The sequence below is a fragment of the Haliotis asinina genome, chromosome 16 (genome assembly GCF_037392515.1).
Source record: "Haliotis asinina isolate JCU_RB_2024 chromosome 16, JCU_Hal_asi_v2, whole genome shotgun sequence".
Lineage (NCBI taxonomy): Eukaryota > Metazoa > Mollusca > Gastropoda > Lepetellida > Haliotidae > Haliotis > Haliotis asinina.
Window position 1 is genome coordinate 30,063,405 of NC_090295.1, and position 144,179 is coordinate 30,207,583.

General features: G+C 39.6%; 2 protein-coding genes across 11 annotated transcripts; both read right to left on the minus strand.

Moving 5' to 3' along the window:
- Positions 1-6,397: 6,397 nt before the first annotated feature.
- On the minus strand, positions 6,398-98,895 carry LOC137268921 (myogenesis-regulating glycosidase-like). Of its 10 annotated transcripts, XR_010955049.1 has the most exons (4): positions 98,817-98,895; positions 81,428-81,485; positions 80,758-80,891; positions 53,855-64,645 (listed from the first exon to the last, which is right to left on the minus strand). XR_010955049.1 is itself a non-coding variant. In XM_067803530.1 (3 exons), exon 3 carries the CDS (start codon positions 10,525-10,527, stop codon positions 8,509-8,511), a length of 2,019 nt encoding a protein of 672 aa, XP_067659631.1. In that variant the 5' UTR covers positions 10,528-10,540; positions 81,428-81,485; positions 98,817-98,872; the 3' UTR covers positions 8,223-8,508. The 10 variants fall into 10 exon arrangements, 6 of the variants coding, with proteins under 6 accessions (XP_067659628.1, XP_067659629.1, XP_067659631.1 ...); XM_067803530.1 differs by lacking the exons at positions 53,855-64,645; positions 80,758-80,891 and adding an exon at positions 8,223-10,540 and having other exon boundaries at positions 98,817-98,872; XM_067803531.1 differs by lacking the exons at positions 53,855-64,645; positions 80,758-80,891; positions 81,428-81,485 and adding exons at positions 8,223-10,540; positions 97,698-97,907 and having other exon boundaries at positions 98,817-98,848.
- Positions 98,896-104,524: 5,629 nt separating this feature from the next.
- Positions 104,525-112,512, minus strand: LOC137268634 (molluscan insulin-related peptide 1-like). Its single transcript, XM_067803209.1, has 3 exons — positions 112,491-112,512; positions 106,036-106,239; positions 104,525-104,679 (listed from the first exon to the last, which is right to left on the minus strand). The coding sequence occupies exons 2-3, from the start codon at positions 106,235-106,237 to the stop codon at positions 104,525-104,527; spliced, it is 357 nt and encodes a 118-aa protein (XP_067659310.1). The 5' UTR covers positions 106,238-106,239; positions 112,491-112,512.
- Between the last annotated feature and the right edge of the window lie 31,667 nt (positions 112,513-144,179).

Genomic DNA, 144,179 nt, shown 5'->3' on the forward strand with positions numbered 1-144,179 from the left:
CCTTGTCCTTTCTCTTCTCCGAATATCTCGTAGAAGGTACCAAGGTGAAAATCACCTATGTCTAATTCAAACGACATGTTTGTTTACAAACAAAAAGGTCAGCGAGTGCTATGTATTCATACGTAGGTAAAGCGGTCGACGTGTAATTAGCGGTCCTTTGATTTAGGTTAAAGGACGGTCACGTACAGCAGTCAACCAATCAGAATCGAGTATCTCAAAATGTCGTGCTAGAATAGTAGATTTTGTACAATGCCCTGACAATGCTATAACGTCATGAACTTTATGACGTCACAATGCCACGGCATCGCTGTACTACACTGATCGAGGTTCAAGACCACATCAAAAATTGCGTGTCTTTTATGTTGATGAAAACGTGGCGTTCCCGTATTCCCTGACACTTTTTGTTCCAAAAATGCAACAAGAACAAATTTACCAGTTTTTAGCTAAGAATATACCTGGTTTTGCAACTTCTGTTTGGTTAAATGTCGTCAGCAACTTGAAAATATTCTGCAGCCGCGGATGGAAATCATTACGACGGTATCCTCTCACTTCGCCACATTCTGTAAAACAGGTCTCTCCGAGTTGGATTTGGCTGTTTGTATTTACATTGAACAAACGCTCGTACTGCAGTGGCTTATTACCTGGCTGGCATCTCTCACCGAGCCATTGTGCTAACAACATATTTTTGCGTAGACTCTGGGTAAAGTGAACCACTGCGGTACTGTGATTTAAGTATTTCTTTTCAGATCACTTGGAATATGCTGCGTTTCTCGTATTGTACAACTGCTTTCGTTTTTCTGTTTCGAAACCCACTATTTTCTCTGTTGTATGTGAGCATTGACGGAAGTTGTTTGGGCAAAAATAGGCTTTGGTTAGAATGCTGCGAAGTTTGTGAATGAACTGCTTGAATATTATAAGCAGAAAATGTTCCACTGATGTCAAATTCATTCTCGTTTCCGGGCGTCTGAGTGCGATAGCCCATGGGCATATCGGTCAACCAGTCTTGAACATTGGTAACATGGCGAGACAGTACTTAGTGAGTGAGTGAGTTAATATTTAACGTCACATCGGCAATATTGCAGCCATATCGTGACGAGAACATACATGACAAAAAAGAATATATATCGATATTATGAAGACCCTCTCTATGAAGGACAGTAAAACCACTAGACTATCACAGTTAGTATTAAAACTAGCGTAGAAAATGATAGTATCACTATTTGGACAGTACAACATAAAAACAGGCTATAGATCGCCAACAACAGAGGGTAGATCACCATACCAGGGACCATGGGGACTTACAGTACCTCTGTTACCTGCATGGTCCCTGGCTGGATTTACACCATTCCCTCAGCTGTTGGCGACTGTATGCAAGATTAGCCACAAATTAAAATGACATATATTCTACGATTAAAAAAGTGGAAGATTAAAACTGACTTAAACCGTTTTGGGACTTACGTACCCTCTCAGGAGGACAATAATTTTACAGTACTTCAACCCCCTTCGAGGATACAGCCACTAACAATCTTAGCTGCTAATTCAACTTCCAATCATAAAATACTTATTTATTTACATGTCAGTCAATAAATTCAATTCTTTTAAAAATGCAATAACTAAATGAGAACGTACGTTACTAAAAAGGTCCTTCATAGTTCTTGATTTAAAATAATTGTCCCTTGTGAAGGAATATTCAACACAGTCAAGCAAGATATGCTTGACCGTGATGATTTCATCACAAGGGATGCAGAACGGAGGATCCTCACCTTTCAAAAGATATTCATGCGTGTACCTAGTGTGGCCAATACGACATCGTCGTATAATGACCTCTTCAAATCTGGATTGACAACCCAAGTAGGTGTAACCAACAAATGGTTTTATTGCATGTAATTTATTGATACCTACTTGAATGTCCCACTTCTTCTGCATCAGATCACGGATGTAAGATCTAATGGTAGTTTTATAATCAGTATAGGGAATATGAAGTGGTGCCTTAGCATCAAGGTCAGCCAAAGTATTACCAGAGATTCCAACATGGCTGGGTAACCAACAAAAGACGATGTCGTATTGGCCAGTCGCAAGATAGTTATAAAGTTCAATAATTTCTATTAAAAGTGGATGTTTACATGCTAGGTTTTTAATAGCCTGAAGGCACGAAAGAGAGTCTGAATAGATTATGTACTGTTTGTGTTTAGGGTGTCTTTAAATATATTTAAGAGCAGTTAATATGGCGTTTGCTTCTGCAGTAAAAATAGAGCTGTTATCTGGAATTCTAGAAGATATTGTTCTGGATCCAATGACAGTGGCACAAGCTACTGCACCACCGTCCTTGGAACCATCTGTAAATAAGGATTTATAATTGCTATATTTAGTTTTTAATTGATTATATTCTTGTTTATATTGTAATTCATTAGTTTCTGATTTTTTAAATGAAGTTAATGTTAGGTCAACTTGTGGCCTAACCAACTGCCAAGGAGGAGAAGCAAGAAGACGGGAGGGAGCTATGTTTTCCAGCTCAATGCCAGCCGAAGAAAGAAAGGGTTTAATTCTGTGTCCTAGAGGTGGAACAAGAGATGACCTCTTGTCGTACAAATTTTCACAAAGCGGACTGAACACACAGTTAGAGGCATGGTTAGATTTATTAGAATATAATTTAGTAATGTATTGTAAAGACAATTTTATACGGCGTTGTGTAAGAGATGGTTCATCAGCCTCAACATAGAGACTGGCAACAAGTGAGGTTCTAAAAGATCCAAGACAAAGTCTTAGACCTTGGTGATGGACAGAATCTAATAGTTTAAGGTTGCTTTGACAAGCTCCACCATATACAGTGGAGCCATAGTCAAGTTTAGATCGTACCAATGATCTGTATAAGTGAAGGAGGATAACTTGATCTCCTCCCCACTTGGAATTTGAAACAACATTTAACAAATCGAGTGCCTTCAGACATTTAGCTTTAAGGGATTTAATGTGTGACAAGAAGGTTAAATGAGAATCGAAAATTAAACCCAGGAACTTGGCCTCCTTTACAACCTTGATGGGAGAGCCATTTAAAGATAGTTCAGGGTCCTTATGCGGCTTATATTTCCTACAAAAAATTTGAAGCTATTTTCAAGTCACCATTGATTTATTTTGTTTTAACATAACTGCAGTTGTCTTTCAATAGTGTGCATATTTTTACCACGGCAAGAAATATTAAAATCATCCACAAATAATGATCCATCAATTGAATCATTTAAAACCTTGGATAAACTGTTGCTCTTAATACTAAACAAAGTGACAGACAAAATACTACCTTGAGGGACACCCTGATCCTGATTGTAATGATCAGACAGGGTAGAACCCACTCGGACTTGAAATTGCCTGTCTTTCAAAAACTCTGATATAAAAAGAAGCAAACGGCCTCTCAATCCAAAGTCATGTAAATCCTTCAAAATACCATGCTTCCAGGTCGTATCATAAGCTTTCTCAAGATCAAAGAAAATTGATGCAGCATGTTGTTTATTTACTATTGCGTTCAAATGATCAATGGTACTGCGATTTTTCCTGAAACCACACTGAATATTTGTGATAAGATTATTGGTTTCAAGATACCAAACTAATCTATTATTCACCATGCGTTCTATGGTTTTACAGACACAGCTAGTGAGAGATATCGGTCTGTAATTCGACGGATCTGTATGATCCTTGCCAGGTTTTGGTATTGGAACTACAATGGCATTACGCCACGAAGGAGGAAATTTTCCAGACGTCCATATTTTGTCAAATATATCTAAAAGTGTGACCAGACATGGTTCAGGCAAATGTTTCAGTAGCTGATAATGAATATTGTCATCACCTGCTGCAGTGTCATGAGCTTGGTCAAGAGCTGTATATAACTCATGTAATGAGAAAACTTCATTATAATCTTCACCATTATTTGATTCAAAATTAAGTTTTTTCTTTTCCTGTTGTTTCTGATATTTCTTAAACTCTGGGATATAATTTGCCGATGAAGAATTTTTGGCAAGTGTTTCGCCAAGTTTATTTGCAATATGAAACTTGTCAGTAATTAAATCATCACCATCTTTGAGATGGTGAACTGAAGATTTTGAACCTTTACCTTTAATTCTTTGAACCATGTTCCATACCTTGGACATTGTCGTGCGCGAATTAATCCTGGAAACGTAGTTCCTCCAAGATTGCCGTTTGTTTTGTTTGAAGGTACGACGGGTTTTCGCATTGAGGATTTTAAATTTATTCGAGTTGTGGACAGTTGGATGATGACGGACATAATTTTCCGCCTTTTTCCTCGCTTTTCTGGCTTGCCTACAATCGGAATTGAACCATGGTTTCCGCACATGTGGAGCAGTAGAAGACCTTGGTATACACTCATCAGCTATTTCATTTAAAGTGTCAGAAAAAAGCCGAATAGGATCAGTTACATCACTGAAACAATGCAGCCGTAGTTTAGATGTGCATAAGGTTTTATATAACGACCAGTCTGCCTTGGAAATATTCCATCTTGTATAAGATGGAGAATCAGATGGATTAATTGCTGATAAGATAGTTGGAAAGTGGTCACTTCCACAGAGGTCATTGTGGACTGACCACTCAAATTCATTTAGTAGAGAAGGGTCTGCAAGAGACAGATCCAGAGAAGAGTAGGTGCCAGTTGCAGGGTGCAGATAAGTGCTTGAATCATCATTGTATATACACAAATCATTATTGGCTATAAAGTCTTCCAGTATTTTACCTTTAGAGTTTGTATTTATACCACCCCAAATCGGGTTATGGCCATTGAGATCACCCATTATAATACAAGGTTTAGGAAGCTGGTCATAGAGAGCTTGAAGATCAGACTGCTGGAGTGCTGAAGAAGGTGAAATATGTAAAGAGCATAGTGTAAAGGTAACGTTAAGAGTTAGTCTCACTGCAACAGCTTGGAGACTAGTTGTGAGTGTTACAGGACTATGGATAACATCCTGTTTTACAAGAATTGAAGACCTTCCAGTGGCCCTATCACCTGGAGGTGAAAAACAATTATATGCAATGAACTGACGTAAATCAAAAGTGTCTGTCTGCTTCAGATAGGTTTCCTGGAGACAGAAAGCCGATGGTGCAAAATCCTGGACAAGTAGCTGTAACTCGCTGCAATTGGTCCTTAGGCCTCTACAGTTCCACTGTACAATATTTTTGGAATGGATTATCGTTTGGGCGGGTTGATTGGGGATCTACCCCGCACTTTTTTTGAGGGCGACAAGCTGTGCGCCCTTGATTCGACGTTTTCGGACACGTCCATGTCCTCAAGTGATCCGTATTTGTTATAAAGTTTAATTCTGTTTTCAGACCCTTTTGGGGCTCTGCCACTTTGCTTTTTTTAAAGAATCAGGCATAGGTTTAGTTTTTCCTTTAGGAATTTGTTGGACATTTGACAAAGATTAAGACTTTGCAGGTAGCTGTGATGATGAATCATGATCCGAAGCTGACCTTGATTGACTTTGCGACATGCGCAGAAGTAGCTCAGTGGTCTGAGTGGAAATAGCGGGTGATAAAACCTCTGGGGAATCAGTGTGCACCCAAGTCAAGTTTGTTTGAGCAGCTGAAGAAGATTTAGAAGCCTTAGAGGATGGTTCAGATGATGGTTTTGTTTTAGAAGCATATGTTTCTAGTGGGTCGCATCTTTGAACAAGTTGTTTCGCTTCGGCAAAGCTGATATTTTGAGTAAATTTTATTTTGTTTATTTCCATCTGGTACTTCCAAATCGGACACTCTTTTGAAAAAGACGATCTTCTGTTGTGTGGGTCTTCTCACCGCAGTGCACACACACAACAGACAATGTGCAGGAATTTACACCGTGACCATACTTTTGACACTTGAAACATCTGAGTGGATTAGGAATAAAAGTTTCCACTTTGATGTGACAGTAGCCAGCCTTTATTGATTTTGGAGCCGTTGGAGTGGAAAATGAAAATAAATAGTTTTTGGTTTGTTGGATCTGGTTGTTTCTTCGGGTTGTGAAACGTTTGACAAATAACACACCTTGGTCCTTCATCTCATTGGCAATGTCAATTTCCAGCATATCAGCAAATTGTCTATCACGGTCGCTCACAATACCCTTACTAGTGTTAAGAGTACGGTGAGGAGAGACTGACACTGGAATGCCTACAAAAGATTTTGTTGAAAGGAGATTGGTTGCCTGTTGCCTCCTACTGCACTCCACAAGCAAAGAACCTGTTCGTAAACGTCTAACGTTTCTAACATCACCTGCAATGCCCTGTATGCCTTTTGATACCGCAAAAGGGTTCAGCTTTAACGGAGTGTTGTCAGTGGTCTCAATTACAATAAACCGTGGCCAGTAGTCAATGGATGCGGACAGTCCTTGGTCTTCAACATCAGGATCAGTAGTATCAAGAGGACGTTTTGTTTTTTTTTAGGGGAGTTTCGTAAGCCATGGTAAGTATATATTGTTTCATCATCCGAGCTCCCCACCCGCCACGGAGTATCACAAGGACAATGCTAAAAGCAGGCGGGTTTCCTGCCTGCAGCACCAAGGATACCCGGATGATATACTCAAGCAGAATAATACAAAAGTAATTATTCCATTTGATTGGCCCATGAGCCACTGCCCTCTGGACATAGGACTCTGGGCAAGTTACGAAATTGGAATTGTACAATCGAAATACAAATGAATCGTCATGAAGCCAAGACAAAAAATTCAATATTTTCTCAAATTTGTGAAACAACATTTACATGTACAGGGCTTGGCGTGACCAGCCGATTGGTTGAACCGGGCCCATTCAACCACCCGTCTAGGTGAATTCAGGGCCAAAGTGGTGTGTTGAGCAATAGGAGCAATGGTTCTGCTTCCATGCTCTCAACCACCAGGATCCCTTCCTCCACTGACACAGGGCCGCAACCCACGGCAAACGGGTTGGTGGACCAAATATACCCCCGGGTCCACTACGGGGGTGTCGGCGAGCTCTTGGCGTTACCCAGCACCCACCACGAGGATGTGGCTCGCCACGGGTGCCAGACAGTACTTAACTTTGGCACAGAAATGGGAGGCAGTTGGCATGGTTAATGGTGGAAGCTCATTACGACATGTTGCAACAACTTTTCACAAGTCTGTTAGCGTGATATCCAGACATTGGAATCTCTACAGAGCGACTGGTGACGTCAAAATGCGGCGTGATCGGGAACGGAAAAAGAAAAGAAAAAAGACAACCACCCCATGGGATGACCGGACCCTACGCCTTGTTGCTCTGCGAGACAGGTTCAAATTCTCCTCTAAAATCAGTACGGAATTCAAGTGAAGAACAAACGTCAGAATTTGTTCACGTACAGTGCGTCATCGTCTTAAATCGGCTGGTCTAAAAAGCCGCCGTCCATTGGTTGGAATCAACATAACTGAGCAACAAAAGCGCTTGAGACTGCAGTGGGCACGGAACCATGGAGGAAGAACCGTACGTCAATGGAGAAACACCGTGTTTGGTGATGAGAGCAGGTACACACTAGACCATAATGACGGTCGAATTCGAGTTTGGAGACGCTTTGGGGAACGTCACAGTGCCTGCAGCATAAAAAAGCATGGTCGTTATGGAGGGGGCTCTGTTATGGTTTGGGGCAGGTTTACCTTTAACCACAAAACTGATCTTGTGCGTGTTGATGGCAGGATAACAGGTGTACAATATCGTGACGGGATCTTGAACCCGATCGTGAACCCCTTTGCACGTACAGCAGGTCGAATGTTTGTTGGGACAGACTGAGGGCTGCAGGTGTCCGGGTGTTGCAATGGCCGTCTAAATGTCCTGAGCTTAACCCCATCGAACATCTTTGGGATGTTCTTGGCCGCAATGTTCGGGACAGACCTGTTCAACCCAACAATTTGGATGACCTTTTAATGGCTCTCCAGGAAGAATGGCGTAGAATTCCGATTGGTACCATCCGTACACTCATTCGCAGCATGCCACGACGATGCCAAGCAGTTCTCCTGAGACATCGGGGACACACCCGATATTGATTTTCATCACTTGACATAACCCTTCCATCTGTATGAACTTTCCTCTTACTGATTCAGATGTTAAAAGTCACAGCTATTTCATGCGTTCCCTTAAATTTTGTCATGATTACACACACACACACACACACACGCACATACAGACACACACATATATATATATGTTTCAACGTAAACCGTTGTTTTAAAAGACATGCGTAGTAGTTGAATAACAAATATCTATAATATATTTTGTTTATTTAAATCAGTTACATCATGCCATTGCATTTTGGAAGAAGCCTCTAAATTCTATGACATTGACCTGTGCAAGTTAAATTATTAGAATGAGTGTCAGACCAAGGTTCATAATGCGGATTCGAACCTGCGATGAGCGGATCTTGATACGACTATGGGACTTAATGATAATCGATTACACTCTCACACATCCGCAGGCATGTAAGTATGTACACCATAGCAACCCATTTGCTACAATCACAAAAAGGGCCAAATTTTCTAAGATACCAAGAACACCATTAAGTGTCTTTTTGTCTTTTGAAATGCGGGAGATCTTCTATTTTAGCTGGGTAATCCTTCAACCAAGTGGGTCCCTGCTTTTTATCGCCCGTTATCTGATCTACCCACAGCCCCCCAGGTAGATAAATGTCTCGGCAGTTAGCTCCCTTTTCCAGGACAGGAGCAACTAGAAGATCGTCCCCTAGTAAAAACTCAGAATCAGTCGTTAAGGCGATGTCATCTTCAGGGCTTATCCACCAAAGCGGTCGTATTATGGGACTACCTGTTTTAACACTCTCTTTCGCTAATGAAATGATTGTATCGGTATATTTTTCACGCATTTTCATTTGTGCCTTAGCTATTGTAACCACCTCATCGTCGTAAATCCAGGGTGCTATTGAAAACTGGACAGCTGGCAAGAAAGTATTCACCTCTAACCATCGTATGAAGAGTTCCCTTTCAGGATAGGCCCCTCCAGTGAAGTTGCCGTCATCTGGGTAGGCATTTCCACCAATCATATCGGGCAACACAAACGGGTAACCAAGGATACCGAATGTAAGGATGGTTGGAATGATAGTTTTAAGACCAGTATCATAACCCCAAGAAGACATCCTGTCAAAAAGGCGCACGAAAATAGGGTACTTTTGCGACGTCCACGCCACTCGTACTTCCTGGTGTCTGACCGCTGTGTCTGATTGATAGGCCAGATCTGCCCACAGGCGTGCATAGTTCTCAGGGTTAGGGTAGGACGTCTTAATCGAGTAGGACCTTGGGTAGAAGAGGGCTTCGCCGGCGTCAAATTTGAAGGAACTGACGTTCAATGACGTTCTGAGATTCTTCAGTCTGTCAAGGAATCTCAGTACGGCTTTGCTGTTTGTGACATCCAGCATTGCCGCTTCATCCCCGTTCCACCATTTCACCAAAGCTGGGACAGAACCGTCGGTTGTCATGACGAGATATTTCTCCCGTGCTCCTTCCATGTAAGCCTTGGAGTTGGTGTCCATGAAAGGATGCACCCACACAGTCACTCTGAATCCCATGTCGTTTAGTGTCCGTATCATTTTACCCGGATCTGGGAACTTTTTAATGTCGAATTCGTTGTCTCCATACAGAGGAGTCCAGTCGTCATCGATTTCGATTTGCGAAAAGGAAAAGCCATTTTCTTTGATGGTTTTTGCGAATTCCACCACAAGTGTTTCGTTGATGTCTTTATTAAACTGTGCCCATGTTGACCATACAGGAAACTTGAACATCCTCTCATCTGGAATGTTTTCTGGGCGGTCAATGTACAGCCTTGACATGGCGTCGTGAAGTATCTTGATATTTGGCGCTCGGCAGATGGTATAGTTGAGTTCGGGGAGAGCGTTGTTGTTGGTCATGTAGGGGTATCCTTGTGACTTGCTAACAAGGCATATATCCCCATCTCCAGATTGATTAATGCTGACGTACAGAGGAACGTCATTTCCTATACGTATACCTACACCGTTTGAACTGATGAAATACCGTTCCACGACTCCACCTATGTCTTTCTTATGAGTGAAGATGTCTGTTGACACAAAAGGCTGCAAGTCTAAATTCATCCCATTCAGCGGCCAGGGTTGTTGTATGTGTTGGAAGCCTCCGTACCATTGCGCCTTTGACAAACTGAAGCAATCCTTGAGCTCTTGTGACACGCTTCGTAGAGCTATTCTCCTCACGTCATAGCAGACGACATATTCGTCTTCGGTGCGCACTACCTGCATCTGTTGTCTCCCTAGCTGTTTGACGCAGAACGCTTTCGTATCTCCTCTGATTCCACAATCTCTGAAGTCGGAGCTGTCTTTGTCCAGTCCGACTTTGCCAACTAATGCGGGTTTCAAATGTGAAAATGAATCGTATACATGCAGAGTGTAATCAGTATCCAATGTCATGTCTTTTATTGCCCGGTCCATACATTTCCCTCCATAGTGTTTAAACCAAACACCTCCGTAGTAGGCTACGATGGCTCCGATAAGTGACACGGATAGGTAAAACGCCAGTGTACTGTCACGACCGGCCATGATTCAGCACAGCCTGAAAAGAGACGGAAACGTGATAGTCCAAGAGATAAGGCATGATTTTATTAACCTCAGAGGTCCAAAAGATTTGAACACTGATTCCCATCGGAAAATGTCTGAATTTTTAGAATATGTAAGTCTTATGGGTCAATGTTTAGCTAGATGGCGCTGAAATTATGACAAATTTTTCACACACTGCTCCACTGATGGAAACATTGATTTTTTTACATGAAACACAAAGACAGGGTGACACATTATATATTTATATATGAAAGCAAGTACACTTGGCTTTAATCAAAATATAATATTAAATAACGAATAAAATTTTGTTTTTGTCGTCTTATTAGTATTAAATATGAAAAACTTGCCCGTAGTCTTAAGCGGAACACCACATGTATTCGTTAAAACTTTGTGGTTGATTAATACTGACTGATACTGGAAGCTGCCAAAAGGTCTGCTTCACTCTCACCCGCCAACAAAACCACAGACAGGCCATGTAACTCGGTTGCAACAGCACCACAGCCAATCTGACGTGACGCATGTGAGAAATTTTCATTTAGTTGCATATAAAGTATATAACAAGTTCATCAATTTGTTGATTTCGACGTCAACAAAAACGAGCCGAATCGTTGCCGGGTTATGGTGTCACCATGCAAAGACTTCCACCGAACCCTGCAATTCGTGCTAAATGGGTTAGTTTGTGAGTGCGAAGGGAGCGTTGTGGTAGCCTGTGGTATATAATATATTGGATGGCTCAACCCTTGTCTCGCTTCCAAGATTACTACTTGTAGTAAATGATTGATGATGAAAAGAATTTTGTATGACAACTTATAACGAAACAAATTCTTTGGAAGCGAGGTGGTCGAAGTAGCAATAGAATTCTGTTTGCGGGAGAGGATTGTTCACTGTTGTATAAATGTCCTTTTAATTATGTTACGTTACGTTAAATTATATTGTTGTGCAGATTAAGATAGAAATGCAGCAGAGAAGGCAGAAGTTTAACAGCATCATTTTCCATGGCACCCTGGACATGCTCAGGGTTGTACCATGGATGGACCTCGGGGTCGAAGCCACAGGCATGGCGGAGACAACAGTAGAAGCAGCGAACCGTGCCATCATGTCTTTTAAGGTATGCTGTTTGTGGCAAGGAAGGGCATCGACTGACAAGGTGTTGGGCAGTCTCTGTACATTCATTGCATAATCGACATTTCATGAAAACATATCATGTATTGATAGACTTTGGCGACACTTTGATACGAATGTATATCTAAACTTAAGTACACGCATTACAGAATTCACGAAGTGACACGAATCTGAATTACTATAATGAATAACACTGCAGTTGAATCCCGCAAAATATTTATAGGCGTTCCTATATACTGAATGCAAATGAGGTTCATGTGGTTAGAGACGTGCGTGTATGATAACATTGCTCAGAGGTGCGTGACTCCATAAAGCAAGTGGTCCAATGATATAACGTCACATCTGTGTATTCAACACGTGTCACGGGACACACCTTTCAACAAGGACGTAACTACATATGCATTCTACAGGAGGCTGTTCAAGTATCGCATTATTGTAATCTGATTCAATGACTATGCGCACGTGTATCGATACTATGACTGATTTGAACTCAGAACTCTTTATTCTCAAGAAACCGCCACCGGCGGTAAGAGATAAACGTATATACATGTACTTAACATACAAGACAGGAGCTTACATGACAGTAAAATGTAAGAGAGCAATAATATTTCATTTCTTATATGCGTTAAACATATTATTCAGTAATCTAGAAAGGCCTTTAAGGTCGCTTATGCTAGTAGGAGACAAGACTTTCTTAAGAATGGACAAATTTGGGAATTCTAGGTATTTCGTGTTCAGAGACTGTTGTCACAGTTGGAAGAAAGATTCACATTTAAACAAATAGTGAAACTCGTCTCCAACAGCGTTTGATACTTAAAGCGGACACTGTCGGTCTTCACGTGGAATACCCAACCATCGGCCAGGCTCAATTGGTAATTTATGGTTAGATGTTCTAAACTTCAAAATTGGGTAGTATATAGTTTTTGGAAGAAGACGATATTTTTCTAAGATTGGTTGGGTTTTGAAAGATTTATAGTAATCCACCTTAGAACTTCAATCAACCTGAGACTTCCAATTTTGCAAGAACTGCGCTCTGTAGGTGTTTTCGACCACTGAGACAAGTCATGGCGTTGAGCATACAGACCGATTTAGAAACACGTGGGACAGGCCGCAGTTATCAAGGATATGTTTCATAAAACGTAACCAAGGAATTTTACTTGCATTGTCACAGATATGGTTAACACACTTACATGTAATCTGGGATGGTTTCCAATGTATGTTTACTTTAAATTTACATTTCTTACAGTAATGAAAGAACACATTCAGAGATTTTTGTAAATCATTTGGATTTTCACTGAACATGACGGCGTCATCTGCGTATAACAGATAAGAAGTCAATACCGTTTGCTTGCATTTCATATTTAAAACCATTACAGCTACTGTCAAAGAGATGTTGTTCAAGATCATTTAGGTATATGGAAAACAAAAGTTGGGACAGGTTTTCACCTTGTCGCACATAGTCGTAACACGGGACTTCATCTGATATAGCATTTCCAATTATTACCCTAGACTTTGTGTTATGATACATATTTTTATGAGTGTGAAAAATCTATCAAAGATCCCAGTTTTTGTTAGTGTATGTCACAACCCAATTCCCAGATTTTATCAAATACTTTAGAGAAGTCTACAAATACTGTATATAGTTTCTCTTAAGACAGTTTTAGTATTTGGATCATCATCATCAGATTGTCATAGGTTATAGGTTGTAGTTGGGATCCAGTTTACATCCTTTACTTTTATAGGCTGGCTTAACAACGCCGGTAAGCCACGAGTCCGGTAGAAAACCCGATGATAGTAGAAGGTTAAAATGTGCTATAAATAGAGGCATAAGTAGATAAATTTTGTCAATCAGAAAATCATTTTTGATTAAATCAACGCCTGTGTTTTATTCCTTTTTAATTGTTTTACCGCAATTTTTATTTCTTCTCGAGTGGGTGACTGGGTGAGTTTAGTTTTACGTCGCATTTAGTAACATTCCACCTATATGGTAGCAGTCTGTAAATAATCGAGTCTGGACCAGACAATCCAGTGACCAACAGCATGAACATCGATCTGCGCAAATGGGAACCAATGACATGTGTCAACCAAGTCAGCGAGCCTGACCACCTGATCCTGTTAGTCGTCTCTTGCGACAACCATAGTCGCCTTTTATGGCAAGCTGAAGGCCTATTTTACCCCGGGTCTATTTCTTCTCTGTTAAGGGTTTCAGTATCTCAGTCAGTTTGTCATCCAGATCAGCCTCTATTTGTTCGGATTCCTCACTTGTTCCAACAAAATGATTGTGGAAAGTGTCAACATCGGGGTTATTTTCAGTTTGTTTACCATGCTCTTTGTTATGCATTTTCCAGTACTCTCTAGGCGAGCTCTTCCTATACTTCTGGGATAGATTGTTGATTTGATGTTGATAGTTTGTATGTGTTTATCTAAACCTGTTTGTAGTTCTTGGACATTTGTCGAAAATGTGCTCTATCAATCGCTGAATTTGATTTTTTAACTTTAAATTTAGTTTTTTTGGAATAATTTTCTACTGTTCCGGGCATTCCTGGGCAAACCAGGGCTTATTTGTATATCTTGAATGTGTGGTTTTTAATTTTATATATTTCAATTCTCCAAATGTTGCACGGGCGGCGTCAATAAGCACATTACCGATATCACGGGTCATGCTGTTGATCATCTGTTCAATTACCCGTGATTCACGTGCGCGCTCAATCAGGTCACACGCCTTGCCTTCATTGATATTGTTATTGAATGTGGAGGATAAATCAGTGTCATACTTTTTCGGTTTTCTACTTTCAAATGGAATTCTGTCTGGATTACCTTTGTATTTGTTTGGATATCCGTGTGAGAAATTGTGGCCTTGAGAGAGAACCTTTCCGGGCAAATCACGTCAGCAAATAAGGGAGAGTAATCTAGAATTTCAAAATCTGTAAAACGTGATAAACAGAGGGGAGTACTTATATAGTCTGGTTCATAATTATTGAGAATTTTTCTTCTTACTTTGAGCTATCCTAACACCTCAGCTGATTCACTGATACTTAAAACTAAGTAATGGTATAAGGGGGGTAACTCATCTTGGCCTACTGAGTATAGTACAATTAGAGTTACCTCCCCTGAATTTGTAGCAGACGTCATTTTCCTCAGCACTGTCAACAATGTCTGCTGAAGATAAAAGAAGGTTGATTTTTGAGTTGTGTATTCAAGGAATTGATGATGTAAATACATTGGCAGAGAGAACAGGAACTCCTCTTTCTACTGTGTATAGGATTAGGAAGAATTTTAAAGAGGGAAAGGATTTTGGGCACCAGAAAGGAGCAGGGAGACCCAGAAAATTGGACTTCTCAGATCGCGTCCGGCTGGGAATTTTAGCGTCTAAAAAGCAAAGGGCAAGCATCTCCAACATCAGGTATGAAATGATAGAAAGGGGATCAACAGTTGTATCAAAATCTACAGTTAGAAGAAATTTGATTGATCTTGGATGGGAGAAAAAGACTGGAATTCCTTCTCCTCTCATGAAACAAGAACATAAAGACAGGCGTGTTGAGTGGTGTTTGGCACATGAAAACTTTGACTGGGAAAATGTGATTTTTACTGATGAAAGCTCAATATGGGTATATCCCAATAATATGAAAATATGGACAAAGTCTGCGTCAGCACCGTTGTATCGACGACCTAAATACAGCCCAAAGTTTCATGTATGGGGAGGGATATCCTTATTAGGAACGACCCTGCTGCGTGTGTTTGAGGGAAATCTGACAAGTCAACGCTACACTAACATATTAGATAATTTTCTCCTTCCAAGTGCACATGTGTTTTATGGAAATGACTGGATTTTGCAGCAAGATAATGCTCCTAAACACACCGCAAAACATGCCAAGCAGTGGTTTCAGGAGAAAAATGTGACTGCATTACCATTTCCTGCATTTAGTCCTGACTTAAATCCCATTGAGAACATTTGGGGGATGATGAAGGAATGTGTGAATCAAAAGGGGTTGACAAAAATTGAAGACATGAAGAGAGAAGTGGTCCGATACTGGGACAGCATAACTCACGAGACACTAACCTCTCTGATAGGAAGTATGCCTACCCGTCTTAGACTGTGCCGTGAAGCTCAAGGAGACTTGATAAAATATTAAATTGTTACCTACACAGCATGAAAAGGTCAGTTCACTTTCACAATACATTCAATTTTATCTGATTTGTTCTCGTTTAATAATATGAAATGCTTTAGCTATTCTCAATAATTTTGAACCATACTGTATAATAGTCAACTACAGATCTCTCTTTACACGTTGCCTTACCGACATTATGATCTTTTCCTAAACGACCATTACATGTTGATAAAATAAGGTAAATATTATTCCCTATATAAGAATACGCTCCACATAGAGCCTTACTTAACCAGTCTCCCATTGAAACAACGTGTTTGGTTACAAAACTGAGAACGTGTAATCACAGATTACCGATTGAAACCGGCAGAAAACAGACTATGTACAACCTGTAACCACAGCGCTATATGTGACGAATTTCATATTATCCTGTCATGCACAGCTCTAGAAGATGTAAGAAAACGTATTCTCCCTAGCTATTTTTGCAACAATCCCCATATTGATAAATTTATTTTCCTTATGAAATCTGACTATTATCCTTTAGTCAACAAATTGTCTTATTTAACTAAAATTGTATTATCCCTCTTCTATATTATGTTCATATGCATAATGGCCATAAGTGCACACTGTATCCATCCATCCATCCATGTATGTTCTCTATATCATTCTGCATGATTTATGAGAATAAAAAAATCTTGAATCTTGAATCACAAAAAAAAACAACAAAGACCACCTCCAAAACAAAGTCGTAAACAATGGAACACTGCTTGTGGCTTACGTCCCTGAACTGAACTGAACTGAACTTTATTTACACTCCGGCCGTTGTCTGCGGTACATGATGATTACAACACAATGTATTACTTAAATGCACTTGAAAAACATATAATTGTCATATATACCGAAGTCTCAACAGTCTGTTATAGTCAGTGTACACTCTCGGGTTTAACAGCCCACGTGTTATCGATTAAACCTGGGGAGGATAACGTGGAACTGAAACTGATATCTGAAACCGATAATATCTTCCTTGAAATATACCGAGAAATTCTGCAGTAGTTTTCCTCGGCGAACCACTCGCACGCAAAGTCGAAATCATGAAAGGGATAAAACTTTGGTGGGCCTAAGATTGCGTTATAAACACACAAAATGTTGTATAATAGGGTTGTAAAACCAAATACATACTGGAAGTCGCGGTGGCTGAGCGGGCTAGGCGGCTGACTTTGTGTGCTGGCGATTAGGTGCCTGACTCTGAGGGTGCGGGTTCGAATCCCGGATGGGACTCAACCGAAAAAAGTACTAGAATTTGTACTTTACTAAGAAAGTGAAATCCCAAATATGACATATGTTGCATTTGACTACTTTCTAAATGGCATCGTGTAATCCTAGCTTTCGGCCGTGGGAGCCGTGCCAATTTACACTCATCAGAGGGGTACACAAAGTACGTAGTCTAGACTACCAGTTGTCCGACTTTCATTTTGGAGGTCGTGGTGGCTGAGCGGGCTAGGCGGCTGACTTTGTGTGCTGGCGATTAGGTGCCTGACTCTGAGGGTGCGGGTTCGAATCCCGGATGGGACTCAACCGAAAAAAGTACTAGAATTTGTACTTTACTAAGAAAGTGAAATCCCAAATATGACATATGTTGCATTTGACCACTTTCTAAATGGCATCGTGTAATCCTAGAAGACCACCTGTTACGAAAAGTGAAACAAGTGAGACGAAAACGGAATCAAGTAACCAACAGATACATGGAACATGAGTAAAAACGAACATGTGATGTTAAGCATTTGGAACACGTGGAATCTTGCGGGCTTTACGAAACCTTTATGTACTTACCTCTTACCCGTGAATTCAGTTGTCAACATTTTGGTATGTATACGGTACAAACAACCCCGCGAGGCTCGCAAACCTCTTCACATTGTAAAGGCCAGGGTGATATTTAGATCTCCTCCCGGGAATCAATACCGCGATATTTTGTCACCATTTTCTATTTATTAATCGTGTCGTATGTATCCTGGGAACCCGGGAACAGCTCTGCAACTGTTACATTGAAAGCTTTCCGTGAAAAGAAATATATTTTTTGCATTACGTAACCTTGTGCAGAGAGTAAGAAACCCTGTGTTGAAATGTTAGTTAGGGTTTGCTATAGTCGATGGTCCATCCGGTTCGGTCGATAATACTACCTCAGTATGATTCTATTCTCTACATTCAGTAGGGCAAATGGTCCCGACTACACTGAACGTTGTTTTGATACCGAGTACTCACCAACACCGTGTCTGTCTCCTCACAACCTTGAATTCTGGACGAGTTCGAGATACGCATCCAGTTCGGTCCGGTCTGGTACTTATATAGGCGAGTATTTGTAAACATAAATACGTTGGCTTTTCAAGATCGTTTTGCAAGAGAACCAACCAAAGGATTTTGGCGACGTCCCTGCTAGGCGAAACTATGCATACAACAGTACTGTCATTTCACGTTTTCAGTGCTCATTGTCTGAGGATATGAGTGGTGTCGTATCTGGGACAAGTCGGGCGGGTGCATTTCATTATCGGGGCATATGATATGACTGCCGCAGAATGAAAGGCTATGAACTCTCTGGGGTTAATCTGCACAGGTAAACATGACGTACTTGCACGAGGACAGTTTAAATATTTTGAGAAAAAATTCTTGTTAACATTTGGAAAACTGCCACTGTGTGAGTCTTATTTAAAGAGATAATAGGTGAAGGTACATAATCAATAAATTCAAGTAACACTCTCCTGTCACTAATGTACCCTGTGCCCTCACGTAGTAGGGTGACTGCGACACAGTGTTAAAGTAGGAGCGGTAGGGTAGCCCATTGGTTAAAGCGTTCGCTAGTCAAACACAAAGACCCGGGTTCGATTTCCTACATGGGTAAAGTGTAAGAAGCCCATTTCTGGTGTCCCATGCCGTGATATAGCTGGAATATTGATAAATGCGGCGTAAAACAAAACTCACTGGCTCACAATGTTAGTATGTTATGCAAAGAAGGTTTGCATTTGGTTCAGGTAACAGGCTAAGGAAATCTTTTAGACATTATCAGGGGCATGGTCAAGCCGAGCATTACGTTTTTTTAAACACATTTCACGAAAAAGCAAGCACAATATTGTTTTTTTATCTCTCAGCTTTTCGCAATGACCATGAATTAAATCGCTTTGCTAGATCTCTGCGCACCCATGAGTCATCGTAAGCAGTCGCTTGCTTCGTGATGACCGAGTTTTGGACGTACGGGTCACGACAAGCGTTATCTGATATCCAATTCAAGGTTAAGTACATGCAATAGGTTGAATGTAGAGAAGAGCGTGCTTTGTTCGTCCTTATGAAAACACGCACACAAACGTGCCAGGAACAATTATGAGAGCATAATATTACACGTTGTTCAAATATTTGAGTGCACGGTATATATGTGTGTGGGGGGGTGCTGGGGATGATGGGTGGAGGGTGGTTTGCAGTGATGATTTACTCAGCCTACCTTAATCCGTATCTGTAGGAATGCTTCAGTTACATATTGATCCACTTGTCAAATTTTTGTGTTTATACTAAAATCAAAATTCAGCATCAATAAAACGCTCTATATCATTCGGAATACATCATAACACTTTCAATTATTGAGTATTATACCAAACACAGCAAAGGAAGTTATTGTTGCAAATATAAGACATCAGAAATTCATTGACCTTTCCGAACGAGCTCAATCGAAGTGAGCGTCACACATCCTCACATGCACTGACGCTTGTCAGTAAAGTAGGTGTGACCCAAGGTCTTGCTAGCAGGTGGCATGTTTCACACACGTGCTGTCAGTGTTGACAGACATTCAGTCATCTACAGTTATCCCCCCATAACGAGAACTCTATCCCTGCCATGAGTGAGTGGGTGATTTAGTTTTGCGCAGCAATCAACAATATTCCAGCTATATGGCGGTGGTGTGTAAATAGTCGAGCCTGGACCATACAATCCAGTGAACAGCATGAACATCAAACTACGGCATTGGGATACGATGCCATGAGTGAACTGAGTCCTGACCACCCGATCCTATTAGTTGCGTCTTACGACAAGCCTGGGTTACTGAGGATCAATTCTACGCCGGCATTTAACATCGTTCAACCTCATTATTATAAATAAATGTATTAATGAAGAAACTCATAGATATGAATGTTAACCCAAACTTGATCTGATGAATAATTCTCTATTATAAACAGAGATTAAACACTTCAAGTTAAACCAAACCATTATGATGCTTTGATATAAACGTTTTATCCAATCTGTTCTAACTTTTAATTTTCAATGCTCGTATGGGAACCTGTCTGTTCAAAACACAAATTGCTCAAAATTCTTAATACTTCATCCAAAATTATTGGTCTACCTTTGGAAAGTATCGGCCATTTATATGAGCAGCAAATTATCAAAAAGACACAGTTCTACGAGACCTGACTCATGTTCTATTTTCGGAATGTTCCATTCTCCCTTCAGGCCGTACACTGCGTGTGCCGACATAACGAACAAACAGAACTCGCCGGAAAAAATGATTGCATGTATTTTTCGAGATTGCTGTTCTTTGATGCTGTTGTTGTGTATAGATGTTTTCTTTGTGTGTGTGTGCGTGCGTGCGTGCGTGCGTGTGTGAGAGAGAGAGAGAGAGAGAGAGAGAGAGAGTGGGTGTGTGTGTATGTGTGTGTGATTGATTTTATTGTGACTGAGACATAGAACTATGCAATGAAACTTTCCACTATATGGACAATAAACAATAACAATAAACATGATAACTGTCTTATCTTATCTTATCTTATCCCCTGTCATGAAAATACATGATAACAATGAACCAAGGAAAAATCGACAAACTCTAAAACCGATTTTTCGTATTTGGTCAAAATATGGAAACAAGTATATAGCTCATTTTACCATATATAGACACACTCACGCGAATTACATCGCCAATACTGGGCGACAAAGGTAAGGCGGTGTATAGTTTCACACAGTGGCTTCCTGTTGCAATCATCTTTGAGATATTTCATGGTTGAGTGATTAATTATCAGTAACACATGCTTGCCGTAAGAGACTATTAACGGGATCCGGTGGTCGGACTCGCTGGCTGTTTTGTGTTTTGTATATTGAATAAAATGTATATGTATGTACTGCTTGACATGTATTATTTGAGCCACGACCACGAACCTGACAAATGCATCCATGGGAACGTTCTCCAGAACATTCCATTTGAAACCAGGTTGACGTCTAAATATTGAAAAGTTCAATTTCCTCGTGCAAATCATGTTTTGATTATCATATCATACAACTGGACACGTGTTAAACAGAAGCGGCACTGAGTTCACGCCACGATCTACCTCATGTACCCGTAACAACCAAGTGTATTCGTCTACATTCCCTGCCCCGCCTACGTTGTTACAAACGCGTTTACTGCGCAGGCTATTCTAATAGGTGTCAGTAGTAATTACTGTCTAGCCAAGTGCATGCCGGACTGCAGTACCCTGGACAGATACTGTTAATAGTACTGTGTTAGAAAATACTGATAAACCCGTGAAGAACGGGTTAGAATTTCAGCAAGCCATGCTTCTCTTATGAAGCGGCTAATGAGATCGGGTGATCAGGGTCACTTGTCATCGGTTCCCAAATGCGTATATTAAGTTATCTAGTCCAGACGCGATTACTTACAGAGCACCGTCACATACACGTAGCTGGAATATTGCCGCCGTAAAACTAATCTCAGTCACTTGTGCCTGTTTGTAGGTGTCTCACATCACCATGCAAATGCTATAGTAGTGTTGTAGTACTGTAACACCGTGTAGATGTTTTAGGCACCATGAAGTCAAAGGGATAGATGCCGACCGAAGAACTTGTTGGTGAATGCCGCAAATATCATAGCCCAATAAACCCATGGGATACTGAACAACCATATACGGAACGAGCACGTTTATAACGGACTAACGCATATAACAAGCTGTCTTTAATTTTGGGTCGCCACTACTTTTGTATCGCTTTTAGTGGAAGTGCGCCTAGCAAATTGGTTTATTATGCACTAAAATCAGTGGCCTCTTTGAGTTCGTTACAACCGTACTTTGTCCAGAAAAGGTTCAGCTGAGCTGCTTGAATCATAAACATCACACAGACAGAGTGTCAATATCCGGGAAATGACCTTGTCTAGGTTATGTAACCGTAGTTCAACACTGACATTGTACAGAGATGTCAGCTGATTTCACAATAATCTTTGGTAAGACAGTGCTGATATGGAGAGCAACGTTTCTAGTTGGCATGCGTCACAAGAGAGCGTGATGTCAGTGCGTGATGTTGCCGTTGGTAGAATGGTGGGTTAGCCTTCACCCTCGATATCTCCAGGATATTACGTTCCGATACGTCTCCACTATACCCTGGAAGCATCTATGGGACCGATAATTTTATTACTTCAATTAGCTGGTTCCGCATTCTCACAATAACTAATCAGCTAAACCGCCGTTACAGCCAAGCTTGCCAGTGTCAACAAAGATAGCAGTCACAGCTGCGAAGGTTTGTTCGCAGTGTGATTCAGATATGGGGGGAATCATACAGACAAACTGATAGGACTGAAACTTTAAAAATGACATATGCAAGAACTCCTTCTACTTCTTTCAGAGACCCTCTGCATGATGTGGGCTGCCACGTATACCTTGGAGATATCGAAGATGGCTAACCTTGTGGTTAAAGTGATCGCTCGTCACAACGAAGACCCATGTGACGCCCATTTCTTGTGTCCCCGACCGTGATATTGCAGGAAAAACGCTAAAAGAGGCGTAAAACCATACGTACACTTTGAAGTGAAACAGGGGAATGAACTCATTCGGCCCCAGCTATCTGGCATCCAACATCTGGTTCCCCAAGCATGAATAGTTTGTAGTTGGCAAGGCTTAAAATAACACAACCATAATACGCAAATATTGTTGCACAGATAGTTTGATCAAAGCTAAGAGCTTGGTGTAAGTGACATATAAAATAAAACCAAATGTAAAACAGTATGTTATTTGATAAAGGAATTTGCTCAAAGCAATCAATGAAACTATCGATTTTAACTTGCCTGTAAAACACCATGATGTGTCCATTCTGCCTTCCAAAAGGGATTCCAAAGCTCCATAAATATCCATCCTAAGAGTGGGTCCTATATTGGGTCAAGCAAGGAAACGGAATCCATGTGAAATCTCAAAAAAAACTCGAAAACCGGACCCGTTATTTTTCAAAATCCCTTCAGAGAGTGTTATACAAGCAAGGTTTCAACATTCAAGGCCCCACTGAGCTTTCAAAACTGTTTTATGATAAACAAGTGGAGGACATTTCAAAAACTGACTTGCACCATGTTTTTCCCCATGTTTTTAAGTTAACAATTGTCTTGCCTTTTCATAAACTATATTGTCCATAACGGATGCCACCGGTGGCGCAGGATAGGCCAACATTTTCGCGAACACCCTGTATCATCACTATTTGACAGTGATTTATAAACACATGATTACACAATGTCATGATTACACAATGCCATTTAGAAAGAGCTCAAATGCATACACACATGTTGAGTCATCCTATTGCATTATGATAATCGCTAGATTGTCAGGTCAAGACTGGATCATTTGATTCATTTGAAGCCACTATTCACATGTAATATTACCAACAAACGACTTTCTGGACGTCTGATACATAGTTCAACTTCCTGAATATGTGCTACATAGCCACCGATTTTTTGCAGGTCTGGTGCATAGTCGACCGACTTTCTCAAAATATTAGCAATCTGGACTGACTTTATGGAATGAGATACATCTTCGACCGACTTTCAAGACAGTTATTCGCATCATTACACATCTTACATGTTTGCATAATATCATGTCTCCCATGGGCCTTGGCTGTTTGCCATGCTGTCACCTGATGCTGGCAGATGCAACTGAATACCCTTTTCAATATCTGTAAGAAAGACTGCCTCTGTGCATCTTGAAACCTCCATGGATGAGATCTTCCACACACGCAAAAGACATGCACTGGATTATTCTGATACTGATTTAGAGAGTACGAGCACAACACGCATTACATACTATGGAATATGTTTGAGATTCGCTCAATATGGAAATCATTTGAGTGAGGGTGACAGACGTTAAAGGGGGTCATCAATACCACAATGCTTCCAAAAGAGGGCGCCGTTCATTCTCTTCAGAAATCCAATTTACTTCGTCACCGGATAAGTCACCAAAATCTTCCAGAACGTAACTCCAATACTGCTGCATAGATTTAAGTGCTAAGTCTCAGTGAGGCCTGGCGTTTTGCTGCAGAAGTACTAGTGTTCTCTTTTCTTAAAGACATGGTATTGCTATTGCTATGGTGAAGACATGGTATTGCAATGGGTTGACGAATGTCATCTCTGTATCTCTGAGCATTCAAGCTTACGTTTATTCCCACAAATTCCTCTCCACATCTTCATGCCATCTCCTCAAAAAGGATGCACTTCTTGAGCGCAGTTCAGCGCTAGTCTTTCTCCAGTGCGACGGTATACGAGCACTCGGCCATCATTATGGATTTTCATATAACAGTCGCTACCAGCTAGCGACGTTCAGTCCTTGCCCACTGTTACTTACGACGACGATGTTCCTGGTTCAATGCCATTCCATTCGGTGGAAGTCGAGCTCTGAAACTGGGTGGTAGATGTAACGTCAGAGACTGAATTAAACAAAATTTGAAATAGCTTTGCAAAGAGAAAGCCCAGCAAAGCCGCCGAAGTCCTTCCGGGTAAAAAGGGAATATTTTGAATTTTATTTCCTTTCCTGCTGCGCATTTGTCGATGTGAGAGCCTAAGGGGGTGCACCTGGTTTTCGCGTCCTTAATCTGCTGTTTACATCAACCGAAAGTAGATGTGAAAATAATCAAGTTGTCATCACGAAAAACTGAACGAAACTGAAAAACGGATTTTGAACAAAGGACTTAAATTTACGCCGACTCCAAATAGTAATAATGTGAATGAACTCCAAAGTGATATCAATGAATTTTGTCGGAAATTAAGGAATATTGGGTATTTTGACGGTTTTAATACAGGAGAGGATATATGACTTGTTAAGAACAAAAGTTACTGGATTCCAAAGAAAGGTAGGAATTCACATCTAGGTAAGTTCATTGACTCTATATCCAATGTCCCTTTATGACCACAAAAATGTCCAAAGTCTAACATTTCAAATTCAGAACGGATTGCACTTAAAGATATTCTTAATGATAAAAACATTATTATCAAAGAGGCCGACAAAGGTGGGGCTGTTGTCATTATGGATGTTAAACATTACAGGAAAATGTCCTTGGAAATAATTATTTGATCAGGAAAACTATGAAGTTATAAACACTGCCAATGTTCATAAAAACCTAAAGGTTTTCTTGCTACATTTTCAAATGAAACAACTGAGTTAGATTACCTAACAAATGTCATTTGCAAAGAAAGCAACTTCTGTGGATTACCCAAAGTACACAAATGTCGGGATATTAAAGATAAATGTGAAAATGCTACTGATAACTACATTGAAACAGAACATCCTAATGATTTGACACTAAGGCCTATAACTGCAGGACCTAGTTGTACTACACATCGGTTGAGTAATTTCATCACAAAAGTTCACAGTTATACTAGAGATACAATGGATTTCCTAAACTATCTACCTCAACAAACGCAAACAAAAGACACACTCGTTACTTTTGATGAGAAAAAATTATATTCTAATATCCCACACAATTTAGGAACTGAGTCCATATCATTCTGGTTACAAGAATATCCAGCATTACTCCCAACACGATTCTGGAAGCAATTCGTCATCGAAAGTGTTAGGTTCATATTGAATAATAATACATTTAATTTTGATGGCGAACAATATGACAAATAGTGAGTGAGTGAGTGAGTGATTAATATTTACCGTCACATCGGCAATATTGCAGCCATATCGTGACGAGAACAATTCACTTAATAAAATGAAAACGTCTGGAAGAGTAAAACCTGTCGACAATGGACAGTAAAACTACTAGACTATCACAGGTATGAACATGAAACTAGCATGTAAAACTAAAACACTGTAATGAGAGAAAACAAATAGAGATTAATACACGAGCGAGCGTGTCATATTGTTTTTACGAGCGAGAGCGAGGGAAATATGGATTTTTCTGACACGAGTTTCTTAAAAACAATATGACACACTCGCGAGTGTGTTAATTTCTTTATTATCCATTTGTATCTGACTCTTTGTTTCTAAACAACAACGTCCACGTAACATGAAATCAGCTGTTGCCGCTTGACGTCAAGGTCGCGTAATAATACAATGATACGTCACTATGGACGTAAACCCCCTGTGTAATGGTACTAAGTAAAGAGCGCGACATATTGACTAGCTACTCTTGCTCGAAGACAAAAAACACAAACATATTTTGAATTGAAATTTAATATTTATCAACTTTAGTAACTGTTAGAATTGTATAGCTGGAAACACTGTTAATGAGAAAGTTACTCGTCGTCAGAAGAGTCACTGATAGAGAGGAGAGCGAGCAACACGGCGAAGTTTTGTAACGGGCTCGGTCTCACTCACTGCCATAGAAGACTTGCCAACATTGATGTGGAATGTACCCCAGTATATTGGACCTCCGAAGATAGTGTGAACAACATCACTAGACAAGGCTTTGCTTGTGTTTGTGTACGACATACATTGGGATGTAGATTTAGTTTGCAGAACTTCAGATGACACAACGACTGAAGACGCGCGAAGCGAGCATCGAAGCATGGCAGGTTGATTTCCAGTTGAAGACAACAGATTTCCCACTTCATTGTGTTGTGCATCAGAAAGGCGTGAATAATTGTTCGCACTCTGTACATGTTTATGTCCAGACACTTGCATGATATGCGTTGGAGCTACGTTATTGTCCTGCAACTTCTGAATCAAATGTGGTTAGTTAGCCGTTTGTCGCCAGTGATGTGTGCTCCACTTGTCATCCTTTTCATTAACGAGCCGAGTTTATTTTTGCCTATGGGCTGTCGCTTAGACCAGGAAGCGGTCTACACTTACAAGCTGTGGCAAGATAATAAGGTGTGTCGGAATTGCAGTGACCTGATGGTCTAAGAGATTTGTACAGTTTGTACATGGCAACCGGACATCTGCTTGGATTTTCGTCATTGGCCCACGCCTGAGGAGGAAGGACTCGCGCATTTCTTGGATCGGCCCCAATGCGTGTCTTCGTTTGCATCTCGGACATCTCAAGGTATTCCCTTCCATCAGTGTCGGTTTTAAGTGAAATGTCACTCCAGCATAAAATGCGGTGGGGTGTACAAGACCGCATCCCGAAGTAGATTGTGTTTTGCCACCACAAAGTGTTTATTATGGATTCGGGATTGTTACCACCCAACTGCCCAGAATTCCACAATTTGTTTACTTCGTCATCTGTCAAGGCCTCAGATTTATTTGGTAAGTTACCCTTTCCATCTCTCTTTGACTGTCTTTGTTTTGACATGAGTACCGTTTTCATTTGTCCAAAAACGGGATCAGTCGCTAGGGACCTACCATAATTGGCTTGCTTCAAATGTCTGTCAAAACTGGCAAGCATGCCATGTAATGTAGCTGGTTGATACTCTTCACCATTAACTTTTCTGGCACTCATGAAAAGCTTTGTTAAAATGTCGTTGAGCTCAGTGGGAGGAATATCATGAATTTGTCGGTGTTCAGTGTGCATGGAAGACATGTACGAATTCAAGATAGTAAGGTCATACTTCGTCTTTTTAGCAGTGTTTTCGTTTTCCTTCAGAAAATCCTGTATTTCAATGTCAGAAACATCCCGAATTTTTTTCCACTTTAGGCTCATCAAAGAAATTGTCATTAAGGAGATAATTGAGTACTTGCTTGGGTAGATGCATGTCACTGTTTGCTTCACAATGCGGTGATGTTACAGTCCCAGGTAACGTCCTAAATCTGTATCTTGGAACTTCTTTAACACAATTGGCAGTTCGCACAACGAACACGTTAAAGGAATTCAGGGGCTGTGTAGCACTGATAACACGACCCTTAAGCTGGCCATCTATCTGAACGACTGTTGACAGGGATGGGAGAAGCCATCTTGATGTCGTCTGCGATTGTGTTAACTTAGCAAATGTAAAATGATAATGAAAACTTACTCATGAAGTTTGTATTTTTCATGAAATCTAATATCAATAAACACGGTGTGTGAAAATTTGTTTGTAACGTTTTGTATTTGATAGCATTTCATTGGTTTGTTCTCGTAGTAGCGAGACTGAACATTCATAGTAAATTTGTAGTAAAAATTTCATTCCAATGGGGTCATGGAGGTCATGGTCGGATAACTGACCAATGAAATTCGTTTTAGGGTTTATTACACGTGTGAAACATATGATTGTTATGTACTCAGTTATGTTTCACTGTATGGATAATAATACAATATAAAACACGGGCTCTAGATCACCAACAACTGAGGGTAGATCACCATACTAGGGACCATGGGGACTTACAATACTTTTGCTACCTGCATGGAGCCCAGCTGGATTTACACCATCTCCTCAGCCATTAGCGATTGTAAGACAATTAGGCAAAATTTAAAATAACAAAACTACTACGATTAAAAGCTTGACATGTGAAAATTTTACTTTGAAAGGTCTGGGACTTACGTACCCTCACAGGGGGATAATAATTGTATAATACTTAAACCTCCTTTGATCACACCCACTAACAATCGCAGTAGCTAATTTAGACTACCATTAGTAAAATAACTTTTTTCTATATGCAAAACATATTATTCAAAATTTATCCAACAATTCTATTTGTTTAAAAAACAATTATTAAATGATAATTTACTTTATTAAAAAGATCCTTGATTGATTTGATATTGTATCCCTTGTGATGGCAAAATCAATACAAAAGCAAAACATTCTTGACAGTGATTCCTTCATCACAAGGGATACAAAACGGAGGATCTTCGCCTTTTAACAAATACTCATGAGTGTATTTTGTATGACCAATACGACATCGTCGCATAATGACCTCTTCAAATCTGGACTGACAATCCAAGTAAGTATAACCGATTGTTGGCTTGATTTGGTGTAATTTATTGATACCTACTTGGGTTTCCCACTTCTGTTGCATCAGATCACGGATATAAGATCTAATAACAGCTTTGTAATCAGAGTATGGAATCAGGAGTGGTGTTACAGATTTGTTGAGTGCTGTTTTTGCAGCAAGGTCAGCCATTGTATTACCACAGATTCCAACATGGCTTGGTAACCAATAGAGAACGATGTCGCATTGGCCAGTAGCAAGATTTTTATACAATTCAACAATATCAGTTAAAAGTGGATGTTGAGAAGATTCGTTTTTAATAGCCAGAAAGCATTAAAGAGAGTCTGAATAAATGATATATTGTTTATATTTAGGGTGTTTTAAATATATTCTAGGGCTGTTAATATGGCATGTGCTTCTGCTGTAAAAATGGAACTGCTGTCTGGTAATCTGGAAGATATTGTTCTGGATCACCACCCTTGGACCCATCTGTATATAAGGATTTATACGCACTATAGTTACTTTTTAATTTATTATATGCTTGTTTATATTGTAATTCATTAGTTTCTATTTTTTGTGTATTTACTTAATGTAAGGTCAACTTGTGGTCTAACCAGTTGCCAAGGAGGTGAAGAAAACAAGCGAGAAGGAGAAATATTTTCTAGCGCAATGCCAGCAGCTGAGAGAAAAGGTTTCACTCTTATTCCAAAAGGCGGAACATGAGAAGGCATTTTATTGTATTAGTCTCCATACAGGGGATTGAAGACACAATTATTTGTAAGATTGGACTTATTTGAATACAGTTTAGTGAGATACTGCAACGATAATTTAATACGACGTTGATCAAGGGAAGGTTCATCTGCTTCAACTTATAGACTGTCAACAGGAGAAGTTCGGAATGATCTGAGACCAAGTCTTAGCCCTTGATGATGGATAGAATCAGGTATTTTCAGGTTGCTTTTACAGGCTCCACCATAGACAATAGAGCCGTAATCCAGTTTAGACCGGATGAGTGACCTGTATAAATGTAGGAGGGTTGATTGGTCTTCTCACCACTTTGTATTTGAAACAACATTCAACAAATCAAGCGCCTTCAAGCATTTGGTTTTAGGTATTTAAAATGTGGCAGAAAGGTTAAGTGTGAGTCAAAGATGAGACCACGGAACTTAGCTTCCTTGACAACTTTGATGGGTGCACCATTTAAAGACAAGTCAGGGTCTTTATGAGGTTTGTATTTTCGGCAAAAGTGAATGCAATTTGTCTTAGATTGAGAAAATTTAAACCCATTCTCAAGGCACCATTTATGAATTTTGTGGAGACAATGGTTCTCACTGGTTCGCATATTTTTGCCACGACAAGATATATTAAAGTCATCCACGAAAAGGGAACTGTGACAGTGCACAATTTATCTTTGTATTCTTCATATTTGTATATTTATTTGTATGTATGTATTTTGTATATGTTTGCCACTTATATCTTTCTGTGAGTTCACATTCATTTTGAAGAGTTGCAATTTTGAAATGTCACATTAATTAGCCTTCATGTCATGGTTCAAACTGATGTAACGCACCTGGCAAGAATAATTAACACAGGCCATATACCATTGAACATGTCACTCTTAAAACTCAAGCTATTGTTTATTGCACTAGTAAATGTCTTAATGATACGTGGTATAGACATCCAGACCACAACTGCAATAAATCCAGTCTAATTAACCCCAAGCTAATTAGCCCCAACTACTGTTGTCACGGCCAGGTGACATCAGCTGTAGGAAGTTGTAAAACAAACCGTAATTAAGTCGGTGTAATAATCCTGTCACGGTCACGTGACTACCCTTCCAAAAATTCATTTCGGCTTGTTCAATCAGTGACCAATAGTAAAAATATCTGATCTTGGTCAACCAATCAAAATGGTAATTAAAACACCGATTGCACCTTTTAGGCCAATCACAAAAGAATTCCAACATTGATCAGTGGTGTTTCGGCTATAAAAAGAGGTCAGTGATTTCTTGTCTACACACTTGACCTCACAATAAATGTTGAAACACCTCCCTGACTGATCATTGACTTACGGAATTCTACATTCTATTTAAGGTAAGCTTTCTTGTACAACTCTGATATTATATTATTTATTGCCATGACTAAAATGTCTTATTTATAAATAGAAAGTGGCAATATCATGTATATAGTGTCTTTGCATGAACATCGTCATGCATAATGTCAAAGTCGTTACTGACTATGTAATATTGTCTTTGTATGAACATCGTCATGCATAATGTCAAAGTCGTTACTGACTATGTAATATTGTCTTTGCATGAATATCATCATGCATAATGTCAAAGTCGTTACTGACTATGTAATATTGTATTTGCATGAACATCGTCATGCAAAATATTTCAGTCGTTTTTTGAACATGTAAGTGAAGTAGATGTGCTGTCATGGATTAGTTGTGCCTGTGTTGCACTCATGTATGGACACATTAGATGTACTTTGCATCATCATTATGCTAATAGTGGACTAAAGTGACTATTTGGTTCAATAGCAAATATCATTTATATGTTTTACATAACGACAGCTGAGGCACAATTGAGATATGTGTTAAAAGGATTTGTATGAATATGCTTTCCCATTATGATTAGTATTTGATGTTATGTTGAAAAAGGAAATGTTATAACTGTTACAGATTTAAGCTCGACCATTTGAGACGCTAATTCCCCCTCAAAATGTGTATATTCGATTATTGTTCAAATATCTTTTATGTATATGTATACATACTGAATAAAGTGACAGACAAAATACAATACACACAGGAGCTGCTTATAATAAACAGACAGGGTAGAACCCACACGTGCCTGTCAGTTACAAACTCGGGTAAACGGCCCCGTAAACCAAAATCATGTAAATCTCTTAAAATACCGTACTTCCATGTTGTGTCATAAACTTTTTCTAAATACAAAAAATATAGACACAGAATGATCCTTATTAAGAAGGGCATCATTAACAAATGACTCCAATCGGACCAAATGGTCAATGGTACTGCGATTTTTACGAAAACCATATTGAATATTTGTGATTAAACTATTCTAGGTACCAAGTTAATCTGTTATTGACATGCGCTCTATGGTTTTGCAAACGCAGCTAGTCAAGGCAGTGGGGCTTAGTTGGATGGATATGTATGATCACGTCCAGGTTTGGGCACGGGTACAACTATAGCATTACGCCAAGAGGTAGGAAATGTACGAGATATCCAAATTTCATCGAAAATATTCAACAGTGTCTCTAAACAGGAGTTAGGTAAGTGTTTCAGGAGTTGATAATGCATGTTATCACCTCCTGTTGCAGTATCGCGAGCTTGTTCAAGGGCAGTATGAAGCTCATGGAGGGAAAAGATTTCGTTATAGCCTTCCCCATTATCAGAATGAAAATTAATTTGTTTCTTTTCCTGCAGTTTTTGGTATTTTTGAAATTGAGGTACGTAGTTTGATGAAGAAGAATGTTTATCAAGTGTTTCACCCAGTTTATTTGCGATATCAGATTTATCTGTTAATAACTGATCTCCAGTTTTGAGATGATGTATGCTTGATTTGTTACCCTTACCTATAATTCTCTGGATCATGTTCCAAACTTTAGACATTGGCTTACGTGAATTGGTTTACGAAACGTAATTTTGCCACGACTGGCGCTTATTGTGCTTGAAGTTCAAATTATTCAAATTATGTACCATTGGGTGGCGACGGAAATAGTGTTCAGCTTTTTTCCGTGCCTTCCGAGCTTGTTTGCAGTCATTATTAAACCACGGTTTACGTATGTGTGGATTGGTAGAGGACTTAAGAATACATTCATCGGCAGTTTTGTTTAGCTCATCACAGAATAATTGCACAGAATCAAGAGCACCAGTAAAACGAGCACTCACTTTGTCAGTACATAATAATTCAAACAAAGGCCAGTTAGCTTTGATGAAGTTCCATCGTGATGGAGGAATATCAGCCGGGATTGATGATTTAAGAATGTTTGGAAAATGATCACTGCCGCACAAATCACTATGGACAGAGCATTCAAGTTCATCTGCATCAGTGAGGGACAGATCAAGAGATGAATATGTGCCTGTACCAGGATGCAAATATGTTTTTGAAGTATCATTAAATATACACACATCGTTGTTTGAAAGAAAATTCTCTAGTATCTTTCCATTTTAGTTTGTATCAGAACTACCCCAAAGTGGATTATGACCGTTTAAGTCACCCATAATGATACATGGCTTCGGGAGTCGGTCATAGAGCGCCTGAAGATCAGTTTGGTGAAGATGAGAAGATGGTGGTATGTATAGGGAGCATAATGTAAAACAATGCTTAAAGTCAATATGACAGCAACGGCCTGAAGTGTTGGATTGGGGAAACAGGGCTGTGAATAACACCCTGTCGCACCAAAATGGAAGATCCTCCAGTAGCTCGGAATCCTGGAGGAGAAAAGAATTCATATGAAGAATACTGCCGTATATCAAATTGATCTGTTGCTTTAAAATAAGTTTCCTGTAAACAAAATGCCGATGGTTTAACATCATGTATTGGTAGTTGCAAATCATTAAAATTGTTCTTTAGTCCTCTACAATTCCACTGAACAATGGTGTCTAAACTACTCAATCGGAGGCTCAATCGGAGTTCGTGAGTTGGCGTGGGGTCTACTCCCACAGACTGGGGAAGATGGGGTGACCAAAGGATCAAATTGATTTTGAACCTGTATGGGGGACGACTGAGAGGAAGGCACCTCCAAGTGTTGGATGGTTCTGGTTCTTCTCGATTGCTTCTTTTCCTTTTGCACATTTTTAGATGATTTATGCTGTATTTTCGATGAATTTGTGGTATATTCTGTTCCAGACAAAGGATCAGCTGAAGGAGTCGATGTGATAGTATCTGTCTGAGAGGCCGACGTTGAAGTATTGGATACGAGCATTTGAGACGTCTCGTCTGTGTCACCTATTGTAAGTTGTTTGTGTACCCATGATATTGACGTTTGGCATGACGCAGATCTCATGGGATGTTTAGAAGTTGTGGCACGTGATGAAACTGCATCAGAATATGATACTGATGAAGTGGTTGAAATAGTTACCAATTTTCTAGCTTCAGCATATGAAATATTGCGGGTGTATTTGATATTTTGAATTTTATTTTCAGAACTTGGCCCCATGACCAAACTTTTAACATTGCACATACATCTCAACTCCGATATTAACAACAGAAATCAAATATGATTGTAAAGTATTTCAAAAGGTGACCTATCCAATCTGTATCACTGGTACCATTGGTAAAGGTTGGATCGACCACATGATTCATAGCAACATATACTGTCATGTGTTATGTTATCACAACGCAATCTCTATCATTTAGCATGTTATCACAGGTGATATTGTTTATGGTATTGTTATTCACTGTTCCCAAACACAAAATAAGTGGGATACTGAGTCAGAATTCTTTTCTAAACACCCATGCATCTTCGCTCCACCGAACACTGTGGTAAGAGCATCAGTATCCTACCCCTAACAGAGTGACCACTCTCCACTGAACAGTGGTCTGTCCCACTCTCATTTCACGTCCCAATTACCTCATTAATTATGTCCAGGGGTCAAACTGTAATTAGCCTTTGGGATTTATTAGGTGTGAATTTGAGGCCTTGCGGACCGTTTTACCATCACCCACCAGTTATCTCCCGTTGTGGATCTTTACAAGTTGTAAATGTCTTGTAAACATAATCTTTCCAAGCTTGTAAATGTCTTGTAAACATCATCTTTCCAAGCTTGTAAATATCTTGTAAACATCATCTTTACAAGAGATTTACAAGCTTGTAAAGGTGAACTTTTTTTCCAGTGATCGTTTGGAGATGAGATAACTATGAACCTCGGCCACGAGTCAACGATATCAGCAGATCCTTCATCAGACGATGTAGACTCTACATATCTACGTTTATGTTTGCATGAACCAGATGGAACAGAAAGAGCCATGGTGTAGGAAAAGTGTTCGACACCCCTGCTCCCCACCCACCATGGAATATAGACAAATAATGGGTACAGCAATGGGAACTAAACTAGCACCCACGTATGGCACGTTAGTTTTAGGATATCTGGAACATACTCTGGAAACCAAAGTTAATGAACAGTTAGGGCCTGAAGTCGCTGAATATTTCAGAACAAATTCGCGACGTTTCCTTGACGATTGCTTCATGTTATGGCCCTTTGGCGATGAAAAGTTAATTTTGTTTCATAACATCCTAAATAACGTGAACAAATGTTTACATTTTACCGTGGACTCAAATTACTCTGAAATTCCATTTTTAGACACCATGGCAAAACTATGTGCACGTGACCTAGAAACAGATATATATTATAAGCCTACAGATACTAAACAATATCTACATTTTGCATCTTGCCATCCTAGTCACACAAAGAGAGGCATTCCACATAATTTAGCAAGACGTATCTGCATGATTGTGTCTCAAATACCGATAAGGAATATACGACTTGAAGAATTAAAATCATATCCAGTCCCGTGGGTACCCAGTTCTACTTGTGGAAGATGGAATAAAGAAAGCAATGAACGTAGACGGAAAGACACTGTTGAAAGTTCGTGATAAACAAATAAATAACGCTGTCAATCTGAGCTTTGTGTCAACACACAACCCCAGGAATCCGGATCTTTTTCATATCATAAGACAAAGTGTTCCAATCGTAAATGCTGATATTAAAATTAATCGAATTATGGCAAATGTAACTATGACAAAAAGTAAACGCCAAAGCCGTAACATAAAACACATATTGACACGTGCCAAATTCGACACATGTATTAAACCTACAGAATTCAGTGTCGCAAAATGTAAACGGGGAAATTGTGGAACTTGTGAGTATATACTTGAAAGCTCATGTATTAAATTCAAAAACAGGAAACAAATGTTTCATGTACGTTCTATCATGGACTGCTCCGCGAAACATATTATTTATGTTATTATATGCCAAGGGTGTCGTGAAGAATATATTGGACAAACGGAGTGCTTGAGGGACAGAATGCGCGTCCATGAACAGTAGATTAAGGACCCAAAACCCAGGTGCATCCCCGTAAGCGCTCACATCGACAAATACGCAGCAGGAAAGGAAATAAAATTTAAAATATTCCCTTTTTACAAGATGAATACTGCTGATGCCATGCTGCGTAAAGCTAAAGAAAACTTTTTCATAAAAGAATTGTGTCCATCGTTAAATCAGTAACGCAATGTATTGGAATTATACTTGTTTTTCTTATGCTTCTATTGTTTTACTGTCAATGTTAAAGCCGCCACTGTGACGTCATGGCAACGCCGCGTCACAACAGTTGTATACAGTGGTATTGTGACGTCAAGACAAAAGTGACGTCATAACAGTCTGTTTAACCCTCTGGATGCCGAGTTTTTTTTCAGGCGCACATTTTCATAAGGTTGGAAAGTGAACGTTGTGCGAGATTTGCGCTCGCGTGGTCCCGGATCCGCGTATGGCAGGTAGAATATTTAATTTCCTATCCGTTGGTATCAATATAATTGCGGCTACCTCCGGGGTTTGAGAAATAGACACTGCAAAAAGTTGTACAAAACGTTTGTGTGTGATCAAAAACAGTAAATTTCTCAGTTTTTTATCGTGCATCAATAAAAGCACTCTGCTACGATTTTTTTTAATTTGGCATCTTTACGGAAAGTGTGAGCGAAGAAAATACAGCTTGTTATCTGAACGACATAAGTGTATATGGAATGGATGTATGTGCTAATGCATAACGTCATACTCACAAAATCAAAAATGACCTGCAATAAATGTAAAAAAATCGATTTTCTACTATGACGTCAAACGTCGACAGAGAGGTCATGCGCGTATAAAGATAAAGGGTCATAACTCAGCTATGGTTTACATTAGGTCAATGTAACTCCGATCACATGGAGAGAATTTGCTGTGGATACCGACAGTATATTTTCGTTATGTTTTTGTTCACAGTGAACCAAACTATTCCAATACAAATTTCCCCAATGTGAGAGGATACCTTTTGGTAGTTTCACAATTTGTAAGAAAAGATGCAAATGTACTACATCAAAATGCAGGTAATAGCGATTTGGATGTCCCTATCCGATACATATTTTAGTTCTTAGATTCCCGTATTCTCCTGTTTGTGTAGATGTATTTTTATTAATTTCCATCATTATTTAACGGAGTAACAGCCACATTTTCAAATGTAATGAAATAACTGAAAATAATGCGACATTTTAGTTGACGTCACGGGATGTTTTGTGCATTTTGTGACGTCAGAAAAAGACGACTCTGGTTGCTGATTAGTATATATCTAACCTAATTTCCACTCAGTGTGTAAAAGATCTCGGCTTCTGTGTCAGAATTCAACACTTTTTAACCAAAATATAAAATGAATGGTTTTATCACTGAAATAGTGTCCTGAATATATCAACAATTACACGGTTTTACTACATATCTTATTGTGAGCAACACGCGCACCTGTCTAGCATCAATTTAGCGTAAATGAAAATTTCACACAACCTGAATATTCATTGAGTATTCATTTAGGAAATATACTTTTCTTCTCATGATTATGAAATCAATTCCCTTCATAAGTATCCAGTGAAAGGTACAAAGAAATCGTTTTTTCAGTAAAGAAGTATTACAAAATGGACGTAAGGCTTGTCCAAATTAAGACATGACCTGATTTATGTATTTTTGACAGTTTTCGTATAAATATCGTTTGAGTTCTGCCATCAGTTATATTTTAATCGAATTTGAATTGACTTTATTATCGAGAAAAAATGATAATGAATCATGAAACGTTTTGACAAACTCGCACCTGGTCAATTAATAAAATTATAAAAACGACACAAACCAATACAATGAACAAGACAATTCCTTTAAATAGTAGTATATGTGCCCCTTCATTTCATAAAATGTACAAATCATTTTCATTAATATTATCCGTTTTACTTATAAGTTGGAATTAAATCGCTGTTTATTAACCTGTTCATATGAAATAGCAATATTTGTCTATACTGCACATCACGGGTACTAAAGCACATGTTGCGGTAATGGCTACGTGTGACCTTCCAACACTTGTGTAGAGACTTAAAATGTGGTATAGTACCCTTACTGAGTCAATTTCCCATGTAAATATCATTCAAACAATCAAAAGCTTTTTCTCACGCGGCGGCCATTAACAGCGAGAACGAGGTTCGATATACAAGGTCCACTTCCGGTTTCGTCGTCTGCTAGGAAAAATGTCACACGGACCGTCACTACCACAGTGGACTAGGAGTCTTAAGGCTTTGCCGTTTTTGAAGTCATGTGACATAGATGTGTGGCCCACCGAGTGCCGGATTCCACGGGCGGTTTATATGAAGGGATACAGCAATTTTGTGGAATCCTACGTTCATGATGTAGAAGGTATACACCAATGTAGCATAGTATGCTAGACAAATATTATCACGGCAGGATAGTAAATTTATAACGTATCGTAATGACGAATGCTTACAAACTTATGAAATATGCCATTAGAAACATGTCTCCTGTTATGTGTTGAGCCTTTTCACACATAAATTATGATCGACCGATACTGATATTCATTAGAGAGATCGGTAAACAAAATCTGTCATAAGCGACTCAAGGGCGGGCAACTCTAAAATATCATCGCGGTAATTGTGGTGTGATGTGTTCTGATTGTGTTGTTTACACCACATCCTGTTATGAATTACGCACGATCAGATTACATACGACCTGGGTTGCATCGAGGAACATCGTTCAAACAAATAGGTTTTTTTCTATGCAATTTCGAATGGACGTAGGGGAAAAACCGTAACATACACCACGAGTCCTATATTCGATCATGCTAGGGCACATAATGCTGATGTTTTGAAAGTAAACGATACGGCGATGATTTGGAGTCCATAATAATATAGAATGAGATATTAGAATCACTGATCAACTAAAGAAAAAAAATCATGCTCGTAAAATTTAGTCTGAATTATCATTATTATTTCATATGTAATATTTGCACACCCCATTTATTTATTTCAGTACGCTCGGCATGTGATGGAAGCTATGTGGAAGCCCGATGCTTTAGGTCAATGCGCAAGAATGAGCCTCCACACTCTTTGCAGTTGAAACTTGTTCATGAGACTGATGAAAACACACATCAGTTTATTTATGACTGCTCTTTCCGGCCAACATGGAATCATACCTAACATGACATATAGATAATTGGCCCATGTAATTAAAATTCTACTTACAGAACTAACAGATACATTGAAGCGAACAGACAGATCAATCTCAAAAAACCCTTGTCTAACACGACAAAGAAACATGAAGAATTGTTCAACTAGGGAAAGACTTTCAGATCTAAATGGGTCAATCTTTAGTTGAACATTACCACTGGTATCAGGTCTTTGTCTTTGAACCTGGCTCCACCGTGTCATGTTAACAGCTGTTGGTCTCAGTGAATCAAATGTAGCTATGAAATCCTCATATGATCTAAATCCTGTGTAAAATTGTATTAACTCAGGATCTGTAGAGAAACGTTGTATACCAAACTTCTCTAATGACAAAGTTGCTATAGTTGCCTCCAGTTCCTTAATAAGAGCGTATTGTGTTTACTCTTGTTCAACCGACCTTCACCTCAAAGAAATTGTCTAATATGTGCAACAATGTTGACGTGTGACATCACTACCGATGGCCGATTTCTTTCAAAATGGCGGCTTCGCTGACAAGGGTACACAGGATTTTGCGAGGAATTTTTGCTTGATTCAGGGATCTTTTGTATATAAATGTGAGATGTAAGTAATCAGAATTATTCTGACTATCTGTGTATTGTTACATGTTCTTATCGTTTACATTGTAAATGACGGAAGAAGCCAGAAATGCCGATAGGTACCGTTGTCGTTCTGCGTGATTTTGCGTCAGTCATGGCGTCACGCTGCACTAAACGTTTGACAGTTTCTTATGAATTACCAAATGCTTTCATTGTATCTATTTTCAGTTTGCTTTTTCTTGCTACGATACTCTTCCCCTGAATATACTAAGCGTATTGAGCGATTGTAAGCAATGATTAGACGGCTGGATGTTGGAAAATTTCCGAAAATGCTACGCAGTGTAGAATTGGAATTTTTCTTTGTTTACATTTCAGTCAAGCGCTGTCTTTAGAGCACAGCGTTCGTTTTCATACAAAGTAGAGTCCGGTAGGCAAAGTGCGTACGCTTCCGGGTTTTCATTGCACACGCAACGCAGTATTGAAACCAGTTTAAGGTTGTTTGATACCAAAATGAAGCTTATCCAATCATCTTCACGATCCCGTTCACCGGTTTAACGAACTAGTGTTTGAATACGACGTGTTTTCGCATTTTGTTCCTCTTAGCGATGCATCGAACACCGTACGATAGGCTTGTAATTACCGTACACCAAACCTTGTAATTCCGTACAGGCATTCCATCACCGTACACCTCATTACCAGGTGTGTTCTAAATTCAAACATATATCATTTCCATTGCTTAAATCAACTGTTCACTATCAAGATATATGTCTCATAACTCAATATTTGTCAATGTGTGACTTTCAAGAGGTCCACATGTCTGAGTTTTGCAAGTACAGTATATATATTAATTTTCACGTCGATTAAGCGGCAATAGGTATGTGTGAGAAAATCACTTTTTTGTTTCTTTCTATATTTATTTATTTGTTTTATTCCATGATGTATTTATTATTGTTTTACAGATTAAAGATAGTATGCAGCAGAGGGGTTATCCTGGCATTATCATTATTATTATTATTATGTACACATAAGAATGAGTCAGTTGTTGAAGAAATAATCAAGATTTATTTTGAAACAGCTAGTGAGGTAGACCTCAATTCATTGATAAGTAACAGACTGGATAATTTAACACGGAAAGAGGTCCTTCCGTTTCCCCATATTCTTGTTTCTGCAGATTAACCAAAGAGGTAGCACAATGTGTTTAGGCCGTATCTGTTGTACTTAATGTGGGTGCTTTTGGTTATTTTAGTGGGTCCTCGAGTAATTGTTGTGTTAGATTTTGTTGCAATTGTAGCATATACCAATTTAAACATTTTTGTTTGGGATGAGGAAATGGGAGGAACTCTTACCCTTTAACAAATTCATGCTTCATTTTGTTTAAATTTGCTTTGCCGCTTTTCTTTACGGCATTTCTTTTCTGCATCGGCCTTAGCCTTTTGTTCGGCCCTTTCTCGTTTCATTTGAATAATAGTATCACTCGTCAGTATCCTGTGCGATGTTAATTTTCGCGAGCTTTTCGTTTCAGGGCGCTGATGAGGCTCAGGCAAACTGAACTCAGCATTGACAGCCTCTAGTTCGCTGACTGGTACAAATTGTAGTGGGATGTTCATGTTGCCCGAGTCATCAAATGTGGATGGCACATCTCCTGTTAGAACTGAAAATATGAAATCTTCAGTCGATAGAACAGTTGCCCCTTCAGGCAACTGAGCCACCAGTGAAGAATCATCTGGCTTGGAAGCGGTTCCAACAGTTGCAGAACCACTTGTAGCAATTACTGGCGTGGCAGTGATCTTGTCAGATGGTTCTACAACTGCAGGAGCTCCAACTGCACCAACAGCACTGACAGAAGGTGCCTGTTCAATCCGTGGCAAAGACTCAACACCTTGGGGCTTACTAGTGGGCACATGCGTGGTTTCACATGTCGGAACATGTGTCGAAACTAGAGGCAAATCAAATGGCTGTTAAGGGGCGAATGCCTCTGACGGCACAGAATTCATGTAGATGGGAAAGATGCCACACTTTCTGAAGCCACTGACGATGTTGTTAGCAGTGACTGCTCGTGAATAAGCAATGTTAAAAAGACGGGGCCATTCCCACTTTGAAACGATGTTATTTGGGCTGTCAGACATGAATTCCGTGCAAACAGAGTTCCACTCTCTACTGAGAGGACCGAAAACTGTTTTATCAAGTGGGCATAGCCACTGTGTCGTGTGAGGAGGAAGCGCTAGAAGGGTTATTTGATTTGCTTTAGCCTTTTCAAGTAAGTCCACAGTTTCATGGGAACTGTGACTGTCAAGAATAATCAATTGTGGTCGCTCAGGTCCACAGTGCTTGAGGAAGTGATCCTCAAACCAGCGTACCCCTAACGTGTCCTCCATCCAGGCGCGTTCCTGGTAAGTATAAACGCTGCCGGGAACGCCAAGTTTTGTGTTATATGCGTTCAGACTTTTAGGTGTTTTGACTTTAATGATTGCCATTGGCGGAATCGTTCCTCCTGCTACATTGACGCAGGCCAACACGGTGACACGTTCACGACTATTGCTTACTCGCCCCAGTATATTTTTAACACCACTTTCCGCAAACACCTTAGACGGCCTATGCGTTAGGGGTACGCCAGTCTCGTCAATGTTCCATATAGCCTGTGGCTTGTTATGGAGTCCTAAAGAGCTCACAACAGTCTGTAATGAGTCAAAATATGAGGCTACAACAGTAGGATTCAACATCCTAGCCCTAACTGTCGAGAGTCCTATGGGAGTCCTTAGTTTGACTTCGGGGTGCCGACGCAAGAAACCGGCTATCCAGCCCTTCCCCGGAACCCCGTTTTTAAAGGGAGTCTTTAGTTTTAGTTGCTTGCAAATCCTTGCAACTTTTATCACAAGCTGCCGCCTGGTGATACCAAAGCCTGTAATGCAGCGGTCTTTAGTTTTTTAACAATGTCTCTCTCAACATCGTCGGAAAGAACAGAGGGTCGGCCAAGATTAAGATGACCCTCGTATTTGCCCTTCACTCTGTCTGATATGGTCATCGGCGGGACCCCAAATTGTTTCGCTGCTGACCGATATGATGCACCGTTCTTTACGGCAGCAACGGCTTTTTGTAGATCAGCTGCACAGTAGTTCCCCATCTAAGGAAAAAAATGGGAAAAAATGTCAAATTAAAAAAAAAACAGAGTGAAGCTCAGTTAACTTTATTTCTGTCAATAGCTACCAAGGTGTCTCAAAGTATCCAAAATGCGGCGTGTGTCATCTTGAAGCTCTTGGACATAGTTTAATTGCAGGTAATCGACAACATGTCGTGCAAGAAATACCACGGACATTTCGTCGTTGACACTTTTCTGAAATCCGAGAATATGGCATATGACATCTGCCACAGCGTTTCCATAACTGACATTGTCCAATGTTCTTAACAACAGAAATCGGAGGACTTCGCCTTCATTATCAAAGCATGGGTCATCGACAATAAGGCTTCTCAAAGTAGACTTAGCAGCGATAACACCCGCAAATCCTTTGCCGAGAATTTCTTGGTCTCTAATTTTAAAAAGTGCCATCATCTGTAATTATAACATTTAGCGTTTTAAATGCATCACTATGTGATATAGATCTGTTACATTTCACAAGTGTCAGATAGTATTAAAGATATTAAAGGTGGTCTGATCCCGTTAATTAAGAATTTCAAATTGAATAAATATTAGTTTTAAGACACATATTCAAACAACTGAAAATCGGGATTGGGAGTCTTACTGTGCGATTAATGTTGTGATGCGACTGTTTGCTGTATGGGATAATTATTTCAAGGCATGGAAAAAAGAGGCGTATCCAGTATATTCGCATTTTCAATAACGAAATTTGTTTAGAATTCCCACTTATTCCTCTGGGTAATGAAATAAACAAAAAGAATATTGTCACTTTTGATAAATATGAACAGACTAGTCCACTCGTTTACAAGGAGTTATCTCATTTTGTAAGCTTTAAAAAATTGTAACACCATTCATGAAATACGATTGTGTCGGCTAAAATCGATTTTCTGTTCCTATTGACTACTTTATCAGTTGGTGGAGTGGGGTGGGGTTGTTTAACTGGTTCTATGTATGTTAGCATGTTAGAGTAATAAGGTAAAGTAGCGTATATTTAACAATGTACTGTTTGTACGAAAATTAGTATTAAAATGTTATATGTGATGTATTATTTTTGTCTCGATTTTAGAACAGTTTCAGATTAAAATAGTAATGCCCGACACTCATATTTTTGGTGCGTATCGTAGCCGCTTATCAACTGGACCCGACAAATCTAATTCTAATATATAAGCCACATCGCATAAAATTCCATTTCCAAATTGCTGTTTCTGTCACCATAATCGAAATGCAACAATGATTTAAATTTTCTGGGATTGTAATATTAAGCCTACTATGATATTACTAAGAATGCTTTTCAAAAGACATAATTAGTGTCTGAATATACTCAGAATTAATACTGTTTTTTTATGTACAGGTTATGTACAGGCCCGATGCATTCTCAATATGTCTTGAGTTTATGGGAACAGCGCAGTTATAGACGCTAGACGTTGGCAGATATTTCATCCATATTCAGTTACTGTGTTGAGTATATGTTCACACAATTTCAATTGTACATAAATGTCCATGTTTGGAAAGTATTTTCCTGAATTTACATGTATCAGCATCGTTGAACAGCGCTGCCCCGCTGCCGGCTCAGCGCTGTTCAACGATGCCGATATTAGCCGACGGTGTCGACCATCAGCCGACGTCGGCCCGATGATGGCATGCTACCTGAGTCACTACTAATTATCATGAGTGCGTTTTGTTTTGTTTTTTTCTAAAAAGCTTCAATGCAGACACACAAACATTCCTGTCTCTTTATAGCTCATCTTTTACAATTCTAGCATGCGCCGTACGGAATTACAATACCATTTGGACTTTGTAAAAAATGTGGCGCTGAATACCGTACACTTTGTATTTAGCTAATTATTGTGTAAAATGTATATGAAACATATGAAATAAATGGTGTATAATTGTTATTTAGTGCTTTACATGTTTCGTTTCACATTAGTTCTCCGTTATCTCTTTCTGAAAATACCACAGCGAGTCAATGAGTGCGGTGACCTATTTGCGTGGCGCCTGTTTATTTTGGGGCAGCGCGCAGAAAAGGGCGAGTCTGCGCAAGTGCGAACCACAGTAGCCAATCGATTTCGAGCAACTGCAGTTCGTGGTGGGACTGGATTTCAAACTATAAATAGAACTAGATTTCCCTGTAGCTATATTTGGAAATCTTGCGGACGTAACGCAAGTTTGTTATGACCATGACGACATTTCTCTAAGCGTATGGACATTAGGCGCCTGTACGGATCTCGTTTCGTTTTGTCTAGACAATTGGTATTGGTGACAAAGACCATTTGTAATTTGATTCTAAGATGCTTGGGGGATTCAATGATGCATTTGTCGCAGCTAACTATGAAGTATACATGATGTAAAAGGCGTCTCAATACCGGCCTTCTCGAAACGTGATTTTGTAAACACTAGCCAATATGGCGGAAAGCGCACTTCGGCGTTCGTGTAAGTGTATTTTCGAAAACATCCCAAACGATTCTGGGTACATCGGTGACGTTTCAGAATTATCATTCCTGGTTACATGAAAACTTGATATCAGTGATCATTAATATGTCATTTTTGAAATTCATTACTCCCAGTAATTATCCGATTTTCACATTTCAAAACATACTGCAAATAACGCTGTGAATCTCGATTTTGTAGAGTTTGAAAAATGGCGACATTTACGATGAAGCCTATTTCTATTTTTTATTTACGAGGCAAAATGGCCGCACCCGACTGTGGAAAATACGGGGTGGTGATGAATATAATTGTGTTGAATTTTAAATAAATTTTTTCAAGGTAAGACAGCAATCGGATTTTGTACCTAAAGGATAGATCTTTCGATCCGTGTACAAATATACATGCGATGCTTCGTTTTTCAGCGTTTCTGCAGTCAAAAACCTTCCCGGTAAAAATCGCCGGGAAAGTGCTCCTCATAAAATAGGGTTGGGACGCTAAACGTCGGTGTATGCCTTGGCAGGAACACGACGTTTAGCTTGCTGAACTAGGTTTTAGCAGGGATACTCTATAACACTCTCTATATAGGCTCCCTGGTTTCAGTTTTCGTTCACTGACATTTGAGGGTGTCATGTTTTCGGACACTGACAGATTTCAAAGAAACGATAACACAAATTGTATGCATATAGTAGTTAGAACGGTTTTAATACCCACTTGTAGAGCTACCTTTGTCACAATTTGAAAATCAATATGATTTTCGATGTATTGAACATTGACGATTGAGGTCATCAGCAATCAGGTTGGGGAAACGTATCTGCCTATATAATGTTGGCACATACTATAGGCCGTCCTGCCTATTTTGCTATAGGCCAATCGGATTATAGTTGGACTTATGTCTAATAATTTCACAAACTATCAATTTGTGGCCAGGTCATGTTTTTAATCATTATTAGTTTCATCAGAGACCATATATATGGTCTCTGGTTTCATAGTTTATACTTTTCAATTTTAAGTACTTGTATATAGTTAATATATAGTGTATAGTGTCAGCTTGTATGTGTACAAATACAATATAACAAACCCTCTCAGTTAAATGTATCCCTGCACCCACAATCACTCCAATTAACTATAGTCACTCTACTGGGTCAGGCCAGCTTCTGACCCATGCGCTTTCACTCTGCACATGCTTCTTTTGTCTTTCTGTCTTAGTTTCTCTGGTCAGCTTGCCACCTATTGTCTGCTAAGTTTTAAAGGTTTGTGTCACACACAGCTTATTGGCAGTCAACAAAGATCATAAAAAGAGGAGGATCAGTTCACTACATTGGATGTTCTATGGTGTTAATGAGGAGTTTATCAGAATGATCTTCGAGAACTCAACTGCATAAGAGGTCGGAGTCACTCATTGCCACACAGTGGGTCACCTCAACTGTTCATTTTAATTCAAATAAACGGCTGTCAGCTGTAACCACAAGTAGCGTTGTGTGTGTGCTCCCCTCCACCAACATTATTCTCTCTACCTGCTACTACAAATTTCCGCCCAAACAATCACAGAGATGAAAAGTTAATGGTCCTCCTCAGTCTAAACAAACCCAATGTTTTTGGACAAAATTGAAATTGATATAATGTTCAAGAATGGATGTTTCATTAAGAACACAATTTTTCAAAGATTTTCCTTCTGCCAACTAAGACTGACTCTATATGTCATTGATTTTCAGTGAAAATTGTCAGAAGTATTATAGACTTATATTTAATTAGAAATTTCCAAACTCCATGTGATGAAAATTGTCAAAAAGGGTTTGAATGAAAACCTTAGGGCATCAAAACTTGAATCGTATCAATATCCTCATACAGAAATGCACAGCTTCAAATATATTTGGAAATAACATAATTATAGGGTGATTGGCCTAGAGCAAAATAGGCAGAACTGTCTGTAATATCCTGTTTGGCTCATTTTAAGCCAATCCCTAGGTTTCCCAACCTGATCTTGTGGCATATGTCTAGTTTATGCTGTTACACTTCTCCATTCACTTAACACTACATAACCTTGTTATTTTATATTTTATTTTTTATATACTATTTTTCAGTAAGGTTGGTTTTAAGTTTTGGAGATACTGGTGACATTTTTTTCAAAATATCAATCTTTACTTTTTAAATAAAAAATCCAACAATTAACATTATTATCGATTCATTACAACTTTTCCAGTTGTCAAACTAAGCACAATTCTTCTGTGAAATAGACCTATGAAGGTCTTGGGGTGGAATAGGCCTTCAGCAACCCATGCTTGCCATAAAAGGCAACTAACAGGATCGGAGGGTCATGCTCGCTGACTTATTTGACACATGTTATTGGTTCCCAACTGCGCAGATCGATGCTCATGTTGTTGATCACTGGATTGTCTGGTCCAGACTCGATTATTTACAGACCACCGCCATATAGCTGAAATATTGCTGAGTGTGGCGCAAAACTAAACTCATTCACTCACTCAGTCAGAGAAATATGTGACAAAGAGTAGCAATATTTATCACAGATATATATTGGTCTCATAGAGTACACACTTCACTAAGGTTGCACAGTGTTCGCGAATAGCATCTGACCCTCTGACAAATCTGGCAGATTCCCCAGTGGTCAGGTAGAAATCACCAACCCGTAAGCCCCAGTGTCTGACTGAATATTTCACAATGTCTTTGTGTGAAGTTGTTATTTGTGGCATGTGACACTTGTTTGCTATTTATTTATCTTATGTTTGTTATCATATAATGTTAAAAATTTCAGTGTCAGTTATAAGAAATGTTAAATATATAATGTTTGGTGAACTTAATTCTGTAGGGTGGTCAGACAGACATCTGAAACTTACAGGACCCAATGTCCTATTACTTTGATGTACACCATCGTGAACACTGGATGCATGGATTGATAGAACCATCTAACTCATTTACATAATCACCTTATGCATACCATACATTACTTCTCTATCAAAAATATTTACAGAAAAATAAATACTGAAATGAGCAAAAGTAGCAAAAACCTTCTTTAAATAACTTTTCCTTCAGCAAAAAAATGGGGCGATGGGGTAGCCTAGTGGTTAAAGTGTTGGTTGTCACGGTGAAGACCGGGGTTTGATTCCCCACATGGGTACAATGTGATATTGCTGGAATATTGCTAAAAGTGGCGTAAAACTAAACTCAGTCAATCAATTCAGCAAAAACCTTATCCAGTTTTGTAGTTGTTATTATTAAGACTTAAATACCCATCTCTTTTACACATTAGCTGTTGTAATCAACATATTCCTAGTTCATTAAATGAAAATGCATGCAAACTTGAGATTTATGACAAACATTATACTGACAAATATTAAACAGTAACTAATTTCATAGTTGGTATTGCATGATTGTTTTTCAGCTACTAAAATATTAATGTGAACAACTTTTAGCTGTAATTCAGACAAAATAAGCTTAAACTAAGCTTATTTATACTGTTGCACTTGCCGTGTTGACAGGATTGAGAACAGTGTTTGCCCATGACATGAAAATCAAGGAGTCAACTTGGCTTTCTAATATGAGAGGGAGTCATGGATATGTTTTGTGGAGTCAACTTCAGTATGGAACTTTCATCAAGACATCAATTGTGATTGATTAAATACAATAAATAAACAAAGTAAAGCAGGTCATGTAATTAATTAGCACTGAGCAGTTAAGCGGCAAACAATAAACAAAGTAATTTTAAACAAAAGCAAATTACAAGCTTAGATTGTCTGAACTTATGGTCCAGTAGCATTGCATCAACAGTGATGCAAGCTTTTAAATTCACTGTGTGTATATATATATGAGATAGTTTGTGCATCAAATATGCATGTTTTCTGTGTAAGGTCAAACACTGGCTGAGACTGGAGTTGTAAAGTGATGTGTGATTGAATGGGTTAAACACCTGGACCTCTAATCACATTATACACAAGCAACGCTGAGGCCAGCCTGAACCTTAGTGATGTAAATATTCCCAAAAGGGAAACAATTTACATGTACTTTTATCACGTAAAATTTCTCCACCAAATTCATTTTGAAACCTATTATCAGCTTATTAAACTATTGGCAGATATCCACAATGTTTAAACAAGGACCCTTTAAAAGAGCATCAACCATATTTTGGACATTGGCAGAATCTGATGATAATTTGATAACAGTAAAACCCAAAGTGTTTCTGCATTGATACTAAATATCCTGCCACATCATTATGTATAAAAGTACACTACATCTTCAGAAAGAAAAGAACATAAATTGGTTTTTATTTCCATCTTTGAACAGTGCACGCTTAAAGGAATCATAAGTGTGGAAATTTATTTCATCCTAAAAGGCTGTAGGGTAGCCCAGTGGGTAAAGTTTCATCACTTGTCACAACAAAGACTCAGGTTTGATGCCCCAAATGGGCACAATGTGTGAAGCCTGTGTCTGGTGTCCATGCCATGATAATACTAGAATTTTGTTTTAAGCATCGTAAAACTAAACCCATTTTCTCATCACAATACTTCATGGTTTACAACTTTTATTGATGAGAAATAATGTTACAGCATTTTTGGTATGAATACACAATGCTAAATAGAAAGTGGTCAAATGTATCCTGTTATATTTGTAGTTACACTTTTTCTGTAAAGCACCTATGTAAGTACTTTTGTTAATAGACAGTCACATGATGTTTAGCTGCCGTAGAAATAGGCAGCTTATTTGAGCTTATATGATTGTATGACCAACACCCATGGAACTGAAGGGCAGTTAGGAGGATTAGATGGTCAGAATTGCAAGTTGATGCATATCCCAGTTGAGTAGATTAATACACATGAAATCATTCCTTCATTATTTATGCACCATTACCACATTGCTTGAATATTAATGAGTGTATTGTTAAACAGCAAACAACATGTGACTGACACTTATTTTTCTGCTTACAACAATCTGTCACTATTATCGACAGTGCGTGATTATTGAACCAAGTCATGTCTATGTAGAATTTAATTCAAACATTAGCAGAATTGTATGATTTCTTATGGAAATATTTTACGAATCTATTTCTTAAGCGAAGTCACTGGCTCTGTTGTTCTGTTTGTAATGCCAAGTCATTTCTTTTTTTGTAGAATCAAGTCCATCAAGAACCCACACAATCCTGCACAGGTTGAAAGCCACAATTAATATATGCTCTACATGTGCAGTGTGTCAACCCCTGAAGAGTTTCTGTTCTTCAGTGCGTTTTGACCTTTGATCAGAAGAAATGGACCAACAAAGATCTGGATGTCAACCAATGGCTAAATCATCCCTGTGGTGGACCTTCCTCACAGAGCTGTTCAAGTTGTCCAGACCTGAGAGGGTAGCAGGGGTGTGTTCGGATGAGCTGTTCAGATTGGCCAAAAACTTTGTTACTCTTCATTTCTACTCAGGTGGCAGACATAAGAGAGCATACAATATGAACAATGGGATAAGCAAGATAAAGGTACAATTTATCTTTAAGATTTAAAGGCCAATAATGTAAAGATCTGACCGCATATGTATGTATATATATTTGTATGGTTGTGAACCAGGATTAGAGAGAGATGTTTTTATACCAGACAAGACAGTGCATGTAGTTAGGGAGACCTCACATTATACATCACTGTATTCCAGCATAAGGGCAGCCGGACTTTATATACAGTTGTAAGCCAACATTATAGAAACTAGAGAGCATATAATGTTGTAGACCAGCATCACAAAGACCAGACATTATCTATTCTTGAAAGCCAGCTTTTGGAAGACCAAACAGTATATGTAGTTGTATACTAGCATTTGGGAATACAGACAGAATGTACAGTTGTATACCAGGATTAAGGAGTCCAGACAGAAAATATGGTTGAACATCGGCAATATGAAGACCAGACTCAATACATAGTTGTATATCAAGGATGTTGAAACCAGGCAGTGTGTGTAGTTGTATACCAGCATTAGACAGACTAGGCTATATATGCAGTTGTATACCAGCATTAGGGAGACCAGACAGTGTATATAGTTCTATACCAGTATATATAGTTGTCTACCAGCATTAGACAGACCAGACTGTATATGCTGTTGTATAACAGCATTAGAGACACCTGACAGTATGCACAGTTGTGTACCAGCTTTAGAGAGACCAGACAGTGTATATAGTTCTATACCAATATATATATACTTGTATTCCAGCATCAGACAGACTAGACTATAATGCAAATGTATACCAGCATTAGAGACACCAGACAGAATGTACAGTTGTATGCCAGCTTTATGCAGATCAGACAGTATGAACAGTTGCATACCACTATTTTAGGGACCAGAAAGTATGTACCATTGTATACCAGCGTAAGAGAGACCAAACTGCATAGTTGTGTACCACAGTTAGGGAGACCAGACTGTATATACAGTTGCATGCCAGCTTTAGGGAGACCAGAAAGTATGTATTGTTGTGTGCCAGCATAAGGGAGTTCTGACAGACTAAGTTGTTCAATACCAGCAATATGAATCTGTGTTTAGTTGTATACCAGCAATATGGAGACAAGGCAGTATACTAGTATCTGGTTGTATACCAGCTTTAGGGAGTCAAGACAGTATGTACAGTTGTATGCCAGCATTAGGAAGTCCAGACAGAATATATTGTTGTATTCCAGCTTTAGAGAGACTAGACAGAATATATACTTGTAAACCAGCATTAGGAAGTCCTGTTTGAATATATGTTTGTATACCAGCTTTACGGAAACCAGACAGAATATATAATGGTGTACTATCTTTAGGGACACCAGGCTGAATGTATAGTTGTATACCAGCGTTAGGAAGTCCAGACAGAATATATGTTTGTATAGCAGCTTTGGGGAGTCCAGACATACTGTATAGTTGTATACCAGCTTTAGGGGGACCAGACAGAATATATGGTTGTGTACCAACTTTATGGAGTCCAGACAGAATATATAGTTGTATACTGACACTACAAAGTCCAAACAGAATATATGATTGTATACCAGCTTTAGGGAGACCACACATAATATATGTTTTATAGGAGCTTTAGGGAGTCAAGACAGTGTATATGGTTGTATACCAGCTTTAGGGAGACCAGACAGAATATATATTTGTATACCAGCTTTAGGGAGACCAGACAGACTATATGGTTGTTTAAAGGCTTTAGGGAGTCCAGACAGAATATATGGTTGTATACTGGCATCAGGAAGTCCAGAGAGAATATATAGTTGTATACCAGCCGTAGGAAATCAGAATATATGTTTGTATATCAGCTTTACGGAGTCCAGACAGAATGTATAGTTGTACACCAGCTTTAGGGAGACCAGACAGAATATATGGTTGTATACCAACTTTATGGAGTCCACACATAATATATAGTTATATACCAGCATTAGGAAGTCCTGACAATATATGGTTGTATACCATCTTTAGGGAGACCAAACAGAATATATATTTGTATACCAGCTTTAGGGAGTCCAGACATACTGTGTAGTTGTATACCAGCTTTAGGGAGACCAGACAGAATATATGGTTGTATACCAACTTTATGGAGTCCACACATAATATATAGTTATATACCAGCATTAGGAAGTCCTGACAATATATGGTTGTATACCAGCTTTAGGGAGACCAAACAGAATATATGGTTGTATACCAGCTTTAGGGAGACCAGACAGACTATGTGGTTGTTTATAAGCTTTAGGGAGTCCAGACAGAATATATGGTTGTATACTGACATCAGGAAGTCCAGAGAGAATATATAGTTGTATACCAGCTGTGGGAAGTCCTGACAAAATATATGTTTATATACCAGCTTCAGGGAGTCCAGAGTACTGTCCTCTATAGATACATTGGTCTAATCACTAGTTTTACATTCTACTATGTGATATCCTAGTTAGTTTTACTGTCCTTTGTTGACGGGTTTTCACAATGTATGTACTAATAATTCAGTAGTATTTATATAGTTAATCATTCTTGTCACGATATGACTGCAATATTGCCGATGTGGCATTAAATGTTATCGCACTCACTCACTCATTTAGGGAGTCCAGACAGAATATATAGTTGTATACCAGCTTTTGGGAGACCAGACAGAAAATATAGTTGTATAGCAGCTTTAGGGAGTCCAGACAGAATGTTTAGTTGTATACCAGCATTATGGAAGATCAGACAGAATATATGGTTGTATACCAGCTTTGGGGAGTCCATACATAATGTATAGTTGTATACCAGCTTTAGGGAGTCAAGACAGTGTATATAGTTGTATACCAGCATTAGGGAGTCCTGACAGAATATATGTTTGTATACCAGCATTAGGGAGTCCAGACAGAATATGTGGTTGTATACCGACATTAGGAAGTCCAGACAGTGTATATAGTTCTATACCAGTATATATACTTGCATACCAGCATTAGACGGACTAGACTATATATATGTAGTTTTATACCAGCATTATGGAGATCAAACAGTGCACAGTCATTCTTAGCCTTGGATGACCCCTCACATTCTTAGACATACATTTTAATGTTGGAGACAGTTTGATAAGTCTGTTATGATATGGATCTCGGGTCTAAGTGAGGGTACCAGTGAAATCCCTTATCTAACTGGCGTGCTGGTTTGCTTGGGGGAATTAACTCAGCAAGGAGTCCAAAGTCACAAGAAGCTAATTACAATTTTATTTACAAGAGATGGAGTAACAAGGGTGGCCACAGAGAGTCGGTACAACCCTCTGGGCTGAGGGCTAGAGCTGACCTGTTTTGGGAGTCTAAACCCTACTGATGGACAAATGAAGTTGGAGACTATTTAACTACAATTTAAACAATACAAAGATTCTGATTTGCTGACTGATACAAAAATGGGTGTAACCTACAATAGCCAATGAAATACAGAATAAACAAAATGGGGTGTGTCCTACCATTACAACTTCAGTGACCAGACAAGGGAAGTACTTAATCTTTTAATCCTATTATCTAAGTGACATTAATCTTGTTGGCACATTTACTGGATGCTTGATTGCTTACTCTGGGCTGGATCTTTAACGACCCTTAACTGGTGTTTGCATAATGTTATTTTACTGTAGGTGATGGCATGTTTACCTCATCAAAGCAGTTTATTAACCTGTCTAGACATTACCCTTGTCTTAGTGAATGGTTTGTCTTACAGTGGTGTTCTCATTACCTCAGGCAAGGATTTTAACTATGAAATTGTGTGGTCATAACTTATACCTTTTTCAATAGAATGTCTGTGAGATAAGCTTTACTACTTTTGAGAGGAGTCATGTCTAAGCTATTACTGATACATGAAGAAACTAATATTCTATATTCATATTTTCCTAATATTTGAATGCTAATATATTGCTTGTACTGGTTACAATTTATAATGAATTTTGGTATGAATTATCATTTCATGATAACTTCCCCTCTGTCTGAAAAAGTTTGGTCCCCAAACGTGTACAAAAGAAAATATGGACAATGGTAAAAATTTAGTTGATGGACAGTTGCATCATAATGTTAGAATAATAAATGACAGTTAAATATATTATTGTCTCTCTCTGATGTTGGGGCACAGGTTCTTTTTGCTGTCGTCAGGGTGTCAGGATGTGGAATCTGGCTTGTCTTGGCTAGGTGTGCCGGCTCTTGATGTTTTCAGGAGGCCTTGTGATGGTTCCACATCCTAATTTTTGGAGTCTACTTGTCCGTTATCCCATGCAGACAGATGATTTGTATGAAAAATACAAAACAAATGAGAGTTAGTTAGTAGCAACGATATACATGTAACTTATTTCGATTTGTGCAGAATATGTACATAAGGATATTTTGCCCTGTAAATAAATTGTCTATTAGTAAAATGTCTCTTATATGAAGTCAAGACCTGGAATCAGGCATGGGCAATGTACATGGATTAGTAATTTTCTCCTGTTAGGAGAGAAATGTTATGTAGAAGCAAACATATATACATGTGCTTGTGCATTTAACAAGTGCATTTGTTCATTGAGCTCATACAAGTACATTTTGTTTAGAACCATTTGTTACGTACTCATTTGAACACCTTCAGTTTGCTTAGACAAACAGTCTGTTAGTCTGTACTTTGTTTAGTGTTTATTATTTTGTTTTATTTTCATTTATTTGATTTTGGCTTAGGTTTACTTTGATTGATTGAGTTTACTTCGCTCAGTTTTGGTTTATTTAGCATCAGTCCAAGCTGTACATTTGGCTGATTTTTGGTTCAATTTAGTTCAATTTCGCATTGGTTTTGTTCATTCCGTTTTTGGCACGCTGTATTTCGTTTTACGTTTCGCGTTGTTTCAGGTTCATTCCACTACGGTACGGTGTATTTCGTCTTCGTTTTGTGATAAGTTTGTTTCGTTTCAGTACGGTTTACTTCGATTTCGTTTCACGATAGGTTTGTTTCGTTTCAGTACAGTGTACTTCGTTTTCGTTTCACGATAGGTTTGTTTCATTTCAGTACAGTGTACTTCGTTTTCGTTTCGCGATAGGTTTGTTTCATTCCAGTACTTCAGTACGGTCTATTTCACTTTTGAGATTGGTTGATCAGATCAATGCTCAAAATTTTGTTGTGATTCAAAATAACTCAGGTGATCAGGCTGATGTCATTTGTTCACAACTAGTGTCTTCAGGTAACACAGTGTGAAACGACTCGACATGAATATACCTACCTGGAGGTTAACAGTAATAACCGTACATTAAGAAGATCTTGTATCTTTTGTAGGTATATTGCGACCTGGACACCACAGGTATGAAAGGGGAGCACAAATTCGTATGGGCACATCTTTTGTTGAAAAGACGCGGCTGGTACACGGTATCCAAATCTGATTTTGTTGAAAGGAAATGTCATACGTTTGGATTCATAGATTGGAGATGCATCTGTTTGTACCATACATACAGGATTGTCAGAGTCCAAATATGTATAGAAGTCCATCCAGCTTTCATTGATGTAGTCCTGTATGAGATCGGGAGGAACAGATTCAAAATAAGTTGTCGTGATATGATAAGGATCATATTTTGGAGTGTTATACGCAGCTGTGACATAGCAGTCTCCTTGTTTGAATTATTTCTATGCCCAGAACTTTCACAAGGAATTTGTTGATTTTTCGTAGATGTCTTGGTACTATTGGGTATGGTTTAACATCCAATTTAGTGTCTGCATTCGTCGATTTCTGTTTGGAATTCTTTGATAGAGCAATAACTGTTTGAATGTTTTGCGCAGATTCTTTTTGGTCGAAGAACTTGTGATTTTTCAGTGGCCGTTTTCGTCGTTTTCCTGACATGTTTTTCTTTACGTGAAATTCTCTTCGAATTGTGTCTGGAATGCTGCTGCCATATTCCCATGTATTTCCTCTTTCTGGATCCTTCCATTTCACCCTATAGTAGATTTTGTCGTTTGCTCTCTTGGAAGTAAGCAGTGAATGAATGTCATCAGGATTGAAAATCTTGTTTCCTTTGCTTGACATTGGTTGTTGGCTTGGTTGTTCAACTGGACTTGATTCTGACTGTGGCCTTGATTTAGGCTGATGATGTTTCCTGTTTACACCTCGTTTTCCCTTGTTTGCATTTCCTTTCTCCTTGGTGGATTTACTTGTGCCTGGTTTGTTCTGCTCCTGGTTTGGAACTGTTGTACTAGGTCCTGCTTTCTGGTATGCCTGTCTTCTTTTTGGTTCTAGACCTCCGATTGCCTGCCTTAGTTTTAGAATTGAGTTCTGTACCTGTGTTTGGTTGATCATTGGTTGAACGTGTTGACTGGGAATCCTTGCTGTTGAGCTGTGGGTTGTTGACTTGTCATCTATGACGTCTGAATCCATATTATTGTTGTTGTTCAGGTATGGTTCTGGTGGATACTGTGGTCGATCAGCTGGATCGAAATATGGCTTCAGGCGGTTGGCATGGACCAGTGGTTTGTGTAGTTTGTCGTCAGAACTTCGGCGCATTTTTTACGTGAAATTTGGACCTACATGAACAATATAATAACTGCCATACCACTTTTTGGTTAATTTGTTGCAAAGGCCTTTCTCTACCTTTTGACAGTATAGCCAAACTCTTTGACCCGGGGAGAAATCTGGTTCTTTAGCCTTACGATTATATTGTTCCGAATACACCTCCTTTGCTCGAGCTGTGTTTTCTGCTGCAATTGTCCTTGTAATTTCTAGCTCCTCAAGCAAATTTGAAAAATAACTTTTGTTGTTGTGGCCTAAATTTTCCTTTGGAATTAACGATACATCTTGTGGAGCTCTCATTTCTCGGCCGAAAAGCATTACGAAAGGGGACTTTTGAGTGGATGAATTTGGAGCCATCCGATAGGCCATCATAATGCCTGGAAGAAAGCGGGGCTAATCATTTTGAGTTTTGTTACAATAGGCTCATAGTGACTGATTGATGTAGGAATGGAGCCTCTCTACACAGCTATTTGTTTGGGGATGGTATGGGCTAGTGTGAGTAAATTTGATAGCCAAAAGTTCACAAATAGCTTTGATTAATTTTGACATGAAGTTCTGACCTCTGTCTGAAATTAAGGTCCTTGGAGCGCCATACTGACAAAATATTTCTCTCACGAGAACATCTGCTACCTCTGTGGCTTTTTGTGTTCTAAGGGGAAAGGCTTCACACCATCTTGATGCTGCATCAGTGACGACCAGAATGAACTTGTACTTGTCTGGTGTAGTTGGCAAGGGACCAAGGATGTCAACATGCCATCAGGTGAAGACTTCTTCTACAGGTAGTGGACGTAGGGGTGCCTTCTTGCTGTGATAGTGCCTCTTGGTTTGTTGACATACCTCACATGTCTGGACATATGTAGCGATATCGCTGTACATCTTGGGCCAGTAGTATTTTGGTCTCATGGTGTTTTGCATCCTTTCCTTCCCATGGTGACAACCCCCAAACTCAGAATCGTGGTAGGATCTCTGGACCTGGTTCCTGAGAGTTCTTGGAACTGCCAGCTGTTTAATAAACTTATCTGCATGACCCTTCTGTCTCTGTGGGACAAATCTATAAAGTATTCCATCATCAATTTCAAAGGTAGTGGCTTCAAGTAGAATATTTTGGCGATCTTTTTCATCTTCTGGAAGGACATCATCTTCTTTGTAGTCAAAAATCTGTGTGAAATCTGGACAGATCCTTTGTAGGTGATGTAAGTTGGGATGAGAATTAATATTTGCCTCGATCATTGTAGCTTGTGTGACATCATCACTGGTGGCATGTAATGCTGCAACAACGTTTGCCGGTACCGTTTGGTAGTCCTCCTCGTATTCAAAGGTGACAGACCAATGAGATGTCTTTGATTCAGATTCCATGTGATTAATACTTACTATGCTATCATTTTCAGTCTGAGTGGATTGGGTGACCTGTGAGGATAAATGTGGGCTTGCCGACGTTGTGGTATTGCTTCTTTGCCCAAGTGAAGTTGCTGTAAAGACTGTTTTCTCGGCATCTTCTTCTGTTTGATTCTGGCAGTTAATATTGTGCTCATATTCCCTGCGTGAAAGTGCATCGGCATTTGCGTTAGATTTGCCGCTGCGATGAGCAATATCGAAAGTATAGGTAGATAGTTCTAGCGACCATCGACCTAACCTACCTGTGGCATCCTTAATGGATTTGAGCCATTTCAAAGCGATGTGGTCTGTGTAGACAGTGAATTTGGAATTTGCAAGGTATGGATCTGATGGCTTCAACCAGAGCTAGGCCTTCTTTTTCCGTAATGCTCCAGTTCTTCTCGCTGCCATGAAGAGCTCTTCCGCCAAAAGCTATTGGATGCTCATTATTCTTTTCATCTTTTTGACTTAATACAAACCCTATGCTCATATCACTGGCATCAGTTGCGAGGAAAAATTCTTTGTCAAGGTCTGGATAAGCTAGAACAGGTGTGTTACACATAGCATGTTTGAGTGTGTTAAATGCCTGATCACACTCGAGAGACCACTGGAATTTTGGTTTCTTCCCAGTTTCTGCCTCTGAATGCTTCTTTAACAATGCATTCAGTGGCAATACTGTAAAAGTTTGTGAGGCCTAAACCTGTTTTTGTGATTTGGGTACTGGGAAGGACTTAATTGCTTCGACCTTTTTGTCATCCACTTGGACACCTCCACATGATAAGACATGACCGAGAAATGAAACCTTGTCTGTTGCAAAATTGCATTTTGATGGCTTCAGTGTTAAATTTGCCTGTTTGAGATAGTAGAAGACTTGCTCCAAATGTTGGAGATGTTCCTCAAAGTTTTTGCTGTAAATTATCAAATCATCAATGTAAATCAGTGCAACTTTAAAAAGCAATTTCCTTAGCACTTTGCTCATGAGTTGCTGAAAACAAAGTGGAGAATTAGATAAACCCTGTGGCAAACGTTTGAATTGATATAGACCTTGATGGGTGACAAAAGCAGTTTTATGCTTTGAATCTTCATGTAATGGCACTTGGAAAAAGCCATTTGCGAGATCTAATGTGGAGAAAATTGTAGCTTGGCCATTGCCGATGTGATCAACATCATCAAAAACAGGGAGTGGCCATGACATTGGTAAGGTGACAGAATTCGACTTTCTGTAGTCACAAACAAATCTGTATGAGCCGTCACGCTTTTTAACTAAGATGATGGGGGCTGAATACATTGAAGTGGATTCCTCAATTAAATCATATTTGAGAAAATCTTCTACCAGTTCTTCAGTGACTCTTTGGAGATGGGGCGATTGCCGATAAGGCCTACACTTAACAGGGGGATGGTTGCCCGTGTCAATGACATGCTCATGCATGTCAGTCTTGCCTAAGTCTGCGAGGCTTGTGGAAAACATGTCTCTAATTTGTCCTAAAAACCTAAGTAGTCTTTGTTGCTGGTCAGGCGTCAGTTGTGTCTTGGTCAGATCAAACCCTAAATCTTGAGCAACTTTGACATAATCCCTAGAGTCATTGTCAGTCTTCTTATTTTCAGCGCTAACTATACTTACAAATGGCTGGTCACAGTCAATTTCAAAGATAGAGTGTATGTCAATGTAACTAAATTTCCCTACAAGTGTGCCTTTGTCTAAAACTTTTTCTTCTTGGGAAGGATTCATTAGCCTAAATGTAGCAGTTTTCTTTTGTGCTTTCGAGAGGGTCCTACCACCTGCTACTTCAGAATGAGCAGTGAGGGAGGCAATTGGTTCAATGAGAACGAGGGAATTATCTTTTGCCTCAGGCAGTCTTACTTTGAAATGAATTTCACTCTGAGGGGGGATATAAATTTGGTCTATTGTTTTTGCTAATCCACTTATTTCTTGATTTGGATTGGTAATGAAGTTAATATACTGCCTCTCTGAAGTGCTGTTGCCTATTATAAGGGAATGGCAGCTATAATCTATGACTGCATCGTTGTCATTGAGGAAGTTTTCACCCAGCAGGACTGACTGTGGTAGTGAGGGCAGGACATGGAATTCTTGTGAAAATTCCTGATCTTCAATGACAAAATCTAACACAACTGAACCCAACACTTTGTGCAATTCACTGCCAACACCCTGAATGTGTGGAAAGGATGAGTTTCCAAGTACAAGTTTGTTGAAAGCTTTGTTTAGAAAAGCAGATGAAATGCAACAAATGGATGCCCCTGTGTCAAGTTGTTGTTTCAGTGCCAAGTGTTACCTGAATTACACTCTTGGCAAGGGGCGTAACTAAGAACACAGTAGGAATTTCACGTCCAATGTTACTTTCCATACCAAACTCCATATTGGCCATGACACCTTATAGTATGTACCGTACTATAATGAAGAAAGACAAGAAATCAACAATGTAAACTTGTACATACAATTTTTGACGACTTTTTCTTCCTTGCTTGGTGTCTTTACAGGAGTTGGTGGTCCTTAATCCAGTGCTGAGATCAGAGGTGGATGTAGTCGCTTGTTATTCCATATGTACTTGTAGCTTGTTGTAGTTAGTTCCTGGGCTCCGAGGTTCCGAAAATCGGTGATTCTCCGCCAACTGTTATGATATGGATCTCGGGTCCAAGTGAGGGTACCGGTGAGCTCCCTTATCTAACTGGCATGCTGGTTTGCTTGGGGGAATTAACTCAGCAAAGAGTCCGAAGTCACAAGAAGCTAATTACAATTTTATTTACAAGAGATGGAGTAACAAGGGTGGCCAACCCTCTGGGCTGAGGGCTAGAGCTGACCTGTTTTGGGAGTCTAAACCCTACTGATGGACGAATGAAGTTGGAGACTATTTAACTACAATTTAAACAATACAAAGATTCTGATTTGCTGACTGATACAAAAATGGGTGTAACCTACAATAGCCAATGAAATACAGAATAAACAAAATGGGGTGTGTCCTACCATTACAACTTCAGTGACCAGACAAGGGAAGTACTTAATCTTTTAATCCTATTATCTAAGTGACATTAATCTTGTTGGCACATTTACTGGATGCTTGATTGCTTACTCTGGGCTGGATCTTTAACGACCCTTAACTGGTGTTTGCATAATGTTATTTTACTGTAGGTGATGGCATGTTTACCTCATCAAAGCAGTTTATTAACCTGTCTAGACATTACCCTTGTCTTAGTGAATGGTTTGTCTTACAGTGGTGTTCTCATTACCTCAGGCTAGGATTTTAACTATGAAATTGTGTGGTCATAACTTATACCTTTTTCAATAGAATGTCTGTGAGATAAGCTTTACTACTTTTGAGAGGAGTCTTGTCTAAGCTATTACTGATACATGATGAAACTAATATTCTATATTCATATTTTCCTAATATTTGAATGCTAATATATTGCTTGTACTGGTTACAATTTATAATGAATTTTGGTATGAATTATCATTTCATGATAAGTCACTGCTGACTGGTATAAGAGACCAGACTCAATATATGAATGTCTACGTATTATGTCTACATGCAGCTGTATGGCAACATGAGAGAGACCGGACAGTATGTGTAGTTGTAGACCAGCTTGCGAGAGACCAGACTGTATATATAGGTGTATACCACCATTATAAGAAAGACCAGACTGCATGTATAGTTGTATACCAGCATAAGAGTGGCCAGACTGTATACATGTATTTAGCTGTATGCCAGCACAGGACTCGATTTAGTGCTTTGTTACTTGCACTGGTGCAACCCAGTATTACAAGTTGCACCTCATTGTTAGTCTACCTTCCACCAGGGGCAAGTCCATTTTTGAGTAGGTAAATTCTGAGCAAAACATCTAAATAATTCAAAAGCATATTTCTTTCATTGCACATTGTAATGGAAGTAGAGTATGTGGAATTTGTCTGGTGCCACTAGGTTTTTATCGTAGGTTGAAACTGGTGCTGGAAGGATAACACATCTAACATCTAACCTTGCAGCATGAGAGAGATTAGACAGTATATGTAGTGTACATTTGCTGTAGAAATAAATGTTCAGTCTATTAAAATAATATGCTTGTTCTTTTGTATATCCTTTTGTTTTCTTTTCGAGTTGGGTAAATACTTTCTTTTGAACACTAGTTTAGTAAGACAGCAATGAGCAATAAACTTATTGTCAGCTAATTCCTTGAAGGAAGGATGTTGTGTTTATGACACACTCCTGCACAGCGATGACTTACCCTATCATCACTGCCACAGGCTAATTTGCATATCACGTGACTTTCACTTGTTTGTAGACAAATGCACATATTCATAAATAAGCTGAGACTGGCATAACGCCAGCATTTGGAGAGGTTTTCATATTATTTTACACTGTTAAGTAAACATTCTTCTACAACTCTGCCAATAACGTTTATAACAACACATATTTATATTTCAAACCGGTTGCATCGTTTTTTCTCCATAAGGCTTCCATGACAGCATGTGGAGCCAACCCATGTAACCCATGTAAACAAAGGACGCTGCGCAAATTGAAATAGTGTTACAGGCTTTAGGATATTTTTTCAGTGAAACTGAACCATTTTAACAACGATATTATAATTAGATGTGTAGACTCATAAAAAATAAAACAGTTATGAAATGTGCACATTATATTGAATAACCTGTGTAAGATGTGAGGAATCGTCACATCTCTCTGGCCTGTGGCAGAGATACTATGCTGGCTTGCCGCATGGAACTCTGGGTGGGAGAGTGACTTTATGACAGAATATAGATGTATTCAGTAAATATTAGTCAATCCTGAAACATCATAAAACATCATGTTTTGACACATCCACGATGCAAGAGAAAATTAATTAATTATTCAACATGTTATCTTTTTTTACTTCTGCTGATTATTTGTCTTGCTATACTTCCATGTCTGTATTACATGTAATACATTTGCCACGTACCTTAATTCATAATGTTCAGTGTTTACTCAAAAACTGACACATAATAACAGAGTGGTGTCACCACTAATTATGCCTTTTATTACTGATCAAAGTAAATGATAACAAAAAAACAGGTGTAGGTTTATATCACCAAACAATTGTAGGATTGTAGGACAAAAATCCCTTAGGACAAAAGCCCATAGGACAAAAACCCATGAGGACAAACCCCCAAAATGAAGGCTGGTGGACAACTCCCACTAACCCCAACATGTTTGAACTACTGAGTGATTGGCTGAGGTGTTTTTACTGAATCACTAAACCATAGAGATTAACAGGCTTCAGTAGTTAACTTAGTATTTAGTATGTGAAACTTATTTGGGATGAAGCTGCATTATTGATTAAAATTAACTTAGTCATTTCTGTGGCATATTGGATGCTCTTGCCTTTCTCCCAGTGATTGAAATAATTTTTCAACTCAACCTGACAGCCAGGCTGGTGGCCCTTAAATGTTGCCTGCCCACCTTTTTAACTTACTTTTTTGCAATAACTTACAAAAAAGGCACCATTTTGTAACAAGTACAAACGAGTAAGTAACCCTCTCTTAGCTTACTAAGCCAACCAGTTTTAGTGTCCTGTTGCTATCTTCACTGGCTGAAGACTTGTCCATGTATAATTATGGAATATACTGGTAGCTTTCATTGATCAAAATATAACATGACAATTAAAATGGAATGATCGTCCTGATAGGGAACTGAAAGTAGTTCAACCTTAAAAATTTCAGCCAGACAATCGGGCTGGTGGAGAGAATTTCCAGGCAGCCCCACTCAAAATTTACTGGCCACAGGCAGTCTGGCAGGCCGTTTTTTCGATCACTGCTTTCTCCCCATGGAAGATATCACTGGCCATGACAGTGCTTCAGTGTGACCTGTTGTCCGTCTTAGGGGTCAGCTCTCCTCCACCAGTATGCCCAAGAAGCATGTCCAGCCAAGAGAACCATAAACCACAGGACTTCAAGGTTGTTGAGCCTATGTTCTGTTTGAAAAGCTGCTAAGATCTCCATTGAAGACTTTAATCTTCATTATTCATTTGGACCTTTAGTTTTAGAGGGTTTTGTCCCCCTTAGTTGGGGATCTTGTCTTTGGGTACTCGTCACAGGGGGTTTTGGTCCACAGGGATTTTGTCTGCACATCCACCAAACACGGGCTACAACAAGGGAGTGGAAATAGTGATATCATGAGAAACTTAGGGTCCACACGGTTTCGAGAAAAATCAACAAAACTTCATTGGTGCATACTGTTACATAATGATATTTTGTTACCCACATGGCATGAATTGATAAGTTGTATATGACGGTTTGTAAGGTAAATCCACCAGTAAATCCACAAATTTCATAGATAAATATCACAAAACATGGTCTGATCTTGTGGGCACCAAATTTAGATTCATATAATTATTTCTTTACTTGTACCACATATAGTGAAATTAGAAATAAGTGTCTTTCACATCCACAGATATGGTCTAGAAACTATATCCTCTTTAGTAACATATTTAAAGTAATATAGCGCAAAGGATCTGTTAAAACTGTTCATCAATTCATAAAAAAAAATAACCGATATACTTTAGCTGGTTTAATGACATTATGACTTCAAAATGTAGAATGTAAGAACTCTGTATGTTTACATATTCATTTGATTTTCGTTGCAGCACTTATTATCATATTGTTAATTGCATCTTTGCTTTATTTCCTCACTTGCTCACTCACTCACTCATTCACATGTTTTAAGAAAACTGCTGAACTGGCAAACGTGTAAGTTGAGCACCGACCTGATGATTGACTCCTATACTCATTGTGAAGGAAGGGGACAAAGTTTAGCAGGATGAGAGTCTTATAAATAAGTAAGGTGTGTGCAACTATGCACAGAATCAATTTCATTCATCTGCTCTGCCAGATGAGTATGCCATGCACCCCGCACTTCTCATAGAAAATGCTCTGTGCATGTCCAACTTATCCTTGTTTGCCAGTAATTTAGTATATTTCAACTTCTGTTAATCTCTTTGTGATCATGTTCCAAGACCTCATCTTGATTGATTATATATCAAATTATCAACTCCATCTTATAGTAATAGTCTGCTTATATGGTGCTCCAGGCACATTAGCTGCTCACTGGGCTATGTATATTACTATTCCCGGTCATTGGACTCATCGTACAATCCGATACTTTTTAAACTCTGTGGGGATCATACAGCCATGCTGCCTGTCCAATGAACTAATCACTCATATTGCCAGCACATCTTCAAAGGTAGAAATTTTGCAGTTGGGTGAATTGGGACAATGTGGGTTGTAGTACCTTGTCCAAGGATACTACACAAATTTGCCCACCTTGGAACCTGAACCTTGGTGCCTCCACTGTGGACCTTACCACTGCACTATTGTGCTCCACCGATGGCAGCCCAGAATCTGAGCACTTACTTGAAACATCAGAAGGTTGTTTGCCAAATTGCCCAAATGAACACATATCTGACCTTGTATCCACCAACCTCATGTTGAGTATAGGGATCAGCATGTGACTTACACAGTCACATCCAGAAAGGTTGATTAATATTGGACGCTTGTGAAGATCAAGGGTATAGAAAATATGTCTTCAGCAACTAATTTTGGCCAGTTAGGTGACTTGGTGTATGCATATCATTGTATCCTATTTATGTACATAAATGAACAAGGTATCATTCACTGGATTCTCTGGTCCAGACTCACCTATTTTAACAGTCTGCATATGTCCAGCCACTTTTACACAGCCACATTAAATTGATTTTTAAACATATCTGGGTATGAACAAAGTTAATAAAGTTTTAAAGAGGAGAGTCAATTTCTGATACTAATAACAGAGTTACTGTTATCATAAAATATTACTGAGATATCGAGAAAGCATTTTGTTAAATCTCTAAATGTGTATAAAATATGAAAACAATTATCACTCAGTCATATCAAAACTAAGTTCAAGATATGATGAAAAGATTCATACCTATCCAAAAACACATGCCAGACGTTGACATTCAGGTAGAGATGTATTTGAATGAATTTTAAAAATCTTCAAGTCTGACCATTTCTGAGATCTAATATCAAGATATCCTATGTGCATTCTTAAAATACTTTCTGTAAAATTACTATAATATGTAAATCCTTCTGAACTGCGAAAGGGAGAATTATTCCTGTAGTGGCCGTTCCTACAGTGGCCTCGAGTTGACACGCCTTGTTTGTTATTTTGTCTCTCTTCGCGTTGACAGTGAGCGTCAGGAGTATCTTGACCAAGACTCGCACCGGTGCTAATCCGAACGACACAAGTCATTGTTACAACTGATAAGTGAAAATTTGGTAAGCAAAAATACAAGAGAGGTCATGTTGCCTGCAGCAAGTGTGAGCTCGGTGATGTTGAGAGAGAAGCCTGACAGTAGACACCAGTAGCCGGTAGAGATACTCAGACTTTGAACCCATCAATGAAACAGTGGATTTTACCAGGTTCAGTCATCCTTTTCCTTTTGCCTACAACCATTTGGACAACGATCCGTAATTATACACACCTCACTGACAATCACACTGAAAACTTCATAGAGCCGATCATAGGTGCCCACCTAAATGCTATTGAAGTGTTGTTTTTTTTAAAAAATAATAATTAAAAATAATTAAAGCCACAGTATTCCTCAAAATTAAAGCTGAAAGCATAAACATGACCGGTACATGTATTTCCGTAATGTTGTGCACAACACTGCACACAGGCCTCACAAAACCATAACAATATGAGGCAAGCGCGACTATGGCAAGCCGTTTTCACATTTATTCAGGAATTACAGATATCTTCAACTGTTTTGCAACGCCACAGTTAAGCATATGGAGAGGTCGTGATTGCAACAATATTTTGAAACAGAAAGTTACAAAATATGTCTGAAAACTCCCTGTGACGTCACCGTGGCTGGGCGTGCTTTCCTCCAGTCCGGCCAGTATCCATGGGCAAACAGGGCAGTGGTGTTGCATCTAAAGGCTGCTTACAACATACATTAAACATATGGAAAACTATTCATAGTTGTGACAATATTCTAATAGTGTTTCTTTTTAAATATGTAAAATTGTTCATAACTAATTACTGACACATTTGAACATACTTTAATTCTGGGGAAAGAAAACTGATTGGCAAACAAGGTCAGTGGACTTAGGTAAATGTTACTCCCTAATTTCTGACTCCCTTTTTTATATAACGTAAGCAAAATGCAGTAGGAAACGGTGATATTTCATTATACAGCTTGTGTTAGTTATCTGAAACGCACCTCCATGTAAAGCATTTATAATTAGCGATTTCATAAGGTAGGCGGTCGCGTGACCTCATACTGCCGTCGCTACATCAACACAGAAATACAAGTTTAGCAAATAAACCAATCCACGAAGTCAAACCTGGATTTGAATGGAACACTTGACGCATATAATATCACGTACATACATACAACCTTTTCAATCGGAAAGTATTTGTAGCTGCAAAGCCGACAGGAATACTGACGATTCCGGTCGAATCCCTTTTCGCCTGTAGATATCATGTAGGTAAATCTAGGGAGTGGAAAATGCACTCCTACTGAGAGAATGTAGCAGTAAGGCCAGTTTCACAATGTGCGACCTTTAATGAAATAGGAATGGTCCATAAAACAAAGAACAGAACAGCAGAGTAAACTACACTAAAATGGCAAACTATTGATTATATTATGGCGGAACATAGTAGGCCGAATGAGTTTAATATTTGTATAATTTGTTTTCGAAATACGCGAAGATTTTTCATATCTTTCTACCTGTCAAGGCTAAAGAGTGATTTAAAGTGTGAAGATGAAAAATCCAAATATCAAAGTCAAAGAACGAATATTTTTTTTTCCTTTTTTGTTTTTACCATTACGTATCAAAGACTTGTGGTAAGTCTTACGCGGAACACCAAATTCATTCTTAATCCTCTCAATGCTGCCGTCGAACCAATTCGACAGGAGTGCAGGATAATGACATCTCACAAATAAAACTTGCAATAATTATTCAACGAGTCGGATTTACGTGTCATATGAATTATGTATGGAATGTACTAATTCTCACCTTTTCAAATATGTAATGTTCAGTACGTTTATATACCCTAAAACGAAACGCCCGCGAAATAAAAATGAGATCGCCGAATTTCTCGGTACGCAGTTGAAAATAACGGCCATTGTTGACTTCCAGCGCACCACCGTCGTGTGGTACCCAGTCTAATATTTTCTTCATAGTGAAATATTTTTTGATAGTTTAATCAATATTTTTTGTTCCTTGACGAAGAGAAAGCCCATAAGTTTCCCATTTTCTAAAAATTAGTAACTTTCGGCTCAAATAATTATAAACAAAACCAATCTCAATGTTACATCATCGATTGGGCGAACAGGAATGATCATGGCAACAGCGGTAAACAAACAACTCCACATGTATCGTGATGCCGAAGAGAATGTGCCATCGTTTTGACATATCCAACTATTTTATCTGGAATTAATTACACGATGTTAATAGGTAAATGTTATTGTCTCTGCACAGAAATTACCAGATTTAGCGATTTTATTTTGATTTTGTTTGATAAACCTTCCAACATTCACAAAGTTGACAGCCGTAGGTGACCCGAAAGGGCGTGGCCAAACTCGCGGTCTTTCTAAGTGATAAGATACGAAGGATGTTTGAAAAAACGCGTTCATAAGCAGAATCTGAACACATATACATTGAAAGAAAACGGCTCAATACCTATATAATGCAGATCATGAAACAATATCACAGTATTTGTAATTGTACCCACCCTTGATGAAACCGGAAGCACGTACACGGCATGGCACTCGTGGAAGTAAAATATGGACGAGTTGGAAAACGACCATTGATACATTTTCTAAACTGATTCAAATTCCCGTAAGATCCATACTATACACCAGAATTACCTTTCAGTCATCCTCAGTTATTTACTGTTAGTTGTGTTCAATAGCAGTTGTCATTTGTTGCTTGTGTTGTAGTATTTCTCCTCAAGTTAGCCGTCGATGTGTTGATCTTTAGTTTAGCAAATCCGAAGTCGATGATTTTCGCGGTCTATTTTTTTCGAAGAATGTTCTGACACGGGGAGACTTATAAATTGTCAGTGTGTGTGCGTGTAGAAACAATAACATTATATTGTTCTGTATATCGTCACAAGAAGTACAATTTTGATGATTGAAGATGTCATGAAAAAAGTCATTTTTCCCTTTGCAGAAACGAACGAAACCAGAGCTAGTGTGAGAATGTAACGTACAGTAAATGTATTTCATAAAAATTAATTACTGCTTAGAAAACAACTGTCATCGTCTTTGTGAATCAGTATTTATTTTAGACATTAGAACAGATAAACATCACATCTTTTGTTCACGAATTTGGAGCAAAATTGATATTATTTTGTTACTCCAAACAGCAGAGCTTTCGGAGTTAATTCTACCTAGTATAATGCAGGTAATGTTTCAGATCAAATTGTTTGACGTGTGTGCATGTTTGTATAAAAAAATCATGTCATGTGGCTCAGTCCGTGGCTCCATACAACTTTTAGATATTGCACTAGTGCAATCTGAACTGCAAAATGTACCTCATGTTTATGGCCATACTTTTTACAGTGTCTATGTTCATATTTTACTGTTATAACAGACTACATCTGGGAAACAGACTGATGATCCAAACTCTCGGAGCAGTGATTACACTGACAGTGATTGAAAGACAGACTTATTTTTTTCTTGTGATGAAATTTCATGAAGTAATATGAAATTATCATACCAGACCTAGAATAATTTTGTTGTAGTGATGTTTTGAATATGGAATATCAAAACTACAAGTGACAGAAAATTAAGTGTTGAGCAGGAGGTGCAACCTGTGTTAGTCTGTGGCATCAAGGTAATCATGTGGTGGCACCAGGGACAAGTAGATTTCTTTTTTCCTAATACTGAGCTCTGCGGTGAGTAGTTTTTGTTGTCCAGTTTGGAACTAGTCATTATGATTTCAATTTAGACTTTCATTGCAATACTTACATGACAAAGACAGATATATCAAATACTTCCAGATCTTAAACCAAAGACTGCTCAGTCCTTGGCATTTTGTTATTCAAAGAAGACTGTTCTTGATGTTTCTTGTTTTATGATTGTTTAGGCTATTGAACACTAAATAATTGGAGTATCACCATCAGACACTTCAGCAAACAGAAACAATCCTTGAAAGTTCAATAGACTCATTTCATATTGTGACATTGCTCCTAAACCCAGGAAAGACAATAAGGTAGAATAATATGTATTTACAGAACATGAAGCCTGTTTACTTTCACCAGAGACAAAATAACGTATTATACGAGTATGTATATGGTTTATTTTTTTATCAAATGATAACATTTTCTGATAAATATACTGTTACTGCAACAACATGAATGACATTAGTCATGTGTGATTCAAAATAATTCAGTAAACAAAGTGGTACTGTTGAAAAAACCCCAGCTCATCACCCATTTGTATTTGATGTACATTTTGGCACGATATTATAAAGAAATATAATACACAAAATAATATGTAACACTTATCCATAAATTTTATGGCATACATGTAGTTGTATTAAAGAATTGTGTAAAATGGTCGGTTTTCAACATTACTGAAAGACATTAATTAAAATTTGGTTATTTACACGCTGCTAATGCACTGACAGACTTTAAGTGTCTTTGCCCTTGTGTATTTTGGAGAGTAAAATAATTGCCATATTATTAATATCAATTAACATCTGAATATCTATGAAAAGATTTTAAGGTGTAACCAGTTATGAAACATAAAGCATTGACAAATCTATCATAATTATTCAACAAGAACGTTAATTTATTGCATAAAATTATGAATGTAATTCAACTTGTTCTGAAGTGAGACATATAATTTTTCCAATCATGTAATATGAACGCAATATTTATCAAATCATCTCCGATGTCATGTGAAACTATAACTGAAAATATATTTTAGTTTATAAAACATGTATACTGCAGTTCCCACTACACTACATCGTCATAAAAAGAAAAGCATGAATGTTATTTTGAAACACAAATGCCACGCCCATATCCGCGCACCTGTTGAGAATGATGTTTGTAAACGTTTTTGTGTCGGACCATGTGAAAAAAAAGAATAAGCTGGGATCAACATGCATCACAATTATATCTTTGCTATCTTTATATTCAGTGGACAATAAAGTAATGGGCCTAATATGAACAAAAATTCAAATAAAGATACTGAAAAACTTGCATCGGCAGTGCTGATCTACTACAGTTTCCGGGTCACGGGAGCATACAAGGTCAAACTGGTTCGGCTATGTGCGAATTATATAGTCAAAAATACACCAAGAAAAATCTATGAGCTCTGATTAATCATTTTAAACAGTTATTTGTGCTAAAGTTGGGTTTGTCAGACGAAATATCTCCAACTTTTCTGTTAATATTCAATAACGAATGAATTTCCTCAGACAATCCCTGTCTGTGATATCACATCCGGTGACCTTTGCATTTACTAGAAAACAAGTTAGATTTCACGATCTTAATTTTCATCTGTCTCTCGTCATACTAAACGGAAAATGATACATGGAACACTTCTAGAATGAGAAATTCTCCCTCTTTTGCCAGGTCTTACACGGAAGAGTTCTGTAATCTTTCTTCTGACCAAAAACGCTATATTTTATGTAGGAGTTGGACGAAGCGCGCCATGTTTGTTTTTCGTACGGGTAACACGATCTAACACCGTCATTTTGCGGGTTTGTGCAAAACTTATTGAACCATAACACTTGAAATTTGCACTCATGAATGTTTATAAATCATGTATTTTATTCTGCTATTTTCATGACATGATGCGTTCAAATAAACGTAATCGTGCCATTTCAGTAAGACCTGTCATGACATCGAAAATATGATTTGTTTACGACGAACGTTTTCGATTATTTTTTTTCAGAATTAATTTTTAATTTGTCGTCGCGCTGATATTTGCCGATACAAATATACGAAATTAAAGTCAGATACTTATGAAATATCAGTAGTAGGAATATTGAAATCGGTTTGCGATAATTGGACAATTTATACGGCTTCTAATATAAAACGCATCCGGCTGCCAATCGAGCAGTTCAGTTAAATTCAATAAAATTTACTATATTTTATGTTTGTCTTGCAATTAATATCTGTACGTTTGACATTATCTGGATATTTTTTGATAATAATGTCTATTTTTCTATCTAGTACTAATGAGCTGAATAATTTTTCAGTTGTCCCTTATTTAGTGACACACCGACTGTTTGAAATCACCCTCCCTCTTCTCAGCGCCTTATGCTGAAATTAATTCAGCAGGCTAAAGGTTAAAAAGTTGCCAAAAAATCGTCTGCTTCTCTCTCGCACGCCAACGAAACCACACTAAGATTACGTAATTCTGTTGCCAGAGGACTGACAGCGAGCCGCGGTGACGTCATGTTAGGTAAGATTTTGCACATATATAAAATGTGTAACAAGGTCGCCAGTTTGCTGATTTCTCGACATGCCGGTGCGTTGCCGTCAATGTGCTCCCAGGCGACCCCTCAGTTCTTGCTAAATTTATGTTGTTTGTGAATATATGAAGCGATCGTATGGCAAGCCGTTTTCACATTTATTCAGGAATTACAGATATCTTCAACTGTTTTAAAGATATCTGTATTATATTTAAAGATATCAATAATGATTTAAAGATATCTGTAAATTATTGAAGATATCTCTAATTAATTTCACGTATCCAAAATAGAATTACTGATATCTCAAAATGTTATTGAGATATCAAGATATTTCGTGATATCTCTAAATGTTTTAAAGATATCTGCAAAACAATTACGATCATAGTGTACATAATTGTATTAGAAATTAATTCAAGATATCTTGAATTCAATTCAACATATCTGGAATTAAATTCTAGATATCTTGAAATGATCGATACATATCCACAAATGTATTACAGATATCTTCAATTCAATTAGAGATATCTCTAATTCAATTATTGATATCTTCAATTCTTGCTATTACTGATATCTAAAATTGTTTTACAGATATCTTGAGTTGAATTAGAGATATCCTGAAATGAATTAAAGATATCTTGAATTGTAACGGTTTCAAGATATCTTCAAATACTTCCGGCTACATACCCCTCGTAATTTTTTGAGTCAGTTCCTGTATCATCGCTAGCGAGCTAACACATGTGGCAATGCGCCACATTTTAATAGTCTGTTTCTGATAGTATTCTACAGAGGCGGTGCGCAATGTTCATTCGAGCTTTCATTTTCGCCGTTTTTTACTTTTAAAGAACGAATAAACTTCTGGGGTTTTCATACACTTTTAACCATTAACATATAAAAGACTTCTGGTTAGTTTTGTGCGGAACACCAAATTCATTCTTTGAAAAGCTTGTGCTTAGTTAATACCGAGTGATTAAAAAGTAGCCAAAAAGTCGTCTGCTTCCCTCTTGCTCGTTATGACGAAACCACAAACAGGTTACGTACATCTGTCGCCAGAACACTGCAGCGAACCGCTGTGACGTCATGTAAGGAAGGGTTTTCGGTAGTCTGTACACATGTGTATAAAATGTGTAACAAGTCCGTAATTTTGCTGATTACTCGACGTCTACAAAAACATGCAATCATTGCTTTGCCCTCAAGCCAGGGGTCGGGTGACGGTGTTACCATGCACAAACATCCGTCGGACCCGCAGTTCCTGCTTTATTGGTTGTTTGTGAAGCGAGCGTTGAAGAAGCCCGTGGTATATTTTAAATCCGATGGCTGGACCCTCCCTTGCATAAAGATAGAAAATGCTGTTTACGATTTGTTTTGATCACGACAAAAAAAAAAACAACAAGAACACAAAAGTACCAACTAGTTGTAGTAAATGCTTAATGACCAAAGGGAGTTTGGCACTCACCTCGCTTTCAAGAGTGAAATTGTTATATTTTAATCAATGTCCTGCAAAATCCTATAGGACACCAATTAAATACGTATTTTACTACCAGTAGAAAGTACTTTAGATTTTGTTACTCGGTGGAAATACACCTTAATGGCATTCATTCTCAGACTGGCGGATGTTAGCCACTGGGCGCTGCTACATTTTTTTCAAAAATCGTGGCGTCACGGGTTAAATTCAATTTGAGAAATTGTGTTTAGACAAACCAGTAAACAAGACAAATTATCCTCGGAAATGTACATGAATTCTACAGTGCCCCACATAGGTATAAATCACATTAATTCACGGAGGCCGCCACTCCGATTGGTTGAATCGCGAGTTAAAATTTGTCAAAAGGTCGATTTAAGGCATTTAAATGTCGAAATGAGTAGTTTTAATGACGGGTTTCATTTGTAACGATGCCAATAAATGATTTATACAATTATAACACTCCCCTCCCCCCCCTCCCCCCAACACACACACACACACACACACACACACTATAGAGTATATGTTTAAGTTAATATATTTGTCTCTTTCTGACGCACATTTTCATAAGATCGTTGTATATGTATGTTGATTAGTATACATCTAACCTGATTCCCGTTAAAGGTATAAACATATTGATATTAGAGATAAAGCTAATGGATTCCCAGGTTCTTATTGTCTAAACAGCTTTGATTTAAATGTACAAATATGAATATACAAATATTGTCTAACAACCACAGCTCTTTAGAACATTGCCCTGTGATTTGTCACACGGGTCAGTGAAACTGTAATGTAAACACCCGGTGAGTCTGTCCAGAGAAATGCACTTCATGACTGTAATAACAGTTACTATTGAATTGCTTATCGTGAATTTAAGTTTGCTTGGATTTTGAAATCTAACTTCGGGGAATATTTGCTAGCATTGTGTGCCGCCAATGCTGAACACATACAGAAACGGACTATAGAAACTGGGCGCATGCGCACAACATGTCATCAAGCCACCTCGCTACCGTTGACACAACAATTGAACGGTTTACCGGCCTATTATTATCTTAATTCATGGTCATAAAATATGATATCTGGGAGTACATCGATATCAACGTTTTAGTCAAAACCCCACGTGAAATATTTCTAGAACGTCACGAGAAAATACGAGGGGTAGTCGGCCACGAGAATCTGAAGAGGGTTGTGGTGACTTTTTACGTCCCATTGGCATTATTTCGGCCATATAGCGACGAATCTGGGTTGGATGTACAAAAGCGGTGTTCTCGGCCGCGATGCAGGATCATGTCTTGACAGTACAGGACCACTTCTCGGCTCTCGGCATGTGCGAGGTGTACATGCATGGTCACCAGCCATTTTCCGAACCGGAAGTATTTGAAGATATCTTGAAATTGAATCTATTCAAGATATCTTTAAATCATTTCAAGATATCTCTAATGCAATTTAAGATATCTTCAATTCGATTCGAGATATCTTTAAAACAATTTCAAATATCAGTAATCCCTTAATATATTTTCTCTACTTGAGATATTTTTAATTAATTTCAAGATATCTAATTCAATGCAAGATATCATTAATTCTTTTTAAGATATTAATATGATTCAACATATCCTTAATTCAATTCGCGATATCTTTAATTTTATTGGAGATATCAACAATTATCTCAATTCGAGATATCTTCAATTCAATTCAAGATATCTTCAATTCAGTTTAAGATATCTTTAAAACAATTCAAGATATCTTTAATACCTTAATAAAAGTGAAAACGGCTTGCCATACGATCGTTGTGGAAGCCTGCAGGATTTAATCGGGTGGCTCGACACATACCTCGCTTCCAAGATGGAGGATGATATTTGCATTTGTTTTCATAGAGTTCAAAACCCCAAAACGTATTACTAGTTGTAGTAAATGACTGATAACCAAAAGAATTTAGCCTGTCACAACTTGTGACATAACGACTTCTTTGTCGGAAGCGAGATTGTGATCGAAGTGACCACATTTTTAAGTGCAGTTTTATATTGACACCCACATCGCTTCCAAGGGTGAAATTGTTATGTTAGAAGCAATGTCATGCAAAACCCTATTGTTCACCAACAAATACATATTTTGCTACCAGTAGAAAGTAGTTTCGATGTTGTAACTCTTTGTAAACAATCCTCAACAGCAATTTGATTATGGTTTGATTTCTTCAGGTTTGCAGATCAAAACTACTTAGTCAGTTTTAAACATATTTTTTGAATCATGACCAAAAGGACTTTGCAAAACGATATATAACCATTGTGACAGCAAGTGATTTTAGACGGAATCGTCTATGAAAACAAGTTATATATCGGAAAATAAGCAACGTAGGTATAAGATTAAATGGCAGTAGGTTGTGAAAAATAAAGCTCTCATATTTAAAAACAATTGTCACGACTGCAGATTTAGACAAACATATAAACCTATAAACAGGATCATCTATCCCCGGAAATGTAAATGAATACTACAACAACCCACAAAGATATATATACCTCACATTACGTCATGGATGCGCGTCTCTGAGATGAAAAATTCGTTCGCGGGAGAAAATTGAGCACTGTTGTCAAAAAGGTCGATTTAAGGTAACTACATGTCGAGATGAGTAGCTTTACTGACGGGGTTTCATTTATAATGATGTCAAGAAATTATTTATGTGTTTATAAATAGAATGTGTTTGAGTAGCATTTATAATGAAATGAGCAGGAAAATGCAATGGGAAACTGTAAAGTCATACATAACTTAAACCAATATTGTCAAAAGTTTCAACTTCAGCTGCGAAAACCTTCATAATGGATAATATATACAATAGAACAGATTAACGATATCTGAAATAAATTGTTTGTAAATGGTTTAGGCAAAACGTTTAACATCACTAGAGTTTTAACATCACCAGAAAGTTGACACAAGTTATTCACCAAAAGACATATACAATGGGGTACCTTTATTTACAGATAGTAATTTTCTCATAAAGCATTTTTGTACATTTTTAATTTCTCCCAAATGCTCATTTCATATCCCCAAATTTCACAACTGTACAACCAGATTGGTTTCACCATTGAATCAAAGATATTTAGTTCACATTGTATTGAGAAATCTAACATTCGTCTTCTGCATAATACAAAATACATGGATTTAGTAGCTTTTTGACAGACGTTTGAAGTGGGATCTCTTATTTATAAATGAGATGTCAAACTAATGGTAGTAAACCCCCTAGAGTAAAGAGTACACGTACGTGCAGTCTGCTTATGTTACATATAGTCGTGCCTTTCAATTTACACAGCGCGTGATCCCAACAAACATGGTCTGAACTTTGCTAAATGTATTTATGGATTATAAATTGAACTTGACCCTTATGGTGAAGTTTGAAACAGACGTAAAACAGTATTTGTGCACTGGCCGCAATTCATTAATGCTTCATGTTAAAATACCACAGGCTTAGATGAAGTAAGTTGATGAGTGAGTGAGAGTGATTTCATAATTTTTCTGTTTTCCTACCCCTCTTGTGTGGAGATATTTATCCTTATCCTGGACCTAAATATCATTAAGGCTTGAACATCACAAATTTAATGGTTCGTCGTGTTATGGACAAATTAGGCATTTTAAGTGCAGAAATTATGTCATCTGATGTATTCTGTTTGACTGAAACGTGGCTATGAGAAGACATTCGAAGTGAGAAATTTCAGATCCCTGGTTTCCAGTTACCATTTCGAAAAGACAGAAGAACACGTGCTGGAGGCGTTGCGGTTCATGTTAAAAACACAGTTATGCGCTAAACTGATGAGGCATTTCCAACTTGCCGATTTGGGAGACATGGATGCCCATTGAACCTGCAAAAACTTAATTGGTAATTTTTTGTTGTCATGACAAACGTGTCTACTATTGGAACTTAATTGATGAGTAATAGGTAGTGCAGTTGACCTTGACATGTTTACAGTAGTTACTGGGGATTTCGCTCCAGATGTTCTATTTAAAACCAGTCAAAAGATCGAACATGGACAAATTATGTACGGCTTGAACTAAATTACAGAGCCTACAAGCACTACCTCCTGTTCTGTACCTTTGCTCGATCTGGTGTTCATATTGCATACAGACAACGCAAGACTTTCAGGTGTACGTTCTATAGAACCATAGTGTAGATCATTACACAGTATTTGTTAATACCATAGAAATGGGTCCCTAAAACCACACCTTTAAGGTGCCAATACAACATTACTCTGACGAATGAAGATGGCATAAATCACGATATTAATGGCATAGACGCCGACAATTTGTTTTCATCTGAAGATATTAGTACACTCACTGAAGAGTTTACTAGTAAAATTAAAGATATTCTCGATAATAATATACAGAATAGGACTGTCACCCTCACGAAAAAATATTCGCTGTGGTTACATGTTATTCGTTCTGTTGTTGAAAAAAAGTCGAAATATCATTCCTTAATTTATTAAAAAATCGAAATAGACTTGCAAACTGAGACAAATTTAAAATATGCAGGAACAAAGTAATATCATCAGTCAGAAAAGTCAGAAGACATTGTGGATTGAAAATAATTAAAATAATAAATATTCCAAACGGTACTACAATGGTGGCGTCTAGTCAAGACGCGCGCAGTGGGCGAACTGGGGGCGCATTGGGCGAGCTGGCTAAAGCGCTAGGCTAGTGATCCAGCGAGGTTGAGTTGTCAGGATCGAGCCCACCTGTGACCGGCTGTAAAAGCCTTGGAGTCAACATTGTGTGCAGACTCTTTCAGTGTTGTCACAACCCCTAATGTACAGTACACGACACTGTGCACGTAAAAGATCCCACGAATTCATTGGTATATGACCAGATTGTGGCCACAAAAATACGTGCAAACACCTAGTTGCAGGTACAGCAAGGTGCAGTGAACTTGGGCAAAGTACTGTGACCATGTGCCCCAGTCCACCCAGCTGTGAATGGGTACCTCGTCAGGATGAGAGAGCCTCAATAAACACGGTGCACCAAGTGGCATCAAGAGTTATATACGATGTGCTGTTGGGATTGACATCCAGTGATCGAGAGGAAAATACCAGCGCCTTGAGCATGTACTGGTGCGTGGATATGTGCGTTATATAAATATCCTATATCATAGATCATATCACTATCAAATATATGAAAAAGCAAACCGAAAATGTGTTGTTTCTGCTAATTGTATCAAGTAACATTTTCTATGATGACGTTGAACATATTACCCTGAATGGAATTATCGTTGATGAGACGAAGGTGAAAATCCCGATGCTGAACTACAACTAATGCTACAGGACAAGGTCGTATAGGAAGCGAACTACTAAAATTAACAGCGACTACCCTATTTCATATTCTTAACAAGTTTTTCAAACTTATCTCTGCTAAATTTATGTTTCCCGACATTCTGGAAACAAACATCAGTGCGCCAATTCATAAAAAGGTGATGTACATGGATGCTGAAACTGTAGATCTGTAACAGTTACAAGTTGAGCAGCCAATTTTTCTTAAAAGAGTAGTTGATATTTTAACCTCAGAGTTTTGGTAACTTTCAGGTTTCAGAATTTGAATTGAATCGATTTTGATTCGAATCCCGATCTTTATTTCTTTTTCCAAATTCGGGATTTTTCTTTTACAGATTCGGCACGTGCATGGGGTATTCGGTATTGTAACCCTTAGTATGCCTTTCTTTTACACATTTGGAAATCGGGACTTCAGGTTACGCAACTGTACTCTTTGCACCTTCACCCTTTAAACGTATCTATCCTCGGCGTTGCCGTCCTCCGGAGATAGTCAAAAACACATGACGCGCCCCACCTTTGCTTGCATGCATGAGCTCTCGTTGAAGAACGAAGAAAGACCAACACAGTCAATAATTTGAAACACACTTTAAAGAGGAATTCTGCGAGGAGGAAATCTGTTTTTTTTCTAATTCTGGTAATTATGTGTATGACGCATTCCTTCTTACTGCTCATGTGAGAATTTGAAATAGACAAATCTGAGGGCAAAAATGCATTAAAAACAAGATAAGGTCAATTAAGCAAAGCTTGTTTGTTCTGTAATTCTGGTAATTGTATTAAACACTCCTCCTTACTGATTATGGGGTGTGATTGTAAGACGTTTATCCATTCTACGAAGCCAACTATGGGCTTTGTTCATTCAGAAACAGTACATAACATCCGCACCTCACAAAGGAGAATTGCGTTAAAGACACCGCCTATGTGACATCAAGAAGCGAGTATTGATTCCCTAAAACATAAATATCAAAAGACCATAGATTAATTACTGGAATCTGAATCATAAACAAAGAAGTCCTACCATGGGTGTTATCTGCTCAAGAAGTATGCAATTTCAATGCGGTGGTGTGAAGAAGTTGCTTGGGAAGAAAGAAGAACATGAAGATCTGTGTATTTCGTCTACATTGACGACGTCTTTCGCATCATCCAGAGGGACTGTATTGCAACAGGACAGAGCGATAGAGACAATATGATAAAAGAAGGTACCAAGAAGTATGCCAACATCACTCCTGAATCCCGTAGGTTATTCAAGTCTTCCTGCATCCAATGCCAGCAGAAAACGAAAAAGGACAACTACGCGGAAGTTGTTATTCTCCCCATCATCTCTAAGTTCACATGCTCAAATCAATTTGATTGGCATGCAATCCATGTGTGAAGGCAAATTCAAATGGATTATGCATTGTCAAGAGCATCTCAAGTTCTGTGTGCTGAGACCGTTGACCACCACGAAGTAGTGTGTCAGTTTGTCGACATCTTCTTGTTCATTGGTGCACCACCTATCTTGCAGAGTGACAGTAGTTCATAGTTTACTGCTGTTGTCACTGAGGAGGTGTCCCTGATGTGGTCTCGCACCATGATCATGGTAACCCCAATCCCAAGGTTCCGTCTGGCAACAATACCAATGATTGGACCATGGGACTCAAGGTTGAAGATATGTCTACTGAAAACCCCCCAAAAAAAACAAACCTTACCTCCTTACTCTCAGCACTTCAGTTTGGGTGGACACGGCTTTGTTGAGTTCGGATTGAGCTGGATTCAAGAGGTGCCACATAAGCAGATGCAATTGCTACATGGCTGGTAGAAATGTAACTCAAGGTGTCATTTTGTTGTCAGAAAGAAAATTGAAATGATCTCCAAACATGTCCATGATTCTTTTCCATGTTTACATCAAACATGTATTATGTTGAATGTAGATATCACTGTAGCAAAACGTCACCATCCTGGTAAATACAAAACTCTTTTTTTTCACATCTTCTTGGAAGAGTGAGTGAGTGAGTGAGTTAAAATTTAATGTCACATCGGCAATATTTCAGCCATATCGTGACGGGAACGGAACATTAAAATGGAATATATGAGTATTATAACAATTAGTCGACGAAGGACAGTAAAACAACTAGAACATCACAGAAATGAATGTAAAACTAGTAGCTATGCCTAAAACAATTTATCTATAGAGGACAATACAATATAAAACCGGGCTATAGATTGCCAACAACTGAAGGTAGATCACCATACTAGGGACCATGGGGACTTACAGTACTTTTGCTACCTGCATGGACCCTAGCTGGATTTACATCATCCCCTCAGCCGTCAGCAATTTCGGAAATCTAGCCATACAATAAAAATACACTTATACTACCATTAAAAACGTGGAAATTTAGAATTTACTTTGTATGTTTGTGGACTTACGTACCCTCTCAGGAGGACAATAATTTTACAATACTTCAACCCCCTTTGAGGGTACAGCCACCAACAATTCAAGTTACTAATTCAAACTACCAGTCATTAAAATACATCTATTTACAGAAACATATTATTCAAAATTCAACCAAAAAATCAATTTCTTTTACAAAACCTATAATTAAATGAGAATTAACGCTGGTAAAAAGATCCTTAATTGTTTTAACTGTAAAATACTTATCCCTTGTGATGGAGAATTCAACACAGTCAAGCAGAATATGCTTGACCGTGACTCTCTCATCACAAGGGATACAAAATGGAGGATCTTCACCTTTTAACAGGTACGCATGAGTGTATCTAGTGTGGCCAACACGACATCGTCGCAAAATAACCTCTTCAAATCTGGACTGACAACCCAAGTGGGTATAACCAATGTAAGGTTTTGTCTCATGTAATTTATTGATACCCACTTGGGTGTCCCACTTCTTTTGCATCAGATCACGGATATAAGATCTAATGGTGGCTTTGCAATCACTATAAGGAATAAGAAGTGGTGTCACAGATTTGTTGAGTGCTGCTTTAGCAGCAAGGTCAGCCAGTGTGTTACCAGAAATGCCTACATGGCTGGGTAACCAACAAAAGACGATGTCGTATTGGCCAGTAGCAAGATCATTATACAATTCAATAATTTCTATTAAAAGTGGATGTTTGCAAGAAATATTTTTAATAGCCTGAAGGCAAGAAAGAGAATCGGAATAGATTATATATTGTTTACGTTTCGGGTGTCTTTGAATATATTTGAGAGCTGTTAATATGGCGTTAGCTTCAGCTGTAAAAATAGAACTATTATCTGGTAATCTAGAAGATATTGTTCTGGATCCAATGACAGTGGCACAAGCCACTGCGCCACCGTCCTTGGACCCATCTGTAAATAAAGGTTTGTAATTGCTATATTTATGCTTTAATTGATGATATTCTTGTTTATATTGTAAGTCATTTGTTTCTGATTTTTTAAAAAATGTTAATGTTAGGTCAACTTGTGGCCTAACCAACTGCCAAGGAGGAGAAGAAAGAAGACGGGAAGGCGATATACTTTCCAGCTCAATACCGGCAGAAGAAATAAATGGTTTAATTCTGTGCCCAAGAGGTGGAACAAGAGAAGACTTTTTGTTATACAAATCCTCATAAAGGGGAATGAACACACAGTTATAGGCAGGGTTAGATTCATCAGAATATAATTTAGTAGTGTATTGTAAAGACAATTTTATACGACGTTGAGTATTAAGCCTTGATGGTGGACAGAATCAAGAAGTTTAAGATTGCTGTTGCAGGCTCCACCATATACGATGGAACCATAGTCGAGTTTCGAACGTATGAGTGATCGATACAGGTGTAAGAGGGTTGCTTGATCCCCTCCCCACTTTGTGTTGGAAACAACTTTCAACAAGTCAAGAGCCTTCAAGCATTTAGTTTTAAGGCAGAAATGTTAAATGGGAGTCAAAGATTAGGCCCAAGAGCTTGGCCTCCTTTACAACTTTGACGGGAGTGCCATCTAGAGATAGTTCAGGGTCCTTATGTGGTTTATATTTTCTGCAAAAATGTATACAGTTAGTTTTGGATTTAGAAAATTTAAAGCCGTTTTTAAGACACCATTTATTTATTTTGTTTAAACACAACTGCAGTTGTCGTTCAATAGTATGCATATTTTTCCCACGACAAGAAATATTAAAATCATCCACAAATAACGATCCATCAATTGAATCGTTTAAAACTTTTGATAAACTGTTTATCTTTATGCTAAAAAGTGTGACAGACAAAATACTGCCTTGTGGAACACCCTGATCCTGATTGTAATGATCAGACAGGGTAGAACCCACTCGAACTTCAAACTGTCTGTCCTTTAAGAAATTTGCTATAAATTGAGGTAAACGACCTCGCAAGCTGTAGTCATGTAGGTCTCTTAAAATACCATATTTCCAGGTTGTGTCATATGCTTTTTCTAGATCAAAAAAGATAGACACAGCATGTTGTTTATTAATTAGTGCATTTTTAACAAATGATTCTAAACGCACTAAGTGATCGACAGTACTTCTGTTTTTACGGAAACCACACTGTATATCAGTTATAAGGTTATTTGTTTCCAAGTACCAAACTAGTCGATTGTTTATCATGCGTTCCATGGTCTTGCAAACACAGCTAGTTTGCTAGTGAAATAGGTCGATAATTGGACGGATCCGTATGATCACGTCCAGGTTTAGGTATTGGTACTACTATGGCGTCACGCCATGACGGAGGAAAGTTACCCGATGTCCAAATATCATCAAAAATATTGAGAAGAGTTTCTAGGCAGGATTCCGGTAAGTGCTTCAGGAGTTGATAATGTATGTTATCAGCTCCTGTAGCAGTATCATGAGCTTGATCAAGTGCAGTATGAAGTTCATGAATAGAAAACGTTTCATTATAATCTTCCCCATTATCAGAATTGAAATTAATAGTTTTCTTTTCTTGTTGTGTTTGATATTGCTGGAATTTTGGTACATAATTTGAAGAGGAAGAGTGTTTAGCAAGGGTTTCACCTAGTTTATTAGCAATATCTGATTTATTAGTAAGCAATTGATCTCCATGTTTAAGATGATGGACAGTCAGGGACGAGAAATTTCCGCGGATCCGTGGAAATCCGCGGTTTTTTACATCCCCAGGGTCATTTTTCTGAAACGTCTAAATATATATACAGTGTTAATATTGATTTTAGAAGCCATATTTAGTGTGTAAAATGCCAAAATCCCAGGAGCTTCCGGGGAGCTTTGCCCCCCTGGGCCCCCGACCAGGCTCCGCCCTGGACCTGGCTGGGGGCCGGTTGCCCCCAAACCTCCGACTAGTTTTCAGCTGTAAATGAAAATTTCCATTCTCATCCCTGGACAGTAGATTTAGTACCTTTACCATTGATTTTCTGGACCATGTTCCACACCTTGGACATGGGTGTCCGAGAATTTATTTTGGACACATAATTTTGCCAAGATTCGCGTTTGTTTTGTTTAAAAGTATGCCGTGCTTTAGCATTTAAAATCTTAAATTTATTTAAATTATGCACCATAGGATGACGACGGAAATAATGTTCAGCTTTCTTCCTTGCCTTCCTAGCTTGTTTGCACTCATCGTTGAACCATGGTTTTCTTATGTGTGGAACTACAGAGGAATTTGGTATACACGCATCAGCTATGGAATTCAATTCATCAGAAAAAGATTTAATAGCATCAGGAACGTCAATAAAACGTTCGGGTTTAGGTTTTTCAGCACACAGTGTTTCATATAAAGCCCAGTTAGCCTTTTCAAAATTCCGCCTTGATGATGGAGGAACATCAGATGGAGTTACGGCTTTTAATATAGTAGGAAAATGGTCACTTCCACACAGGTCATTGTGGACTGACCATTCGAAATCATTTAATAGTTCGGAATTTGTGACTGACAAGTCGAGAGCAGAATAAGTCCCTGTACCAGGGTGTAAATATGTGTTGGAACCATCATTATAAATACATAAGTCATTGTCCTCCAACAATTTACCTCTAGTGTTTGTATTTACACTACCCCAGAGTGGGTTGTGCCCATTTAAATCTCCCATTATAATACAGGGTTTCGGGAGCTGATCATATAGAGCTTGAAGATCGGTTTTGGCAAAAGCCGAAGATGGTGAAATATAAAGAGAGCATAGCGTAAACGCTACATGTAAAGTAATTCTCACTGCAACACCCTGCATATTAGTATTAAGTGAAACAGGGCTTTGAATAACGTTTTGTTTGACTAGAATGGATGATCCGCCAGTGGTTTTATCACCCGGAGGTGAAAAAGAATGATATGCATTAAAATGACGAAGGTCAAATGTATCTGTTTGTTTTAAATATGTCTCTTGGAGACATAACGCTGAAGGCGTGAAATCTTGGACTAATAGCTGTAATTCATGTAAATTAGTCCTCAATCCTCTGCAGTTCCACTGTACAATATTATTGGAATAAACTATCTTTTTTTTTGGGGGGGGGGGGGATTTATTGGGGATCTACCCCGCACTCTTTTGGAGGGCGACAAGCTATGTGCCCTAGAATGGACGTTTTCAGAAACGTCCATATCTTCAAGAGACCCATATTTACTGTACAATTGAAGTTTATTTTGTGATCCCTTAGTAGCTCTGCTACTGTGTTCTTTTAAAGCATCAGGCTTTGGCTTTGGTTTACTTTTCACCGTTTGTTGACTATCAGATGTTGATTGAGATCTTGAATGTGACTGAGATGATGATGATTTGTGATCAGAAGACGACTTTGAGCTACTAGGGAGTGGTTCCTCAGTCTGTGATGATATAGCAGGGTACAAAAGCTGTGGAGAATCGCAATTTACCCAAGTCAAGATAGTTTGGCAGCCTGTGGATGATTTTGTTATTTTAGAGCGTGACTCCAATGTTGTTTTTGCTACTGCAGCATAGCTTTCTGGAAGATCAGATCTTTTTACTATATTTTTGGCCTCAGAAAAAGAGATATTTTGAGTGAATTTGATTCTATTTATTTCCATTTGTTCTTTCCAAACAGGACATTGTTTAGAAAATGAGGAATGGTCGCCTGAGCAGTTGGTGCATTTTTTAAAATCACTGGTACAATCTTCCGTTGTGTGTGTCTTCTCACCACAGTGGGCACACACAACGGACAATGTACAAGTATTTACACCATGGCCGTACTTCTGACATTTAAAACACCTGAGCGGGTTCGGAATGTACACGTCAACCTTGATGTTGCAGTAACCAGCCCTCAATGATTTTGGAGCTGTCGGAGATGAAAAGGAGAACAGATAAGTATTGGTTGGAACACTTTCATTGTTTTTGCGGACTGAAAAGCGTTTGACGTCGAGCACACCTTGATCTTTCATTTCAGTCATGATGTCAAATTCTGGCATGTCAGAAACCAACCGATCACGGTCTCTGATGATTCCTTTGCTCGTCTTATGAGCAGATACGGTAACAGGAATTCCAACAAACGATTCTATGCTCATCAAATGGACTGACTGCTGCCGTTTCCCACACTCAACCTGCAGTGCACCTGAACGTAGCCGTTTAATGTTCTTAACTTCCCCGGCAATACCTTGAATACCTTTGGCAACTGCGAACGGGTTCAATTTTAGAGGCGTTTTATCAGCAGATTCGATCACAAGAAAGCGTGGCCAAAACTCAATTGATCTGGACGGTCGAAGGTCATTATCATCAACATCATTTTCAAGAGGACGTTTGGTTTTTTTTGTGGGGATTTCATAAGCCATATTTAGGGTTTAGATTTCATCATCCGAGCTCCCCACCCACCACGGAGTATCACAAGGACAATGCTAAACAAGCGGATCTCCAGCTTGCAGCACCAAGGATACCCGGATGATATACTCCAGCAGAAAAATTAAAAGATTAATAGTTCCACCAGATTGGCCCATGAGCCACCGCCTTCTGGCATACGACTCTAGGCAAAAACAAACATTAAGATCAAAACATTCGCCAAGTCTTTAGACATGTTATAATTTCGTAATTTTCTCTCAACAGTAAACAAATGTAGCACAGGGCTTGGCGTGACCAGCCGATTGGTCGAACCGGGCCTATTCGACCACCCGTCTAGGCGGAGTCAGGGCCAAAGTGGTGTATTGAGCAACAGGAACACGATTGCAGGCCCCTATTGCCCTCAACCACCAGGATCCCCTCCTCCGCCGACACAGGCCGCAACCCACGGCAAACGGGTTGGTGGACCAAATATCCCCCCGGGTCCACTACGGGGGTGTCGGCGAGCTCTTAGCGTGACCCAGCACCCACCACGAGGAGGTGGCTCGCCACGGGTGCCAAAACCGCGATGGAGTTCAAACGATTCACTAAATTTCCTCCAGCGCTTTTTCTTCTCCTTGGCAATTGGTTAGGCCACAAGTTGACCTAACACTGACAAAGTTTTAAAAATCATATACTAATGAATTACAATATAAACAAGAATTTGTTCAATTAAGACATAAATATAATACATACATGCATATTTACAGATGGGTCCCAGGGTGGTGACACAATAGCTTGTGCCACTGTCATTGGACCCAGAACAGTATCTTCTAGAATACCTGATAACATATACGACAAAATGTTATCGATGTCAACCTCTTCTTTATTGTTTGATGAGGTTCTTGAGAGGCATTTAGAAGTCGGTATTCTAATATACGACAAAATGTTATGGATGTCAACTTCTACCTGATCACAGCAGAAACAAACGCAATACTAACGGCTCTTGAATATATTCAAAGGCATCCTAAATATAAGCAACATATAATCTTTTCTGACTCTCTTTCTTGCGTCCAGGCAATTAAAAACTTATCTTGTAAACGTCCACTTTTAATAGAAATTATGGAGTTATATACTCAGTCCAGATGAAAACGCACCACTCACGAAATGTGGAATAGCTCCACGGATTCATATGTGAAGTATATACTTAGGATGCATTCGAGATAATGAATGATTTAAGAAGACATGTGAACATCATTCAATATCATTCACGATAACGTTAATGCGCGAGAGAGGTTTAACTGGTGTAGGGGTCAAAGAAGAAAGTCAATAACGGGTGTGACCGCCATTTGTATTGACACATGCGGTGCATCGTCGTCGCATGGAGTTGATCAGTCTCTGGATAGTGTTCTGAGGGATAGCACTCCACTCCTGAACAAGGGCAAACTCAAGTTCTCGGATGTTGTCCATCTGGCGTCGACTTGAAAGACGTCGTCCAATTTCATCCCATAAGTGCTCGATAGGGGCGAGGTCGGGTGCCAGAGCGGGATGTTCTGCTGTGCAAGGTACTGCATGGGCACCCTTGCAGTGTGTGCCCTAGCGTTGTCCTGTTGGAACGTGTGAACATCGTGGTGTTGGTTGAAGAACGGCACGACATGGTTCACCCTTCCTTTGCAGATATGGAGATTGGTTCTGTGACGATAGCTTATTTACCCCACACCATAACGCTGCCACTACCCCAACGGTCCGTCCGTCTGAACGACTCAGTCGGCGTTATACGTTCACCACGTCTCCGCCAAACATGTATACGGCCATCTGCGTTCCTTAAGCAAAATCGTGACTCGTCAGAAAAGATGACACTGTGCCATTGTCGTAGTCGCCAATTCTGGTGGCTGTTTGCCCACTGTAGACGCTGGTTTCGGTGACGATCCGTCAATATGGAGCCGAAATAAGGACGTCGTGCACGAAGGCCTACTGCTCTTAGACAGTTCCGTACGGTGTTTGGGTGAATGAATCCACGTTGTCCTTGGACTTGAGCAGCCGGTCTTGTCGCTGGTAGTGTTCAGTCTCGGATATGATCCCGTACGATCTGACGGTCCTGACGTGCCGTTGTCACACGTTGTTAACCCGCTCGAGGACGGTCCCGAGTGCTCCCCGTTTGCAGAAACCTTTGATGGAGTTTTGTGATCGTTGTGTGTGCGCAGTGTAGTCGTCTGGCAATTTCCCTGGTGCTGGCGCTATTTTGAAGCATGACTATGCCACGTTCCCGTTCAGGGGCTGTAAGTCGCGGCATCGTGTCAGCGTTTCACAGGTGTCAGTGAAGAAGTGAAATTTTATTCGGATTCACATGCTTTTAAATTTAAGACAATATGTGCACAAATTCAGAGTGAAATTCATTTTTCCCATGGTGTGCGTGCAAAATGTTGCGTTTTTGCGAAAAATTGCCTAGCGTTACAGTTAACATGAAATTCTCGCATTTCATGCACCTGGCATGTCGGGTGACGTCACTGTAGTGTTGTTGTTGTATAAAAATTATATTGAAGTTCATTTGAACTAAAGTATTGACCTTTTTTTCAAGTGGTGCGTTTTCATGTGTACTCAGTATATAATGAACTTGCTACTGGCCAATGCGTCATCGTATTTTGTTAGTTACCATGTCAAACCATCGATTACAGAAGTCTCGTTTCCTGTTTAACTGGTTCCGTCTTTTTGTGCAACTTAGTGTGATAACCAATCCAGAATGTTTAGACTCTGTCATTTAACTGGATGCATACATATTAATCAGTATGATTTGATAAGTCTATTGCAACACTAAGCTCCTTCTAATCCTTCCAATCCTACAGCGTGCTCTGTCGTTCAGCCTGCTCTGACAAACGGAAACCTGGGAATCGTGGGAATCTCAAAACGAGGCTCTACCGCTAGATAACTTAGTAATATTACACTAACCTCATTGTGCGTCACAGAACTACACTAAATAAGCATAAAGAACACATAACAGTTTTAACCAGTGAGCCAGGTGCATTGTGAATCATTTTACGATCTCATCAAACAGGGGCAGTTTGTGATTCCATAGTTAAGGTATGCTGCCAACACCTCGACATAAAGTATAGAAAGACGGTATTATTGAAGTTTAAAATTAAAACTCTCTTGTAAATACCATTTCCCTATGAAACAAGGAATTGGAATTCGGTTTAACCAGAGCTGTTTGTGGTGTCAATTTTCATTTTCACACGAGACAATTCGGATCGGCTGAAAAGTAGGCCAATGTCTGAATAGGTTAATGAGACTTATGTTTCGGTATGAAGCCACGTGGGCATTTCTGGGAACACAATGGCCGAGGTAGCTGCCAAGGTAGCACTCGACGAATCTGTGACACTTCTGATTCCATACCCAGACTATAAAGCTACATTTAAGAAGAAGACCCCCCCCCCCCCAAATGCCCAGCCCGAATCCGATTCTAAACAGAAAATTCAAATTCAGGACTCGAATCCGGAATGTGAACAAATAAACCAGATTGGGGATTCGAATCCCAAATGTTAACCCAAAAAAATCAAATTCGGGATTAGAACCTCGAATCCGTTTTCAACTTCATGTTGCCAACATCCCTGTGGGTCTTCTTCCGAACAATCGCTCTGTTGGCCGCTTCTATATTTCTATATACATGAGCTCACCTGATGAAGGTGTCTGAAATAACCCCAAACCGTTGTGTGTCAAAAATTATTAAAAAAGATTTATCCACGAAAGATCTTGGTCATATATAACAACTTCTAAATGCCGCTAAAAGACATTGTTTCTCTATTTGCACCCAAAAATATCATGGGACTCTATTATCGCGGTAGTTAATGTCGCCATCGGGAAGGACTACTGACATTTGACATTATATACATATTTTCAATTGACTGATGTTTAATCTTCATTTCTGTCAAACAATGTTCCACATAATCACAATTCATTCAACATGACTGCGGCAATACCGATTAAAGCTGAAGCAACTCTCTACTATCGCGGTATTGCCATTTTCGTTTCTGTAGCACACAGTACAAGCAAATGACACTGTTAAACGTTTACTAAGACAAGTAAAGAATCGAAATAGTTTCTTTACCAAAAATTATCAAGAAATTTCATTCACATTAGTAACACTATTAACATGTTTTTTAACCAAAGAATCTGAAACTTCGATTCATTTGGATAAAGGGTAACAATAACGTAACAAAATATTAAAAATATTATTTTACAGCCTTGAAACATACTTTGCAATTTGCTGCCGTGTGCGTCACTTCCTTTTATATATGCTGTAAATATGCGAATGATCTTCAAGCTGTCGCGCGATTACTCTTGACAGAAGGGAAAAAACGCCTAGGAACATTCATAAAATACTTGAATGAGTCAAACTCAAGTTTCAGATTCACTGCCGAATACTAGAGAAACGTAGCCTGTCTAGACAAATGGGTAATGTATAACTGTGCTCTCACAAACTGGAGCTGAAGATATTAAGACTATGTTTTCGTGTTCTGAATCAGATTTTAGCCACACTCACGTTCCCACCGCAAGGTCTTACTGACAAATGTTTTAGCTGATGTATGCAGTTTTGGTCCAGTTATCGCTTTTGATACGTTAAGCTACAGTTTAGTCGACCGTCGGGGTACCCCCGGACTCATTTATTACAATGTCATAACACTATGACGTCATCAACCTATGCCGCATCAGAAAGCCACCAGGATGTCTGGATATGGCATATTGTACTACAAGTGTTTCATACTTTACAACGACACCTTGATTTGATACACAACAACATCAGGCACGTTTGCGTGTGTCTACGGATATTTAAGAAAGGATGACTGCCTACGTCACATCTGGAAATCACGTTCTTGTCACATCAACACGCTGCTGGATATATAATTGGACATCAAAGACCCAGAGCTTCCAACAGATAAGGTTGGAATACTTGGTATGCCCCAACTGGTACACGTACCAAAGGAATGGAGGACACGTAATCATAGAACCATGCCCGATACACGGACTCCATCATACATGGGGATATACAGGATGCTTGAAGAGTACTTCGGATCAGTAGCCTACACTTCGATGTTTGCAGTTCACAAACAACGCTAACTCAGGGCAGTAACACGGACTTATTCAAACCTCGTATTAATATACTGTCATATATAGTGGTACCTGGTTCTCATATCATGTTTGTTCCCCTTACCAAAACAGGCAATGGTGTTCTGACGCTGGGACCGCTCAATACTTGTTGTAACAAACACAAACAATGTTGAACCAGTAAGACAAGCACTTTCATAGTGAACGAAAAAACAATGTACAAAATTGTTACATATGTTGTATACAACTGAGCCAATACAGCTCATTATTAAATGATTAGTACTCAGTATATCTTCACATCGGTAGGCATCTGTTCCTTGTAACAAATGTCATCGAATGTTGAATCAGTCGTGAGTGTGGCTCAAATACACCCCAAACCACGTCGACCCAATGATGACGCAGCAGGACGCAGGACGTTACACCTGGTCCATTGCCATTCCTGAAGGGAACATTGCTAAGCGTTGACAGGTGCATGTGATCATGATGGTTTTCTGATTCGTCGATCCAGATAGTCCCATTAGTATTCTGTCGGATTCACGTCGGGAGAACATGCTGGCCACGGCAACATAACAATAGCCTTATGCAGAAAGTCGTCTGTTAGCCTTGCTGTATGAGACTTTGCGTGATCATTTTGTTAGACAATGCTACATGGCTGTTGCTGGATAACCTTAATGGCAACACAGCTCGGCACAAAACTTTATACATATATCTTCGAGCATTCAATCTTGTTTTAGATCGCGCAGAGCTCACTCCACACCATTGTGTTTTAGGCTCCAAATGGTCAGGCTTGATGAACGCAGTCAGGCGCCAAGCGTTTACCTACTCGTCTGCGAGCACCAATCCGACTGTCATTACCGTGAAATTATAACCTGCTCTTGTGGGTGAATTTCACATGTCGCCAATCACGTATCTGCCGCTTGTCTGGTGGCTCTTGTCAAATGACAACTTCGGTTATGTCAACTTAAGCGTTGTCCATGTACCTTCACTAACTTTAAGGTCGCCGTTATAAAACGCTATCTCGATTGAATTGTCCGGCCGTGGTAATCAGTTTGTAATTGTATCATCTGGTTCCCCTAATGCTGGTCTTTAAACATACATACCATCTGGTCTCCCTAATGCAGGTTTTTAAATATATCTACCATCTGCACTCCCTTATATTGTTTTTTAAAAAATATATATACCATGTGGTCATCCTAATACTGGGGTTTAAAAGGGTATCTACCCTCTGTCCCCCAAATGCTGGTTTTCAATAAAATTTACTCTCTGGTGCCCCTAGTGCTGGGTATTACAAAAAAATCTACCATCTGGTCCCCCAAGCGCTGGGTTTTAAATATGTTTACTGTTTGGACCCCCAAATGTTGGTTTTTAAATATATATATACCATCTGGTCCCCCTAATGTTTTTTTTAATTATTATATATACCGTCTCGTGCCAACAGACCTTTTTAAAAAATGTGTATATATACATACTATTTGGTCACCCTAATACTTGTTTTTACATACGGTCTCCCTAATGCTGGTTCCAGATATATATTCCGGTCTCCCTAATGCTGGTTCTGTATATATGAGAATTAAGGAGACCGAAAAACACGTATATGCTTTATGATTTTTTTTTCACATCATTGTTTTTGTTGAGATCATTTAGAGTTACAATAAATCATTAAAGTCAGTAAAAGTTGTTTTATAACAGAATATACACTTGGTCTCCCTAATGCTATTTTTAGATATACTACTATATATCATCTCGTCCCCCTAATGCATGTTTTTAAATGTGTGTATATATACCATTTGGTGCCCCTAACGCTTGTTTTTAAACATATATAAAATCTGGTCTCCCTAATGCTTGTTTTTACATACGGTCTCCCTAATGCTGGTTCCAGATATATATTCCGGTCTCCCTAATGCTGGTTCTGTATATATGAGAATTAAGGAGACCGAAAAACATGTATATCTTTTATGTTATGTGTTTTTTGCATCATCTTTTTCTTAAAGTTTATTAAGATGATTTCGGGTAAAAATACACCAATAAAGTCAATAAAAGTTATTTTGTAACAGAATATACACGTGGTTCCCCTAATGCTGGTTTTTGCATACGGTCCCCCTAATGCTGGTTTCAGATGTATGTCAATGTCATTCTCTGCGATCTCACCTACTACCCATGATAGTCGGATATCACTCTATATCTAGGTAACAACAGGGTATTCATGGAACTCGCCAAGATTTGTCCGGCGTTTGTAAGTTGAACGCCGAAATTTTTAAACCTATCGGAGATATCCTCAAACTAAACGAGTTCAATGGAACACTGACGTTAATGACTGGGGAAAACACATCAGACTCTGTCAAGCTTGGAGAGAACTTTCGGGCTGAAATATAACTCCAAGACACCGCCACGGGTTCAAAATTATGGAGCCTCGACGTCTATCACGAACTGTGCCGTTACTGAGCTGAGCGTGACGGACAACGTTCAAGGCGAACGACCTTCCACACTGCTGATCATGGGAGCTGTGCCGGTTAAAATGGAAAAGCGCATCAATGCTGGAACAGAAGAGTTTTCTTCGTGGCAGTACAAGAAATTCACACGAGTCAACATCACGGAATTTCACCTTTCAGTTTTAGATATTATGCAATATCCTGTTAGTATATAATACCTCCGCGTCACACTGCACATAAACTATGACTCAATCTTCAAGGAACATCCATGTGATTGAGAAAATGCGCCAACCTAGTGACCTCTCATCTCGGGACATACGCGGATTCGACAAGCCCGGAATCGACAGCAAACTGTACACCATGCAACTCAAAAACATTTGTATAAAATGTAATTTTATAAAATTTGTATAAAATTACATAAAAAAACAAATGTATCGAAGTCCCTGGCGGATCTGGAGGCAGGAGTGGTCAGCAACACGCAGTACAAGCGCATCCGCAACAACGAGGATGAATGGCAGTATCCAGTGGCAAGCTGTTCGACCTGGCCGACATAGAAACCACAGTCTGGATTCTCAACATCACGCTCGGTTTTCACTGAAAAGAAAGACCACTACCTGACATTTTAAACCCTAGTCTAAGCGTCACCATCGCGTTCACCGATATAAGGGACACAGAGGGATTCGATGAACCTGGTATAGAAAACGCCTCATACGGATTGCACTTACAAAACAATGCCTGTGTACCAACGACGAAAAGTGATAATCGAATCTCATTTGAACTGGAGCATGAATATCATGCTTGCCTACACGTTTCTCGTCATAGTTGGTGTTGGCAATGCTGGCGAACTAAACAATAATGGGGTACTATTGGGGAGTTTTAAGCTTCTACAAAAGGGGACATATCTTTCTAGGATAGTCCCCTACAGACGACGTACAACTTCAGTATTTGGTTAAGCACACGCTGGTATGATCGCCATCAACATAAATGTTGTGACGGTTATTTATACAACCAGGAAAAGTCCCCACAACCAGTCCCCTCATGGTACATTTTACTTCTCACATTCTACTCCAGACGGTTTTTTTACCCGAGCATATGTACTTTAGCAGCTTAAGGTATATTCGTCAAATATCGACAGAAAACCTATTAAATACATGTACTGTTTCCTAAACGCAAGTACATGTACATATATTTTTCTTTCAAAAGAGGATTGTATCCGACTCTGGGTGCTAGATGCTAGAAACCATGAACGGTTTTCGTTTGCGACATATCAGAGAGACCCAGCATCAGTTGGAACGAGAACGGGACATCCGGCTCGGGTTACATAAAAAGTATCACAGAGCTAGCTGCCAGTGCTATCGATGGCGTGGACACTGCGCTCGCAGCAAACAGCATGGGGTTGGCTTATTATCGACCACAGAGGTCGCCCCCATCATCGTCGTGATAGACATTTTGGGACTTGTGGGAGTAGCTCTTAAATTCATATCACACTGACTGCAGCGGAATGTGATGATGAACGACGATATCAGGGTTCTAGCCAAAGCCAGGTTGAACACGATTAACGATCACGTTTCCACATCGCTCTGGGTCAGAAGAGCGAAGAATTCTGTCTGGTGTAAGCAGAATTCGCCAATTATCACAGAATGAAAAAAGAGATTCGAACCAAGATTCGGAAGTTTACCCCATTGCATCAGCAAAGACGATCATCGGACGGGGCAGACAACAAATCATTCAAACCTCCTCACCCAGAACAAAGACCTCCTAAAAGATGAACAATAAAGTGTTTTGCAGATATCAACACACTCATATAATCCACTTTATTTCTAAAGGGTGAGTTTGTAAAATACTCTTAGCATATATTGTTAAAACTTGTCACGTGTACGAATTACGAATTGATATCAAGGATTATATTTAATACTTGATATACGTGTTTATGTATATACGTAGGTGTGTGTGTTCATTCTTTTTTCCTCCTTTTTTTTACTGCTGATTTGATTTGAGTGGCAAGGTCCAGGCAAGATAGCTGCCTAACCTAACAACGACAAGAGGCGTTTTCCCGGCGTTGGTAAGACAAACAAGATAGCCGCTCAACCTAACAACGGCGAGAGACGTTTTCCCGACGTGGCTCGGGACAGGCAAGATGGCTGCCGAGCTTAGCAACGTTTATCGATATAGCACTCGTCAGCATTTAGACCCCGAGAAAAATGTTCTAATATTTTTCACATAATGTGTCGGATATTGAGTTAACCGTCGACATAGGATAAATGAGACTAACCTAACTATACTGAACCGCAAACGAAACGTCACCCTACCAATAATTTTGCCAGACATGTTTCATCTTAACTTACTATTTTTTCACTTGTTAAATGTTAGCTAGACATGGCTCACAGCCATTGTTCAGGAAAATTTGTTTTCAGCACCGAATCATTCACTGCTCAATAGTAGCTCAATAGTAGCGACATGCAGCGAGTATCATGGGAACACTTGGACCAAGCTTTGGGAACACTGAATGCTGGCATTTGTTCGAACAATATACCGCATGCAGCAACGAGTGCAAACGGTTGGAATCACACGTGCTTTGGAAGACCTGTGACAACGTTCAGGCAAAATCGTGAGATTGTGCACCATCACCTGCAAAATCGTTTCGATGGGGCTACGGAAACTGCAGAGACAACCTTTAGCAGTCACCAGAGACCAATCAGATAAGACCCAGTGCGGAAGCTTTTGAGGGAGAGAAACGTCAGATGTCATAGGCCATACCAGGGTCTGATCCTCACTGTTCGACATCCTCGTGCTCGTCTCCAGTGGGCCACGCATTGTCGGAATTGGCGTTACCTGAAGTGGCAGACTGTAGTCTCATCCGACGAAAGATGTTATTGCGTCTCGATGGCTGACGGCAGTCTTATGTGGCAGTTTTATGTGGTGACCACGCGGGGAGCATTTTGCAGATGATTGTGTTCTGGAAAGAGACTAGTGGGGAGGTCCGTGAATAATAGTGTGGGTGTTATTGCTCTCAATCATAAACTAAGCCCTATGGTGTTCCAGAATATTGCTTTTGGTAGAAGAAATGGTGTAACATCTGTCCGTTACATTCATCAAGCGCTGAGACCCGTCGTTGTGCCACATTTTGGTCGCAAACCTTTCAATGGCCTGCCCTCAGTCAAGACTGCAGTTGAACTATAGAACAGTTCAAGGACGAAATACTGAGGAGGTTCAGTGATGTGCGACCAAGGCTGACAACTGCAGCACCTCAATCGTATTACCGAGTCTGGGCGCAAGTTCCTATGGCCTTCAACTATCTCATCCACTCCATGTACAGACGATACAACGCTGTTGTCAACGCTCAAGGAGGCCATACACGTATATAGTTTCGGATCGCATTGTGGCGCCCCTGTCGTCAATTTGAATTGTAACTGTCTGAAATTCGCCTTTAAGTATTGATGATCAAACATGTGAATGATATCTTTCCGACAATTATTTTATTGTTTACATGAGTTAGAATTAAACTGATTACCAATTTCAAAAAGTGGTTTGAAAATAACTCATTACAGCTACAGTTGTACATAGCATCATATTATAGGCAACGTGAGCACGACTGCATACTCAGTAAGAGACTAATGCTTAGTCTCTGAATATATATTATTTTGATTGTAACAAACGAACTCATACAAATTGAACAAAACTCCAAAGAAAATAACCCGCGCTCCTCAGAGCGTACTAGTTGAAACTACTGTTAACAATTCTTTGCTGAATATCCATAAATAATTTCATTCGTTGTTAAAATTCGCGATGGGAAGTAACACCCCTTGCTGATTTTCATTCCAGTGCCCTGATTCTCTAATATCCGGCATACTATATGAAAAATATTGCAACACTCACCTGTTGATCGAAATGCTGTCGCGTGCAAACTCCAAAATGGCGACTGTCTGTACTATGGAATGTTCGCTAGACACCACGTGACGGGCATGTCATAGGCCAGCCACGTGACTTGCATGGGCACGTTCCCGCGCTATTGTGTGGTGATGTCGACAGCTGTCGGGCTGGGTTATGCATTGGCACGTTCCCGCGCTGTTGTGTGGTAATGTGGACAGCTGTCGGGCTGGGTTATGTTGATTGTGAAATAATTTTACACAATACCCTTTAGAAATAATGTTTAGTTGTTGGTGGTTTATAGTCCGTGTCATACTGTGTTGTATTTTGCCATGAAAATAGTCTCTCACGATACGGTATTACTACCCCCTTATTAAAGATAAAAAACGGAACTTTGGACTCGCATGGTTAAAGGGGCACTGATGCGGAGCAATTTCCGTGGACTGGTGGAAACTTTTGTTATTATTTTTCTCCCATTAGTACCCGGATGGTATCCCAGAATTCGTGACTAGTTCGTAACCTCTGCTGCGCAGTCCATATGCGCAAATGACAGTTAATTATAGACACATCCACTAAAGTGAAGTCATTTTAACTTCATTACAAATGTATTATGAAAACAAATGAAACACTTTGAAGGTTAATAATCTGCCGGTGGTAGAAATGGTAAAAAACTATAAGGACGGACAAATAACAAAGCCAATGTACGTCTCTATATTTTGTCTCATAACCCTGATTAGTTTATTGTCATATTTGTATAATTTTGAAAATAAAAGAACACACGGTCTGCTTATACTTACAGTAAATTTCTAACATGGTTGTGACATTTAAACATTGTGTAGACTGCCAATGTGGATCCTATTTCACACACATACGCGATCTAATGTGTTTTTTGTCATATAGATTCTGCTGAATGCTACAACAAATAAATTAAAACAAAATGCAAATAATGAATTTAAAACAGAGAACTTTTATAGCAACAATGCCAGACTACTACCTTGTTCAGCAATGTATCCATTCATATCCACATAAAAGAACGATATTCTTGCCGGGATCGAGCCCACCTGTGGCCGGGTGTACAAAACCTTGGCGTCAACTTTGTGTGCAGAGTCTTTCAGTGTTGTCACAATCCCTAGCGTGCAGTACACAACCCTGTGCACTTGAAAGAACACACGAATCCGTAGGTAGATGAACAGATGGTGGCCACACAAATACGCACAAACACCTAGTTGCGGGTACAGCACCGTGCAGGAAACATGGACAAAATACTGTGACTATATGTCCCAGTCCACCCAGCTGTGAATGGGTACCTCGTAAGGATGGAAAAGGCCACATTAACTCGGTGCGCCTGGTAAGGCTGCAACAGTTGTATGTTCCCCATGGAGTTGAGAAATTGAAATACGATGTGCCGTTGTGATAGACATACAATGATCGGGTGAAAAGAGTGCCCTTGAGCAGTTGAACTAACTGGATATCGGTGCTATACAAATATCTAGTTGTATTGTATAATATGTTATCACACACCCACTCACTCTCTCTCTCACTCTATCACACTTACACACGCTCACACACTCGCCCTTCCTCACGCTCTGTCACTCTCTCACTCTCACGTTCTATCACACTTACACACGCTCTCACACTCATATTTCCTCACGCTCTATCACACACTCTCTCAATCTAACTCACGCACACACACCCTCTTTCTCAGGCTCTACCACATACACCGTCTCTATCTGTCTCTCACACACTCCCTCTCTCACTAGCTCTCTTACTCTGTTCTACAAATATAACGCAATCTACATAGCCTACAGTCTATTAATACTAGGCAAGCGGATGTTACACCGCGTAGCGGAGAATGTTTAAATAACACATTAGGAATTATGAATTTTCAGTGAATAACGCCTAGCTTCAGGATGTTACCTGGATAGATTCCCCATTGTCTCAAGATTTCTCCGTAAATTTCCAAACGTCTCTTGTACAATGTCGAGCAGGTATAGTCGTGTTTGTCACGCTCGGAGAGATTCGTCATTGATATTCGTTGCAGTAATCACATGTGAAGCTATAATCGCTCACCATCGCCAGGACAGGAACAACTACACCCATGTTCGCTGCCCGTTATAACCCACGCTGGTGCAAATAAGGTTGTAAGGATTAATCTTTAGGGACACGCTCATTCCCTGTCTCCTTCAGAAAACTTAGGTCACTGCGCTTCAACAGATGAGTGAGTGACTTTCATTCCGGCCTTAGCGAACTTTCATGGATAACCAAAATTCGGCGCCACATATCTCACCCGTGGGGAATCGAACCATAGATTAAAGCGTGGCGAGTGGACGATATAACCAACAGACTACCCCAACATTAATGAACTGCGGGATCCATTTTGTCATGTCAAAGCATTGCTGCACTCTCATTGTGTAAACACAATGACCGGGACAGAAATGATATTCAGCACCAGTGTTGTTAGGGCGCAAGTTAGTTAACCCCGATCATTTAGTTCATGTATGTCAACGTATCTTAACTGAGTAGATCGATACTCATGATGTCAGTCACTGGATTATGTCAAAGCTGAAACAATGGTGAGTGCGGCGTTAAACGACAAACATACACACCCTGTAAAAATACATAAATGAATATATAAATTGAACAAGGTCATTGTCTTTTCGGGGTAATGCATAATTATGGCTGATTCGATCGGAAATGTTGACGCTTCACTAGACGCATACATTTATAGACTAACACCTCCTCATGTACCAGATTAGTCTGTATGACGCAAAAGAGGGCTGATGAATTGCTATCATCAGCCGAAATCGTAAAAACATATAATGCTCAGTGAAACGTTGATCATAATCAAAACATCAGACCAACTCTGTGAGGATTTAAGTCATAAACATGAACTAGGTTGGTTAACAAAATTATTGAGAATATAAGATTGTATTTATAAGATTTTTTCACGCATTACTCGCGTATTCAATGTGAATATCAGCAGAACATAACTTCAGATTCAAAGGCAGGTGAACAGTTAGTATTTTGTGAAGTCACAATGGGCAGCAATGCAATCTTCAGTGCTACGGGGCATACTACTTCAAAGAAGTTAGAAAGTAGTCGTCTCTACTGTCCCAATATCGAACCACCTCTTCTTTCATTTCAACTATATTTGTCACATTTTTCTTCTCTCCTTCATAAGTCCCCAAACATTTTCTATTTGGGGCCATAGCTTGGCCAGTCGAATGCTGTCATAGTTTGGGTCCGAAACCAGGCCTATGAATGCTTTGAACGATGTTTTGGGTCATTCTTCAAAGGCATTTAGAAGTTGGCATAGTAATACAGTACAAATGTTATGGATAGCAACTTCTTGGGTTTACTTTCACGACGTTTCGGGGCTCAACCTGATGAGGGGGCAAGGATAAGCCCCGAAACGTCGTGAAAATAAACCCAAGAAGTTGCTATCCATAAAATTTGTACTGTATGATGTTTTGGGTCCTTGTCCTACTGGAAAACCCGTACTTGTCATAAAGGGCCACTAACGGGATCTGGTGGTCAAGCTCGCTTGGTTGGCATGTCATCATATCCCGATTGCGTGGATCGATGCTCATGATCTTGATCACTCGATTGTCTGGTTTAGACTTGATTATTTACATTTCGACACCATAAATGGTATATTTCTGTGGCGTTAGACAGCAAACCAATGAATAATGTTATGCGTCTTCAATATAGAAACCAAGAAGGGATATAGTGTTGCTTTGTCGCATTGTCACTCTCACAAAAACGAGGCAAAAATAACATAATTGGGGTAATTTGGGAATGTGAAAATGCGACAATGCGACATTTTGGCCATTTGTTGACTTGTCGCAGTTTGGTTAATTTTGCCACATTTCTATGAGAACGGCAACGCTACAATGTCTCCTTTGCGACTTCAAATTCAGAAGCCCATCTGGGTACTGTCAGTGAAATACTGAAATGTTTCCGATGTGATTACACAACGCCATTACGAAGGTGGTTAAATGGAACATATGCTATATTTGGGATTACACCTTCTCAGTAAAGTATACATTCTTGAACTGCTTTGACTGTGGAAGTAGCTTTGGCTGAGAGGATTAGGCGGCTGAATTTTTTGTGCTGGCGATTAGGTGCAAGGGACTAAGGGTACGGGTTCGAATCCCAGATGGAACTCAAAACAAAAAAGTATTCGAATTTGTACTTTACTAAGAAAGTGCGATGAAAAATATATCAGATACATTGCCGATGTGACTCATTAATATCACATTCCAAAGCGGGAAGAAAGTACAGAGAACTTCATAAATGAAACATGCAGCTTTATGGATGACAACTTCTATATTTATTGCATAGAGCTACACTGTTATCAAGCTAATAACCACAAAAATGACTTTGCTTGATAACGATGTAGTTGTCATAAATAAAGTTCTGTGTTTCATTTTTGACTCACCAACCTCTAGAATGCCAGTCAAACAATTAGAGGAATTCATGGAGGGTCCGACATACAGATATATACACCTGCACTCGCTGTCAGGATGTGTACACGCACAAACACACTCACGCACCGACACAGAGCAGCTATGAGACAACCAAGCGAGCACTCACTGACTCACTCTACCTATATGGGCTCTACGCGCACGCTGTCCCAGCTGACGTAATCGGCGTTGTACCGTGTGGGACTGATGATTCCCCTTCAGCGATGAATGATAGCGACTGTTATAGACTCGGGCTTGAAAATGTTCTTTGAATAAACGAGGACGACGTCGACTTCGACGTGACGGTCTTGGACCGGGATCGTGACGCGCGGTTGCCCTAGGTGTCAATCACGTGTTCTGCACGCACGTCTATCTCACTCACTCAGCCAAACCAACCAACCAATCAATCCATCCATCAATCAACCTCTGCAGACAAAACATGGAAGGTGTCAAGGACGAATTTTGATAATGGCTAAGTGAAGTCAGCGAGCGAGTGTGTGAGGTTTGGTTTTACGGCGCTTTTAGCAATGCTTTAGCAATATCACGGCGGGGGACACCAGAAATGGGCTTCACGCAATGTACCCATGTGGGGAATCGAACCCGTGCCTTTGGCGTGAGGAGGGTACGCTTTAACCACTAGGTTACCAAATCGCCTTGGCTAAGAGAAGTGTGTGCAATACGAGGCGGGATACCTTCACCAAGGGATGCGTATCTCCCTAAGAATAAATAAGAGCTGCTGATGCAGCTGTTTTATTCATCCACTTTATTCATCTATAATAACCAAGTATTGTGTCGTTCCACTATGTAAAAAGACAAGTGGTGCAAGGCCTCATGTTGTTCGAAGGCACTGGTCAAGCTTCAGGAATCGTCAGACATATAACATCTTTGAAGCAGCGGATTAATGACGTCATTGATAGCGTTAGTGACGATAAGGGCAAACTAAGTATACCAGATATACCACAGTGTTTCCATAGTGGCAAGGCGGTTTTTAATGGTAATATGAACTTACCAGTATGAGACTGACCCCTACGATAATAGTTCACACTCAGCTGTGTTTTAAACACTTATGTCCAAAGGATTTATTGATGGCATTAGAAGTTCTGGCTTTGATTTGGCAACACTCCGAGAAATGCTGTGGTATGTGTACATATCTTCCAGTATACGACTCTATCACCACTCATATCTGCAAGCGTTGCCACGATATCTGTCTATCCACCTCATACTGTTTGCTCTTACAGCGTCTAGCATGGTCTAGTCGTGACAGTATTCACGCAGTTCGGTAAATGAACATCTGTTGTAACAGCACTCGCAGACAAAGCCTTGTTCACTCGTCCGCTTGCCCAGGTAAGAAAGCGCCTCTCGCTTTGGGGAGGCGAATTTGACCGGTTCCAACGATGGGTCATCGTCTGAAAAATATGGACAGCACATGGTAACACATGAACAAAACGTGCCTAGAGGAAAAGCGTTAATGGGTGGAATCGGGTTAAGTTCAAACTAAACACGTACGCATGACAAAGGTTGTTTGCTGTTGTTGTTATTGTATAACGCCGAACTCCAGCTATATGGCGGTGGCGTGTAAATAATCGAGTCTAGACCGGACAATCTCCTGATCAACGGCATGAGCATCGATCTACACAATGACCTGACCAATTCTGATACGGATCTTCGTGTCTCGCTTGACGAAATGAGGGCTAAAAGTTAATTGGCTTTTCGATAGTGATAGATTTCATAGGTGTCTCTGGGCTGTGTGTTGGAACTTAAGTTTTACCGTTTTCAAAAGGTTTGAAATTTGTTATGAAATTATTATGATAATAAAATAATAGACATCTAAAATCCATTTGTGCATGTTCATGGCGCAAATCCAATTTATGTGTATACAATCTTTTGCTTACACCTTACGAGTCAAAATACGAATTACATTTGAAAAAGATAAAGACAAACGATTACAACAAGAATTCCAGATATACAATGAATATGGATAATTCAAACCCGACTGGGTAATACCAGAATTCAGTATTGATACGGCACATCAGGTGTTATGGTGATGCCAGTTTCGTTGGAGAAGATATCAAAATTCAATTGTTATCATGTGTACCCTTACGAAGTGATGTAACACCTTAAGGTCAATGGAAGGTATTTCTGTGGGCTATATGATGAGAGTCCTATCGATAAATATTTGAGTATGGAACAGACAATCCAGTGAGTGACATCCTGTGCATCGAACATCGCAACGGGGATACGATGACATGCATCAACCAAATCAACATGGGTGATCACCCGATCCCGGTAGTCGCCTGTAGCACTGAGCAATAGCTGTTGGAGGTCAGCAACAATCCGCGTGGATGCAACATACATAACATCTGAAGATACACGATCCGACGTAGAACTGATATTCAGCAACCCATGCTTGTGGTAAGAGCGACTAATGGGGTCGGCTGATCAGGCTCACTGATCAGGCTCATGCTTTTGCTCACCGAACTGTCTAGTCCAGACCCGATTACCTAGAGACCGCAGCCGTATAGCTAGAATACAGACGCCCTAAAATTATACTCACTCATTCCGATTTCTGGATGGGTGGTGGAGTAGCCTTGTGTTTGGTGGCCAAGCGTTCGCACTCTTGTCGACGAGCGGGGTTCGATTCTCCGCATGGGACCGATATGTGACGCCGTGGTATTGATTTAGTATTGCTAAAAGCGGCGTAAAACCCACCCACTCAATTACTAAATCACTGACTCAATCACTCACCCTGGGACAGTACTTACTGAGGAAGCGTACACTCCTCTTCCCGAAAGAACCTCGACAGACCATATCAACCATATCAGATGCTCGTGGGCCACATAAACCACCGGGGGATGGCTGCCGGTCATCAAGGAAGCAGGTGTGTTCATAATAGGCATTGACTGGGCACACCCCGCACACAAGACAGAGAGCCAGAGCTAAGGACACTGCGATGGCGATGTCCATAGCTGAAACGAGATTGAATATCAGCATTCAGTTGGGTATGTCCTGCCCTTTCCTAGTGTCCCCTGAGAAGGCATAGCTTGAATGTTTGTATATTTAAGGGTGCCTAGGTGAAGAGTAATAAACCAGTTATATTATGGCATGGTTGATCTTTGGGACAGAGAAACCGAAAGTTGTGCATGACTTCGATGAAGTCATGAGCAGGGGTATTGGCGTTGAAAGTCCTACAAACATAATCAGGTAAATCTATAATTCAAGCTTCATGACCTTGCGCGCGTGTGCTTCATGACCACTACACGACTGACCCTTCCCGTCAAATCGTTTCTATAAGAAGTTGTCAAACTCCATTTTTCAAATGATTTTGGAACGTTATCAACAATGACATAAATTATCAAAATATTGCCCCTAACTCGTGATTGCCTTTTTTTAAAACATGTTTATGAAAGCACATTTTTCGTATAAATAAAGTCCACAGTGAAGACCCGGGTTCGATACCCCTCCTATGTGGGGACCCCATTTCTTGTGTCTCCAGCCGTGATATTGTTGAAATATTGCCGGAAGCTCCATAAAACCATGCTCACCCACTCATGTGTTAGAGGTAGTTTTCTTAGAATATTTATCATTGTTGATGATGTAAATTCTTACGAATACGTCACTCAAACACCAGTCTAAGTAAACTTAGTCTCAGTATATTCCGTTACACTCCACCAATGAGTCTAACAAAACCTACTGCTAGACACATATTAGATGATCCTGCGCACTAAACGCATTTGTGGCAAGAGAGCGGTTCAAAGAATTGGGCGAGTACATTTGGCTGCTACAGGTAGCTTGACGATTATGCACGTGCAATACATGCTAACCGTGACATGAAATCAACACCGCATATTCCTTCGAATGATAAGACTGCAATTTCTGGCATAAGGTACTGATATTCAAAGTTAACCTTTAGTTAAGATGAAGACAAATAGATGATTGGGGCATTGACAAGCATTTTAGATATTCAACAATTTTGATTAAAAAAAATTCAGGAAAATGTCATTTGCTTCGTGAAATGGATCGGTGGTCCAAAACATGTTTGCTCAGTATATTGTGTTGATTCAATTCGTTGGGATTGTACCTGTTCCCAAATCGAGTGTGCTATAACAATTCATGCGTGAAACGAACAGGGAAAATGAACTTCTCGATATTTATCAGACAACCTGTCTCCCTCTTGTTTCAAGTGGATCGTTCTGTGGGGCGTTCCCAAGTAAGCATATTGGGGTCATTTGTCAGGTCGTGGATCATCTTATATGTGTTTACCAGTAGTAGAAGGTCGCGTCAGGTAACCTTTCAGCGACCAATGACCGTCCAATCAAACGCGAGACGATTAAATAGATTTAACCAATCAGACAACGGCTACTATTTAGGGGCCGGAGGGACTTTCAAAATATTCAGGTCACTGACACAGATCTCTCCACAAACAAAAATCCGCATATAACACAATTATTTGACCTGCAGTATATACGCTTTGGGGTTTCTGTTGACATGGTTACCAAAAGCTAATATTTCCGCAAGATGACATCCTTGAATATTGCCAAAAACACCAATTTCAACGACTGTTTACTCACCGTTGTCATGGTTGGACGTACGCCGTGTGAATCACCCGGAAGTGAGCGTACGCTAAATAGCATTCGGAATCGTTCGGGTACGAACCTGTTTGAGATAAAAAGTTCAAAAGGTATGCGCGAATGTGCACTTTCGCGATTTGGTGAGCTGTTTTCTGATTGGTCAATCTCAAAGGTTACCTGACGCGACATCCCATTAGGTTTTGTTAGACTCAGTAGTGCAGTGTAACGAAATACACTGAGGATAAGTTTACTTGGACTGCTCAAACACTTACAAATTTCACTTACGTTTGGTGGGTCCCCAAACTAGGTTAGAAGGACAACCATAAAACTCACAAATAATAGGGGTGGTTCGCTCGTCACGCCGAAGACCTTGGTTCCATTCCCCTCAATGTCTGAAGCCCATTTCAGATGTAACCCGTCGTCATTATTGCTGGAACATTTCTAAAAAGTGTGATCTGTAGGGATGTATTCTTAATCATGTAGATCATCGTAATCATTTAGTACAGTCAACTTGACAGGGCGTGTGTACTTGGCGGAATTGTGTTCTGAGGATGCCGTCCTTGAAGTTCCATGTGCGATCTAAGCTGTCTACGTGTCCCGTGTAGTTTTTACCCAGCCCTAATGTTGACTGGGTACCAGTGTTGTGAAAACTGCCCGTGCAGCATTTTCAGAAAATCGCAACTTTTCTTCGACGTTTTAGTTGATGTTTCTTAACAACCGGTTATCTTCATCAGCCACTGCTCGGAAGTCTTGCGACAAAAGACAAAGAAGTGTCAACACGCTCCCATGATTTCCTGGTTGCTGGGCAATTTTCTTTTGCATCCTAGTGGAACTCCCAAATGTTGCAGCCAGACCACAGGACTGGTTAGGAGCAGAACTTGCCAGTCCTAACCAAAACTTTGCAGCCCACATGTAATTTAGGTTTGACAAGCGAAGTAGTTTATCATCCAATAATAGAATTCATCAAATCTTTTTACGAGTAAATTTTTAATAATCTGTTATCTTGAAATATGAAGAATATCTTTATAAACATGTCTATTTTAAGTCTGTGTTCAAAATAACCCGTCCGGTGGAAGGTCTTTCGAACGCTGGTGTTTACAGTCCTCAGATTTACCCATGATACACATGTAAGATCCTAAGCTATAGAACTGTCTTTGGAAAATTGGAGTTTTTTCGCCGCAGCGCTTAGGGGAGATACCATATGATGATATCCCCTGAGGATCACTAGAAAGAAAGACATCACAAAACTATGGACTTGCCCAAAAGGTATTCGAGCAAAATCATTGGATTCAGAAACAGGTTTCAGAACTAAAGGCAATCAAGTACAGAGGTTCTAATTCTACGAATTAATATGATTGTTGACAACGTTCCAAGATTATGTGTAATTGGAGACTGGCAATTTGAATTATATAACCTTGTGACGCGAAGGGAAAGCTTTCAAGTGTTCAAGGAGCGTATTCGTATGAATTGCTTATTGCCCAGACAACATGCGCATATTGTTTGAAATCCCTAGTTTTACAAATATTGGAAACGCCCGCGGGACGATAACATATAAACCATTCAAGCTGTCTTCTCACAATGTCATCATTCACTGCCACGAGAAACATTATTCCTGTAGGAGCAAATAACTCACGAGGAACCAGTCGTGTCGAGAAGCATTACTAGCCTGCAAACCTAGTTTTTGAGTGCGAAGAACACAAAAGAGATGACATGGTAATAAGACACCGCCGGTGTGCTATACTAATATATCAGCTTCAGCGTTATACGGTTTCCTGCTCGTCAAGAGCCTGATTACGACGCGAAAACTGATTAAATGTCTAGAATGCGCCCGCGAAGTTCACACACTGACATACATGAAGCGTGATGATTCTAGTTATATGGATATCCTAACATAAATCGTGAAACATGCTGTCAAAATATAACGAGTAAAAATTGATTTTCCAGCCCGTTAGCACTTATAATTAGTATGTACCTTGTAGCCTAGTACTTAAAGTGTTCGCTAGTAACGTACATAACTTTAATTCCATTGAATAATATGTGATGCATGGGGACAGAACAGAGCAGAGCAATTGTCCATGCTACTATAATCGGGCGTGACAGATTTCACCACCCTGGGGATTTTGGTAGTTCCGCCCATGATAAAGTTCACATGAAGTCACGTTCTAATTCTCAATCAACAACCAGCTGTTAAGAGAGGGGGGGGGGGAGCTGTTATTTTTTATAGTATAAAAACCCCGCAGGTCAGAAGGTTTAATCGTCACATTTCAACAATCGTCAGGGTATTACACGGCCTCGACAAACTGGCAAAACACGTGACCGACGACACCCATTTATAAACAGTAGAAACCCTCGAAATCGGCATTCGGTAGTACCTGCCAAATGTGTCGGTATAGCTGGCGTTCCTTTCTGTCTTTGTCGTGCCGAAATACAAAATAAACTGGCGCCGCAGTAGACGTGTAAATGATCAGAAATGAAATGGCTTTCTAGTGCCGATATTGTGGGCATGCCGCGATGGGGGGCTTCCCCTTATTTATTTGTGAAATGTGTAAGCTTCCTTCTTCCTATAATTTATATACTCATGCATTCGAGCATATGCCTGTGAGCAATTAGTTCTAAGACTGGATAAAAACATCCCTAATGTTAAAGATGGTCTATAGGAAAAAACATTAATGATTATCGACATGAAAATTGTGTTCCATCGATAATATCGTTCACAACCTATTGCAGTAAAATAAAGTTTAAATGTACTAACAAAATACACAAAGTTATCTAAATATGCTCAGGACATTACTTTGTGAGTAATTCATGTATGAACATGTCACAACTCACCAGTATTCATTTCTTTAAGACATTTCGTGCATTTCTGATCAAAGTTACTTCTCCGATGCTTATCAATCATCAGTGGATGTTTAATGAACGGGTATCGATTGAGAAAAAGACAGCTCAAGTATTTGCATGAACGATGTAATGTGGTTATCAAACCAGGAATGTTTACTTACATCAACAGGGGCAAACATCATTTCCATGGTTTCGTGGATTAGAAAAGAAAGAAATAAAAGTTGTTGCGATAATCCAGGGGTGGTGGGGTAGCCCAGTGGGTAAAGTGTTCGTCACGCTGAAGCCCTGGTTCGTCACATCGTATCAGTCTCAAGTTCCTGGGAGTATACAACTGTTTACTGCGTGTTGCTGTACCCGAAACTAAGTGTTGGCACGTATTCATGCGGCTTCCATCTTGTCATATACTAACGTGGGATTCGTGGGGTTTTTAAGTGCACAGGATTCTGTAGTGTACACTAAGGATTGTGACGACACGGAAAGAGTCTGCACACAAAGCTGACTGCAAGACTGTTACACCCGGTCACAGATGGGCTCGATCCCGACACCTCAAGATCGTGTTATCACTAGTCTGGCGCTTTAGCCAGCTCGCCCACCGCCCAAATATTTTATTGATATAAGTGTACATATATAATAGATCCTCCAATTTGTGAAATACGGCGGAGTGTATTTATTTGGTTTCTGTGCCCAGCGAATGTATACATACAGATAATATGAATATGACCGTGTTAATTGGCCATTAGGAGTGTTGCCTCTAGATTTAAACTAGTTCAATTAAATTCAGAACCGAGTGTAGGTTTCAGTGTTTAGAGCTTCCCCAAGTCTGTGCCACACTGGGTATGTGTGTCAAGTCGGCCATAGTAACCACAAACTCTTTAGTGTAAGTAAATCCAGTATGCCAACATCTTTGGTAAGTCGATTACTTTTTACAGTCATATAGTCAGAAATAACGACAGTTTAGATGTCGTTGGTTTTTATTTAAATTAAAACTTAGAAGCCAAACGTTTACGTTGAAAATTTCAAAATATCAATATTATTCGATTTTAGTATTGTCGAACAACAAAGTAAATGTAACGTGTTTTAAAATAAATAATTTATATTTTGATTGAAACAATCTGCTTTGCTGACAAGCATGACGTCGCAATGCAAATTCCTAGTATCTGTTCACAAAAGAGGAAGTAAGGGGAGTCAGCTGGATCTTCGACACTTATCTGAGACACACAACTTAGTATTCCTAAGATATATACAACAAGCCACAGACACACTTTCAGATTAATTGACACACTGTCTTCGTCCAGACAATTTGTTTTTGATGCTGTCATTCATTCAGCTAATAGAGTACCTTTTTTGTTTAAAACGGATTTATCAGATGGAAGTTCCTAGTTTGTTCGTGGCACTTTTGTAAATTGCATTTCAACTATACCACATCAAATTGAATGTTGTCGGGTGGATTTGGAAGGCAATTCTTAAATGGAGGAAATTCCTATGTCTTCCAAACTGCACGTTAACAACGTTCGTAAAAACAAAGCGCTGATATCAATGGTAATATAACACGTGAAAGTTTTTTCCCCAGCCAAATTGGGATGGTAACGCTGAACCCTCCCCACAGGGACTTTAGCGCTGGGCCTTTTACTAATCATATTATGTTTCAAAATTGCGATGCTAAAAACAAAGTCAAAAACATCTTCCCCTTCAATTCATGTAAAACATTAACATTATGTGCAAAATAATATTTGACAAAGCACAGCTTGGTACGAAGCTTATGTGTTAAAGTTTACCTAGCTATATAAACGAACGTCAAACTATCGGCTTACCTGACAGTGCAGAGAGCTTCCTTAATTAACAATCACCTTGCTTTGGCGTCCTCTGGGGAAGCGCCACGTCTTTATACGTTCCTTGTATCGCGCCATTTGTTGGAGGAAGCCATATTGGTGCTTTCAATATCCGCCACGGTTTGCGTAAAAGTCTGAGGAAGTAAACCAGGGACTTGAAATGGGTTCGGTTCCATGAAATATTGTTATGTTTTACAGCGCGAGACAGGAAAGGTGTATTTATATTCTTGCCGCGACAACGTGGAGGCGGGTGGGAGGTGAATGATGGCGGCATAGTCGGAATAATATAAATATATAAAACATATAAAAGATGAGCATATATTTCACAGTAATGTATTTTTGTACATTACATAACACGTGCTCTTTGAGATGGTAAGGTTGTTCTCTTTTCCTTTATCAATGGCAAGAAAGATTCACCTGTTTGAGGTATGGAATGCTGAAGGATTCATTTGGTTGGGGAATTGTGATAGTGTGAAAGATATTAAAGGTCACATAAAAAAAAAACATAATTAAAAGACAATTATCACTTATTCATGACATAAACTAACGGGCAAAAGAAACAATACCCAAACTAAAAATTATTAATACTTTACAGGAAATATTTGATTTGTCAATACGTGATATAGCTATGATCTCCACAATACAACAGCAACATGTTCATGAAATTTGTTGCGTTTTGGTGCCTAGTTTGTTCTTTGAAACTTCGTGCTTTTTGCACGAGGGTAACATGAAGCACATGCAGAAATTGAGTATGAAAGAGGCTTAAAATTCATGAACAACATCTTCTCCACGCGACTGAGAAGTCTGAGGAGAGAGGGGGGACTGTCAGGATGATACAGATGGGCGCCACACATGCACACGTAGCAACGACTCTAGGCTGCAGCCCTATTACCATCTGTATTACCAGACTGATGACACGCTACAGGCAGACAGAGAGGACTGTGGACATGCCCAGAAGTGGACGACTTCCAGTGACGACACTGAGGGAAGTCCGCATTCTTCACCTAAGAAACCGTTTCCTGACGGTGACGTCATCAGCAACACATGCGCTTGGACACCATATCAACTGAAGGACAGTGCAGACAGGGTAGTCCCGTAAGTTCGACCTTTGGGTCGAGGTAAAAATCCTTTGATGTTTGATGCTGTCACAACAATGTTGTTTTAAGGGATTATGACACTGGTATTCAACAACATGTGAAATGTGTTCACTCAGGAAACGAAACATGGCATGTGTGCGAGAGTGTGAGTGAATCTCATTCAGTGACTTTGATTATGTTGCTTACTGGTGAGTTATTCAACTTCTTATTTAAACTTGCATGCTATAAGAATGTTGGAAATGACAGTTTTCATCTGTCATTCTCACAAATCCGTTATTGCATGTTTCTTCCCACTTCTCTTGGTGGCAGATACCTTTGTGCAAATGGTTATATGTACAGTGTGAACAAGAGCAAAGAGGAAGAATGGATCTCGTAGAGATGCATTAAGAAAGACTGCAAATCAACAGTCTCCACAGTGAACGACATCATTTCGAAATTACCTAGCGATCGCAACCACGGGCCTGTTCACACTGAAATAAAGGTACATTTACGGTTCCTACAGCGACATCATAACAGGACATTGTTGCAGCATGACAATGCCCGACCCCACACGGCACATATCGTTTCGCCTTTCCTCCAAAGAAACAATGTCAATGTGTTGCCATGGAATGCCAGGTCACCTGACTTATCGCCGATTGACATTTATGGGGCCGTTTGGGTCATTAAGGCAGAGCAAGGGTGGCACTTCCTGGAAACCGTCAGGAGCTTGCTCAAACTCTTCGAGAGGGATGGCAGAGAACTCCAGAGCGTGTTATTCAACATCTGATATTCTCGGCAAGACGTCGAGTTGCAGCATGCATTGAGGCCCGTGGTGGGCACACCAGATACTGAAAAACTCTTGTTAATCCACTGGTACTACTGGTGTTCTAACCTGTTGATCGAATTCAGGACAATTTTACCCATGCATTTCACGGACTTCTACTGATTAATGTGTTCACTTTAATGAAATGCATTTCTGACAGTTTGATTGATTATTCATTTGTTCAAAGATTAAACATAACATTCACGGTGATTTGTGTCGTTTTTTTAATGTTATAATTCAGTTACTCCTTGTATAGTTTCTTTTGCCCGTTAGTTTATAATATGCATTGCTATCTGTGAGTTTCTTGAGAGGCATTAAGAAGTCGGTGTTCTAATGTATGACAAAATGTTATGGATGTAAACTTCTTCTTTGTGTTTACACAACATTTCTGGGCTATTCATTGCCCCTTCTTGAGGTTGATCTGACGTCAGGTGGATCTCACGAAAGGGCACAGAATAGCCCAGAAAAGCTGTGTAAACAATAAAGAAGTTGACATCCATAAAATTGTTCTTATATTGCTAACTGTGAAAAACAAATAAACAAACATATAAGCGTACAATCGTGAATCAAAAGTGCAATGTTTAGTATTTGGTTTACTTTCCTCGAAACGAAGCACCCGGTAGACCGAACCCGGCCAGAGCTGGTGGATGTGCACTCAAGTGTAACGAAGTCTTTCATCAGCTAGTTCATTTGATGATACGCAGAGGGCTCACAGAGCGATCTGTTCGAATGGCATTTTAGAAGTATGGTCAGTAAAAAGAAAGTAGGGTAGATTTTTTATGGATAACAACTTCTTTTATTGTATATAATGCGACGTTTCGGTATGGATTTATATACCCATGTCAAGCGAGAGTGATAACGGTATAAGAATCCATACCGGAACGTCGTATTCATATACAACAGAAGACGTTGTTACCCATAAATGATTTATATAGAGATGTTGGGGTTTGTATATGCATGCTCTCTCCATTCGCGTTCGATCCAAGCAACAAATATTCAGATGGTCAAATACGGCATGGCTGGAAGCTCGTTCGCCAGGTCATGTGCACAAGTATCACACCTGCCTGTCTGTTTAATTACATAATGTGACGAGACAGAACCTTGATGCGCGAGCCATAAGTCAATGAACAGCGGATTCCGTACAATCCGACACTCACTGGGACCGGGGAAAATGTCGGATTGTACAGAGTTTCGGATAATTCAGTGTCTCCTGCTCAAATGCATTCCAAACTGGAACTGACTTATATTATGAGATTAATGCTTGATAGTTATGTTCTTCGTAGACTAAGCAAAAAGAAAACAAATTCTGTATATGTATGTGCATGGTTATAAATGGATGTATTATCTTCAGTGTAAAATTTATATACATTGTACATGTAGTGTTATCACAACAATATTCGCACTTATAATATTCGATAAAGTCCTCCATTTCAGATGCCGGCATCACAATTGATCATATCCTTCCACCATCAGGGGTAGCCGGGGCTTCGACACATCCAGTGTCTACTGAAACACTCTCAACTCTATCTTTATACTGCTAAATATTAAAGCATTAAGCTCCTCACATGTTCTCACATGGGCCTGTAAAAACAAAGGTCCATGCATTCTAACACTGTTAAGTAACTCCAAATTAGCAAGTGCTGGGGCCAAGGAGATTAGTAGTAACAGGATGTTAGTTGTCAACTGGGCATTGCCAGGTTGATTGGCTTCTGTTTAGCAATGTGTGGTGATGATGTCGAATTGTCCAGTTTGATTGGGATCGGGAAATGGTGTCAGAATTCGGTATGTACAGATATCAGATAATTCAGTGTTTCAATGATGATACTATAGGAGAAAGCTAAAGGGATCCCAAAAATATGTCGGAAGTCACAGAGATTTGCAGATTCAGATGTCGGAATATGCAGACTTCACTGTATTTTACATATGCTGTATAGCCTGATATGTGTTAAGTTCACATTGCATGTGGTCAATGACTGAAGTTGTGTAATGCATATTGTCAATAGCAAACAGGCAGGCAGACACATAGGTGTCAATAAAACAGACATTGAGCTTTATCTTAGACAGAGACAGTTTGTCATAATCAACACATTTTTCTATGTTTCCATAAACGTATTAAACATTTCAATTTTCAAGCTGAGCAATATTTAGTAATGAAATTAGTATTCCTATTCCCACGTTCTTTAAAGAGGCTGGAGAATTGAATTATTTCAATTCAATTCTGTTTATTCAGTATTTAGGGCCTTGAGGCCTACAGTACAAATACAGGTACATTTTATGCAGGTCACGTGTTGTGATTTACAGTTCTTGCTTCGAATACATTTTTTAAGTACAATGCGGTTGCTTTAATAACATCAATATTTCTAGCATTGATAAGATTGGACAGTGTGTGCTTATCTGTAACAGGCAATGAAATAAATGGCAGATATTTGGCTCTCAAGTCGGAGTACATTGTGCACACAAACAATATATGAAATTCATTTTCAATATACCCTAGATTAGAGTGTCTACAAATGGATACACTTAGATCTGGCAAGTCTCTTTTGGATTTACGTACATGATTAACTCTCAGATCATGGAAACCTATTCGTAATTTACAAAACGCCCTCATCGGACCTTTATCTTGCAAGTGTGTGATATAAAATTCAGGCTCTAACAAAGTTTTATGGGAGGAATAAAATTCTAAAAAATTCGAGTCATTAAGTGACATCAACCATTCTTGTCGAAAAATATCTTCAAGGCGTTGCTTAAACATGAATTGAATTATGAAGAATTCCGTTGGTTGTGGGGGAAAGTGAGGGAGGATTCGGGGTGTAGAGGTTAAAGTAGGAGACAAAGTGATGAAGGATGCGGGGAGTAGAGGAGAATGTGATGAAGAACCGAGGGGCAGGAGAAAAAAGTGATGGTGGTGTAGGAGAAAAAGTGACGACGAATGGAGAGGTAGAGGAGAAAATAATGATTGGCCCTCAGTTCTTCATGGGAGAGACAATGGTGAACGGTTCATTGGGTAGAAGAGAACATGATGAATGATACAGTGGGACAGGAGAGAAAAAATGATGAAGGAAGCTGAGATAGGGACAAAATGATGAAAGATTGAGGGGTAAGGACAAAGTCATGACGGGTGAAGGGGTAGGGACAAAGTGATGAAGGATTCAGGCTGTAGAGGAGAAAGTGATTAGAGTTTGAGAAAGTAGAGGACAAAGTCATGAATAATACAGTGGGGACAATGTGATGAAGAATGGAGGATAGGAGAAAAGTGAAGAATGATGTAGAAGTAGGGGACAGAGTGATGAGAGACTGAGAAGGTAAGGGACCAGGTGATGAAGGATTGAGGGGAGGGGACCAAGTGATGAAGGATTGAGGGGTAGGGAAAAAAACTGATGAAGGATTGAGGGGTACTGGACAAAACGATGAATGATTTAGAAAGTAGGGGAGAAAGTGATAAAGGGTTCAAGGATGGGAGAGAAATGTGCTGCAGGATGCAGAGGTAGGGGACAAAGAGATAAAGAATGGATGGGGGCGGGGAGAAATGATGAAGGATTAGGGAGGCAAGACCCACAGCGATGAATGATGCAGAGGTAGGGTATGAAGCGATGAAAAATACCGTGGATGGAGACTTACCGATGAATGAATTCGGGGTTCGGGAAGTACCGCTCAGTCGACTGAATCTCTTTCTTGGCAGTATACAGATAAGCATTATCTTGTGGTCAAGTGTGTTGAAAGCCTTTCACTCACTCACTCACTCACTCACTGTGTATAGTATACATGTTTGATGAAGCCATGTGGATCGTGACAGAAAACATTCAACTGATTAGGTATACCATAAAATACATATTAAACTTTATTCATTTTAATTACGTCATTCGCCTGTTGTGACCTGAATGTCTTTACAAAATATACCCACCGTAGGGAAAGACCGCTCTTCTATAGCTGACATGCGTGAGAGCAAAATTATTGTTTCCTACATACTCGGAATGTCTGCCCCGTTAAATCTCGTCATTGTTTGTTCTTTGTGCTAAGACGTACTCTGGTCACGAGACACGGTGACACTGTTTATAAATTGGGGTCATGGAATGTAATCAATTCATACAACTGTTTGAGGTTGGTATTGATTGACACTTCCAAGGTGAGCACGTATTCCTACTTTTTAAGACTTCGGCCTTCGAGCATTAAGGTGTTATTGCCTTAACATAATTGCCTTCCACATCATATTCTCTCGTCGTCTATGGGATAAATCACATGAACTTTGAAGAGCAACATTAATCTCGGACGACAGTATGTAAAGTTTATATACGCATATATATCACAAATAACTGGTCACGTTACTTTCTTTAATTTTTATACGTTTTGAACTTCTTTACTTTTTACGGGGACATGTGGTAGCCTTACGGTTACTCTACTTGTGAATCTTCAAGGGTGTCTTCAGTGTTGTTCCTTTCACTTTTTCATAAATATGTGCATTTTTTATATGTTTCATTTGATGCATAAATGGGTATTACATGACTAATTACGGTTTCTGTAACGCAATTTTGAGTTTGTCATTTTTGAAAAACAAAAGCGTTAAATATGCGATTGCATTAGACATGACCTTAGAGTGAGTGCGCGAGTTTGAATCCCAGGTGAGATTCAACAAAAACGTACTAGAATCTGTACTTTACTGTGAAAGTGTACACATATGTTGAATTTGTCCCCATTTCTGAATATATCGTGCTTTCATAGTTTCGGCCATGCCAGTTGATAATTGTTCACAATGGACATGATCAAGACTACCAGCTGCCAAGCTTCCATTTAAGTGAAAGTCGCGGTGGCTTAGTGGATAGCTGACTTTGTGTGCTGGCGATGTCCCACCCTGGGAGTGTGGCTTCAAATCTGTGCTTCTTTGAAAATGTGAATCCCAAATACACTCTGTCAAAACAGAAACGCAACCGTTGCATTTTGAAGATTGAATTCTTGAAATTTAGAATGGTACTACCCATTTTATTTAGAAGACAGAACAGTGAAATTTGGCACACTGATGCTCTAGATATTCCTGTTTAATCGTCTTAACAGTTCTTTCAGTGATACTTGGTTTGTCACAAGGGTGGTCGTCATTCACGGCATTCCTGGCAGTCTCTCTTAGTACCTCGTGTGGGCACCACGAGCTGCAATCATTGCGCGGCACCTCCTTAGAAAAGAACGGATCAAACGTCGTATTCTCTCCTGAGTGATTGCTCTCCTCTGTAGTGCAAGTGCTAGTTGTTCCTGCGCCCGCGTCGGTATCCGGCGTTGACGTACACGTCTGCCAAGAAAACCCCACAGATGCTCTGTGAGGTTGAGGTCTGGGGATCTTGAGGACCATAGCAACACACTCATATTAAAAATCTGTAAGAAATTCACTGTAGCACGTGCAGTATGAGATCTGGTGTTATCGATTTGAAATATCTCCCTCCGTTGATTGATGGTCGGTAGCATTTGAGACTGCTAAATTTGGTTGATGTTGCGTCGAGCTGACAGATTGCTACGAATGATCACCAAGTCTGATCTTTTGTTGTATGATACGGCTCCCCAAACCATGACGTTAACTCTGTCCACTCATATGACTCAAATTGGTGTCCAACGTTGAATTCGTCGTCTGTAGACCCGCTGTCTTGCGTCACGACGTTGGAACAGAAAACGTGATTTGTCGCTAAACCAGACACGCCTCCATTTTCACAGGGTCCATATGCTGACGTTGGTACACCACCTGAGTCGTTGGTGCCTATGTAGGAGGCATAGTAAAGGTCCAACAAGTGGTCTTCATTGTCGTAGACCGGCCTCTCCCGGTCGTTTGTGCTTACACTCTTCTCAAACCTGGCACTTGTGTTGCAGTGTCAGTCGTTATGGACGATTACGTGGGCGATGAAGCCGGATAAACCGATCTTGAGCTGGCGTAGTGAAACTGAGTCTGACACTTCGTAGGCAATCTTGAGTCAAATTGACTTGGTTAAAACGGTTCCAAAGTCGGGAAATTGTTGTTTGTATACACTGAAGTGTCGTGCAACCCTTCCAAAATTGTCCCCGGCTTCAAGGCGACCCATGGCGATATTTCGATCTGCAGGTCACAGTCGTGGCATTTTCCAGCTTGATTTCCGGCGACTCATACAGGTTTTATATACCCCAGCATTAACTGTAATTTCCATAAATTGCATGCATGATGCAGAAATGAGACAATACGATCCCTATGCATAGTAATTGGTGCATGGTGTTTATTTTATTTTACTGAGTCTCTCCTGTGTGAGGGTTGCGTTTCTTTTTTTAACAGAGTGTATTACATAATATGTTGCTTCTGAGCTCATTCTGGGACGGTAGTCTTGTGACTAAGGCATTCACGCAAAAGACCCGAGTTAGATCTCCCACTAGGGTACAATTTCTGGTGTCTCCAGGCGTCATATCGCTTGACGATTGCAAAATACGACTTAAAGCTAAACTCACTCTGCCTTCGCAGGTTGAAATGATCAGATTTGTTTGTCTGGCTCTGCTGCTGTTGGACGTGGTGTTGGAGTCCAATGGTGGAGCAGGTAGGAGAATGCTACATGTGATATGGAAACATAAGTATAGCGTATTGTCATTTGTGGCTATATAGAGCATATGCTAGACAGCAAAAGCAACGAAAAAGGGAGAAATAAGCGTTTATGTCCTCTATTTAACAACTTGACTAATAAAAACAGTTGCGTTTCTTTTGTTGTCAGTATATGTGGTATGATCTGTGAGTTCACGTTATGACAAGTGTAGGTTTCGTTGCAAAAACTGTCTGCCTGTCTGTCTGTCTGTCCCTGCATCTTTCAGATGCCAACAACGGTGCAGGATGTCCTACTTTTGTTTGGGGATAATATTTCATTCAACTTTTTACCTTGAAGTAATTTTGTGTTTTGATGAAATCTTGACTTCGATGAAGTCTCAGCTGTCATGAAAACTGGGTAAAATCTAAAACCTGTTACGTTAAGGCAAAAGTTACTAACATAATTGAGAGAATGTATGGAAGGTACTTAAAGAAAACTTAAGATTAAAGTGCTGAGGGTGGTACTGTCTTAAATATACATATGTTGAGACGACTGTTTTATGAAGGTGAGCAGACTTTGTTATGAAAACAGTATAAATCTACAGCCTTCACCCTTTTGTTTAGCGTTAGATCCAGTTTAGTAGTGATTTCAGCCAATTAAAGTGCTGTGCACAAAACGGCCAGGATTCCAAGGGTTAGTCTTGCCTGACCGGTTTATTTGATGTGCCGACAGATAATCCCGGATGGGGGATTAACGTTTAGTCTGTGATGTACCGCCTTTAGTCAGTATTGGAAAGTTAACGGGCAAGTAGGAGCAAAATATATAAAGTTATGTCTTTTAACAGGTTAAGACGATACCACATTTTAACAACATTTTAATACTGCAAGACATTCTGGCATTCATAACAATATAAATACATTATGAATACACATATAAATACACGTCAATAGCCAGTAAGATGTGACACAGCATCGAGGTACTGCACAGAAGATTTCTGTCCGCCTGAAATATGTCTCTTATACATGTCCAGTGCCTCCTAAATTTGACGATAGTTTCGTTTTTCATCTGACGTTTGCAACCAGCTTGAAGTTGCAAGATAGTTATCTCGACAAAGGAGTCTTCCTGCTTTAAAACATCCAGGACCTTAAGCAGATTGGGGCTGGTTCCTGCAGTTTGAAGACTTATCTTCCTGTGCCAGCCTTCCACGTGGTTTGTAGTGCGAGGTCCAACAGTCTCAAAGTGGTGCCAGGTCAGCCTCCAGTAGCCTCCGAGTAGCTAGTGACGTAGTCAGTGAACTTAACTACATTGTCACTTTCGGGAGCGTGCCCAAGGGCATACCACCACTGGTCACTGACCAGTTCCACCAGTTCATGTGGAAGGTCTATGGCACGTCTGGCAAACGTAGTCACCCTCGGGTCTTCTTTGAAGGCAGACACCAAATTGCATTTCTAGATCTACTTCCTGAGAGCTTGGCTGTTGTGAGAGAAACACCCTTTCAGAACACTCTGTGGGAAGATTGTATTCAACGCGTTCTGGGCTGCCCGTTCAAAGTCGGTGAAGATGCTGGTCTGCGATAGGTTGAGATGGAGAGCTTCAGCACAGAATTTCACTCTTCTAAAAAGTGTTCATATGTCCTCTCCGTCTTATTTGGTAATAGCCTATACACAAGCGGACACATTTTACCCTCCACGAAAATATGCATGGTGTACATCGGAGTGTAGACATCGGGACACTTGTCAAATGTCCCATCACAATACACCACATCAGTATTAGGGTTGTACAATATGCTTGCACATACATTCACCTAAGAAAATTGAAATTTAATTTTGAATTTAATCTTGACATGTAAGACACACATAATTACCCGTTATTTCTTCATTGTAAATGCTCGGCATTGGTTTTGTGGTTTAAAGATATGTATTTCTGCTACATTGTACAGAACTGGATCGGCAAACAAGCAGTACTAGTCCGCTTATACCAATGCCTCTCCAGAGAGAAATCAATTATTTTGCGACAAACATTTCATAGTAGTATTTCAAAGGTACATGATAAAATAACAATAAGCATACAGCCTACATGAATATAAACATCCCTACAACCAAAACACATGTAAAACACTTATAGTTTGTCAAATACTTGTAGTTCTTCAAAGGGTCAGATAAAGACTTACTTCGTTAAAGCGTTTTGAACAGGTAATAAAGGCATGGACAGATTTAATAATGTCATGATTCATACCACTAGATAACTCTAAATTACCATATAGGGCGTCATTTATGATATAACCATGTTTGAAACAGAATCAGTTCTTTCTTATGCCATCATAATTGGACATACAAAAAGATAATGAATGGTGTCCTCTATGAGGTTGTTCCCGGTAACTGGACAGCATCGCCCAAACGCAACAATGATCAACGGTAGCGTGCGCCTGCACGTGGACTCATAAACTGTCATGCGAGATCGTTTTTCGGTGTTTGTCAGTCTTGTATATGTCTTCGTCCAGTACACGTCTTGTGTTATGTATCTGTGTTGTGTTATGTGGGCCTGAAGACCCAGTGGTGGCCGAGAAGAAGTTACAAGAAAGTGCAATTTTATAAAGAATTCCAAGGAATGTGCTCTTCATCGAACTGTAACGTGAGTTTGTTCCATTTTCCCTTGTGATTTAACTGTTTCTTCTGTGTGATTGACATTGAACATTTAAGCAAGAATACCCTTCATTTCATCATGGCTGAAGGTGGTACAAGTCAAGAACGTTCTGGCGATATCAAGCATTTCAAAATACCTGTGTTTGACACCAAACGGTCAACGTTTGCGAACTTTACTGAAAATGTGTATGAAGTGAAAACTTGGGGCCTAAACTGGAACTCTGAAAAAAAGTTACGTGGTTTAGCTTTAGTACTTCCTGCAGGGTTTTGCGCACGAGTATTCAACGATATTTCTGATGACAACAAAGCTCACTATTCAACTCTGAAAGCCGCTTTGATTAAAGAACTTGATAGAACCCAAGAGCGTACTCAAACTGCTGCTAGGGAGTTCAGAGACATGTGTCAAATACCCTATGAATCGATCGATGATTTTGCACACCGTCTTCAGGTCAAGACCCCTCTTTCGCAAAAGCTAACAAAAATGAACTCTGTGCTCAAAATGTTTTGATGGCTTCTCAAGTAAGAATTTCAGAGAACAACTGAACATTGCCATTTGTCAACAATCTAAATCTTCAAAGTTTGATGCTCTTGTAGACATGGATAGACGTCTTGTGGGTTCTCCGTGTGAGGACAGTGATAAGTCTGTGTTTCTTATCAAGTGTAATTAGTGCAAGAAGTCAGGTCATAAAGAGAGACGGGATTTAGGTTCATCAAATATTCGTGGCAAGTTTTGTTCTTCAAAGTCAGCTGCTGAAGGTCGTGATACAGAGTCAAGTGATATGTCAAAGTTCAGGAACATTCAGTGTTATAACTGTCGGTAATATGGGCATACGGCGTCCAAATGTCCAAATAAATCCCATGTACATTGTGTTTCGTTAGACACCAACAGTAACTTTCCTCCAATTCCTCAAAATTCACCAACCACACAAATCCGTCTTGGTAGCGAGTCTTTCCCTGCAGTCATGGACAATAGAGCTAGCGTCTTGTGCATAAGTGTGTCTTTATTTAAGAGAGCTTTTCAAAATGGTGTTTCTCTAGAAGAGACAAAATCTAAATTAACTGATCTGTTGGGTTCTTTGTGTGTTATCGGTGTGTTCGATGCAACTATACAGATCAGTGGTGAAGTGATTGTAGATTCCATGTGTTTGATGTTTGTGATGACCTTTTGTTGCTAGGATGGGACTTTATGTGTAGGTTTAAGGAAGTAGTCATAAAGCCAAAGGAAAAGTCGGTGGACTATAGAAAATTAGTTACTGATGGCAGTGCACACACGGTCCATATTGCTGAAAGCACTACTGTTCCACCAAGAAGTCAAACAATCTTGAGAGTAGCTATTAGTCAGTCTCATAGTGTGACCGAACATGTGATGATAGAAAAACATTCTGAGTTTGAATCGAGGACTGGGCTGATAGTTGGTAGATCTGTTTCGGGAACTAATGATGCTTATGTTGCCGTCATGAATCCCGATGTTGTCAACAAGCGGGTTTATAGGTGTCAGACAGTAGGCCAGGCGTCTAACATTGTCGGAAGTCAGTCTGTGAATGAATCTGTGTCTTTGGATTCTAGTTCCATAAATTGGAATATAGGTCCCACTGACAGTGAACACAAATCACAATTATGCAGTGTGTTGCAGCAATATGAGAAATGCACGTTTCGTGGGTTAGGGTTTGTGAATGACTTTACCTATGAACTGAAGCTTAAGGATGATGCTGATCTCAGTCAAGTGCGACATGGTCGACGTCCGTTCGGTCCTCATATCAATGACATTGTAGACAAACAGACACAGTCTATGATTGAACAGGACATAGCTGAACCAAGTACCTCTACTGTGTTATCACCAATATTTAAGCAAATCTGATTGGTACGGGCACCCGTGGCTAGCCACCTCCTCGTGGTGGGTGCTGGGTAATGCGAAGAGCTCGCCGACACCCCCGTTGTGGACCCGGGGGGATATTTGATCCACTAACCCGTTTACCGTGGGTTGCACCCTGTGTCGGTGGAGGAAGGGATCCTGGTGGTTGAGGGCAACGGGCGCCTGCAACCGTGTGCCTGTTGCCTAACACACCACTTTGGCCCTGACTTCACCTAGACGGGTGATAGAATTGGCCCGATTCTATCAATCGGCTGGTTACGCCAAGCCCTGCGCATGGTGAATATACTTGCAGAATACATTATCAATGGGTCTTGTTTTTCTGATCTAGAATGTATTAATTTTTGATCACATGAGCTTGCCTAGAGTCCAATGCCAGAAGGCGGTGGCTCATGGGCCAATCTGGTGATATTAGACCTCTGAAATCTGTGATTCTTGGGAATGATGTCATGGGCCGAACCAGCCTGGCATTTATTCTTTTAGTTTTTCATAGCATTTCAAGTCTTTATCTCTGGAGTATAACACCTCTGTATCCCTGGTGTCAGCATCTCGGAGATCCGGTGCTATTTGACACCGTCCTTGTTGACACTCCATGGTGGGTGGGGAGCAGAGGTGCTGAATCATTTACTTTCGCCATGGCACTATCAAATGCTGGTTCAACTCGTTCAGACAAGAAAAGACGTTTTGAGGATTTGGATCCCTCATCTGGACAAAATTCTGACAGAGATTCCTGGCCACGATTTCTAGTCACTGAGGCTACTGATTTCCTTCCGATAAAATTAAATCCGTTTTCCATTTCAAAGGCCATTTCTGGCATTTGCGGTGAAGTAAACAACATGACCCGTCTCCGCAGTGGTTCACTCCTTGTGGAGTGTGCACGGAGACAGCAATCTCTCAATTTGCTATCAATAAAAACATTTGCTAATATTGAGGTTGCTGTGTCTGTGCACAGAACACTAAACTCTTGTCGAGGCATTGTTCGTGACAGGGCTCGTTGCTTGTCCGACATGTCTGAAGAAGAAATTGCTACAGAGTTAAAGGATCAGATAGTAACATCAGTGAAACGTTTCACGATAAGGAAAGATGGTTCAGCTATCAATAGAAATACATATCTGATGACATTTGCTCGTTCATCACTTCCGGAGTCGATAAAGGCAGGCTATTTCAACATCGGGGTGGAGGTTTATGTCCCCACTCCACTTCGATGTTACAAATGTCAAAAGTTTGGACATGGCTCCAACTCTTGTCGCAACTCTGCAATATGTCATCGTTGTGGTGACAAACATGATGGCACTAACTGTCAGGAGGATTTCAGATCTTGCAACTGTGATGGTAGACAAGCTGCATCATCAAAGTCTTGTCCTGTGTGGCAAATGGAATCCCAAATTATGAAAATAAAATGTCAAAACAATATTTCTTACTTGGAGGCAAAGAAATTGCTAAAAATTCAGGCAACACCCCAACTGACTAAAAGCTGCTCGGCTACATTATCTCGATCTGTGATAACTTCATCCGTTTCTTGTCAGACAGACTTGACATGGGTCAAGTCTGAAAAACCTGTTTTGTCATCAATTTCTCCATCCCCAAAACTTACTGCCTCAGTTACTATGTCGACGTCTGGATCTCAGACAGACATTCCAACTGAGCCATCACAAACGACTTCTTCACAACGTACCATTTCACAGTCATCCAGTGATATATCCAAAAAGAAGAAAGGCAAAAAATTAAATAGAAACGTACCATCTACTGTGCCTTCGCTCTTCAAAATTCATTTGGACCTCTCGATATGGAAATCACTCTGTCCCCGCTGGACAGGCGAAAGTCTAGCTATTCCTCCCATTCACGAGAACATTCACCCATTGAGGCACCATGACTCAACTAACCAATATAATCCAGTGGAATTGCAGAGGATTGAAGAATAACTTCAATGAGATCCACTTGTTGATACAGGATTTGAAACCGTCAGCATTATGTCTTCAGGAGACATATATGAAAAATACAGATACGTTCCATCTACGACAATATAGTGATTATCACTCTTTTTCTCCTACAGGAGATAAAGCAACTGGAGGTGCTTCTATTTTGGTTCATCAGAGCGTCATCCATAGCCCTGTCGCTCTGAATACACATTTACAAACTGTTGCTGTTCGTCTTACTCTGCGCATGGCACTGACATTGTGCAGCTTGTATATACCTCCCTCGTCAACTATTCAACATTCAGATCTTCAAAATTTGTATGATCAGCTTCCGAAACCATGTCTTATCATGGGCGATCTTAACGGGCACAACCCACTTTGGGGTAGTGTCACCACAAATACTAAAGGTAAAATCCTTGAGGAATTCATTTCCGATAATAATTTATGCATTTTCAATGACGATTCAGCTACTTACGTACATCCAGCTACGGGAACGTATTCTTCCCTGGATATATCATTTGCCGACTCAAATTTATGTAAAACCCACTCGTACCTGAAATTGCCGGTCTTTTAAAAAATGTGATATAAAAACAGGTAAACGACCCCTTAAACCGAAGTCATGTAAATCCTTTAAAATGCCATGCTTCCAGGTGGTATCGTATGCTTTCTCGAGATCAAAGAAAATCGATACTGCATGTTGTTTATTTACTAAAGCATTTTTAACAAAGGATTCTAATCGTACCAGATGATCGATGGTACTACGATTTTTCCTAAAACCACATTGGATATTTGTTATCAGATTATTGTTTTCCAGGTACCATGTTAATCTATTGTTTACCATTCGTTCCATGGTTTTACAGACACAACTCGTTAAAGAGATTGGTCTGTAGTTGGAAGGATCAGTGTGATCCCGACCAGGCTTCTGAATAGGGACTACAATGGCATTACGCCAAGAAGGTGGGAAATTTCCTGAAGTCCATATTTGATCAAAAAGTTCTAGAAGGATTTCTAAACATGATTCAGGCAAATGCTTCAGCAACTGATAATGAATGTTGTCATCCCCAGTTGCTGTATCATGAGCTTACTGAAGGGCGGTATGGAGTTCATGTAACGAAAATAATTCGTTATAATCTTCACCGTTGTCTGAGTTGAAATTGATTTTTTTGTTCTCCTGTTGTTTCTGATACTTTTGAAACTCAGGAACATAATTAGATGATGAAGAATGTTTGGCAAGTGTTTCGCCAATTTTATGTGCTATCTCAGCTTTATTAGTTAATATATTATCACCATCCTTCAGATGCTGAACAGTAGATTTTGATCCTTTGCCTTTCATCCTGTGGATCATGTTCCACACCTTTGAAATTGGTGTGCGAGAATTTATTTGGGAAACATAGTTCCTCCAAGATTGACGCTTATTCAGTTTAAAGGCGCGTCTAGCCTTGGCATTGAATATTTTAACTTTCTCTAAATTATGGACTGTCGGATGTTTGCGAAAATATTTTTCGGCTTTCTTTCTACTCGTTCTGGCCTGTTTACACTCGTTATTAAACCATGGTTTGCGAATGTGTGGAGTTGCAGAGGACTGTGGAATTGTTCTCTCAGCAATGTCATTTAGAATATCTGAAAACGACTGTATAGGATCTTCACTGTTCCTGAAAAGGTTATGTTTCAAGTGGTCAATACACAGTGTCTCAAATAATGACCAGTCAGCCTTGGCGAAGTTCCTTCTTGATATAGGTGGATCATCACCAGGGTTGATTGTTTTGAGAATGGTTGGGAAGTGATCACTCCCGCAGAGGTCATCATGGACCATCCCTTCAAATTCAGTATATAAGGTTGAATCGGTAAGTGATAGATCGAGGGAGGAATATGTTCCCGTAGCTGGATGTAAATAGGTGGCTGAATCGTCATTAAAAATAGATAAATTATTATCGGAAATAAATTCTTCAAGGGTTTTACCTTTATTGTTAGTGTGGCCACTTCCCCAAAGTGGGTTGTGTCCATTGAAGTCACCCATAATGAGGCATGGCTTGGGAAGTTGATCATATAAATTTTGGAGCTCTGACTGCTGGATATTAGTAGAAGGTGGTAAGTACAAGCTACACAGTGTTATTGCAAAGTGTAGCGTTAAACGAACAGCTACAGCCTGAAGATTAGTAGTAAGAATGACAGGGCTATGAATGATATCCTCTCGTACTAACATGGAAGCGCCCCCTGTTGCTCTACCCCCAGGTGGAGAATAAAAATGGTAATCACTATACCGTCTCAAATTAAAGGAATCTGTATCTTTTAGGTATGTCTCTTGAAGACATAGCGCCGACGGCTTAAAATCTTGTATCAATAAGTGAAGCTCATTTACGTTATGCTGCAATCCTCTGCAATTCCACTGCATTAAAGTGGACATTTGAGTCATGGTGGCTCAATTGGCGAACGTTCACGTGCATGTCAGGAGGATATGCTCATCTGTCTGTCTTGGGAGGACACAGTGACCTCCATATCGAGAGGTCCAAATGCATTTTGGAGAGGAACCTCCGAAGCTGAAGTGAGAGTAGGTGGGGGTTCTATTCAGTTTTTTTCCTTTTTTCTTTTTGGATTGATCCTTTGCTGGTTGGGAAATATCTGATTTGAATGCAGAATCTTGTGATGTCACAGGAAGAATTTCAGTCTGAGACCCCGACGTAGAGTGACTAACTGGGGAAGCAGGTTTTGAGCTTAAAGGCACTGGTTGTGTTGACGTGACCCACGTTAAGTCAGTCTGACATGAAGTGGAGGACACCGCAACAGAGCGAGTGACCACAGCAGAATAAGTTATATTTGAGGCAAGTGACGACTGATTTGTGAACAGTTTCTTGGCTTCGAGGTAAGAAAGATTTTTTTCACATTTAATTCTCATAATTTTGGATTCCCGTTGAAACACAGGACAGGACCTGGATGAGGCAGAGTGTGAGCCATCACAGTTAGCACATTTGTAGTTATTTTCACAATCTGTATTTTCATGGTGGTCACCACAACGATGACATATCACAGAATTACGGCAAGAGTGAGAACCATGTCCAAAGCGTTGGCATTTGTAACACCGGAGCAGATTAGGGACATACACATCCACCCCCATGTTAAAATAACCTGCTTTGATCGACTGTGGTAGGGATGATCTAGAAAATGTCAGGAGATAGGTATTTGTATTTGTGGTTTTGCCATCCTTTTCAATAGTGAAACGTTTCACTGACGTAACAGCCTGGTCTTCAAGTTCTGCAGCTATGTCCTCCTCGGACATGTCAGAGAGACAACGAGCCCTGTCTCGTATGATACCACGACAGGAACTGAGAGTTTTGTGCACGGACACAACAACCTCAACATTAGCAAATGTTTTAATAGATAAGAGATTAAGCGATTGCTGTCTCCGTGCACACTTCACCAGAAGTGAACCACTACGGAGACGAGTGACATTTTTAACTTCACTGCATATACCATGGATAGCTTTGGAAACAGCAAATGGGTTTAGTTTAATGGGTAGAAGGTCGGAAGCTTCAATCACCAAGAATCTAGGCCAGGAATCAATGTTTGACGGATTTGTTTCATGTGGATGATCTAGGTCATCCAGGCGTCTCTTTTTTTCATAGCGAGATGAACCAGCTTGTGGGGTTGCCATAATGAAAGGAAAAGAATTCAGCATCCCTGCTCCCGACCCACCACGGAGTGTCAACAAGGACGATGTCAAATAGCACCGGATCTCCAAGATGCCGACACCAGAGATACAGGGATGCCATACTCCAGCAACAGTGACACAAATAGCAATATTTGCAGACCAACTAAAATGCAAGGGTGGTTCTGCCCAAGACAAGTAATTGGACACATCTTGTATTTGGAGGTCAATATTGCCAGATTGGCCCATGAGCCACCGCCTTCTGGCATAGGACTCTAGGCAGTTTCAAGTTATCAAAAATTTAGATACAAGTGATCAAAATGTCCAAGACCCAAATATACACCTGGAAATTAATCAAGCAACACCCCAATTTTTTCTATTGGAGCAACTTTGAAGTGTTCTGACAATCAAAATATGCCGGGTTGATATAGTTTGACACTTTTTTATTCAACAGACGATCTCTGACAAACAACTTAAAGGGAAAAAGTATCAAGACTTTGCTTTATTGCAACGAAATCCAAATTCTTAAAACTGTCTTAAATTCATGAAAAAATGGACACAATTTACTATTCATCCACAGACGTTGTTGTCAGGTGTATTAACACAAACGTCACATGGAAAGAAAGAACAGTCATCTGAGAGTCTGCACACCGACTTTCATCAATATCTAGTGTGTCCTCCCTGCGCACGCACCACCGATTCCAGACGCCTCCTCATTCCTTGGATGAGTCTCCGGATCTGATTCTGGGGGATCCTGTTCCACTCCTCATGCAGGGCAGCCGTCAATTCGTTGAGATTATGGACTGGTGGGTCTCTCTGCCTCACACGACGGCCAATAAAGTCCCACAAATGTTCAATGGGGTTGAGGTCAGGGCTCATGGCAGGCCATGGAATTCTGTCAATTGCATTTTGCCTCAAAAAATCATTTACAGCATGCGCCCTGTGAGGTCTAGCATTGTCGTCCATAAATATGGGTCTCGTTGCCAGAGGATGGTTCTCAAAATGAGGTACCACAGCCCTGTCAAGAACCTCCTGTTGGTAACGAACACCGTTAAGGTTGCCACGGATGGTAATGATATCCAACTTGCAGTTCATGGAAATGCACCCCCATACCATAACGGAACCTCCCCCAAAGGCCACAGTCTCCTGGATGTTCCGTGGAGCCATTGCTGTGTTCCTCTGCCTCCAGACCCGAGTACGACCGTCCACCATGTGCAGCAAGAACCGGCTCTCATCTGAGAAATGGACCTTCCTCCAAGAGGCAATGTTCCAGTGCAAACGGTCATTACACCAGGCCAGTCGGGCTGCCTTATGGGCTGGAGACAGTCTGGGTCGCTTGATTGGCCTCCTTGCCCGGTATCCTGCAGCTTTCAGACGATTCCGAACAGTCCTGTTCGAGATGGGTCTCCCTGGAAGCCACTCCTGTCTCAACCGAGAGCTCGAGTCGAAGGACCTGCGCCGTACAAGTCTCAGTAAAGCTCTGTCCTCCCGGACTGTGGTCTTCCTGGGTCTTCCTGGTCTAGGCAGGTCTTTAACTTCATTAGTGGCCCGGTATTTTTTCAAAAGTTTTGAAATTATGGAATGATGTCGTCCGATTTGAGTCCCGATTTGTCTTAGAGACATACCAGCATTCCTCATGCCGATTATTTGCCAACGAGTGGCCTCTGATAATTTCCTACGTGCCATGACATTGAAATGAATGAAAAACCGAATGCAATCGACAACCTGCGCTTGTAAACACCCCAGGGAAAAAGTGCATTTTTCGAAAGTTGAGGTTAAAGCAATGCACGTGCGCTGTGCAAGCTTCACGCGCGTCATATCAACCCATGAAAAGCTCATGCTGTATGTCAATACATCAAAATTGAATAATCAATCATCAAAATTACTTCGTTAAACTTTGTTAAGTTTTTATGTGTCTTTGAATTTGGTGTTGCTTAATTAATTTCCATATGTATATAATGAAATGTGCAAATATTGTCACCATGCACAGGGCTTGGCGTGACCAGCCGATTGATAGAACCGGGCCAGTTCTACCACCCGTCTAGGTGAAGTCAGGGCCAAAGTGGTGTGTTGAGCAACAGGAACACGGTTCTAAGTCCCTGTTACCCTCAACCACCAGGATCCCCTCCTCCACCGACACAGGGCTGCAACCCACGGCAAACGGGTTGGTGGACCAAATATGCCCCCGGATCCACACGGGGGGTTGGCGAGCACTTAGCATTACCCAGCACCCACCACGAGGAGGTGGCTCGCCACGGGTGCCCACGAGGAGGTGGTTCGCCACGGGTGCCCGCTGAGTGAGAGATGGCTCGTCTGCCTCGACATAGAGACTGTCAACGGGAGAAGTTCGAAAAGATTCAAGACATAATCTTAGACCTTGATGAATCTAACATTTTCAGGCTGCTTTTACAGGCTCCACCATATACAATGGAACCGTAGTCAAGTTTGGAGCGAATGAGTGATCTGTATAAGTGAAGTAGGGTGGTTTGATCGCTTCTCAATTTTGAGTTGGAAACAACTTTAAGAAGTCGAGTGCCTTCAAACATTTAACCTTGAGGGATTTAATATGCGGCAAGAACGTCAAGTGGGAGTCAAATATAAGACCCAGAAACTTGGCCTAATTCACAACTTTAATAGGTGATCCGTTATGGTACAGTTCAGGGTCCTTATGTGGTTTGTATTTACGGCAGAAATGTATACAGTTAGTTTTAGAATTAGAAAATTTAAAGCCGTTTTCCAAACACCGTTTATTTATGTTGTTTAGACACAACTGCATTTGCCGTTCAATAGTATGTATGTTTTTACCCTGACATGAAATCATAAAATCATCCACAAAAAGTGATCCATCAATTGAATCATTTAAAACCTTGGATAAACTGTTTATCTTGATACTAAAAAGTGTTACAGACACAATGTTGCCTTGTGGAACACCCTGATCCTGATTATAATGATCAGACAGGGTTGAGCCCACTCGACCTTCAAACTGCCTGTCTTGTAAAAATTGCGATATAAAAAGGGGCAAACCGAAGTCATGTAAATCCTTTAAAATGGCATGCTTCCAGGTTGTATCGTATGCTTTCTCGAGATCAAAGACGATTGATACTGCATGTTGTTTATTTACCAGTCATGAACTTGTTAAGCAGATTGGTCTGTAGTTAGACGGATCAGTATGATCCGGACCAGGCTTCGGAATAGAACACTACAATTGCATTACGCCAGGAGGGTGGGAAATTACCTGAAGTCCATATTTGATAAAAAATTGCTAAAAGGATTTCTAAACAGGATTCAGGCAAATGATTCAGGAGCTGATAATGTGTGTTATCAGCCCCTGTTGCTGTATCATGAGCTTGCTCAAGGGCAGTATGGAGCTCATTTAACGAAAATAATTCGTTATAATCTTCACCGTTGTCCGAGTTAAAATTGATTCTTTTCTGCTCTTATTGTTTCGGATACTTTTGAAACTCACGAGCATAATTAGATAATGAAGAATGTTTGGCAAGTGTTTCGCCTGTTTTATCGGCTATGTCATCTTTACTAGTTAATACATTATCACCATCCTTTAGATGCTGAACAGTAGATTTATATCCTTTACCTTTTATCCTTTGGATCATGTTCCACACCTTTGAAATTGGTGTGCGAGAATTTATTTGGGAAATATAGTTCCTCCAAGATTGACACTTATTCAGTTTAAAGGCGCGTCTAGCCTTGGCACTGAAGATTTTAACTTTATTTAAATTATGGACTGTCTGATGTTTGCGAAAATATTTTTCGGCTTTCTTCCTACTCTTTCTGGCCTGTTTACACTCGTTATTAAACCATGGTTTGCTAATGTGTGGAGTTGCATAGGACTGTGGAATTGCTTTGTCAGCTATGTCATTTAGAACATCTGAAAACGACAGTATAGGATCTTGACTGTTCCTGAAAGGATCATGCTTCAAGTGTTCAACAGACAGTGTTTCATATAATGACCTGTCAGCCATGGCGAAGTTCTTTCTTGATACAGGTGGATCATCACCAGGATTGCTTGTTCTCTGAAGGGTGGGGAAGTGATCACTCCCACATAGGTCATCATGGACCATCCATTCAAATTCAGTATATAAGTTTGAATCGGTAAGTGACAGATCCAGGGAAGAATATGTTCCCGTAGCTGGATGTAGATAAATGGCGGAATCGTTGTTGAAAATGCATAAATTATTATCGGAAATAAATTCCTCAAGGATTTGACCTATAGTATTAGTGTCGGCACTTCCCCAAAGCTGACTGTGTCCGTTAAGGTCACCCATGATGATAACTGGCTTTGGAAGTTGATCATACAGATTTTGAAGACGGAGGGATATACAAGCTGCACAGAGTCAATGCAATATGCAGGGTCAGTCGAACAGCTACAGCCTGAAGATTGGTACTAAGTGGAACATGGCTGTGTACTATACTCTGTCGTACTAAGATAGAAGCACCCCCAGTTGCTCTAATTCCTGGGGGAGAAAAGGAGTAGTAATCGCTGTGTTGTCGTACAGTGAAGTTATGTGTAGATTTGAAATATGTCTCTTGGAGACATATGGCTGACAGCTGCAAATCTTGTGTCAGCAATTGTACCTGAAATTATTTTTTTAATCCTCTGCAATTCCATTGCATTAATGTAGACAACTGAGTCATGGCGCCTCAATTGGTGATCTCTCTCGTGAATGTGAGGAGGATAAGTTTCCCGCCTATCCTGTGAGGACGTGAGTTAGCTCCATAGCTAGAGGTCCAAATGAGATTTCAAGAGGAACCTCTGGAACTGGGGGTACAACAGGTAGTTTATCCCTATTGATCCTTTTTCCTTTCTTCTTTTTTAAATTTATCGATGGCTGGTTGCAAAACAGTCTTTTGAGATGATGACTCGGATTCATTTTCATCAGTCTGAGAACCAGATGTAGTATAGAAAGTATAGATTATGTATAGAAACATGAACCTCTACATTTGCAAATGTTTTTGATGGAGAACAAATTTAGAGACTGTTGTTTCCGTAAACATTCCACCAAAAGTGAGCCACTACGGAGACGAGTAACATTTTTCACCCCTCCACAAATACCACATATAGCCTTTGAAACGGCAAAAGGGAGAAAATCCGCAGCTTCTATCACAAGAAACCGAGCCCATTAGTCTATATTTTTCTGAATTTGCTCTGTGGGGAGATAAGTTTCGTCAAGACGTCTTTTCTTTTCATGACGAGATGAACCAGCTTGTTGTTGTGCAATGATGGAAAGAAAATAATTCAGCATCCTTGCTCCACACCCACCATGGAGTGTCAACAAGGACGGTGTCAAATAGCATCGGATATCCTAGATGCCGACTCCAGGGACACAGGGATGTTATACTCTAGTGAGTATGACACAAATAGCAACGTTTGTATACCATATTAAATGCCAGGGTGGTTCTGCCCATGACAAGAAATTGGACACATGTTGAATCTGGAGGTCAACATCACCAGATTGGCCCATGAGCCACCGTCTTCTGGCACGGGACTCTAGGCAACGTAATTATATAACAGCGTAGAACACACAAACGTAAAGTTATCAATAATTTAAACATTGCAAATCAAAAATGTCCAAGACCCAAATGATAATTTACTGTGCAAATATAATCACTATGCACAGGGCTTGGCGTGACCAGCCGATCAGGTGAAGTTAGGGCCAAAGTGGTGTGTTAGGCAATAAGAACACGGTTCCAGTCCCTTATTGTCCTCAACCACCAGGATCCCCTCCTCCACCGACACAGGGCCGAAACCCACGGCTAACGGGTTGATGGACCAAATATACCCCACAACGGTCCACAACGGGGGTTTTGGCGAGCTCTTAGCATTACCCAGCACCCACCACGAGGAGGTGGCTCGCCACGGGTGCCGGACCAAATATGGACTTTCAAGCACTGTTGTTGCACTAGATGTCGTCGCCGTACGAACCGGAAAGACGGAAAACATCCAACTCAAATCATCTAAACATGTAAACACATACAAATAACCACAAGACGAACGTGGAGTGAGTGAGTTAATATTTAACGTCACATCGGCAATATCTCAGCCATATCGTGACGAGAACGTTTACTACTGAAGTGAAATATATGGATACTATACAAACCTGTCAACGAGGGACAGTAAAATAACTAGAATATCACAAGTATGATTAAAACTAGTGTGGAAAGTTAAAACTAATATCACTATTCGGACAATACAACATAAAATCAGGCTATAGATTGCCAACAACCGAAGGTAGATCACCATACTAGGGACCATGGGGACTTACAGTACCTTTGCTACCTGCATGGACCCTAGTTGGATTTACATCATCCCCTCAGCTGTTAGCAATTTAGTCACATATAGCCAAAAATTAAAAATACACATATACTACGATTAAAAACAGTGGAAGTCTAAACGTACAGGAAATGTTTTGGGACTTCCGTAACCTCTCAGGAAGACAAAAATGTTACGGTACTTCAACCCCCTTTGAGGGTACAGCCACCAACAATTCAAGTTACTAATCTAAACTACCATGAATTAAAATGCAGCTATCTACAGAACATAATAATCAAAATTCAAAGATGAATTCTATTTCTTTTAAAAATCCAAGAATTAAATGAGAACTGACGGTGTTAAAAAGATCCTTTATTGTCTTTACATTGAAATATTTATCCCTTATGATGGAGAATTCAACACAGTCAAGCAGGATATGCTTGACCGTGGTTCTCTCATCACAAGGTATGCAAAACGGAGGATCCTCACCTTTCAATAGGTATGAATGAGTATATCTAGTATGACCAATACGACATCGCCGCATGATTACCTCTTCAAATCTGGACTGACAACCCAAGTGGGTATAACCAATGTAAGGTTTTATCTCATGTAATTTATTCATACCCACTTGGGTGTCCCACTTCTTCTGCATCAGGTCACGGATATAACATCTAATGGTGGCTTTGTAATCACTGTAAGGAATAAGCAGTGGTGTCACAGATTTGTTGAGTGCTGCTTTAGCAGCAAGGTCAGCCAACGTGTTACCAGAGATCCCGACATGGCTGGGTAACCAACAGAAGACGATGTCGTATTGGCCAGTAGCAAGATCAGTATACAATTCAGTAATTGCTATTAAAAGTGGATGTTTGCAAGAAATATTTTTAATAGCCTGAAGGCAAGAAAGAGAGTCGGAATAAATTATATATTGTTTACGTTTAGGGTGTCTTTGAATATATTTAAGAGCTGTTAATATGGCGTTAGCCTCTGCTGTAAAAATAGAACTGTTATCGGGTAATGTAGAAGATATTGTTCTGGATCCAATGACAGTAGCACAAGCAACTGCGCCACCGTCCTTGGACCCATCTGTAAATAAGGATTTATAATTGCTATATTTATGTTTCAATTGATTATATTCTTGTTTATACTGTAATTCGTTGGTTTCTGATTTTTAAATGTCGTTAATGTTAGGTCAACTTGTGGCCTAACCAATTGCCAAGGAGGAGAAGAAAGAAGACGGGAAGGAGCTATATTTTCCAGCTCAATGCTAGAGGCTGCAAGAAATGGCTTAATTCTGTGCCCAAGAGGCGGAACAAGGGAAGACTTTTCGGTATACAAATCTTCGTAGAGAGGAGTAAAGACGCAATTAAATGCGGGATTAAACTCATTTGAAGCTAATTTTGTAATGTATTGTAAAGATAGTTTTATACGACGTAAGTTGAGAGAAGGCTCATCAGCTTCGACGTATAGACTGTCAATAGGAGAGGTTCTAAAAGAACCGAGACAAAGTCTTAGGCCTTGGTGGTGCACAGGATCAAGTAGTTTTAGGTTGCTTTGACAAGCTCCACCATATACGATGCAGCCGTAATCAAGTTTAGATCGGATCAGTGATCTATATAAGTGAAGAAGAGTAGACTGATCCCCTCCCCATTTTGAATTTGAAACAACCTTTAATAAATCGAGTGCCTTCAGGCATTTGGCTATAAGGGATTTAATATGCGGCAAAACGATCAAATGTGAGTCGAAAATAAGTCCCAAGAATTTAGCCTCCTTGACCACTTTGATTGGGGTACCACTGAGAAATAGTTCTAGGTCCTTATGGGGTTTGTATTTACGACAGAAGTGTATACAATTGGATTTAGATTTAGAAAATTTGAAGCCGTTTTCAAGACACCATTTATCTATTTTGTTTAAACACAGCTGCAGTTGCCGTTCAATAGTATGCAAGATCAAAAAAGATAGACACGGCATGTTGTTTATTAATCAGCGCATTTTCCACAAATGATTCTAAACGCACTAATTGATCGACTGTACTTCTGTTTTTACGGAAACCACATTGTATATCTGTGATAAGGTTATTAGTTTCCAAGTACCAAACAAGTCGATTGTTTATCATGCGTTCCATGGTCTTCCAAACACAGCTAGTTAGTGAAATAGGTCGATAATTGGACGGATCCGTATGATCACGTCCAGGTTTAGGTATTGGTACTACTATGGCGTCACGCCATGACGGAGGAAAGTTACCCGATGTCCAAATATCATCAAAAATATTTACAAGAGTTTCAAGGCAGGATTCTGGTAAATGCTTCGGGAGTTGATAATGTATGTTATCAGTTCCTGTAGCAGTATCATGAGCTTGATCAAGAGCAGTATGGAGCTCATAAATAGAAAAAGTTTCATTATAATCTTCCCCATTATCTGAGTTGAAATTAATTGTTTTCTTTTCTTGTTCTTGTTGATACTGCTGGAATTTACGGAAATAATTCGGTTTATTGACGTTCCTGATGCTATTAAATGCTTTTCTGATGAATTGAACTCCATAGCTGATCAGTGTATACCAAAGTCCTCTGCAGTTCCACATATTCGAAAACCATGGTTCAATGATGAGTGCAAAGAAGCTAGGAAGGCAAGGAAAAAAGCAGAACATTATTTCCGTCGCCATCCTATGGTGCATAATTTAAATAAATTTAAAATTTTAAATGCTAAAGCGCGGCGTACTTTCAAACAGAACAAACACTAATCTTGGCAAAATTATGTATCTAAAATAAATTCTCGGACACCTATGTCCAAGGTGTGGAACATGGTCCAGAGAATCAAATGTAAAGGTGCTAAATCTACTGTACATCATCTTAGACATGGAGATCAGTTACTTACGGATGAATCAGTTATCGCAAATAAACTGGCCTAACCCTTGCTAAACATTCTTCCTCTTCTAATTATTTCCGTAAATTCCAGCAGTATCAACACGAACAAGAAAAGAAAACAATTAATTTCAACTCAGATAATGGGGAAGATTATAATGAAACTTTTTCTATTTATGAGCTCCATACTGCTCTTGATCAAGCTCATGATACTGCTACAGGAGCTGATAACATACATTATCAACTCCTGAACAGGCAATTTCAAGTCCGCGTGGGTTCTACCCTGTCTGATCATTACAATCAGAATCAGGGTGTTCCACAAGGCAGTATTTTGTCTGTCACTCTTTTTAGCATCAAGATCAACAGTTTATCTAAAGTTTTAAACGATTTAATCGATGGATTTTTATTTGTGGATGATTTTAATATTTCTTGCCGTGGTAAAAATATGCATACTATTGAACGGCAACTGCAGCTGTGTTTAAACAAAATAGATAAATGGTGTCTTGAAAACGGCTTCAAATTTTCTAAATCTAAAACCAATTGTATACACTTCTGTCGTAAATACAAACCCCATAAGGACCTAGAACTATTTCTCAGTGGTACCCCAATCAAAGTGGTCAAGGAGGCTAAATTCTTGGGACTTATTTTCGACTCACATTTGATCGTTTTGCCGCATATTAAATCCCTTATAGCCAAATGCCTGAAGGCACTCGATTTATTAAAGGTTGTTTCAAATTCAAAATGGGGAGGGGATCAGTCTACCCTTCTTCACTTATATAGATCACTGATCCGATCTAAACTTGATTACGGCTGCATCGTATATGGTGGAGCTTGTCAAAGCAACCTAAAACTACTTGATCCTGTGCACCACCAAGGCCTAAGACTTTGTCTCGGTTCTTTTAGAACCTCTCCTATTGACAGTCTATACGTCGAAGCTGATGAGCCTTCTCTCAACTTACGTCGTATAAAACTATCTTTACAATACATTACAAAATTAGCTTCAAATGAGTTTAATCCCGCATTTAATTGCGTCTTTACTCCTCTCTACGAGGATTTGTATACCGAAAAGTCTTCCCTTGTTCCGCCTCTTGGGCACAGAATTAAGCCATTTCTTGCAGCCTCTAGCATTTAGCTGGAAAATATAGCTCCTTCCCGTCTTCTTTCTTCTCCTCCTTGGCAATTGGTTAGGCCACAAGTTGACCTAACATTAACGACATTTAAAAAATCAGAAACCAACGAATTACAGTATAAACAAGAATATAATCAATTGAAACATAAATATAGCAATTATAAATCCTTATTTACAGATGGGTCCAAGGACGGTGGCGCAGTTGCTTGTGCTACTGTCATTGGATCCAGAACAATATCTTCTAGATTACCCGATAACAGTTCTATTTTTACAGCAGAGGCTAACGCCATATTAACAGCTCTTAAATATATTCAAAGACACCCTAAACGTAAACAATATATAATTTATTCCGACTCTCTTTCTTGCCTTCAGGCTATTAAAAATATTTCTTGCAAAGATCCACTTTTAATAGCAATTATTGAATTGTATAATGATCTTGCTACTGGCCAATACGACATCGTCTTCTGTTGGTTACCCAGCCATGTCGGGATCTCTGGTAACACGTTGGCTGACCTTGCTGCTAAAGCAGCACTCAACAAATCTGTGACACCACTGCTTATTCCTTACAGTGATTACAAAGCCACCATTAGATGTTATATCCGTGACCTGATGCAGAAGAAGTGGGACACCCAAGTGGGTATGAATAAATTACATGAGATAAAACCTTACATTGGTTATACCCACTTGGGTTGTCAGTCCAGATTTGAAGAGGTAATCATGCGGCGATGTCGTATTGGTCATACTAGATATACTCATTTATACCTATTGAAAGGTGAGGATCCTCCGTTTTGCATACCTTGTGATGAGAGAACCACGGTCAAGCATATCCTGCTTGACTGTGTTGAATTCTCCATCATAAGGGATAAATATTTCAATGTAAAGACAATAAAGGATCTTTTTAACACCGTCAGTTCTCATTTAATTCTTGGATTTTTAAAAGAAATAGAATTCATCTTTGAATTTTGATTATTATGTTCTGTAGATTTCCACTGTTTTTAATCGTAGTATATGTGTATTTTTAATTTTTGGCTATATGTGACTAAATTGCTAACAGCTGAGGGGATGATGTAAATCCAACTAGGGTCCATGCAGGTAGCAAAGGTACTGTAAGTCCCCATGGCCCCTAGTATGGTGATCTACCTTCGGTTGTTGGCAATCTATAGCCTGATTTTATGTTGTATTGTCCGAATAGTGATATTAGTTTTAACTTTCCACACTAGTTTTAATCATACTTGTGATATTCTAGTTATTTTACTGTCCCTCCACAGCAAAAATAAGCTGGTTTCCGGAACACTGAAACCGAGAAGAAACGTCATGGAAACCAACATTTCCAGTTGGTTTCCAGGGAGTTTCCCATAGTTTCATTGTGGTTTCCATGCAACTGAAACTGCACCATTTCAGGATGGTTTCCAATTCGTTTCATTACCCACTCCTCCAAGCGGGATCCAGTTGGTTTCCATGTACGAGTTTATTGTAGGTTTCAACCTGGTTTCCATGTATGAGTTTGTTGTAGGTTTCAACCTGGTTTCCATGTACGAGTTTATTGTAGGTTTCAACCTGGTTTCCATGTATGAGTTTATTGTAGGTTTCAACCTGGTTTCCATGTACGAGTTTACTGGAGGTTTCAACCCGGTTTCCGTGTTGTAGTTTCCAACCTAGTTTAATACCTAGTTTTGTCTCGGATCATTCCGAACTTCCCCTATTGACAGTCTATACGTTGAAGCAGATGAACCTTCCCTTGATCAACGCCGTATTAAATTATCGTTGCAGTATCTCACTAAACTGTATTCAAATACGTCCAACCCTGCATATAATTGTGTCTTCAATCCCCCGTATGGAGAATTGTACAATAAAAAGCCTTCACTTGTTCCGCCTCTTGGACTAAGAGTAAAACCTTTTCTCTCAGCTGCTGGTATTGAACTAGAAAATATAGCCCCTTGTCGCTTGTTTTCTTCACCTCCTTGGCAACTGGTTAGACCACAAGTTGACCTTACATTAAGTAAATACAAAAAATCAGAAACTAATGAATTACAATATAAACAAGCATATAATCAATTAAAAAGTAACTATAGTACGTATAAATCCTTATTTACAGATGGGTCCAAGGATGGTGGCGCAGTTGCTTGTGCCACTGTCATTGGATCCAGGACAATATCTTCCAGATTACCAGACAGCAGTTCCATTTTTACAGCAGAAGCACATGCCATATTAACAGCCCTAAAATATATAAAAAAACACCCAAAATATAAACAGTACATCATTTATTCAGACTCTCTTTCATGCCTTCAGGCTATCAAAAATGTATCTTCTCAACATCCACTTTTAACTGATATTGTTGAATTGTATAACGATCTTGCTACTGGCCAATACGACATCGTCATTTGCTGGTTACCAAGCCATGTTGGAATCTCTGGTAACACACTGGCTGACCTTGCTGCCAAGGCAGCACTCAACAAATCTGTAACACCACTTCTGATTCCATACTCTGATTATAAAGCTGTTATTAGATCTTATATCCGTGATCTGATGCAAAAGAAGTGGGACACCCAAATGGGTATCAATAAATTACACCAAATCAAGCCAACAATCGGTTATACTTACTTGGGTTGTCAGTCCAGATTTGAAGAGGTCATTATGCGACGATGTCGTATTGGTCATACAAGATACACTCATGAGTATTTGTTAAAGGGCGAAGATACCCCGTTTTGCATCCCTTGTGATGAAGGAATTACTGTCAAGCATGTCTTGCTTGACTGTATTGATTTTGCAATCACAAGGGATAAATATTTCAATATCAAATCAATTAGGGATCTTTTTAATAAACTAAATCATCATTTAATAATTGGATTTTTAAAAGAAATAAAATTGTTGGCTAAATTTTGAATAATATATTTTGTATATAGAAAAAGTTATTTAATTAATGGTAGTCTA

What these genes read in the sequence shown, in the direction of transcription:
- LOC137268921 (XM_067803527.1), bottom strand. Translation starts at nt 10,527, where the DNA reads ATGGCCGGTCGTGACAGTACACTGGCGTTTTACCTATCCGTGTCACTT.
- LOC137268634 (XM_067803209.1), bottom strand. Translation starts at nt 106,237, where the DNA reads ATGGACATCGCCATCGCAGTGTCCTTAGCTCTGGCTCTCTGTCTTGTG. An exon ending in GAGGAGTGTACGCTTCCTCA is followed by an intron (nt 104,680 to 106,035) that starts GTAAGTACTGTC and finishes CATATTTTTCAG; the next exon opens with ACGATGACCCATCGTTGGAA.